The sequence below is a fragment of the Coffea eugenioides genome, chromosome 2 (genome assembly GCF_003713205.1).
Source record: "Coffea eugenioides isolate CCC68of chromosome 2, Ceug_1.0, whole genome shotgun sequence".
NCBI lineage: Eukaryota > Viridiplantae > Streptophyta > Magnoliopsida > Gentianales > Rubiaceae > Coffea > Coffea eugenioides.
This window is the reverse complement of record NC_040036.1, coordinates 10214918-10354587: the sequence shown is the minus strand read 5'-3', so window position 1 is coordinate 10354587 and position 139670 is coordinate 10214918. Positions and strand designations below refer to the sequence as shown.

The following is a 139670-nucleotide window of genomic DNA, read 5'->3' as shown; positions in this document are numbered from 1 at the left end:
AAAAAAAAAAAAAAAAATTGACCAGCTATAGAAAATATTAGTACTACCCTTAACCTCCAATCTATCTTTCTTTATTTTCATTTTTCATTTTTTTTGGACAAATACTTCATTCCACATTTTAATGAGCTTTTCCTCTGGACTTTGTATCACACTTTAAAGGAATTTGACTTGTAAAAAAGCAAATTAGGAATGAGTAATGAAGTGCACGAGATTCTCCACCTGCATTTTTGCAAAGGCGATCTCATCTTGTAACATTCAACCACTGGTACTACAATCAACTGGATTGCTAGACCTAAACTATGAGCTGTTCATTAATTTTGCCAACTTTTCATCATAATCTGTGCCTCACAAGCCTATATATTTAAGGCTCCTTGTTCCTTCTCCTTCAACACTACACCAGAAGAAAACAGTCCTTACCCAAGGAAACAACAGTCGTAATTAAAAAAATGCCTAGCAACACTTGTTCATCCTTCATCCTCCTGTTCTGTGCCCTGCTACTTTTTTCTCCAAATTATGTGGGACTATCCGCGTCCAGAGCACTTGCTGAAGAAGTCATGAGGCCAATGGGGTCGAAATCCGAAAATTATATTGCATTTGAAACCAAGAAGAATCATGAAGATGAAGATGGCTCTCGAGTAGGTCAAGGTGTGGAGGCTTGCTTGCCTAAAGGATTTCGACGAACTTCTGCTCCAAGCCGATACACAAACTATCAAACCCTCGATTCAAGTTTGTGTTCCACAAAGGGAAGCAAGAACAAACCATGAGAATATGTGAAATATATACCAATATGTAACACGCATTAAATTTCTTCCATGTCGATGGATTGCAATGTAAGCTACCCTTGTGGGCTTCCCCACCCCCTCCCCCTCTCTTTCCCATGTTTACAAGTTCATGATCCAGAATTCAGTGCTCCACTCTACTGTGAATCAAAGCCTTCCTGAATGGGCATTTCTTTTTGTTGTTACAATGAACTAGTATCTACAGATAATAGTATACAGAAGATGATGGAAGTATACATGTGTTATAGTGTATCATATTCAATTCTCTGGCAGCATCAATCTCACCAACATTTTCATTAGTTTCATATCATCGGGTGTCCCTTCAACATTCTGATTCAGTCTTGAGCTAATTAATCTTTCTTGAATGCGATTTGGAACATATATTATATAGAATCAAGAAACATGGACTAACGTTCATTTCGTGATTTTAAATATTACCTAACCAAAATGAGAATTTTCTATTTTTTCCAGCGAGTTAAATATGACAATGAAAATTAACAAGCCCAGCTAAATGAAAATATGCAATATCATGTTAACAAATACAGGCATACGTGTCGATGAAGCCACATATATCAGCCACAAGCTTGTTATGTTTCATCCAATTGATGAAGCTGTGTGTATACATACAGAGAAAGAGAGAGATAGTAACCCTAATTAACCACATACATGTACACCCAATATGTGTAAATATGATGTATGCAAATATATTGTACATATTGTCGATGTACATAATTCTATCTCAAATTGATTTCGACTCAATTGACCAAAGCATGGTACGTAATTCAGTTCTGACCACTCAACAAAAGTTCATGGTTATATATAGTTGGATATACAGATGTGGATTGCGTACGGGCTGATGCATATGAAATCAATAAGGGAAGTTACGTTGGAAAAGGGAAAAACAGGGACGGTGAGCATCCACTCCTCTTGATTGTGGTGAAGATTGGCTGTGGGATTCATACAACAGCAACCCAAAAAAAAAAAAAAGGATTGGTAGTAGGAAAAAGGTGCAGCTTTGAGTAGAGGTGGAAGCACAAATGTAACTGCTATATGGACCACGGACAGCTAAAATCTCATCGAATGATGTCCACACGATGTTCACTTTAATTGAGTGTCCAAAACATAACTTTGACATCAAAGCTATCGTATGATTAATTTATGGTCATTGAAGTGAACCAATATTGTTGTAGTTCATTATTTGTTTCTCAAAAAAAAAAAAATTTTTTTGTCAAACCATGATTGATCGAAGTGTAATACATCTTACAGCCTTTCAATCACACCAAGCGATCAAGCCCTCACCTTCTTAAAATGTTAAGAAACAAAAGGAGATAAATATGGCCCTTGTTCTAGAAAGACATTTAATTGATCTGAACAAGTTGTGGAGGATGAAGGTGCACATTACAAATGAATTCTAGTAGTTGAAATCTTTAATTAGTGAAGTAATTTCATAAGGTTTTGGCCATGAATTGGCATGGTACAGGCAACTATATATTTAGGTCTCTTTTCTTTTCGTTCTTTTCTAAACAAGTGCTTTAGTTTCCAGTTTAACGTTGGACTTGGGAGTAAGAGTTTTCTTGTGATACTTGCTCACCGTAGATACCTTACCAATTTTCCTGGCATTATATCAAACTTTTAGCTGCAAACCATTTTCCTTTGTATGTTTTTCATATGCAGCATATTGAAATAAACTATGACAACATATATATAGGAAAAATGCTAACTGACTATTTGTTAGTTCAAATAACTGTTGATAAATAGAGAAACGGGCATAATCAAACAAGATGATTGGAAAATATGGGTTGCAAGTTTTTTGAAGTTTTTGTAGAAAAATATACTATAATAATATGATGTATTTAAGATAAAAAAAAAAGATGCAAAAATATGTCGAAAGAATTTTTTTCGCAGAAACTCACGATCTAAATAAGGCCCAAGTTTTTAGCTCTTAACGTTGAAGGTAATTCCAGAATTAATTATATCAAGAAAAAGTTTTCGCTCCTAATCATTTTCTTTTTTATTTCTAGATCGGTCTTTTGAAAAACTTTTCAGGTCATGTTTTTAGTGCGTCCATTGCTTTGACCTAGACTCGTACACTCGGAAACCAATAACTAGATCAATTCAGGTCCATGAATATTGGCAGACATCGTTGTCATAAACTAATTTTGTGATAACAAGACATTGGTGCAATTATAAGTTAACGAAGTCAATTATACTAGCAGATATTGGTGCAAGTGACAGAGATTTGCATCTTCCTTGAAAAAGAAAAAAAACTTGCATCGCTTAATCATGAAATATCGGACTCAAAACTCATAGGAACGAAAAGTACAAAGTTGAGAAAACTCTCTCGCAAAAAATTCGACCCAACTTAAACAGGTCAATTATAATGCAAGAACATAATAAATATCTTCAACTTGTATTAGAAATGAAAATTATGATTAGGGTAAAAAACAAAAAAGCCCCCTGTGGTAAACCTAATACACAGAAAACCCCCCATGGTTTCAAAATATACAACACGACCCCTCATGTTTTGAACTAAATTGTAAAGGTGACGGAATCCGTTAAAGTTAACGGAAATGGACAAAATGACCAAAATACCCTGATATAATTAAGCAAAAGACAGCTCAAAAAAATCATTTGTTTTATTCTCTAAATAGAGAGAATTGAGGGTTAAGGGGTAAAATAGGTATATTTGATAAAAATTAAGTATAAAAATTTTTTTTTAGGTTCCAATAAGTCATTTCCGTTAAATTTAACAGATTCCGTCACCTTTACAATTTAGTTCAAAGCATGAGGTATCGTGTTGTATATTTTGAAACCATAGGAGGCTTTTCTGTGTATTAGACTTACCACATGGAGCTTTTTTATTTTTTACCCTTATGATTATGGGGCGAATTCAACACTTATCTAGTCTTATTACAAAGTCAAAAGAACAAAAAAAAAAGCGTCAAATAATTTGAGCATCCAAGTAAAATGTAATTGACAATGGATTCAGACGTATATGATCTTTATTTTTGTCTTAAATTACTTCGAACTCTTTGGCCTATGTATGTGTGATTTTGTCCTTTGACAAAGAAATCCAAAGAAAATAGTGTATGCAATTCTTGCTTCAAATTCATGTAAAATTTATGCTTCATTGATATTACAATATATTACATATGCTTTTTCTTGAGTTTTGTATTTTAGCATTTGTGCCTGCTTTCTTTGATTGATTGCTTACACCAATGCTCCACAAAGCATATCATGTCATGTTCTTACTGTTGCTCTTCTTCGTTTCTGTTGCTATCATCTTTTCGACAAAGCCAACTACGATTAAAAAAAAAAAAAAAGGAAGAAGAAGGAGGAGAAAACGATCATATGCTTTATTGAAAATTTTGCAAAAGATCCATGATATCATCTCTAATTTCACCTGTACCCCATTACATGCTTCCATAAAAATAAAAATAATAAGAAATTTATAAAAGGACTAAAATAGTAAAATTCCAACTTGTAAATTGTCACCTGCAAGTCTGCAACTATTTTCGTGGAGGTCCCAAGTCCAAAACCGTTAAACTGGAAGCTTTCTGATCACAAAACTATTACGGGTCAAGTAATATTAAATGAAAACCTAAGGGGGTAAACTGAAAATACACCCTTTCTTCCACCAGCGACCGTACACTGTATACCTCTCTGTCTCTCTCCTCTCTCTCAGCGTCAAAAATTCCTTGTTTTAGCTGTTGTATACGCTGTGTCATATTCTTCTGAAGACAATCAATAAATCCCGCTAAAATCCCACAATAATTTATCCCCTCTGGCGTCTACACAAGAAAAAGTGAAGTATTTTAGCCTTTGCGTCTAAAATCTCGCTAGTCCATGGGTTGTTCGTCTTCGCTGCCAGGTGATTAAAGTTGGAATTTTTATTCAACCCATCCTTGGTTTTAATTCTTTGATTCCCTAACCCTATGTTAAACCCTTTTCCCTTTTTTTCCATTTTTTGATCTTTTGAAAATATTCTTCAATTTCTCTGAGCTGAATATTCTGTTATTGATTCTTATAAATGTCCCATCGCCCTTATGTCCATCCTGGTAGGCTCAATTTGACTTGATTCGGCTCCTTTTTGTTGTTATTGGGCTCTAATTTAGTAACCCTTTTGATAATTTTCTTGATATTTATTGATTTCTTCCGCGGTGGCACCTTTTTCTCGTCTGTTGTTGGTATACTTTATTTCTTGAGTTCTTTTTTTTTTTTTAATTTTGTTCCCAATTCGACAGATAGGAATTCGGGTCGGTTGGGTGGACTTAATCCGGAAAATGGTAGTGCAAATGATGCTAAAAACCTCCGTGTGAAGGTATATTTGTATGATTAATTTTTGAATTGTTGCTATTTTTTTTTTTTACTGCCTGAACATATTCTTAGTTAGGTTAGTTAAAAGGAGTAATAATGCTTTCTTGCACTATTTTACACAAGAAACAATCTTTTTGCTTTTTGCATGTAAATGATACGAGGTTTTGGAGCCAACAGTGAATGCTGCAGCAAATAGTAAATTAAGATTTTTTTGGGGTGTTTATGCTTAATATATTACGTTGGACCGGCTGAAAGTTGTATTTGAGCTTTTTGGAGATACTTGTTTGATATGTTTTACTGATACTGGACGGAAGCTGATTTTGTTATCACCTTGTTTTTGATAACACATAAGTTCCTGTAGCAGTGGCTCTGTGCGCAGGGGTGATTTGAGGTTGTATGTATGCACCTTTTTGTACGGCGGAAAAAATTGTAAAAGAAAATCATTTCCTGTTTGTAGTGTATGGGCATGGTAGTGCATTCACTACTGAATGCATCATCTCCTAGGCTATTATCCGTGGCTTGTGAAGATCCCCAATGTGGTTCTTTTTCTCAGCAGTTGCTACACTGTGTTTAATGTGTATTGACTACCAAGCTGAGAAGCCTTCATTTAACTCGGTTAAGGTGAAGCCTGAAGACACCAAACTACCCTTGTCCTCATGGAACTGCTTTGGTTATTTGGTGAATGAAAGTCTCAAGGACTGCAGGAAAAATTTAGAGCCATGATTTTTGGATGCTGAAGACTCTGATCCATTCATCCTTTTAGGCCTTTTTGTCATCTGGTAGACACTAGTCAATTTGCATGATTAATGTGTGCATTATGAGATGGATATCTAGGTTTAAATTTAGCAATATCTTTCCATGAGGGTTCTACTTGAGGCTGTTTAGTGGTGCTTAGTGCACTTTTTATTAATTGAATTTTGTATTCAAACAAATGGATTTGCGACTAATCCATTATTTCAATAATGTCTGCAGCTGGTGCTGTTAGGTGATTCTGGTGTTGGGAAAAGCTGTATTGTTCTTCGTTTTGTCCGTGGCCAGTTTGATCCAACATCCAAGGTGAAGTTAGTGGTCTAGTGATTGAATAAAATTTTCTTGTTTTAGACATCTTCAATACTTATCTGACCTTCTACGATATTTATATGGTCTACAATTTTACTTATGGTTGTTGTTTTTATTTGATTATAGGTAACTATTGGAGCTTCATTCTTGTCTCAGACTATAGCTTTGCAGGATTCTACCACTGTTAAGTTTGAAATATGGGATACTGCTGGTCAAGAGAGGTCTGCCAAGTTTCATAATCTGGGACCCTTTCTTTTGATGCCACTGATTTTGTGGACGGAGCCTCTCCGCATCGCTTGTTTTTTGGTAACATGTATTTCCTAATATAGAGCCCTAATTTTGTTTGTCTGTTGTTCGTTCTTTAGATATGCAGCACTGGCACCACTGTATTACCGAGGTGCTGCAGTGGCAGTTGTTGTGTATGACATCACTAGTCCTGAAACATTTGCCAAAGCACAGTATTGGGTCAAGGTATATCGCATTGTGGTGGACAAGTTACTTTTATTGATTGCTTTTCTACAGTATGGCATGTTGTGAGGCTTTGTTGCTGTTTTGCTTGGTGTTTTTCTTTTTGGGTGATGAAGAAAAAATTGCAGTCTTTACAGGCTTTCCGGATAGTTTTCCTCCTTACCATCTACCTTTTAATCCTTCCTTTTTTTTGCTTTTTTTTCCCTTTATTTCGTTTTCCTCTCTCTTCATGCACTGGGAAGTTTTAGATAACTATGACATAGTTTTCTCCTTTTTCTTCTATTTTCTTTCTCATTGCCATTTTGGTTACATCTTTAAAGACCTGCAAGTGCAAGAGGAGCTTGCTCCACGTCAATTTATTGTGATGCTTGATGCTGTAGGGAAATTATGAGTAGAAGAGCTCACAATAGGTTTTTTAGGTGTATATGAACGTTAGGACTTATGAATTCAGTGTTCATCCTAATAACTTTATATTAAATTTACAGCCTCGATCTTGCTCATTTTACTTTTCCTTGGAATACTATTTCTATTCTCCGCATAATTTACAGATGCTGATCTAAAAATTTAACAATATAATCGTAGATATGCGCATGATTACTTGTCAACTTACTAAATGATTAGAGTCTCTCTCTATAGTCAGTTCTAGCCCCGCACAAGCACCAATTGTAATTAATCTTTAGTCCTAATGAAGCCTTTGTGTGTCTATTTTCTGGATCTGTATAGATTATGTTTATCCTTCTGTACACTGTCAGCCTTTAGTAATGCTATCATGATTTTACAACTAACATTTGATGTGTATGATCTCCAAATGTCATTAACTCCTATTAGAGCATGTTAGATGTGGAATCTGTAGTAATTTTAGATTCGGCAAACGAATGATCGTGATGTACGTTAACATAACTTTTCGAGCTTACTTTTTCATGGCAATGTGGAAATGTAATCAGATGCTTTCTTATATTAGGAGTTTATGTGTTCTTCTTTTTTTGCCTAGGAACTACAAAAACATGGGAGCCCCGGGATGATCATGGCATTGGTAGGTAACAAAGCTGATCTCCAAGAAAAACGAGAAGTGTCAGCTCAAGTAAGCATCATATACCTCTTTACCCGTACTCTTATCTCCAACAATTCAGCGTCATTTACACATTGATGTACCCTGTTCACTTTTGAAGGATGGAATGGAGTATGCGGAGAAGAATGGGATGTTTTTCATTGAGACATCTGCCAAGACAGCAGATAACATAAACCAGTTATTTGAGGTATATTCTAATTCGCTTTTCATCTGAGATGCCTGAATTTGCCATTTTATTCACTGCCATTGCTTATAGCTTGTAATGCTTCTTATACAATTAAATAAGAAGTTGTGGAACACTTTACCCTGTGGTGGGTCGCACTTGTACCCGTAAATTGAGAATAAAGCAGTTTGAAGACTTCTCCAGGAAGAAAAAAATAACCAATAAAAATAAAACAGTTTCTGAATAATGTATTGTCAGTGTTATATCCAAGCTATGTCTAGGAGCAAGCTGACTTCTGTATGTAGTAAAATGGGATAGAAGCAAAGCATCATACTTGGTAATGTTTGTCGTGTGGGGAGAATCTTTATGAGTCTCCCTTTTTTTTTTTGTTGGGGGGGGGGTAAGCTAATCTTTGCTACTCTGTGGTTGACTTCACCTCAAAATCTGTTCAGATCCTTTGGAGCCTTCTTCATTTGTTCTAAGTGAAAGCTTGTTTGAAATGGTGTGGTGTTACCGGATCATAAGCATGATTGTGCATCGATGACATAATTTTGAAGCAAAATTTTTAGTTTCCCCTCGTTGATGTTTCCATTTTTCAGTTTCTGTTCTTCCCAGAACTTGTTGGCCCCTTGATCTGAAATCTCCATAAACTTTTTATTCTATAGTACCATTTTATGTTTTCCTCCCCCGCCCCCTTCCCTTTTTCTTCCTTCCGGAAGCTATTAGCATCCTAAATATCAGTTATTTGTGCCATGATACACATGGATGGTGGCTTCATCATTAATTGCATGCGACTATGAGAGTCAGATGCTCATGCTAATCTCTTGAAATCATTTCTGCTGGAGATCAATTTATCTTGAGAACTTAAAAGTATTTGCGTTTCATTTTGGGTGTTTTTGACAGGAAATAGCGAAGAGACTCCCGCGGCCACCTGCTTCCTGATTTCCGAAATGTCCTCACACACCACATTTAGAAATTGTGCAATGCAGCTTTGCTACTGTGTGTAATATTGTATGTGTATGTGTATAATAAGATAAGATGATGCATTCTCATTATTGTGTAGTGTGTACTTTTCGGCCAACCGTTTTAACCCCGTGTTTTAGTTAAATTGGGCCGAGCCTGTGTGTTGTGTCTTTAGCTCTGGGGAAGAAATTTACATGTCATGTCTCTGGGAAAAGGTGTGAAAACATTCGAATTGCATATAAATTCAGTCTTTTTTGTTATAAAAAAAAGTGACTAATCAAATGGTAAAAGTAAGTGAATTTTTGGAAAGCAAGAACTTAATTATATTTCAATTTGTATGTGTAACTCAATTTTTGTATATGTATACTAGGTGTTTCTTCGTTTATTTTTCCTATGCAAATTGGTCCAGACCATTAGTTGCTATTGAACTCAATTAAAAAAGAAAAATTTGTTTGTTAGAGTAGTAAGGCAATAATGAATGGTTGATAACTGAAGCTGTGACTTGAAAGTATGAATACAGTTACAAAGTCCAGATTTTCTATTACTTATTATTGTTGACAAAATGACACAAACGCCGACATAGTGCAGATTTTCTTACAATTTAAATGCCAAAATTACCTTCAAATGATCATTTCGTTTTATTTTTATGGAGACGTCTATACAATACAGTTGACTATAAAATCTTTTTATTTTTTTTTTTAAATTTTCAAAAGAACAAATGTTACCATTGTTTAAAGTCGTGAAAATCTACCTAAAAAATGACAAACAAACTCGAAAGTAATAGACAACTCCAAATTACAAAATTTAGTAGGGACCATTAAACAACTCCTATAAAACTCAGTTAGCATTTTTAAAATCATCTCTCATTATTAGGAATTTCCTTTAATAATAGTTGTACGATAATTTAAAATTAATTTAAGAGTAGAAAAAACTGAGAGAATTGAAAAACTAAAAGTTATTCGTGATTACATGAGGGATAATTTTGTCTCTTAGAATATTTGATAGGGTTTTGTGTCATTTCACCAAGTACAAAAAAAAAAAAAAAAAAAAGGACAGAGTGCTTTCGAGCTTTTCTTTTGAAGTGTAACTCATTGCCGTTTGTGGAGGTGCTAAAACTTTTGTTTGTGGATGGCGTAGCCATTGGCTAATGAGAGGCGCGTTAAATAAAATTGAAGTTTGAGATTTGAAATATGAATTCGTTAAATTATTAAATTATTATATATTATATTTAAATTTTTTAGTATATTTTAAATTAAATGATAAGTGAATAATTTATCACTTATTTTTTTAAGCAAATTTTGCCTAAAAAATTCAGTGTCATTTAATTAATTAAGATACAATATTTTTGGTTATTGAACATGTTAAGATTTGAACCCGTTACTTTCAAATATTGAATTAGATTATCAACGCGTCCAAATCAGAAATTAAACTGGATAGTATGTCCTCCAATAGAGTGAAGATTTGAGCAGAACTTTCCTCGTATCTTTGAAGATCCATCCAATTTCCAATGTCCAATTTCCAGCCAACACCTAAAGCTATTAGGCACCACAACTTAAAAGGAAAATGGGATAGATGCAAGAGGCTGCAATTTTTTCTTTTTTTTTTTTTTTGGGGTAAAGAAAAGTTAGGTAAAGGAAAGAGGCCGCGTCTTTGTTTCTGTTGAATAATGGTCTAGTTCCTAGAATACTTTGTACAAGTTTTCTTTAGTCTCTGCAAGTAATAAATGTACCGAATTGATTTCCAACTAGTCTCCCACCTCACATTTTGTTTATTACAATTCTTTCGAGTTACAATCACAAGTTTTTTCTTGGTGCAATGGAGGGCCTACCTTTAACGACTTTATGGAATTAGGGAAATTTGGTCTAAGTTTTCATCTAGAAAGAATAAGGAAAACCAGACCATTTTCTAGTACTCAAAGCTAAGTCCAAGGGAATGATGAAAGAGTTCAAGAATTCGAAGACTGAAGCAATGTGATTAGAGAAAGTTATGTTTAATTTACCCTTTGGTTTATTCCGCTAAATATAAGTAGTTCAATAATTTGATCATGTCTTAACAAATAATAGTTTAAAATAAGCTTGTTTCGGAGACTATTGTCATCAAATTCTTGAGAAACAATCGTGATTCCTCGGATGCTTTAATTTTATCTTTTTAAATTTGAATCAGCTTCTCCCCCCCCCCCCCCACATCCCTCTCTTGCACTTAAAAAAGCTAGATGCAAGAACCAAAAGAAAACAATTGAAACATCTTTAAAAAATTGACTTTAGAAATTTATAACTAACTGATCACAATTGACTGAGGGCAATTCTTTGCTAGATGTAATTAAGCAATAGAGGCTCCGCTTGGATTAGCTGTTTTTGGAGGTGTTTTTTTAAAAACTTTAATGAAAAACTTTTACTGTAGATGTTTTTGGATTGCTTTTAGAGGTATTTTTAAAATATATTTTTGAATATTTTTATAATTTAGAATTTTGTTGAGATTCTTTTTAAATATATACTGGCTCTGTTTCTATATATTAATGTTTATTTATTTATATATATAATATTTTTATTTCAATTTTGTTTTTTAGTATGTATATTATTATATATTTAATATACAAATACAAATATATATATATTAATATACATATTATTAAACAAAATTGATATGTGTATATTTATATAAATATACATAAATATATTTTAAACAAATATTAATATTTATATATAAATACATATATTTATTTCCATTGATATAATATATATAATATACATATTATATTAATATAACTTATATATATAATAAAATATACAAATTGAAATATACATATTAATATATATTAATATACATATTATAAAACAAAGTTGAAATAAATATATTTACATAGTTATATAAATATATAAATATATATATATAGATATATATATATATATATATATATATATATAAGAGTTTTTGCTAAGACACTTGGAAAGTAATTGTAGGAAAGTATCACGGGCAGCTTGTATAAGTTTTGAAATTACCTTTTATCAATTTTTAGCTAAAAGGGCTCACAAAAATGCCTTAAAATGCCAATAATAGTTTGTTTTGATGGAAGGAAAGGCTGGGAAAAGATATAAAATGTTGAACTTTTCTTTCATTTGGACGTTTAAGTTAAGAGCAAAAGAAAAAAAAAATGTAATGAATTAACCAACTTAAAATGCCTTATGCTTCTTCGCTTCCTTTTCTGTCTATAAATGGCCAGAAAATGGAAAGAAAAGCCACTTTTGTTCATTGAAATTTTTCGTAATATCATCTTTACCCATTAAAACAAGCATCTAGTTATTTGAAAAAAAAAAAAGATACAGCCGCGGACGTCCACGTCACCGTATCTTATTGGGAATTCATCCATGTCAGCATGACTGACACGTACTACTGACTACGGCTGAATATTTGGATGGCTTCAAATTAACAAAATCAAAATCACAGCGTTCAATGCAACAACTGTCACAGCGTATTTGACTTGATTTTCAACCTCCTCCTTACGTGTTCTAATCAGCCCAACGAACCTTCCAAGTCAGCAATTGTTATAATTAAGCACCTGTTGACGTGATCTTTAGAGCTTAGATTTTGGGGACGTTAAGAAGACAAGTCGCATGAAACTTAATGCTCAGAGATGTCATGAAGAGAAAAGTCAAAGCAAAATAAAATTCAAATGAAAATCCATACATTATACATCTAAATAAATCTCTTCGCCTGCAGACTTTGATTAGTAATTAGATCGTTTTTAGATTGAAAACTTTTCAATGCATTCTTCTGCACAATCATATTCCTCTATTTTATAAAATACTAATATATTCTCCCCATCTCAAATTTTTTTTTTTTTTTTTTTATGTTTTGAAAACTCAACTTTGGAAGAATAGTAGTGATTTGATTGTCGCGTTTGTGCTTCGCTTTCCAATCTTACATTCCACGGATTCAAAATTTGAACTTGAATGCTATAATAACATGCATATAATCAAAAGGGAAGATTAAAAAGTGCCTTGATTTCCTCAATATGACAAATATTTTATATTAAAAAGTATGATACTTTTAATGAGACGAAAAAAAAAGAGTGCAACATAATATAACCCTTTTTTTTTTCTACGTAATAAAATAACCCAGGGTCAAACAGTAGGAATGTGGCATGCTAATGCGCTTTTTTTTTCTAAGAATACCGACCCTCCAATTATTAGCTAAAAAATGGACTGTTGAATAAGTTGACTTACGTGCATAGTTAACAAGTAATTTCTGGTTTAAGTTTGGTAATGATGATGTTTCAAATTGCTTGTGCCATATAATAATAATAAAGTATTGAGATACCTAACTTTCTGATAGAGTACACCTGTTCTGTGTTCAAATAACAAGTAATCTCCTAATCTTTGGATTGCAAACTCAACTAATTGGCTAATCAGCATCATATAATAGTTTCTTGAAGAATCAAGATTATATACACTCTGAAGTAGGGCCAAGTTTTTAGCAGATAAGTAACATCGGTTACAAAAGTGAAGCAATCGATTCGGTTTCTTTGTTCTAGAAAGTGATTTACTGTGGATAATATATACATATTTATATACATTTTGCAATACACAGAAAATTTGAATAGGGGTAAAAAAAAAAAAAAAAAAACCGACAAAGTTGTGAAACTACAAAAGGTTTTTAACCAAAAGACTCTTCAAGAATGGGCAAAGTACTATTAGGTTTATTTCTCAAAAGCTCATGAGTTAAAAAAAAAGTACCAACAGATTTAGTAGTATTGTCCCTGTAAACAACAGAACATTCCCATGAAGCATCTCTTCCAGTTGCAACTTGTGATATGCCGGCGGCATGCTTAGAAATGTTCTCTTCTCCCAGCTTTGATTATACATTCTTGGACTTCTTCTTGTATCCAATTCTTAATTCATTTTCTATACTTCTACTTTACCTTTCATTATTGTTGTCTTGTACCAAAATAAAGAGGAAATGGTCACAGGACTAGTTCATTATAAAATCCAATTGCTCTTAAAATATAGAGTAATTGGCCCCTCTAACCAGAAATTTTATTTTTTTTTTTAAAAAAAGAATTAAATCTTAAAGTACATGCATTAAACTTGTATCCAAAAACTAATGGATTAATCTTTCCTACACTGACAGTATATACACTGTCAGTATTGGATGAATGACAACTATACAAAAGTTGAATTTTATGTCATGAATCTTACGGTGATAATGTATACACTGTCAGTGTATATTATGATTTACTCAAAACTAATACCTCATCCGTTCGTTAGTTCTTGGACCATTATGATTAGTCCAAGTGTATGAATGTAAACCTTTACTAATTAAACTTGAGACCTAATTTTTGTTTGGAAATAGTTTTTGACCCCATCGACAGAAAGGGAGGGGGAAGAACTAGAAGACAGAAAAAGAAGATCAAAAGTCAAAAACACCAAGAAAGAAAAATTAGAAAACTTGAAGCCCAATAACCTAAACTGTTATGAAATATAGGATTCACCTTCTGCTTTGCTGATTATATGAACTGTTAAACGTCGGTAAACATGATTAATTAAATATTAATCTCATAATTCATTCATTCATTTGGCACCACATAATTATTAAGTACTACTATTTTTCTCTTGACAAATTATTCAGTACTTTTTAAAAAAAAAAAAAAAATCTTCAACAAAAACTCTAACGAAAAAGGAAAGCAACAGGAACAGCAACTAACAAAAACCAGTTTAAATTCAACTCTTCCTTTCCGCGTCTGACAAAGTTTGCTTCGCTCTTCATCACACCTAAAACTCCATCCCATAATTCATCTCCTCCTCTTCCCTTTCTCTCCATTAATCCCTCAAAGTCAATCGTTAATCATCTGAAAATCCATCAATCTTGGATTTTTTTCCCCTGAATTTTCTTGAATTTCCGGGTCAAACCAACCTGAAAGCTAGAACCTGCCTTCACCTACCAATATTCTTTCATTTTTTATCATCTGGGCACTGCCCAAATTCTCAAGAGGACCTCAAATTTAGCTCCGGAGCCCTATGAGTCCCAGGGGAAATTCACAAGAGGCGTTACTGAGCCAGCTCAGTGAGACAATACGGACAGTTTCTACTCTTCCCGAGTGCAGAGCGGTAGTCAAGAAGATCTATTGTAATTTGGTTAGGAGAATCAAGTTATTAAGCCCTCTGTTTGAGGAATTGAAGGACGGTGAAGAGGAGCTCCAGGACGATGTCGTAAGAGGGCTTGAGCTGTTGAGAATTGCTCTTAACTCGGCTCTGGAGCTTCTTAAATCAGTCCATGAAGGCAGTAAGATCTTACAGGTATTGCTCTTTCTATTCTAATCATTTTTTCCGTCTAATTTTAGCTTCGTTGCTATTGTAGCTTAAGTTCTAGTTCTGTGTGTCTATTTGATTGCCCAGAAGTAGGAAAAGAGAAAAGAATCCATCTTTTCGATATTTTGCTGAACTTCAAACATAGATGTATGTTGCAAATTGGTATCATGTATAAAGTAATTTTGTTGGCTGTTTGTTTGGGGAGGAAAAAACGAAGATTTTCTTGTTTTTCTTCTGATCTTAGATACTAAAAAGATGGGCTTTTCCTGCTATGTCTAAGGCTTTCGTCTTTCTAATTCATCTTAAGTTGCTTATCCATCTAAAAGTATTAAACTTGGAAATTAAGAATGTGGCTTTAATTTTGCTCTGTTCTCCGTGTTACAGGCTCTGCAGTTGGAACAAATTACAGTCAAGTTTCATCAGATAACAGAACTGATTGAAGAAGCACTATGTCACGTTCCTTACACGACGCTTGATATAACAGAGGAAGTTCAAGAACAGGTAACAAGCTAATGAATTGATATTTAAAGATTGTTGTAATTTTGGAACACCCTCAGCATGTCCTGTTCGTATCTTTCTTTATCTTGACAACAATTGGCTATTTTTGTTTGTTCCAGATTGAACTTGTGCATACACAATTCAGAAGAGCAAAAGGAAGAATGGAGTCACCTGATTTACAACTTGAAATGGATTTGACTATAGCGCAGAGGGAAAGAAACCCTGATCCTGCAATTTTAAAGAGGCTATCAGAGAAGCTACATCTTAGAACTATAAATGATCTAAAGAGAGAATCACTTGCTATCCATGATATGGTTATTACACATGGCGGGCTTCCTGATGAGCGCTTTGAAACAATGTCACTACTCCTAAGAAAGCTAAAGGATTGTGTATTGATGGAGAACCCCGACTTTGATGCCCCTGAAGGTGACAAGAGCTTTGTGAAGCTCAGGTCCCCGGTTATCCCAGATGATTTTCGTTGTCCAATATCGCTTGAGCTTATGAAAGATCCTGTTATTGTATCAACTGGACAGGTTTTTACCTCACTGTAACTTGCAACAATTTATTATTTTGCATGTTTTACCATATTTTTTTTAAGTGCTCTTTGTTCTTCTTTCTTTTTCAGACATATGAAAGATCCTGCATACAAAAATGGCTTGATGCAGGACACAAAACATGCCCCAAGACTCAGCAGACTTTATTGCATACAGCCTTAACGCCTAATTATGTTTTAAAGAGTCTAATTGCTTTCTGGTGTGAGAGCAATGGTGTTGAGCTGCCTAAAAAGCAAGGAAGTTGTAGAAATAAAAGATCAGGAGTTGGTGGTTCAGAGTGTGACCGAGCCGCTATTGATGCTTTGTTACAGAAACTTGCAAATGGTAATCCTGAAGAACAACGAGCAGCTGCTGGTGAACTTCGCTTGCTGGCAAAAAGAAATGCAGATAATAGAGTCTGTATTGCTGAGGCTGGAGCAATACCGCTACTCGCTGAACTACTAGGCTCGCCAGATTCTCGGACTCAGGAACATGCCGTTACAGCACTTCTCAACCTGTCGATAAATGAGGCCAACAAGGGAACTATTGTAAATGCTGGTGCCATACCTGATATTGTGGATGTGCTGAAAGTTGGAAGCATGGAAGCAAGAGAAAATGCAGCAGCTACCCTTTTCAGTTTGTCGGTTGTTGATGAGAACAAGGTTGCAATAGGAGCAGCTGGGGCCATCCCAGCACTTATTGACTTACTCTGCCAAGGGACCCCAAGAGGAAAGAAGGACGCAGCCACTGCCATATTTAATCTTTCAATCTATCAAGGAAACAAAGTGAGGGCAGTTAGATCAGGGATTGTGCCACCATTAATAGGATTGCTGAAGGATCCTGGCGGTGGAATGGTAGATGAAGCTCTTGCAATATTGGCCATACTTGCTAGCCATCCAGAGGGGAAAGTGGCAATTGGTCAAGCTGACCCAATCCCGGTATTGGTAGAGGTCATTCGGACCAGCTCTCCACGCAACCGGGAGAATGCTGCCGCTATTCTGTGGTCATTGTGCACAGGCGATGGGCAATACCTGAAATTAGCTAAAGACCTTGGGGCAGAAGAGGTTTTGAGGGAATTGTCAGAGAGTGGCACTGATAGGGCTAAAAGAAAAGCAAGCAGTGTATTGGAACTTCTCCAGCGAGTTGAACCAGTTAGTTCGTGACATTCAGTTGAAGGTTCAGATATTTTTTTTCTTTCCAAGATAGACGAGTTTAATGTGCCACTTCACTTAAGCTAGTCACTGCCCACGTAGAAGTTCCATTGGAAGATGTAGATGTATGAAATCACATCCTGTATAAAGCGATAGAATCCCGCCACTCCGTGGGGTTCCCTTGCCTCTATCACTTCTTGGTTATGTTAAAGCCAGTCCTGGAATTGAAAGGTATGCTGAGAAAGAGGCATGAAGGGAGTTAAATGATTGATGTGTAAAATTGTATCTTGACCATGAGGAAGGTGGTGGATTCCGAGTTAATTGTGAGGACATCTATTGCTGATCCTGGAGCCATGGAATTAACATTGGTCAAAACAGGATGCTTTGAAATGCCAAGGGAACACTAAGCGTGGTTGTTTGGCTGTTAATTTATATTCCAGGTGGAAATTTCAGTCCTCAAGATGTGCATAATAGCTGTTTCAGTGTATTAAAACTTTTTGCACACAGAAACAGGTCATTTTGTAACTCTCTCTTTCAGAGACACTCTTGAACATAGCTGCCACTGCTCCGAGGACAGACCTCCATTTGTAGAAATTTTTGTTAAGATCACGTTATTGTTAAAGGCTTTCTGTTTTACTATTTCCATCATGGCGTTAAAATGCAGTGCATAGGTTTGATGGATGTTGCAGTGAAGTTTATTTTACCACAACACTGCTCATTATCATCTTTAAATCTTTATATGACCTTTCTTCACGGTAATCATCAATTACCGGCGCCAATACCCTCATTTTTATGTCATTGACGTAATATGAATTGTTTGGCGCGGGCCCCGGGGGTTGGGGGTGGGGGAGGGAGGAAGAAGAAGAATCCCCTTAGAATCTCAAAGTTGAGGTTCCTGTGATTCTGGCGGCTTAGAAAAACTTGTGTAATGGATTCTTGAAAGTAATCCGTCGAGAAAGATCCTTTTCCAGCCAATGAATAACCTTACCTACCAGCTTCCTTGCCCTTTCAAACAAGAAATAATAGAACCAGGAAGCTCTTCGTCACCTGCCAGCCAAAGCAGAACATAAGGAATGCCGTTCCAAAATGCGTTCCCCCAAAGCAAGGGAATAATGGAGAAAAAGGAAAGGAAAAGGAAAAGGAATCCTTCAAGTCTTATCGCAGGTGCGCGTCTTTGGGGTCAAAACGAAGACAAAAAGATTCCAAGGCAAGTACTAAAGAAAAAAAAAATTTTCCTGGGGGTAAGAAAAGCAGCTAACATTAAATTAATCAGACGTATTAGTTACAGTCATGCTGGGGAATGAAACGTCCCTGAGCTAGAGAGAGGGTAAGGATGTTTGTAAGTGAAAAAATTGATTTTCACCCTTATTTAATGAGTAAATCTTATATATACTGACAGTCTATATATTATCACGGTTAGATGCATGATACATTTGTAAAATTTGAGTTTCAAATTTAAATTCAAATTATGTATCATGCATTTAATGATAACAATCAGTACTTAGGTGGGTTTGTTTGGACAGCTGATTATTTTTCCAAATATATTTGCTTACATCATCATTACAATTTTCAATACACCTTTTTATATTCCCAATTATCTTTTTATCTCACATACATCACATCACATCACAAATAGTGCTACAGTAAAAATATCTCAAATAACTTACAACGGTTGACGGACTTTGTTAATGTTTACATATTGACGTTAGCAAAATTGATACAGTAAGTGTGTTTGTAGGGCAGGTGCAACGAACTCAATGTAAAACGGTCAACCCGTTACCCTCATTAGGTAAATGATCCCCTCATTAGAAGGGTTACCAACTTCATCCTCCAGAATTAGCTTGTCCAAAAGTAAAAGATGAAATCCAAAACCTAGTATGTAAAAAAGAATTTCAGCGAAACAAGCTCTTGTTTTACAAACATACGTCCATGTAGTCGAGAAATGGAGATTAATTAACTGTAGGTTCAAATCATAATTACTTACGAGGTGAAATACATCCGACCAATTCATACTACAAAGATATCCAGTCCAACAGACTCCATATCTTTTGCCAGCAAAAAATACAGACAGGCCGCCAGATGAGGTGGTGAATGAAATGACTCCAAATTTGGCACCATACTCCTGAAGTGCAAACCACCTGGCAAGCATTCCTAAAAAGGGCTAGAATTCATTTCTTTCTGTACAAACCCATTTACGATCCATTGTCAAAACGGACACCTCGCATACAAGTCAAACATCTGCTTAACAATCAAAAGGAAGCAAGCTGGCTATGATCTTCCGCGTGACAAGCAAGGAGCAGCCTCCTTCCTCTTCTGCAGCTCACTAACTGTCCAAAAGGATCTTTAAAAGTTATCCCAATTTCTCAACAAATGGTTCAATTAACGTTTGACCATTGATGATCTTCGTGGTTCCTATTATTAAGTCATATGCCATTCCCTCCTGCACGGTGAAAATTGCACGGATGCATTTAGCAATATTGACAAGATGACATGGACAAGATAACAGCAGCAGCAGATGCAATGGTGATCGAGACAAGAAGAAATTTAAGGTAAAGGTTGAAAACTGGAGACAAAGCAGGGCTATTTCATAGTTCTTTGCCTGCAAGGAAGCAGTATCATATAATGCAAGACAGCAAGAGAATGCACTTTTCCATTTTGTCCTTTGCTGCCTGAGAGTACAAAGAAGCACTGAAGGTTTTCCAAGGCCAAGGGTGGTTTGACCAAGGGAAATAGCACCACCAAGGGAGCACAAGCAGACGCTGTCTGGCGTATGGTTCACTGTCGTGAGACAGTTATGACAATGAACCATAACCTTCAGTGATTCACATTTGAAATTACTAGAAACATGAAATTAGTCAAATTGGCACTCCAATGAACAATACCCAAATAGTAGTACTAAAATATTCTTGCATTTTGATATACTGCAATGAGCACTAAAAGTAACTCATGATCTGTCAAACACTGAAAGAAAAAGTCATTTGAAACGTATGACTTGCAATTGAAAACATACCTGAGAGCTGAGGAAACGAAGAGCAGCGATTTCTGCAAACGTAACCCCTCCAACGAAAACAACAAGGACCAAAGAGCGCCTTCCATCTCCAACTCTGAAATTTCAATAGGTGTCAAAAAGAGAATTTGGTTCAACTCTTAGCTTTTGAAGCTCTTTGGCTCAAAATCCCAATCTCCAAACACAATTGGGAACAAATACAACTTTCATAATTCCAAACCTCTAATCAGATTCATTTAAAAGAGAGCATAAACAAAACCGAGAGAGGCAATATAGCATTAGAAACAGGAAGGAAATTTTTGTTGCTACCTAAACAATGCATTGCAACTCTAGACCAATGATCCTGCATTCGTACAGCATCACAGGATCCTTCTTCATATAGGAAGCAAACAATTATGACAATATCAATGTACTGCCCGAAAACTTACTTGGCTAAGTTGAGCACAGAACTGGAAAGATTGTCATATGAACCGCCAACATATCCACTCTGTTGATAAGATAAACCATAGTAAGAGTCTTGTGCAGCGTCCTTATCATAACAAGAACATGGAGTCTAGCAGTAAAAAGAATGACAAAGAAAGTCTAGGCGAACACAATACTGACTCTCTTGGTTTCTGTATGTGGTCCTGGCAGTAACTTCAGTACATCTTCAAGAGGGCGCCTGAAAATTTATTTCACCACAAGATTACAGAAAGCCACATCTCATACTACTTCAAATAAGTTATATCACTCAATAACGGAAAGAGGTTTGAGAAGGTAGAATATACAATGAATTCCTAAATAACTAAAGTTATGGTTTGCTCTTGATCCAGAAAGCAAACCTTGAAGATGAATAGAACACTCAATTCAAAATATTCGAAGCATCCAGTACAGTAAAGACCTGTTTGAAACTCTAATTTTACACAGTATTCAAAGACAAAGCATTTTAAAACTCTTTCAAAACTCAAGTAATAGAAAGATAAAAGTTTTTTTGGGGTCCTCAATTCGAATGAAAAACTAGAGCTAACAATTCCTTGAATAGCAACATCTTTTCTCAAAATATGTCAATCATTTATCTCATGGTTTTTAATTGACACTTCCACTGAAACTACATGGAGATACAAATTCTACTCTAATGCTTGATCTGAAATTCAAGAGGAACATCTGTGTTTAGACATGTTGTCTAAAACTATCTGTATTTAGACATGTTGCCTAAAATCAACTGTATTGAAAATAAAGGGGTTAGTGTTTACTTCATCCAAGCACCAATGAAACATATACAACAAAACTACTTTCCAAGAGAGGTTTTTCAACACCTGTAATAGCGAATACAGACATTAAATATGCATCAGATGTTGTAGAAGCAGCAGCTTCCACAGTTGAGAGTGACAATTGAAGTAAGAAGGACCAGATTGGCGGGCACTTATTGCAACTCCATAAGCAGCAAGCCAAGTCTAAATCTTCACTAGACCTTTTACCCCTAGTGAATCTTTTCTCTTCTGACCACATAGCTCTAAACCGTAAAAAAAAAATCCACTGAAGAAACTGGAGTTTTATTTTGTTCATTCCTTTTCTTCAGACTAATATACAGTCCACTTTTAGTTCTCTATATAATAGCAACTAAGATCCCCAAGAAAAATAGCTGCAAAGAAAATACGTTATGTTTGTATACCTACTTTCTTCCCTGCTCCCAACCCCCATTTTGGAGCCTTTGGATTTAGATGAGAAAACCATGTTTAGACTCGTATTCTTCCAACAAACAAGCCAAACAGCTAGATGCAAGAATTTGGCTTGTCAAATTGGTAACATGCTTCAAAAATGAATCTTACCATCCAGATCGGATTGCATGCTGAACAAGGCGAATACTGAGAGGTGCATATCCAGAGAAGACATAGGAGATATCATTGGGACTGTTATGTCAAAAGCATCACAAGTTAGCAACAACAAAGAGGAATGCAGAAACTTCTAGAAGTCAGTAAATAATTCTACAAATGGTTTAGCTAACAAACAATGCAGAATGACCTTTACAGATGCTTAGAAAAATTTTCCCACAAAAAAGTAAAGCACTTTATTGATCAGGCACTATACAGAACTGAAAGCCAAAAAAGAACTACATTCCCAAACAAAAGATTTAACCAAATTATAGATATGGTCAGACAGCATGCCCTTCTACATGCTATACCTATGACAGTTACATCTCTTCTTGGTTATCAGCAACTGCAATTTTCATTCTTTGTTGAGATCAAAAGTTTACCATTCTCTCCCAAAGAATGTCTTTCAAATTTAATCTTTCCCTGAACAATGAAATATCTTACTGGTTGGGTTATTGAGACTCTAGCTATTGATCTAATTCAACATATTATCTACCCACTAATTCCACTCTGCACAACCAGATGCTTTAAAACTGAAGTCAACTTAAATTTAAGAAAAATTCAAAAGAAGTCAGCCCACGAAAGATAGACCACTTAGATATCTGATGGACTTAACTGAATCATCAACATGGATTTTATTAACTGCTACCAAATTTGGCTAAATCACTACCCTTCTCCCCAAAAACTTATCTTTGCAAGATGGGAGCTATCAGTGGTCAGCTAAAGTTTCTAGGAGTTTCTCATGCTACAAACTTTTTCCTGGTGTACCACTAATAGAAAGAATAAATAATTTATATGCCACCATAGTTTCTGAAGGAGATGAAACATGATTTGGAAACTGGAGGTGTTTTCTGAGAAAATCCTTTTCGTCCTTTATCACCTACTACCGGAATATACTAAAACTTCTTTGATTGGAACAAATATAATCAGATATTGATCAATGACAGGAAATCAATCCCTACTTAGCTGTATCAGTATCCTCAACCACAAGATGCAAAGCGCGTTTGATCGTAATCCAGTTGCCTTTTGTCTCCTGCAAGGGATAAGATGAAAAGTTATACAACAATCAGGTCAATAATGCATACAACTGTGTTATGTGAAAGATATGATGTGCTATTCAGACCTGCTTCCTGAACAAACCAGCTTTTTCCAAATTATTCAGAGTTGCCATGTGCTCAAAACCATAGCTGTGAAGCAACTCTCTCCTAAAACAACAATATGGAGGTCAACAAGTTTTCAAAAGATACTGAAAACTCAGAGAAAAAATCATGAAATACCACATGTGAAATGCAAAATCAGACTAAACAGAAAATCAATTCATTCTGCCCTCCACTTGCCTCAAATAGTCAAAATTCCTTTTGGGCAGTCCTGAATTTGTTATTGAAAACAAGATCAGGAGACGCAGAACATTAACTAGAGGCTCCTGCTTGTGGATCATCTCTTCAATGTACTCGAAGCATCTGCATTAATGTCCACAATTAGTTTCTGCAGCCAAGTAGGTCATCAAGGGACAATGGACCATGTTTATGTGGAATCCATGCAAATTTATTTGATCATGGTTGAGGGCAAACGAAAACAGAGGTTATAAAAAGACAATGATGACAACACTAGTTTCCAAGGGAGGCAAAGGAGGTTTGGAGATCAGACTCACTGAGAATGTAATTTGGGAAAAGCACTGAGTGAACAGGGCATTTAAAGTGTCTGTGGAAATCAAGGTTAGAATATATACTACCATGTTTGGAAAATATATAGCAAATAAAAGAGGATAATTAATCCAAAATGCTTCAAACTTCAAATGCAAGCCCCCAAAGTTACCCGGAAAAAATGGGGGTCAAAGTAAATGATTTGGCAGTTGAGAAAGCAGGTGGAATATCTACACAACAGTAACCATGACAAGCAATCACGTTGGTAAAGTTAACTCGATAGAGAAAAGAAGAAAAATTTTGCAACCAGAACAAAACTGGACTCAGCTAGGTGTAAGTTACCCTGAAGATAAGCATTCCACATCAAATGAAGCTTATTATGTTAGTAAGCCACAGCAAGTTTAGCTCATATTAAATCTTCTGATTTAACAAAGTTTTATTAAGTAAAAGGGTCAGTTAAATGTACACTTCTCTGAGTTCACTTTAGAAGAATTAAAAGATAAAGAAATTGAGTTTACATGTCATAGCTCTCAGCCTCAACAATTGTATGTTCCATATCAAGACGCCCAAGAAATGAAGGTTTTGATGTAAAAGTTGACAAGTGCTGAGCAAGATTTATGTGCCGCTGAAACAATAGTTGACTGCACTTAGATCTGGAACTTGACAATTGAACCATCCAGAACGATAACTGCAGTTAATCCGTGAAGAGCTTACAGTAATTTCAGGCAACGAGTTCAGCTTTTTCACAAAGTCCTTCAATTCAGATACTGTTTGATTCTGTATGCAATGCAGCACCATGTCAGAGAATATTCTTAGTGTGTAGAGCAATATAAAGATCCTCACATTGGAGAAACAAGAATAACTTTTTTTTTGTTTTTTTTTGGGGGGGGGGGGGGGGGGGAGGAAATAAGTATAATTAAGTTTGCTCAAACAATGGATCCACATGACAAAGCCATCCATGTAATTAAGAAGGAAAACCTGACTGTTCTTTTCGGCAATATTCTTAGTGCCATGTAGAAGAAGATGCTCTAGGGCTTAGCAAAAAATATTTTACTTCATTATGATGAATCCACAATATTATACACTACTAGGTAGATATCACTTTACATTTTTTAAAATCTATTAGACATTCTCCCGTATATGTTCCTAATAACACTGGCTTCTGTCCCGAGCTTTGATGGGGAATTATTTTGTTGTTATTCTTTTAAAAACAAAAACAATATAGGAGAAAGCAGTATATAATAGGTAATCTGCCACCAGTAACCGTATAGACATGTAAACACTAAGCCTTTTTACCGACATGATCAGTCGAGTCTCCATTTTGAAAAATTCATCAGCAAGAGCACATGGAATTTGCACAACTACATGGAAGTATTTTGGACCATATGTTCTTTTGTACAAACTAGCCAATTTAATACTTAGTAACAAAACTGAACATAAAGTTGGTTTGGGGCTTAAAAAATGAGAAAACTACTTTAATGACCACATACAGTAGTTGTCATCTCTGTGTAGTCCTGTTTCATGGATGTTGCTTTTTGACGTAGAACCTGCAATCACACTGTGAATGCACATGAGAAAAATGATAAACTAATTAAACAGGATGTGAGCGGACATGAAAAAATGCTCAAAACAGGTCAACCTGGACAACAAATTCGAAGTTTAAGTCCCGTATCTCTTTGAACAGTTTGTCACTGGAGTAACAGCAGAAAAAGAATCAGTAAATGTTACAAAGCCAAGGCATGCAAGATATTTACATGTCGCACTGATGTATACTTGCGCACAGAACAACTAGACAAGAATTGAACCATCAATTAGAAGGGGAAAGTCTACAAATAGCCAGCCAGCAGGGAAGGCAAAAACCTTTCATCTTAGAAAAAAAAAAAGGCATAGACAAATTCAGAATTCTTCACAAAGAAAAAAACTCAATTGATTGTGAAATTGCTCAGAGGAAACCCAATTTTGCTTTGGCATGGAAGAGATGAAGAGCATTTTTTAAGATGTTTAGACAACAGGGATTGGAAGAGATAAGCATACAGCACAACAGATCATCACAAAGTAAAGAATAAGAATCGCAGGAAGATGAGAGAAGCTAAGTAGGGCATATATAGAACTAACATACGTTGAATTAAGGGGAACCTTCATTTTTTTTCCTTCTTGCTGAACACCCATAATAGATGAGTCTACTTCCACTGCACCATTATTGACACCAAGAAACTGCATGCAACCAGTAGAAAAGCTAAGCAATATATTGTAAGCCAAATACACAGGACACGGATCATATTAGCCAACTACCAAAAGAGAAAATTACATTTGATCCAGCAGGAATTGCAGTTATTGTAAAGTAGTACTCAGCAATGCAAATTAGTACGCAAATTTAGTTTATTAGTGTCCAATGAAGTTCTTTTGCATTTTACCTCATCCAGCAGCCCCTCGTATGTTAACTGAGAACACAAAGGAGTGATCATGTCTACCTGCAGCAGAAACAACAAATAGCAATCAGACTGAAGATATTTCTTAGCATTACAATTAAAATCCCAATACTCAAGCCTGAAACTAAGGCATGATAATAGATTGCTTAGTGCTAGTAGATTAAATTTTTCAGAGAACAAGCCTTCAAACCAAGTCCATGAATACCATGACTGGAGATGAGTAATCTTTGGTCCAAAGGAATAGCCTGCCTTTACCCAGGCTTTAATATCTCAAATTACAATATTTTGAAATGTAATTTCAAAATTTTGTGATGGACACGTGTACACTTTCAGCAACCCAGAATGGTCAACAGACACCTATGTACCTCCCCCTGATTGGAACAGTTCCCACCGTAGGTAGCTAGCCAGATGTTACAACCTCCTACTCTAGCTCATTCATGATGATTATAACAAAAAACAATTTACTTATTCGAGTGCATAATAACTCTCTGAGCATGAGGTGATGAACTACTATAAAGTTAATAGTAAATATAAAGATGTCATATGGAGAAACAGTCGTATATACATCAGTAATCTGGTCTAAGCTTGTACATAAATACACATACACCCTTTCACACATATAAACATATACACATATCTGTGCCCATCCATCTATCTATCTATGAAAGAGAGACAGAGAGAGACAGAGTGAATGAGTGAATACCTCTCTGTCTAGGAGGATCAGAGTATTGATTTCTGGCATGCCAGCCTGCAGCAAGAAGAAAAGATCCTTTAAATTGCCAATAAACAACATAGAAGATTCTCAAATCAAACAAATATAAAAAGCCTATAAGTTGAAGCATAAGTACATCTGATGCGTTAACAGGTTCTTCAATTTGCATGCGATTCAAAATGTCTGCAACACGTGCAGATGCTTTCCCTTTGGCCCTAATATTTGGTATCACTCCAAAAGTAGACTGCATTCATCCAGTAAAAGAAGGCTATCAGAAAACATGGGCAAACCGAGGAAGTGAATAAACTGATTTTGACTAGTAGGATAAGAAACAGAAGAAATGGACCTCTAGTTTGTGGAGAGCCTTTGCAATGTGCCAGAGAGAGGTCGTGTCTCCATCCGCCAAATGATCCTATCAGGCAAAGCTAACCTGCTCTTAGATATGTCCCTTTCCAAGATGTACAGAACACTTTTTCTAAAGCAAAAGTACAAGCAGACTTACTTTATAAGCAAGGTCGAGCTCAAACGATATTACATCCTCATCTATTGGCATTAGATACAATGGGTACTCACCTATAGTCAACAAGTCATAAACTTTCTCCTCCTCTAGTATCTAAGCAAACATAAACATCATAATCAATTCAGCAAACAAGTAAAGACGCATTAACAAACTTAATTGGAAAGGGAGCTTACTTTCTCACACACAACAGTACGACGAGGAACAAAGTAAACAAAATACTCTCTTTGAAGACCCTTTGAAGTATCATCACGAATTTGTGAGGAAATTAATTTCATCAAGTCAAGTTGGCTGTGGACCAGGTAAACGACCTTGGTGCAATCAGTTTGAATTGGTTCTGCAGTAAGATGACGCAATTCAGCCCCATGTTCCTGTTGTACATATCAAAACACCTTTAAAATTGACTAATTTCAGAAAAACTCTCACTCGCTAGTCCACACATTGAGAAGCCACGCTTCATTACTACAATTCAGATAACAGTTTTTGCTCCGATCAAGGTTACACCCAAAATTAAGCAAAAATGTTCTTATGTTTTTTCAGTAAACTGAACGATAAATCTTCGAGAAAACGCACAAAAGAATACATTGATTACCCATAACTCAGACAATCTTACTAAATAAAAAACTCAATTAGCGAGCTGAAAATGTATAATGATAGAAATCACAACTGGCTGGGGCCAAAAATGTATTAACAAAAAAGAATTAAAGGGGAATTGCCTTGAGTAGTGAGCTCTGGACGATCAATGAAAGCGAACCACCAAGCTTGGGATCGATAGCTAAACATTTCTTTCCTCGAATCTACCAATAAAAAAAATCACCACAAAAATGAAAAATATTGAATTGTTCGAATTATTTTACAAATTAATTCAACTGTCACCCAGAGGGAAAAAAAAGAGTAAACTGAAGTATGTAACTTACATTTTTCAGGATAGTAAGAAGTTCTTTCTGAGACTGATCTCTGAATTTCACCCAGAAAAAAAGAAAACAGAGAAGCAAGATTAATTCTTGAGTAAATGAGTAGTTGAAGCAATTTAAATATACATTAACACAATTGATAATTAACAAACCTAATTGCAGTGAGATTAATGGGAGCATTGTCTAAATTGGGAATTTGCGCCATAATTTTTCCCTCTCCTGATCTTCGCGTTTGATAATTTTGTGAGAGCTTGCTAGAACGAAAGTGGAGATTTAAAAGGGCTATTAGCGTCGGCTCTTTTATGGGCTTGGCTAGTTAGCAACTATGAGGTAAAGCCCCAGAAAGGCCCAATGTTTCAGCTCGTAATGCCAGCCTTGATTTCATCAGCCCAATAGAAGGCTGACGGGTGTACATGTTTCGGCTTTGACCACTCCTAATGTTCAATTTGGGGTTGACTACTCCTAAGATCCACCAGATACTGTTAATTCGATCTAGCTAGCCATTCGATGTGATGGGTGCAATTCGCTATCTAATCTTGTAAATTTGGTTTCAGCCTCTCTTGACCTAAAAAAAAATGGTTAAGATATATTTAAATGTTATATTTTTTAAAATATAAGATTAATTAGAAAAATAAATAAATATAAGGGAAGGTAGACAATATTAAATAAAGAAAGTATATAAATGTAATGGAGAAAAATAATTATAAGTATATGTATATATATGGTAGGTCAAGTGAATACTAAATGTGTGTAAAAAAATCCAAAATACAATAGAGTTTTAAAAAACGCTTAAGATAAGCATTTTTCCTTTTTCACAAGTCAAATGTTTTCCTTTTTTTTGTGTTTCTTTTGGTGGTAACAAGATATATTAGACAAACTGCAGAGATCCACAAGAAACAATGGCTCCAATTTTATCGCATTTTCTAGTTCCCAAAAAAATAATAATAAGCACCTTGCTGGGATGTAATTTTTGTTGGATAAAAATATAGTAAAAATATAAATAGGTCATTAAAAGACATGTCAAAGAATATCTCAAAAACATGAAAGTGTTACTAGGAGTATTCATGAATCGGGTAACCAATCCATTTGTAATTTTGCTGACCCTAAGTGTATGTAGCGGTTTAGCAAAATTGTATTTCATATCCTAAACCTGTATAATCGGTGAACCTATAGTAGGGGTGGCAATCGGGTCCGTTTCGGGTTGGCGGGTCGGGTTGAGATTCGGATATAACAGAAAACCCGCTGACTCGAACCTGACCCACCAATCCGAAACGGGTCAGAATACTTGACACGAATACGAAAATTTTGGATTGGCGGGTTGATCCGAAATGACCCGAAACTTAATTTTAATTTATTAATTTACCATTGTAATTTCTAATAAAATTAATTTCGTACAAGACTAATTACATAATTAAGTAATAAAAATTTAAATAAATAATCCCAAACCAAATCTAAAATAAATAAAAACACCGTAAAAGTGTTTTATCCCAAATAAAATATAAAATAAATTAAAACAGTATAAAAGTAAAAAATAATATAATACATTATTTATCCAAATATAATAATTTCAACTTCACACAAGTTAAATAAATTCATTTATGATTAAGTGATTAATGCCTTTGGAAAAAAAGAATAACTTAGTTTAGTTAGATAAAATAATTTTTATGTTTATTAAATTATTTTTAATTCGTAAACGAGTTATCGGGTCATATCAGGCCACCCACGGATTAACCCGAATTCGACCCGTTTTTTTTTTTCGGGTCCATCGGGTTCGACCCGATTCTAACCCAAACCCACGAAACCTCAACCCAAACCCATTAATTTCGTATTAGGTTCGTTTCGTGTTTTCAGGTCGTGTCAGAAATTATCACCCATATAGATAGGTTCGGGTATGTAGGGTAACCTATATCCCTTATGCTTATGAGAAAAAAAAAATAGATTAACAAGCATAATGATACAATACATGGAATTATTTCTGTTTAAGGCCAACTCATTCAAGCTTTTTATGTTTATTATCCTTCCATGACAAATGTCTTCATTGATGGAATTAGAAAACAAATTGCGTTCTTTCCATTTTTTTCTTACAAAAAAGAAAAAGAGAGAACAAGATGAAATCTTTTTTGATATACAAATCCTGATTACTCTTGAAGGATAGTGATTCATATGTTTAGATGAACACGATACATGTGTAACATATGCATGCGTATAGGATGAAGACACGAACATAACATTCAAAGGAAAAATAGTTTATGTAGAAGTTACATATACACTAGAAAATTGACGTGAAATGAGTCATTCAACCCTTATTCGAAATCATGTATTTAAAGTGATAATAACCATAAAAAAATCATCTTCCTAGATTTCTACTACTAATTAAAAAATGACGAGGTCACTAGCATAAACTACATGATAAAATAATACTCCTATAAGAAATACACCAACAAAATGATGATAACTGACTAATAGGGTGAAGAAGGCAACAATGGTTAGCAGCCAAAAGGAGTAAAGAAGGATTAGAGTCAACTGATTAACTTTCATATAAGTTGTAAAAAGGATATAAATATATCCTTGGCGAATGGCCCAAAGAGCCAAAAGGAGAGGCTGCCTCATTTTCTTTTTCAAGAAAATGCTCTAAACACTTGACTCCACCATACATATTTCAACGAGAATCTTAATCAGAAAAGCCATTAAGGTACCAATCCATGGCTAAGTAGTACTAGTCCAGAAGCAATGCCAGCACTGTGTGTGGGGTAAATTTTGTGTCTGTCGAATATTATATAGATGACTTTCAGAGATCAGCAAACACTGAAGTCTAGAACCACAAGTGTCTTCACTGCATACATCTTGCACAAACAGATGACATCCAAAAGAAGGATTATTTAGGCTCATTTGTCTTCCCAGTAGACATCTTGCACAAAAAGAGTAAAGATATCCAAATTTGGATGTTATCCAAATTAGTATCGTATATATATGGATGACATCCAAATTGATATTATTTCGGCTGATGGCTGATGAGAGATGGGGCAATCAACCGTTCATGCAGAACTGAAAAGCTACACCTACGTTGTACAAGTCATTGTTGCCCTGAAGCAGTTGCTTGACAAAAGAGGAGGTTAGCAACTCTTTCGGGATCTACATTTACGACTCCTTGCTATTTGTGTTTCCCATCATGGAACTGAGCATTCTTTGATGATTTGAAGGTTTCTAAAAATTCTCTACCCTTCTTTAGTTCTTCTTTCTGCCTTGATTTGTCCCATTTGTGCTCAGCAGCCAGAATCTCAATCACGCGGGGTAGAACCCGATTTGCAGCATCTGTGTCAAGGAAAGCTAGCCGAGATCTTCTGGCAATAAAATCCACAGCAGATTCACAGTATTCGTTTCGAGCACAATATGCTACTTCTGCTTCCAGAAACGGGTATCCATGGGCAAGTCGCTTCCCCAGGTTCTCATTCTTGATTTTTTTTTAAAAAAAAATCAAGTAAAAACTCAATCAGAATCAAATGACAAGTACAAATCCCCCGCTCCCCATGAGATAGTTGCACATGAATATTCAAATAAGATTTCTTTGAAAAGAAAAAAAAGCAAGGAAATGGAGATAACCAGACTTGCTAGGAATATGTAAATGTAGAAGCTATAAATGAACTCCAGGGAATTAAATCTATCAAAATGCCTTAGTATAAATTGCAAAAGATTGTTGAATCATAGAAATAATTGCACAAACAAATAAAAAGAGTTAAACTAGTATACCTGAGCTATTGCAGCCACTCGTTCGGCTAGAGTACCATACGCATGAGATAAATGCTTTGCTGAAGCAGTATCCATCACTCCTGGAACAACATTTCCACGATATGTCCTTTTCATGCGCACATACTGTTGCGCTAGTATGGTGAAAGACGCGGGTTCCCACCCATCGGCACCTACGAGTTGTATGTTGTATGTTAAGCATTTGTTGGTTGGGTTCAATTTCCCAGACTTTATGGCAGCATCAAGAGCATCTTCTGCCATGCTGAAACAGAAAAAAAAAAATACTTGTCCACAATGCTGGAAAAAAAAAAAAAAAGAAGCAAGCACTGAGGCATAAATGTAAGAAAAATGTTGATTCTGCTTACTAACATCTCCACCCCAAGAATCTTATCAAGAGAAACTCAGAAGATAGCTAACCACTAGAATATACTTGACACAATAAGTGAGCTCAGGTGTGAATGCCAAGAAGTGAGGATATGAAAGGTATGCTTCTAATTCAGTAAACCAAAAAGAAAAAAAAAAAAATACCTTCTATATGTAGTCCATTTACCACCGGTAATTGTTACCAAACCAGGGTAGTCTTCAGAAACAACATGATCACGGGAAATGCTCTCTGTGTTCTTTGCTTTAGGATCCATTGCCAATGGACGAATACCACTCCAAGCAGAAAGTACATCTGTGCGCCGAACCTAGTTTTCTGACAAACTTTTAGTCCCCACAAGATATTATGCAAATATAACATTAAGGAAAAAAGAAAGAACACACTTCAAAACCACATGAAACCATTTACAAGAGACCTAAAAGAACAAGAAGAGTTCACAACACAATCGAATATTAGCTAATTAACTGGTTTTACTATGGCAGATTCATCACATGCAACTTGCGCTCATCAGCCTTTTCCTGATCCCCAAATTTCTTGAAACCAAAACGCTAACATCAAATGCAAGCAAAAACTCAACAAAATGTTAAACTAAGTCTAGTAGTTTTAGACTAGACCAAACAATGCCTCAAACTAGCTTACAGTAGTCAATATGCTGTACAAGAACTAAGAACCTGATATTTAAAGCATTCTGCAACTTTATAATCCATACAAATGTTGAAGATAACCCAATGAAATACCAGCAGTGAATAACACTTTGGATTTCATCTAATCAAATAAATTAAAAGGTCCTCTAAGGCTAATGACAGATTATGCATTGAATCATATATAAGTTAGGTGACTGAGATTCAGCACTCAATACGAAATCAAGTTAGGCAAACCAACAAACCTTGACATTCAGATAACCAGATATAGCATCCAATATGAATTCAATCTCATTCTCATGAGGCTCTGGTAGCATTGTAATGGAGGTGTTTGAATCTGTAGTACCAGCAACTGTTCTCCCCAACCATGGGAGCATGAAGACAACACGACCATCCTTAGTTTTTGGAACTATGAGGCCCATTCCTTCAGGTGAATAGTAATCAGGTAGCACAATATGCACACCACTACTAGGAATGATCATTGGTTTTGCCTTTTTGTCAGCCATTTGCCGCACAGAATCACAAAATGGTCCAGCAGCATTGACAACTACTTTTGCATATGTATCAAACTCCTTGCCTGCACACTTTAAAAAGTAAGATCTCTAAGAGCAAGTCGATGACATTGGCTAATTGGTACAGGATGAAAATATTGAGACCTGAGAGTACACAGAGGAATGAGTACAAGAGGGGAAGGAAATTTAAAAAAAAAAATTAGTAAATGCAATGAGAAAAATATGCTTTTTTATGTTTTACACAATGGGTTAAGAGAGAGAGTTGGATTATGAACCAGTGTTTTTACTCAAATAAGTAGTCTCATGAACTGCAACTCATAAAGAAACACAATTTACAAGGAAAACCGTACAATGCTGAGATGCTGTAAGCGAAAATGATAGACTCAAAATTCTACACCAGACTCAATCCAGTTGAAATACAAACACATTGTACACAGTACACTGCTCCAAAATGCACTGTTGGAAAGGAAATTAAAAATTCTACACCAGCCTGAATCCAGTTGAAATATAAACACATTGTACACACTACACTGCTCTAAAATGCACTGTTGGAAAGGAAAGTAAAATAACAAAGCAAGAGGTAGTGTAATTCTCATTGTACCAGATAAGTTATTGCGAATGCGTGCACCGATTATGCGGCCAGTAACATCATCCTTGAGAAGTGATACTACTTCTGCATGATTAAGCACAGCTGCCCCAGCTAAAGCAGCAGAACATGCTATTGCAACATTGAGTCTCGAGTCATTCATTTGTCCATCATAATAAACCACCGTGCCCTTCAAAGTTTTCTCTTTACCATTCCTTGCTAGAGTAGGAAATAGTTCTAGAGACTCCTGAGCAGAATAATATCTGGATACGTGTAGCAGGTGGCGTCCAGCAACCAGATCATACATTTTCAAGCCCATCCAGTAGTAGATCACCTCAAACCAGTCAAAACACGGCGTCATGCATGGCAAAGCATGGCAGAGGTGGGGAGCATTGTCAATAACCTGTTTGCGCGCCTCAAGTGCATGAAAAACCAACTTTAACTGCCCATAATCCAAGTTAAAAACAGCTTTCTCCAAATAGCGAACTCCTGTAAAAGATACTTCTAATAAGCACCAAGGCTTAAATGCAAAAAATGTGCAATAATGCCCTGTTGATTCTAAAGTATAATAACAGAACAACAAGAAAGTGGGGTTTTTTGGAAAAAAGTTGTATAATATGTTCTAAACTCGTTAGAGTCCATTATGAGCTGCCATCATACATGATCAATGAATTTTTTCAAAACCTGGGAGATTGGTACAGGAAAAATTGGGTGGAATTAAATCTGAAGAGTCATAAGCACCAACAAAGGAATATCAACTATGAGATGATTGCAATGATCGACATAGACTACTTAACTTACCAGTTACTATCAATAGAATGATATCATGCTCATGCTAGCCAATAATATCAAGACAGATGAGCAAATTTTCATAAGGTTTGTCAAAATTGTGCTTTGACCTGCAAGTAGCAAACATTTCCCATTTTGAAAAATCCAATGATTGAACTCGTGAGCTTCTAAAGTTCTTTAAACTTGAAATTTCTTGAATGATACTACAGTTAATGAACGCCTATGCTTGAAATATCGAAGTCCACTCACATCACATCTAGACCATGATGATAATTTCTGTACTCAAACTTAGATGGGCAGATCTAATAACCGTGAGATCATCATATGCTGGACAATTTGTAGCAACACATGAATTTAGGATGAAGACCTTCCAGTGCTTTGAAACTTAATGCATTCACCAATTCAGTTAAAAGCAATCTTATAAACACAAATATCACCAATTTCACTCAGATGAAATGCCCCTTCCCCTAAATATATGACAAAAAAGGGAAGTTCTGTGCCCACCCTCGATCATCCACCTTTTATATGTTGCTTCATTTACTGCATATGCTTAAACTGGCTCCGCATTTCAAACTAAGCTTAAACTGCAGACAACTATAATATAAACTCCAACCATAGCTCCCAACTATACTAAAAGACATTCTACATCTAGATTCAAGGTTCCCAAATATACTGAAAGATAGCATATCACATCAAGCACACTCACCACACAACTGTCTTGGCACTAAATCTTGGCAAAAATTGTCCTGTCTATAGCCACCTGGAACACTCTTTTTTTTTTTTTTTACCTTTACTTTTCTTTGTGATCATTGCAAGGTGGTCACAAGGAGTCGAACTCCTGACATCCTGCACAATGGAGCACGCATAAAATGCCGAGCTACTAAATTTCTCTTTTCTTTATCTATCTTTTCATCTTCACTGCTCTCTCAATGACCTTATGCCAATACACAGAAGCAAAAGATACTGCAAAAGTTTCTAATCACTCCTGACCTTCTGCATGATAGAGTAAGGTAGTAGACATCAACCACCAACTTTTAATGTTACCTCTATCTATTCTATCTTCAACACTATTACCTAAGCGACTAAATCCCAATACCTCAAGAGCAAAAAGATCAAGCCTTTCTGACCATATCTAGCAATTGAGCACAAAAAAGCTTATTTCCCGCATGCCACATGCATAGAAAGGAGATTTCAACGATGAATAAATACTATGCGTCCTTAACGATATATATCATTAATCGTATTCCAAAAGATCAATCATTTTTTAGCAATTTATCTATATATAGTCAAATACTATGCGTCCTTGCCAATATATATCATTATCTGTAACCCAAAAGATCAATAAATTTTTAGAAATTTAACCATATTTAGTCATTTTGCCAGACTTACCAACGATTCGTCTGAACATTACTGAATAACTGTGCACTTATTTAAATTTGAAATTCTAACCTCCATGAACTAATTTAGTAGACCTTGAAGAAGTCCCAGAGGAGAAGTCTTCGCGCTCGACAAGCCCAACACGAAGGCCACGCGTGGCAGCGTCGAGGGCGACGCCGGAGCCGGTGGCACCACCACCAACAACCAGTACGTCAAGAGGGTTGGCTAAACTGGCGCCCATAAGAGCTGATTCCTGAACGGCTCGGCTGGGGATGACGGCAAATGGGTCTGCAATTTTCTGCTTTACAATCTGTAAAGCAGAACCACCACCTCTGTCGTTCACGGATATTGAGGGGTCACGGAGAATAGTATATGCACCACCGGCTGCGAGGGCGACGGTTCCCAGCCGGCGGAGACGAATGGAAGTGGCCATAGAAAGTAGAAAGTGGCGGTGGTGGGACTAATTGGAGGGCCGGAGGAATGGAGTCAGTATTTTGTTTTCTGATGGAGCGGAGGAATGGAAGTTTGATTCGAAGGATCGATTCGGTTTACATATTTTGCATTGGAATTCGAAAAGTGCTTTGGATCCTTGTAAGATGAATATTATATTGCCAGAAATGACACTTCATTCATTTTTCTTCAAAAAGAGATTCAAAAAAGTAAAAATAAATGAATGAAATATACCGGAACTTGGAATATTATATTGCCCCTGTGAATAAATAATTTTTGTATGAATTAATTTTATATACACTGTTAATGTATTAGAAGGGAATGTCCGTGCAATCCGCAGGTGTTTGGTGCCTGTGAAGGCTGTGATTAGAAGAGAGGGTTTTTCTATTTAACAAATAATAGTACATTTTGAAAAGAAATGGTTATAGACATAACAAAACTAATAATACATTATAATTGCAGCACACACTCGTACACTTTACTTTATCAATACTTTTACAATTTTACCATTCCAAAAAGGTCCCTATAGAAGTCAGTTGAAAATCGTCGAAGAGCAGATATAAGTTGTTTCAGACAAAGGAATATCCTCCAACGATTAGTTATAACAATATGTTAATTGCACAACGTGTTAATATGTCTTTGTGTTAATTGCACAACAAAAGTCACACATCAATTAAACGTGTCTATAACACCATTTCAGTAATTATACCAACGCATAAATTTATATGAATTGTACTCAATGCAAAAACGGTTGTAAAATAATTTCATATTTCAGAAATATCTAGATGTTTCCATAAATCAAAACTTTAAATGTACAAAAAATGAAGGCAATTTGTTAAATATACCTAAACACATGCTGCCCTTAGTTGTACCAAAAACTTTTAAAAAATTACATAACATTTCACATTTCCAAAAATCTCTTATCCATACGATTGAAATTCAAAACTCCTTTGACCGCAACTCATTTTTAAATAATATAAGGATACAATTTTGTTAAATTTCTCATATTCTTTTATCTTCAAGGAATAAATTCAAGAAAAAAGGTGAATATTTGAAACCGATATTGAATAGTAAAACTCAAGATATCTAACACTTTACTGGACAAAAAAGGACAAAAATTGATACAACTAGTAAAATTATAACTAAATTAATGATTAGTTTACACCTTGATGCACCATATCCAGTCAGTAACTTGGGCGGGCTGAATGTGGTGAAGCACCATTTCAAAGAATTAGATGTGTTACGGAACGTATTGATTAGTAATTCACATTTGATAACCTTTTTCCAAAGGAAAAGCAAACGAAATATTCAATAAACGACTAATTTATAAAGAAACACAAATTAGTGCCATATGAGCCTAGATGCAAGGGAGAAAGTAATTGATTTTGCAATTCTTTAATTTTTTTTTCTAATTGGACTGTCAGAGAGTGCAATGAAACTAATTGGAGGACAATTGATTTAAAATAAGAGAAAAAAAAGGGATAGAGTCATTAATTTGCTAATGGACACTCTAAAATTTTGGTAGTGATGAATTATTTAAAAAATGGGAAAACGACATATAAATCAATTATGGGGAGAAGGTAATTGATTTACAAGTTTTTTAATTATAGGAATTTAAGAAGAGAAACTATATAGTTCCTCAGTGTCATAAATCAGATAATCGGTGAAATTGGTTAAAAGGGTAATTGAATAATACAGTAGACATCCTAATTCCTAAGCAATCTTCTTCAATATGTTGAAGTTGAACCCAATTCAAAAAAAAAAAAAAAGCTTAAAACCCAATTCCAGCAACGAAAACTTAAAACAATAAAAAGAAAGAAAGAAACCCAAATGTACACGTGTCGTGCATTTAATCGTGATAGTGTATAAATGATTAATATATATATAAAATACTCTTTTTTAAATTCGTTAAGAAGAAGATTTTTTTAAAAAAAATAGTAGTAATATTTTAACACTCAAGACCAAAAGAAAGATGGATAAAGCCATACATCAAAATTCAACATTTACGTTTTGATAATTATTAAAGCTGTTAATATTGAGATGTCAAGCCAGCGAATCAAAATTCGACTCAATGATTCAAACTAGCTATAAAGAATCAAATCTAACGGTGGCAACTGTAATTAATTTGCCAAACAAATTGGTCAGAGATTTGGAATGACCAAATCATGAATTAATCATTATAGTTTAGGACCTTAGGTGTATCATAATTAATTATTCTCTGCCGGAGACGCCAAACTGCAGAGGGCTTTATTGGAATTAAGTCTTGAGATAAAATCTCCCTCTACTTATCTAAATTCTCGACTTCAACCCCCATCGCCGTTTCCCACTCCACCCCAGCGCCACTGAACATGGCGGCGCTAATGGCCGCAGTAGCTGCTGCTGCCTCCACGGCTTTCGCCACCCTCCACCTAACCAAACCCGCTATTCCTCTCACCCGCACCACTCACCGCCATCTCCGCACCATAATTGCCTCCTCACTCTCTTCCACTCCCTCCACCACACCTGAATTCAACATCACCTTCGCCCCTCCCAAGCCCAAGTCCGAGCCCAAGCTCAAGCCCAAACCCGCATCCGAATCCGAATCCGCCACTGAAACTCCGGGCCAGGACTCAGCTAGCGAATTGGATGACCAACTCTACATCCCGTGGATTGTCCGCGACGAGAGTGGCAACCTCACCCTCCAGTCTACTCCTCCGGCTCGTCTACTTCACCAGATGGCCAATGCGGAGACTAAGAAGAAGAAGAAGAAGAAAGAGAAAGACTCTAAAGCAAAGCCGGCTTCTCCCACAGCTGAGCCGAAGTTCTCCAAGGCTGCCCGCCGGTTTTATAATGAGAATTTCCGGGACCCGCCTCAGCGGCTTAGTAAGGTCTTAGCTGCTGCTGGAGGTAACAAAAATGCTTCACTGCTTATTTAGTTATTTAGTTCAGTTTTATCAAATAAATGAGGATGCTACTGCACGAGGCGGTGTACCTTGTGCTCTATTGGTTGTAAATTGCACTTATTTTGCTGTAATTGTATTGTTAAATTTAAAGCGTTTCTTATTATGAGGGGTGTACTGCGTGACCGCAGTATCATTTGTCTAATGGACGCATTGCTATTTCTTGAGACAATTTAATGTCTGATGATACAAAGTTTTACTATACTTAAGCTGTCATACTCTACGGCGGCTAGTGATGTTTGTGGATGGAAAATGTTGAATTACATTTAATGTTTCTGTATGATTGGGTTTGATTTGACAGTGGCATCAAGAAGAAACAGCGAAGAGCTTATTTTCGGAGGTAAAGTGACTGTTAATGGTTCTGTATGCAATACTCCTCAGGTTAGACAGCTGCACTGTTAAAGAAGTTTACCATTTTTTTTTATGATGTGGTTTCTTATGATGAAGTATGGCATTTATTTGCTTGTGTGATGGATCAGACCAGAGTTGATCCTGTTAGGGATGTGATCTATGTCAACGGGAACCGCCTGCCTAAGAAACTGCCCCCAAAGGTCTATTTTGCGCTAAACAAGCCGAAAGGGTTTGTTATCAACGTCTATCTATGTAACTTGTCATTAGTATTTGAGACTTCAACGTTTGAATCATACACATTTTCTATAAGCTGAAAAACAGTATAATCTTGCAGTTACATTTGCTCAGCTGGAGAGAAGGAGACGAAGTCCGTGCTGTCTCTGTTCAATGATTTTATGAATAGTTGGGTATGTTGGGCTGAATTGTTTATGTATTTTGCACTAGACCTTGCAACTAAAGTGTTCTATATCCCTATACTAATATGATGGCACCTCCAGCAAGGGCTTTATTTTGACATATGAGTATTTTTTGCATTTTTCTCAGGATAAAAGGAACCCTGGACTACCAAAACCACGACTATTTACTGTTGGTCGTCTTGATGTTGCCACAACTGGATTGCTTATAGTTACAAATGATGGTATTTTTTATTTTGACTCATTGATGTTACTAATAATGATGTTTATACGGTACTGGTATTTGTTGAATTACTTTTGTTTTAGGGGATTTTGCTCAGAAGCTTTCACATCCTTCTTCTAAATTATCCAAGGAGTAAGTTCTTGTTGATATTTTTGTCCATTCTTTGAATGGGATTCTTGCTTTTCATTTCTTATACTTATTTTAGAATTCATTCTGCTTTCCTATCGTTTGATTCAGTATTAAAAGAGTAAGTTTCAGCAGTGGTCAAGCATTCAACATTATGTGCTTACTTACCTGATATACTTAATCTTACTGAAATGTATTGCTATAGATATATTGCAACTATTGATGGTTCCGTCAATAAGCGACATTTGATTACCATTAGTGAAGGGACTGTTGTTGAAGGCGTTCAATGCGCCCCGGATATTGTAGAGCTGCTACCGCCGCAGCCAGATCTGTCAAGACCACGAATTCGGATTGTGGTATTAATTTTTCTCTTCTTAGAATACTGGACTTATTTACAACTGTTAAGGAACTAGTCTATTCCTTTTTCTTTTGATTTTTGTTTTCTGCCTAGCATTTCCTGGTGTTCTTGTATAAAAGGCCTTTGCAGTTGTTTTCCTTTTCCTTTTAATTTCTTTCTCAAACACTGACAAGGTAATCTTTTATAGGGTGGTCATCTCCTTGCTGTCATCACCTTCCTCTTTTCCCTCTTCCGATGCAATAATTATTAGAATAATGAGAAGAAGGGGGGAAATAACTAAAAGTCTCAAGTTATTGCTTTGTGTTGGTAACGACTCATGAATAAAGCCAAAAAAAAAAAACATGCTGTATATGTATTAAGTATATGGATGGCAGAAACTCGTCTCCCTGTGACGGACTTCCGAGTCTGTTGTCCACCCAAAACTATGGTCCTGACTGACAAATAAATCATGCTTTTGTTTGATGAATTGTAGTCTCCATTTGTCATTCTGGCCTTTGTTGTGTCATTATTTATGCAGATAAGGAAAAGAGAATGGATCAGACCTCCACTTACTTTTAATGGTGCAGGTTCATGAGGGAAGAAATCATGAAGTGCGGGAACTTGTAAAAAATGCTGGACTTGAGGTAGTTTTTGGTTTCTGAGATGTGTTTTAGCTTCTGAAAATGTTTCTTCTGCTTCCTATCTTGATTAATGGCTAATATGATGTTTCCTCTGTTTCTTCATCTGATTCTTATCTTGATTAATTGCTAAAATGTTCTGTCTTTTTCTGTCTCGCTGTTCTTTTTAAAAAGCTTTTGGTGTGAAATACTTGAATTCTCAACTAGTCAAATTTGGAAAACAGGTTGACAGGGATTCTGACCTTCCAAATTTCATTTTAATCTTTTAGACAGGAATGTGTAGTGGGCTTCTAATAAATGCTCCAATGGTGCTATCCCATTTCTTTTCACTCGTGGAGAGAAGTATTAAGGAGTGTTGCCCTTCCTTTTAAAATCCATCCTTGGACCTTTGCACTTTATGAATTCTGATACTGATAAAGAATTGAGTTTACAGAATCTTATCTTCTGATCCTTGCCTTGCTCACTTTCGACATTCTGTTTTTTTCATTTTTCTTTCTGTAAATCTATTGTACTTCAATATTGTCAGTGGCAGTCTTGAGCATAGATCACTTATGTTCTTCTTGTTGTAAGTTTTATGTATGCCTTCCCTTTGTTGACTGTAAATGAATTGTTTTCTTACTCCTTTTCGTGTTTCTTCTATTTCAGATTCATGCACTGAAGCGCATACGCATTGGTGGTTTCAGGCTTCCATCAGATCTTGGGTAAGATAATTTTTGGCAACTTTAGATGGTTAGATTTCGTTGTTAGCCAAAAGATGCTTGTTCAGTCTGTTTCTTTTATCTGTTCCCTTTCTCCTCCCCTCCGTGGGCTAAGGCATGATTTAACCCTGATGATCAAAAGACTTGTAAAGCGTGGTCCATTCTGAATGGCTAATGGTTTTGTAAAATTAACATTTTTTTCTATTACTTTCTGCTCCTTAGAAATGCTTGAGAATTGTGTGCTAAGCATCTGAGACCTTTTGTTTTGTTATTTGGGTATCTGGGATCAATATTTATGCATCTTTTTTCTCTGTACCCCGTTTTCTCTGATCCAGTGATAAAAACTTGAGTGTTTATATCAGGGAGTCTTCATTTCAAATAACTATAGGACACAATCCTTCTCCCTGCAGAGGGAGTAAAAGTAGCTTTTCTTTTCATATTTTCTTGGACAATGAGTTGCATACTGCTATTCCATTGATGCTGATTAAAGCTGTGCTTGATCTCTCCGGTAATACTAGAAGTTTGCTTGAATTAGCCATATATAAATAGATATTCTTGGCCACTATGTGGTTTTCATGTTAAGGCAAAAGCTCTCGACTCTGGTGCTCTGGAGTTTGCTTAGTTATGTGCCCGTGTATTCTTTGCTTCTTTGGTCTTTTGCAATAAAACAAGCACGATTTTATTTATTGCAGTAAATTGTTAGGAACTCCATCATCTCTATTTTGCATGAGGTAACTGAGCGGAAAGATTTTTAGCTACAAGACATTGTGAACTGTGTAACTCACGGTAATTTTTCTGCTGACAGGATTGGAAAGCATGCTGAACTGAAGCAAGCTAATCTCCGAGCACTGGGTTGGAAGAGCTGAAACTGATTTCCAAAATGCTGGAGCTTGCAGTTATTTTTGGATCGCCTGTTCACCTCAAAAGTTGAATGTGGACATCTGTCATGTCTACTTGGCGGGAGTTGGTCTTGCACTGTTTAATGCTGAAACAGATGGAAGTAGAATTTCCTGCAGCTGCAAGTCAAGTTTGCCTGGGGTTCGGCTCGGGTGTCTAGAGCTTCTTTCAAGTGGAGAGTCCTTGCCGCGGGTCAGATGATACATGTTGAAAATTGTTTATACTTCTTATACCAGGAGTGGCAAAATATACCAGGACGTGTACCCAGTGTTGATATGTAAATGACAAATATCGACTCAGATTTCGGATGCAATGCTTGCAAGTCATGCATTTTGTAGCATACCAACCAAATGGCAAAGATAGTAGTATATTATGATTTCGTACTACAACAGAGGATGCAGTGAGGATGATTCACCAGATTCTCGTTTAAGTTCATATCACCTTCGGTGCAGAAACGAGTTTTATACATACAATCTTATACTAGCAAATTTTTGCCTTGTTCCTGATGTCTGGGGCATGCCAGAGAATGCACCATTTGGAAAAAAGAAAAAGGTAACTTGAAGGTGTTCGTGAATGGCAAATTAGAAGGATGTGCAGAATAAGAAGGTGAAGATATTTGTGTGTGAAATGCATTAACGTGGTCAGTGTCATCCTAATTGAAGAAAGAGATGATAGTACAACCTGTGTCGGCCGGCAACCCATGTTGAGGTTCACATCATCACATGTTGTCCTACCTCTCTGTGTAGGGATACAACACGACGAAACATTTTGATTGTCAATGTAGCGTGCATAGAGTGAAATGTACCTTTTAAGGGTAAAGAATATACTATCATCTTTGATTCACTAAGAAAAAAATTATCGTCGTAGATTTGGCTTCACCAATTGTCAAACCTAAAAAAAAAAAAAATCCTTAGAGATCTGTTAATTTACCTGTAACGATTGGCAGATGTAAAGTATCCATGATCGTTGTAGAATTTTGACTTCACTTACTTGAGACGGCTGAAAGATAGAAAGTTGACAATTTTCATTGGGGGATGATGTGGGGATGCCAAATGGTTGCCTTGAAGAAGGGTAATCATGTAGCATCAAAACCATTGGTATCAAAGTCGAGAAGCGGTTCATTCTTCTCCTTTACATCCATTCCATTCATTCATCTGAATGTAAAAATTCCATCATATCATTATCAGCGCCGAGTAATGCTGGAGAAACAGACTGACTAGAGTCTACTGTAGAAATTGCAGTCATTAATCCCCCAAAATCATACTGAAACGCACTCTTTAGCAGATCCAATTCCGCATCCCTTGCTAAACCAAATTGACAGACAATCCATTGAATACTCCAGTCCATGCACACTTCAATTTTTGAATGAATGAATCAATTGGTTGTAAAACAAGACACCTGAATAAAACCAAATTTTTACTATCCGATGATTACAATTCAGGTGGATCAAACACGATAAGATTGTTCGGTATTTGGACTTGTGTGCTAACTAGTAATAAACTAGAGACAATTTGAGTGTAGGTAGGCAATTGGTTGCATTTGTCTGAGAACAGAACGTACAAAAAATTGTGTACAGTGTGTACTGACAAATGGCCAGGCAAGGAGCGGAACCGGAATTACGCGGGAACTTAAAAAGCTTATTTTTATTCCATTTTGCAAAATAGTTAATAATATAATCCAATGGCAGTCCCTTTCGGAACTCTGAAGTATTAGTTGTATGATCTCAAACGAGATCTTCCTCCAATCGTGCCGGCCTCAACGACGCGTCCCATTTCTCCATTATTTTTTCCCATTTTTCCAATATTCTCCGTCCCATTTGTGAAACTGAAACCAACTTCTTCTTCTTCTTTCTTTTTTCCGCTTTCAAATACTGCTTACTGCTGCTATGCAGAGTGGTAGAACATTATTGATTGATTGAGTTCAATCTTGCTACCAGGAATACCGATTGAATTGAATGGCGTCGTCTTCTTCGACTGCTGCATCTGTGGGAAGGCCGTCATCGTCACACAGGTCGGAGAGGCCTCCTCTCTCTGCTTCTGCTTCTGCTTCTGCATCTGCATATGCTGCGAGTAATGTGAATAGTTCAAGAAGTTCTCGTTCAAGTATTCCTACTTCATTGTCTTCTTCTACTAACGGTATTCCTACTTCAAGACGCTCTCGTTCCCTGACTCCCAGTTCTCGGACTCGTTCGCCTTCGCCTTCGCCTTCTTCCTCCTCTTATCTTTCCAACGATCCAGGTTTGTTTTTCCATGTCTCTTTTCGGTTCCCTAGTCCTTTGTAAATCAGGAAATGATTATATAGTCTCTCAGGTACAACTCTTGATATGTACAAGCTGTAAAGCATCTTGTGCGAATACTTCAATAACTGATTCCATACAGAGTAGAAGCCCTGTGAATTGTGACTGTATGAGTCCCGGTGTTTGTAGCCCCTGGAATAATAATTTGGTCGATTTTTTGGAGTTTTGTTTTCTGGGTTTATGTTATGATGTGCACTGGAACAAAGATCAAAACTTTATTGGAGAACCCCTTTTTCTTTTCCTCGTCCTCATCCCTGTTTCACTGGCAACTTGTTTGGTCTACAATGTAAACTTGTTCTACATGCTTAGCTGATAACTGGTGCACTGGTGGGAGTGGGACTCGAACCCAGGACCTTATTACTATCTACGCAACGAAACTGATTCAACAAGGCTTCATCTCCTTGTTCACCAGCTTATTTGATGCATGTATTTACTCTTTAAGTATTGCTCTGTGGCCAGCAGTGCCAAATGTTTTCTAGCACGTCTTCTTTGGAATTACATGTTTGAAGTCGCTGAGTCAAAGGAAATTATACTGTTTGAACTGTAATTTGGGAGAGGTCTTAGACTAATCTGCCTCATCATTCTTCTAGTTGTGCAGATTAACTTCTCATGATCTTCTAACTACTTATTTTTGTGTTAAGGATGTTCTCTGAGGAAATTCCACTTGTTTTCTGCCTGAAGCCCTCATGCTTGTGGCAGGTGGTTCTAGAGTCTTATTTCTGTAGTATATGAACAGGAAATATGGCCATTAATTTGAGGGTTGAATATACACCAGCGATCAGTAGTCTTTAATCTTTATTGCTTGTTGTAGAAGATCCCCTTAAGGAATCTAAGGTAAAAAAACGTAAATGTGAGCCATATAAAACTTGTATCTGATTTCAGTATGGGCACAATGCACATGATCCCTTCTTTGCTTGTTACTAGATGAACTCTATCATTTTTAATAGAAGTTTAGCAGCATAAATATGAGTACACAAGAAACTTCATTTAAACCATCTGAAGAAGTTGAATAACATCTCTGTATGTGGCTATGTGTAAAGATATCCTGGTTTCGAATCAAATGTTGATTACAACATTACCGCCTTTCTTTTTTTAGGGTGTTTGATCCTTGGTCTGATATGAGGTTTTTTTTGGTTTATAGTCAGTTTGCACTTTGCAGCGTACGAAATTGCTTTAAAATGTTGAAATATCTGCAGAACCTGGAAGAGTAAGAGTTGCTGTTAGACTTCGTCCAAGAATTGCAGCAGATCTTTCAGATGCTGATTATCCTGATTGTGTTGAAGTGCAGCCAGAGGTAATTAATATGCAGACGTATGCAACTATGAGTCTATGACATATAACAAACATTCTTTTTGTGCTGATGATAAAGATAAGTTATGGTTTTTAAGATGATTGCACTTCCTTATGGTTCAGCCAGTCCCCTTCTTTGTCTGCATTAGTTTATTTAACTGAGTGCAGGAATCGCTGTGTCTGTCTACTTTCATTGCTTGCTTCCCGTGGCTGTTCACCATGCACACTGTATATTTCATCCAAGAAGTTAAGATGTCTTTCATTCTGCAGCTCAAGAAGTTAAAGCTGAGAAAAAACAATTGGAGTGCTGAGTATTTTAGGTTTGATGAAGTATTTGCAACAAGTGCGTCTCAAAAGCGTGTTTATGAGGTGGTTGCTAAACCGGTTGTTGAGGTAAGTATCAGCAGAGCTCAAAGCATCGTGGTTTTGCAATACATCCATTATCTGTTTGTCACTCTGTTTCTCTGATTTTTCTCCAATACTCATTCATTTTGCTTTAGAGAAAAATTGGAATAATTCATACTAAAATGTATAATGTTCTTTTAACTGTGAATTTTGGTTTCTGCAAAAGTTTGGGGCTGTTTAGACGTACGTATGCAATTGCGATTATTAGCTTGACTTTTTATCCCACAGGGTCTAGATGCTAGAGATGTTAGCATTTTTTAACACATGATCAATCCGGGTTGTTAAATCTATGATTGGAGATGAATTCTTCGAATCATGATCAAGGTTCATCGAGGTCAAGCAGGTTACAGATGTAATTTGGGTTTAAATTGCAAGATATCTATGGTATTGGTCCTTACTCCTTATCTTGGTAACTTTAAACCATTAAATGGAGCAACATTTTTGTAATTCAAATACAAATAAGTCAATAATTATACTCGTGATGGTGAACTGTGGCTGCAAAAATCTATGCACTTTATAACCCAATTATTGGCTCTTAAAGGTGTAAAAGATGGAAGAATCGAGACTGCTTAGGTGATATGATCAATCCAGGAATAAAGAAATTAGGAAAGAAAAGGTTGCATGCATTCATTAGAAGCTTGTACCTAGGATGCTCTGCTTTTTATGTCTCGGCAGCAACTTTTTCAGCTTCATTCAATTTATATTTCTCAGTTCAGTATGGCAGATATATTTTGTATTTTCTACCGCCGTAATTAATCTCAGTGTCTACTAGCACAAATATGCTTGCAAAGGAAGGCGAGAATCTGTATAGACGCTGTATAAATGCTGGACCAGCTCGCTCAAATTAGAAATAGAGAGTGGGTATATTACTTAGCAGGTTTTGGGGCTTATGCCTGGATAAAGAGTTGGGTCTTTTTGGGGGTATAATACCCATAATCCTAGTCGTCATTGTATGAACCCCCAGCTATTGAAAACATCAGCTCGTACATTATTCTTTCCAGTTCATAGCTTCTGAGAGAATTTGTATCGAAACTGGAAATATATCTTTTCAAAATAGGTTTTCTGGTCCCTAATTTGGATACATTGGCAAAATTCATGTACTTTATATTTAGGCGAGTCTTTTTTTTTTTATGCTTTCAGCAACTTATCTACCATACAGAATTGTGGTATCATTGCTAAACATGCAAAAATTAAAGGGTAATTCTTTCCATTCATAAAAATTTTGATTTTTCTTTCTTTAAAACAAGCATTTAAATTCTTGTAAAAGAAATGAACTTATTGAGATGATTGGAACGAGATATTGACACGAAAGAGGAGGTGCCGTTCACTTTTGCAGAGTGTGTTGGATGGATACAACGGGACAGTGATGGCATATGGTCAAACAGGCACTGGGAAGACTTATACCCTTGGTAGAATGGGTAAAGACGATGATTCCAAGCGTGGTATCATGGTTAGAGCTTTAGAAGACATAACTGCAAATACATCTCCCACATCTGATTGTGTGGAAATTTCATACCTCCAGGTACTGAAAATTATGGTGATGAACCTCTTAACCTGTTTGTTCCTTTTGTTGTTTCATTTCGGATACATCCAAATATTGTTATCATTTCAGTTAAATTTTTTGATCGTAGTCTTTTATACTCTCAGACTTTGACCGTACATGCATTACACATTTGTCATCTTGGTATCGAAATTTTTCTACTTGTTAAGTATTCAAACATGACTCAATCCAATAGTTGATTTGCACTGCTAACCACCGAAGACGTTTTTTCACAGCTTTATATGGAATCTATCCAAGATTTGCTTGCACCTGAAAAGACAAACATCCCGATCGTCGAGGATGGAAGGACTGGAGAAGTATCAGTCCCTGGTGCCACTGTTGTAAAAATAAATAGCATGGACCAATTTGTACAACTGCTGCACATGGGTGAAGCAAACCGTCATGCAGCTAATACAAAATTAAATACAGAATCATCACGCAGCCATGCAATTCTTATGGTAATTATAGATTGTAACTTTCCTCATCAATTTGGTAATTCTTTAAAAATATTCGAGAACACATTTAATAACTAGGATTTTCCACTGCATTTTGCTTCCATATATTCCGTTTTAATCATGAAAATTTGTTTGTCCCTTTAGTAAGCTACTGACACATAACTTCTTCCCAAGGTATTTATCCGTAGATCTGTACGCGAGCAAGAAGGATTGGACATCTCTTTACGGGAAACAGAAATAGACAAAAAAACAGGTAGACCAGGATATCATGTTCCAACAATTCGGAAAAGCAAGCTGCTCATAGTTGATCTTGCAGGATCTGAGCGATTGGATAAATCTGGTATATTCTCTACGCCAAAGCTGAATAAAGCTCTTTTCTTACTCATCATTTATCTTTATCTGTTTTCTTTTTCTTTGGACAAGTTAACATAGTTCTGTTTGACAAAATGATAGAACAAGGTTTATGGGTGTGTTTACATGATCAAGTCCATACTTGGGGGCTCACTGGCTTGCCTGGTTGTTTCATCTGGTTGATTGCCTTAATGGCACTAATTTCTCTGTGTCATTTTTCATGTTCCAGGGAGTGAAGGTCACTTGCGTGAAGAGGCTAAATTTATCAATCTGTCCCTTACTTCTTTAGGAAAATGTATTAATGCACTGGCTGAAAATAGTCCTCATATTCCCACAAGAGATTCTAAACTAACCAGATTGCTTCGTGATTCATTTGGAGGTAAGATCTGAATTTTGAGTGCTGTATTTTTATGAGAGTCATTATTGTTCTGAAACATTTTCTGTCAAGTAATTTCACTTTGCATTGACGACTATTCTCACAAATTCCCCTAGAGAGAGAGAGAGAGAGAATGGCTAATCTTTTTGTAGCTAGGAGAACAACACACAAACAACGTTACTGCCATATTCTGTCATTTATAACTGCATAAGCAATTCTCAGGTTTGTTGAACTAAAGAAAATTCTATGGTAACTTCTCATTTTCAATCGATAACAGTGGAAATGTATTATCAAACATGCAATACCTGTGGAGACGATGATAAAAAAGAAAGAGTTTGTATAATTTACTTTTGGAGGACACAAGGTTGCATGGAACAATGGGTTGATATTGATTACAAGATGGAAGTTATTGACATGAAGCGCTCTTAGTTTATTAAAGAGTCTGTGTTCTTAATGTTGACAGTTTGATATTGCTATTGCATCATAAGATATTCATCAATTTTCGAAGCTAAACTTTTCATTTCCTATACAACTCCGTTGGTTTTTTGTGCCAAAATTTACGTGATTTTGACAAACAGGTTCAGCGAGGACTTCACTTATAGTAACTATAGGGCCATCTTCTCGTCATCATGCAGAAACCTCAAGCACTATAATGTTTGGACAACGGGTAAGTTACAATTCCTATCCATTTGAAGGTTCTCCATGACAATGTGCTTGAAATTTCCAATTTGAGTTGAGTATATAGTTGCCAAGGTGTTCACGAGTACGAAAATTCTAAACGTACACGTTTACATATTCCAAGACATTTTTCGCCATCATGTCCTTTTCTGAATTTTATTTTCTGCAGTAAAAAACTATAGCATTATGTTTCATGTGAGACAAATACTGGTGGAACATGGAGTAGCCTCTGTGTTTTTAACCAAATAGATTTATCATACATCATTTCTGGTACCTGATATCACTTTTAATAGCCATAAGAATTATAACTCATCTAGTAAAGTGGATTCCTTGAAGAGCATATTGCATTCATTTGCCTGGTGGACTATATTTCATGTCTCTATTCTTGATGAATTTGATTAGGAGTTTCTCAGCTTTACATGCTAATTCATTCTGTTCCTACAAAGCCCACTTCTTCCGTCTCTAATTTGCAAACAAAACCTAGAGATTCCTTATCTCTTCATCTTATATATTGACTGTAAATGCTTTAACATCTCCGTGTAAAATTTGTACACATCAACCAAAAAACAACATAATATTGCTTCAATTTTGTCCTTGTGGAAAATTGCCTGCTTATTTCTGGGCCCATGAGTGATGAAGCTGTTGTCAACAGCAACAACAGTGGGGCAAAATGAGTGATTGTGTACTCTGGTTATTTTGTGGGCAATCTTGTTCGCAGCTTCTTATATGTATTTCACTGTACATGATCTGTAATTTTACTAACTTTTGCAGGCCATGAAAATTGTAAATGCAGTAAAGCTAAAAGAAGAATTTGATTATGAAAGCTTATGCCGGAAGCTTGAGATTCAAGTTGACCACCTTACTGAAGAAGTGGATAAGCAGCAAAAGTTGAGGGAGAATTGCAGAAGTGAAATGGAAATCAAGCTTAGAGAATACCAAAATTCATTTGCTGAAGCAGAAAAGAGTTTGGTTTCCAGGTCTGAGGTACTTGTTTGTCCTTTTGTGTTTGCTTTCCATTTCCAATATGTACACCAACTCCAGCTTTGGTTCAGAAGCATCTTTAAAAAATGCAATGTTAAGCTATTCTCATTATATGTAATCCATTGCAGTTTTTAGAGCAGGAGAATGCTTCTTTAGAATCCAGGATGAAAGATTTTGTAAAAGAACTCAAAAGCCTAAAAGACCATAATGATCTGATGCATGATGAGATTGCACGACTTGAAAAGAGTATGAAGAATAACAAGGTAATGAAATCATCTACTTCATGGTTACTCAACATGAAATCCCACAGATCTCTTTGCATTCTATCTTGATTGGCTTAATGTGAGATACTATATGCTAGATAAGGTTCTGCTGTATTTTTCTGTTTAAGCAGCTTCTTTATTTAGTTTCCACTTTAGATGAAATCTTCTCAATAACCTTACTTGACTGCAGTTGCTGGAGAAGGAGAATTCTCAGTTGGCACAGAAGTTGAAAGATGTATTGGATGATTTGTCTCAGCAGAAAAATTATAATGACGTAATGAGAGATGAAGTTGCTAGCCTAGAAATGAGTTTAAAGCTCAGCAAGGTATCTTTTGTTTTGGATTTGTTGCAAAAGAACTTATCAACAATTCTGCCATTTACTCCACTTCACTTGGATGTTTATTGATACTAATGCTATGGGGTCTTTTCTCGCTTGCAGAAAAGGTGTTTACAAACTTGAAAATGGTGATTTTGTGAAGTAGTGTTGCACAAATGCTCATCACATGATAAGCCTTTCTCCATCTAGAACCAATAATCAAAAGTAGATTTTAAAAACACGAGTTGTGTAGTTTATGGTGTTATGGTCGTTGATATGCATCTGAGTTCTGTGGTTGTAGAGCTTTATTTGATGAACTTTGATTTCACATTTAGAAGTGAAGGGAAAAAAGTACATATTTCTTCTTTATGCAAAGAAGCTTTGCGGCGCTAAAATGACTTAGTAGAGCTTTGGAACATGTAAATGAAGGTGACAGCAAGAGGGAATCTCTAACTTACTACTATAAGCAAAAGATGTGTTAGATAAATAGAAATGAACCAATTAAAGGGGCCAGGGCTCTCTGCAACTGCTAGAGCATGCAAGATACAAGTATGTCGTTGTTAAGGACATTAGATCACGATAACTCAAAATATGATTTTTGACAAGATGGGGCATGTTTCACATGAAATTTAACTTATTTGAACTGGATTAATTAGAGCAGTGCAAGTTTTTAGATGATTCAGGATTTGGACAAAACATATGCCTTTCTGTTTAGCATGAACAGCAAGAGAAATTGATTCAAGAAAACACCTTAATTTTGTAACTGAGAGGCATGAATGCTAGTTGAACCCAGACTGACAGGCATATTTGAGGAGAGATTTTGCCTTACATGGTTGCAGAAGGATCTGACTTTATTGGTGGAGAAAATTACAAATCAAGTTGAGATTAACTTGTTCTCTATCTTGTATTTTTAAGAATGAGGGAGGCAGATCATCGCTGAGTCTAAATATCTTTTCTATGATTACCATATCAGTAAAACTATCTGAGGAAAATGGAATATAGAATCCAAATTAATTATCTATAAAAACCATGGAAATATCTGAAAATTCTGAACATCTAAAAGTAGGGTGATAACAGGTCAAGTGACATGTAAAATCATGAATTGGTTGGAGATTTCTATACTGTCAACTGAATCAGTTTGGAAATATTTTTGAGAGAAAAGGACAACCATGTTACAGAAGAACAGTTTCAGTAAATGATCTCTCTCTCTCCACCCTGCTCTGGTATGTCAGTAAATGCTAGGATTCTGGCCTTCAACTGTGTTGGTGGTGCTACTGTGAATATCAAAAGGACCTCATATTGACCATAATATACATAGCACCTTGTTTGTTCATCCAAGCTTTGGATATGGATTTACATCCACCACTTGTAAAGTCATATCTAAGTTAGGTCCTCTTTTCTATCCTTAGTTTCTTCCTAATAAGTTCAGCACTGAAATTTTCTTCTGTCATATTTTCAGGTGTGAATAGACAAATTAATGTTTTTGTTTTGTCTGTTAGTAGCAACAGCAGCTAGAAAATTCTACATATCAGAAAGTGCTTGCGGATACCACCCAAATGTATGAGAAGAAAATAGCTGATCTGATGAAACAATCAGAAAATTCACATGCACGAGCTGAAAGTGCTGAAGGACATTTGGAAGAACTGAAGAAAAAACTAACTGATAATCAGATCTTGATGCAGGTTAAATATCTACATTCTCCATGCTCAAATTGATTTTGAGGAATTGCTGATCCAGTAATATTGTGATAAATCTTTGAAGAATATTTAGTATTTTATTCCTAGTAGTTTTAGCAGAGAAACAGATTTGATCTTTTTTTTTTTCCTTCTTTTTAGCATGTTCAGATGGAAAATTCTAGATACCAGAAGACACTTGCAGAGACCACTCAGATGTATGAAGGGAAAATAGCTTCTTTGACTCGGGAGATCAATGAAGAGCATGCGCGGTATATTGATGCAGAAGAGCAGTTAAACATATTAAGAAAGCTCTCAAGTGGTCAGCAAAACTCAGTCCAGGTAACTGTTATGCCTTTAATTGAAAAGAGTTATCCTCCACCTGATACTTGTTTTGCTTAAAGCCAGGTTCTCATGGATTATTGTTTGAATGGATAAAAACTTGTCATAAGGCTACCGATTACCTTTTCATCTCTATGGCCATTTAACTCCTGGAATCAATTTTTCCCTGGTGTCTTTTTTCGTCTGCTTCTCTTTTTTGATAGATTTTGGAGCAAAAAGAGATCAGAGAGCTTAAGTCTAGATTACAAGAAATGCATCAAGTGCATGAGGCAACTGTCAATGAACTGCAATCTCTGAAAAAAGAACACAATGATCTGGAAGCAGAAAAGGTATCACTGAAAATGAGATTCATGCTATATATTAATACCTTTTGTTCCTAGATCCACTGAAAGGAACTTCTCAGTTCAGGTTAAATTTTAGAACAGCACTTATACCAGCTTGCTCTCAATTTTGAGAATTTTAAAATTAAAATGGTGTAAAAAGAATATGAAGACATCAGGAATGAAAACAAAAAGAATAATCTGATCTACTCATAACACAAACAAGGAAAAGGATAAAGTTATTAACCATCTTGATGGTGTAGACTTCATTTAATGCTGCTACAATCCCTGTCAACATTGATTTTTAGGGTAGATTAAATGATGAAATTCATACCCTGAGGCAAGCACTCAAAGTAGAGGAAATGCGAAGGAAGGCTGCTGAAAATGATCTGGTTAATATCAAGAAGGTTGTGCCAGAATCTGAAGATGGGTTTGAGGTCAGTTGCAACTTCTGGGCTCTTATTCCCTGGAAAACTTAGGTGGTTAAAATTTCTGCGACTTGCAGGAGAAGAGGTCATATACAAAAGAAAAATTGAACAGAGGACCTTCGTCATTTGGCCAAAGGAGCAGTATTGCGAAGATATGTGAAGAAGGTAAGTTTCTCTGGCTTTTGTCTGTTCAGGCGTGTCATCTTATTGCACCATATTTAGATAGGCCTTTGGGAGTTTGTGATGGTGATTATCCAATCTTTTACATTTAGAGCAATAGTCTGAAATCGAGTGCATATAACGAGAAGCAGTAGGAGGATTGTGATGCCAAGGTCTGTGATCTGACAACTTAGGGACCTCCTACGCTAAATTGGCATAATAAGAATGAATTAAATTCTGTTGACAATAGGCAAATGAAAGTTCCATTGGTCTTGCTTGAAAGATGATTCTCTTGCTCTCTCTCTCTTTTCACTTTCAGTTGGCCTCCAAAAGATATTATCCTTGCTAACATGTGAAGAGTTGGATGTCCAAATTCATGCGGTGAAAGTGGTAGCCAATCTTGCCGCTGAAGGTATGCACAGAAATATACTTGATATTAATTTTGAATGTCAAAAGCTTCTGTTTTGAGTTTTAAAGTTTGTGGCTATTTTTCTTCTTCTTCTTCTTCTTTTCTTTTTTGTTCTTTTTCTGTCTAAGTTGCATATCTTTTCCTCAACTCTGATGGGTATGCAACTTTAAGTTATTGATTCTTTTGCTAACTGAAGATAATGGTAATATTTCTAACTCTTCAGTGTCAAGTTCTCCGACTACCTACATGCATACCATACAGAGTCATTTGGGGCAGATGCAATTGTTCTTTCATTGGGTGTTGTGCTGTTATTGAATTTATTACGTTGTTTGGTGTACAATTACATTATGTTGTCGTTTTTGTTGAAAAGTTGGTCTACATAGTAAATGTTCCACATATATTCAATACAACATATAATGTAAATGTACACCAAAAACTATAACAAATACAACAACTGGATGAAACTGGACATAACACAAAAAGGGGCTTTTGATCAGTCGGGAATGCTTGGATAATCAGTAATCTGACTGTCTAAAGTGGTGGATAGTCATGAACATTTGCAGAGTAATTTCTCAGGACCGGGTGGCAGATTCTCTGACTGTGTTTCCATAAATTCTGGCAATACTCGCAGGATTAGCGTTCCTCATTATGTTACTCTCTGGACAAAGACTTGCACCCACATACATGCTACTGAATATTTTCAAAATCACTCAATTAGGACCTAATGGTAAAGCAATTCAGTTCTTGATGGATGTACTGCATGCTATAAATTAAAAAAAAAAATTCTTTATATTGACGTTGGGTCATAATCCATTCATCAAAAGTTTACCTAAAATCTTAAAATAGTTATCTCATCTTTGACTTCTGGATGGTACTAAGTGTTGGAAAGAAGGTCCTGTTAAGAACTGAAAATCACGTCCACTAAAATCACCTACGTATTGACAAATCTATTGGAAGACACAAGCTATTGTAAAACCTATTGTACATTTCAGATAAAATATCGTTTTACTTAATATTTCAACTTTCTATATCACTATTCCAGTGCTCAATGCTTGGTTTTGATGTTCTAAACTTTGGATACAAATATCCAAAGCCTGAACTCCCAACGACATCAATATTTCACAGCATTTTTTCCAAAAGGCGGAGCAGCATTTTTTTTAACTGTTTTGTTAAGTTTTTCAGCAAATTGAGTTAAAAGGTCTCCTACCCTGAGGTTCCAAATGAAGTAAGAAAAAGTAGTGAGAGTCTCCGAGGTCTGGAAAATGGTTTGTTATTATTTTCAAAAATACTGATTCTCACCGTTAAACATGGTTAATAAATTTGGCAAATTTGTTCAGGCACTAGTACACTTCAAAATAATTATATCTTACTTTGAAAAGTGAAACTTGTTAACAGTCTAGTTAAATCTAAACTTAAAGTGATTCAAGTGAAAATTTAATTAACTTTTGCTTTTTTAGTAAAATTTAATGTTCTATAGGCACAAAGAGAACTTGAATCAAATTCAGATATCCAGTGCACTTCTTGTAAATCTTTAAGATAAAGCATCACAAATGCAAGAATTAATAGTTTTTTTTGACATAGATCACAAATGTTAGACTTACTGCACACATCATGCTATCCTCAAACTTGACAAAGATCAAAATCTTTAGTTCCTTTCTCATGCTTACCACTCAATATAGACAGCAACCAAGAGAGGATTGTTCATGAAGGGGGTCTGGAAGCACTGCTCATGCTGCTGCAGTCATCAGAGAATACAACCATACTCAGGGTGGCTTCTGGTGCTATTGCCAATTTGGCCATGAATGGTACTTGTACATCTTGGCTGTCTTCTGTTGTAAATATATATCTGTATAATGTGCTCAGATTTAGATGTTGGTGAGTTATTCTCTCCCCTTCAATCAACAGGAGCTCCCTTGCAGCATTTTAAGTTCTTATCACAATTCTGATAATTGGTTGTAAGTTTTTGTTTGGGCAAGAAATTTTACCTATATATGTGGCAATAAGCATTTCTCCTAGATGCATTGCTTCATGAGAAATAGATTGAACAAAAGGTAACAAGAAGAAAAGGAAGTAATATGGAAAAGTATTATTTGCTATATGAGGGTTTTTGGCCGGTAAATGTCCATCTAATTAATTAACAACTGCAGTCTTTTGGGAAATAATGGAACTCTTGATTTAATAGTCCTTTTGGTTTGCATATATTTATATTATTTAGTTGCATACATGAAAAAATGCAAGTATGAGCATTCTAACAATGTTACGTACAGTCTAACACTAAGAAACAGTAGAATCATATCTGTGTAGCCCCTTTCAGTGGGTTGTGTTTAGAGGTTCTGATTAATGGAACACTGCTAAGGAGTTTAGTCTCATGAGAGAAGTATGGTTAACTTTCTACTATTTTACTTCGGCTACAACCAGCTGAGAACAATTTAGATTTGGTACGAGTGAAACAGTTGATCAAATTATAATCCAACTGATGTGATTCAAATATTGGTATGGTGCTGGTAGATATTTTGGCATGTGTGTTAGCTGAGAACCAGCATTATTGCATTAGAGGGACAGATTCTGACATTATACCTAAGAAGCTCCTAATGACATTACAGCTAGGTCATTCCTGGATCTTAGTGTTACTGAAAAACAGTTAGAAGAACGGAGATAACAGAGAGAGTAGCCACAAAAATCTTCTTCCCCAATATGACAGATAACTCCATACTGAACTGAATAAGATTCTTAATTCATAAAACCACCCCAGGCGTATAATGCAATTTCTACTTGGCTTTTAGCTAGTTTCTTCTCTCTCTCTCTCTCAAACGTCGTTTCTGTTCTCATCTATATGTTCCCTAAATATTTGCCTTTCATAACTTGCAAGATAATCATGTTCTCTATTTTTGTTTTCTTTTTATATTTTTCAAATATTCTCAAAATGGAGGAGTTTTTTTTTTCTTACAAAAACACTGGTCGCGTTTACAGATATTTCTTGCCTTCCATATGTAGAAGTAGATAAGCAGGATTTAGTTCTAGTTCCCTTATAATTTTTCCCTGAGCATGTTTGTGTTAGTATGTCTTATGTTTTAATTTTGAGACGAGGCTTTTGTGGTATGTTCTTGGTACATGAAAATATGTATTGTAAGATGTGACTTATTTGTAGCATTTAACTTCTTCAGAGTTGAATCAAGGCCTAATAGCAAGTAAAGCTGGTGTTCGGCTTCTTGCAAATACAGCTACCAAAAGGGATGACCCACAAACTCTGAGAATGGTGGCTGGAGCAATTGCAAATTTGTGTGGAAATGGTAATCTTATTGCCCATGGATGACATTTTATTGCTTTATCTATTTCATCTCCAGCTGGAGTATACACTAGTTGATCTGAGTTTGCTTGTATGGTTGAAATTCAGTTTAAAAGTTTTAAAATGCCATAATGGATACATTGTACTTGTTTGGTTAAATATCTTGGACAAGAAAAATGCTTCTGAGGCTTTAGATAAGAAGGTATCAGTTACTGATGTCGTATACTCCTGATATAACAGAAAGCTTACATGTAATCCTGAGAGAAGATGGGGCCATTAAAGCTCTCGTCAAAATGGCTAGATATGGGAATATTGATGTCATAGCTCAGGTAGCCAGAGGAATGGCTAACTTTGCAAAGTGTGAATCTCGAGGAATACTTCAAGGTTTGAAAATTGGCTATTATCTCCATTGTAACATGTATACTATATTACAGAGGTCATGCATCTGAAGCTTTATCTACTGCAGGAAATAGGAGAGGGCGTTCACCATTAATGGAAGATAATGCTCTAGCATGGTTGATCGCAAACTCCAATACCACTTCTAGTTCAGCTCGGCGTCACATAGAACTTGCTCTTTGTCATTTGGCACAAAATGGTAACTATTTCCTTGAACAGTTCATGGTGTAATTGATTATCTAAGGACTTAGGATTGTTGCACAATCCATAAATGGAAGTTGACATTTTAGAATCTTTTGAGAAACTTGCCTGTCAGGTTGAACGATGCAGAAAAGAAAGTACCCAACAGATTTTTTTTTTTTTTTAATATGAAGTTTCATGGAATTTGCTAATAGTTTGGCCATATTGCTTATGTTCCTCGAGCTAGGCATGTGGAGATTTGACCTTTCATGTGCTTCAGAAACCAGTTGTTTATCCAATAATCAGAATCATACAGATGCATGGCCCTCTTAACCATAGTTTCGTGAATCGTACCTAGATGATACGGTAATAAGAAAAGTCAGTCTGTTTGTTTCATACACCGTATTTCTCTCAATTCAGTGAGGATAATATTGATATCATAGATTAGTATCTCTATGTTATAGGATTTGGTGAAAAAATCTGGGGTTAGATTTTCTTAAGTATGAAAATAATGTGTATACATAACAAATTTTTTGCTCAAGATTTTCTAAATTCAGTATAAAAACCATGCATGTTCTCTTCAAAGTATGATTTTTACTAGGGTCCAGCATTTGGCTTACTGGATACATGCACAATTATATTCAAGAAGATAGTAGCAACACACTAGGAAACTTTGGGACTTTAACTATAGTAACAAAATAAATTGTGGATTATAAATTCACAATTACTGCATTATTAACTCTGCACACAGATTTGCTGGCTTCACTTTTTAACTGCAAAATGCTGTTAAGTGCATTCTTCCGGCTATCATCTGATGTTTCTCCAAGTTTGATGGACATTACCACGTTCGCAAGACTACAATGTAAACTGACATTGCATATGAACTTGCTGATCTCCACAGAATACAATGCTAAGGATTTTGTATCCAGTGGAGGATTGAAAGAACTGATTCGAATATCGGTGGAGTCTTCAAGAGAAGACATCCGCAACTTGGCGAGCAAGACACTGAAGTTAAGTTCAGCATTTCAAGCTGCTGTTGATGCACTGTGAAGCAGGATGTATATACAAAACAATTAATATTAGGATTCTTGGTCATTTCTTTACATAGACATATCATCGTTAAGTAGGTCTTCTGTGCTGCCAAAAACAATCACACTCCTTTTACAGGTACTGTCCCGGGTAAGAGGTGGAATTCTTTTCTTTTTTTGGCTGATGTAAAAGATTTTGACGAATTCCAAGCAATAAAGCATAACAAATGAAGTTACCCGGTTTTTGTTTTTTCTGCTAATTACTTACCCTGCTTGTTCAAGCCTTTGATCAATTAGCCATATAAACAAAGTTGACGCTAAGTAGCATAGGTCATGCATCGATTTTAACAGGATACTGCTTTTTTTTTTTTTTTTAATTTCTTTTTTTTTTAAGATTGGAATGAGGCGATGCTTGTTACAGTCTTACCACAAGTCAAGCCCATAAATCCAATTGACCAAATCATGTGGGTAATTGTCAAATGCTAACTCAAACTCTTCTTGGCCAAGACGTCCAAACCGGAAGTGTCTCTCACAGCAAGAGTGGCTTTACTTAATACTCGGCCATGACTTGACAATTCTCTTAACCAAAATTTGCTCTGGCAGCTCTTTTACATCTTTATTTGATCTGGAATTGGCCTGTAATGCTTTCATTGTGCTGAGCCAAGCTGCCCAACAGGTCTACATAGGCATGTTGCTGCCCCTCCCCTTTCTAATTTGTTTGACATATGCACTGTACGTATTGGGGGTGGACTCTCCGTGTTTGGTCCGGACCGTGGACAAGAATTTTGTAAATTGTCACAAGGTATTAATGGCAATCAATGACGACTATACAATCAAAATGCTGCATGTTTATACAGTCTACTTAACATGCATAAAAGAAAAGGGTTGAAACAAAATTGGGTACTTTGGGAGGAAAGGAAAAAGAGACTACTAAAAAAATTTTGGGATAAGGAGAAGGATACAAAACTTTTCCTTTTCCTCCCGCTTTGCCTAGAAAGAGCAAATCAAAGCTCAAGGAAAATTTTTTATATACCTAGTTTATCCTCCATGCAGTAAATAGCAAAATTATGATGACAATCATGTCTAAAATTGTCCCATTTCTCACTTAAAATTCTCAAACTAGAGTGAGGGAAACTTTAATTTTATCTTTTTTCTTCTTTGACTTTACCTCCAGTTTAGTACGTAGGAATAGATTAGAAAGGAAATACTTTTCCAACTTGTCCATTCTATTTCAGTGTTTGGTATGATTCATTTAAGTGAGAAAAGCCCTTTTCTCCTAAAATACTCATTCCAACCATTTTTTTTTTTTCTAGAATCTCATTCTCTAAAAAAATTTAGGGAAAGTTCTTTACACCTTCATCTTAGAATGCCTAAATAGTAAGACATCAAATTTATCCTCATAAATCTTTATATTGCATCACCATATCTTTGGCTATTTGTAAGTTCAATTAATATTTGAATGTAATTTTTCATAATAATTAGTTTTCCTTGTATTTAGAATAATTGTTCCTTTATACTAGGAAGCAAATGTTTTAAGATACTTTATTCTTTGAAGAATCTATATATTAGAATGAATCAATTATTATAATTGAAGAATTTTGATATCAATCCTCATTTATTTTTAAAGCAAAAATATCAAAATTTTACGTAAATAGACAAATACTATTGCAGAACAAATAAAACGAAAACTAATATAATGTATCATGTCCTATAATCTAATCCAAGGGAATTAAGTCAAATTTGTAATTAGTATATTTCATTCTAACATCTAAATATTGATTATACCAAACATTAGAAATTGAACATTGTAAATTGAGTAAATATTATGTTCTAACTTGTCTATCAAACCCTGAAATAATAAAAATTTTTTCCTACCATTTTGGATGGAAACGTATTTTGGGTCGAAAGGCCTTTCCATTCTGGATATTCCAGCAGATATGAAATTTCTTGGTCTGGGATGCTTTACATAATCTATCCCTATTTAGTATGTTAGGATGACTTGAGCATAATTCTACTTTGATCAAATGGTTTGTAAATCTCTACCAACATAAACAGATTATCCCCATCTTTATTTGGAAAATTGCTTCGCTGATATTTTGTCAAGGCTAAGCCCGCGACAAGTGAACTGCCACTGAACAAAACACAAAATATTTAGCTTTTCGGGTCAAGTCTGCACAAATTTCCTCACTTATTGCATACAAAATGATAACCGTTAAAGAAAAGGGGGAAAAAAAAGGAAAAAATAGTCTACAATTGATGCTACTAAAGAATACACTAATCATTATAAACAGACAAATACTACAACCCCAAAAACCATACTCACAAAATTTGTTCCAAACGGCATAGAATTTTTAGTATAATGGCTTCCTCATCGACACTGATCACCATTACACCTGGAATTATGTACAAATGCCAGCATCGTACAAAAAATGAAGAGCCTGCTCAGCTCCACAGCTTGAAAAAATCAACCTGAAATTCCACTGTACGATTCATCACTGTGCACAAGCTAAACAAGCTAGCGTGATAATATCTCCGACACACGATCGCGTGCATCAAAAGGAATATCCCTCCCAGGCACCTGAACATTCAGAAGATTTGCATACCTGCAGAATTGAATAACGTAATTTTACTAGGAGGGGGTGTGCATTAACTTTTAAATCTAATGCAAAAAAGAAAAAAAACACTCACTCTGCAGCTGTAAACAAGTGCTCATGCTCTGTGATGAATGCTAACATGGCCTGTAAAGAGTAGTACAACAGTGATAATATTAGTGTTGTTTGACAAAAGAAAGCAGAAAAGTCATGAAAGAAAACATAAGCCTTGATACAAGTAAAAAGTTAAGTTATTACCTCAAATGGCATGTTTAATAGTTCATAGTATGTCCGCACACGATCTAGCTTCAACTGTACGGCTTCACTATTAATTGAAGGGATAGCAGCAAGAGCCTGCAATAACGATTAGGACAAATCAGCTATATAAAATAGCAGAAACAGAATTGAAATGGGCATAAGTTTTGAGAACCAGAATTAGATTGGGAACAAGTCATCAGTGTTATGTAACAATAGGCTTGTGACAATTGTGGGCAATCAGTTCAATTAGATCTGACATGCATGGGTTACAGCTATGCTCCCTATTATAACAAGGGTAGGCAAAATTTTAGTATATCCAGCATTTGGCCAATTGGTCAGCCTTGGGGTTTGTAATTCTCAAACAAGTACTACAGTCCTAGAAACTGCTTCAAAAATTCCCAATCCATAAAGAACATCAGCAAAGAATCTGACAATAAGGCCATAAATTATCAGATAACTTTTAGCTTAACAGATACGAAAGAAATGGGTAGTCATCGATTTTTCTATTTCCTGAACTCCTCTCCAACCATAAGCAACAGTATTGCAGATTTCGATCATTGGACTAGACAACTAATGTCCAGATTAAATCATGCAAACACGAAAAGCTGACGATCAAGTCTAAACCTTCACATACACCTAAAGTAAACCCTCATTTTATAATAGTTTATAAAGCTACAATCAAGGAATGGTGACGTGTGACTTAATTTAACTGAGAAGGATAATCATCATTTTCCGAGATTTAATCTGACACTCCTATTTCATTGCAAGAGCAAAGAATCATCAAGACAAACCTGTTCTAAGGCAATAGAATTCCGGCATATCTGCTGAACCCCGAAAAGGTTGATAGAAGTCACATCCGTCAAAGCCTAACAGGCAACAAAGAACTCTGTTACCAACCTATGATCTGGAACTGCAAAAGAAAGAATTTTGACTTGCAAACCTTGATAAACGCATGTGCTGCAACACCACATATTCCACCAAATATATATTTACGCTTCGACTCGGCAATGAAAGGTGCCATTTCTTCATCTCGACGTGTTATCTACAACAGTCAAAAAAGCAGAATTATGGTAAGGATTATGTCCAAAGAAACATAATGGAATTACATCATTCAACTTGGCATAAATTGAGAACATTTAGGAAAAACTTGTAACATATAATCAGAACATGATAGGAGGTTACCAATCAAAGAAAGAAGATGACAACTAAATTAAAACCTGATAGGAGGTAATGGAAGTTTGGTTTTTTGATGCCTATTGTGTTTCCATAGCACAATCAACTTGACACATATGCCATGCTCAGATTACACCAAAATAAGTACAGACAACATGAAATTCTATCTAGATATTTGTATTCTACAATATGACAATCATAATTTTTTAGATTCTCAGTCCTTTACAGTATTTGCAAAGAGAACAGCCATGAGGATTCATACAGCCTTAGATCATAAGCAAATTAAAATAAGTCTTAGGTGCTTCAACACATAAACATGCCAATACATATAATAAAGACCATATCATGAAAATTGATAACTAAGACAGATATTGGTTGATCCAAATAACAGGTCCAAGCAGTTTTCCAAGATTATTGGCGCTTGAATTAGATGGCACTATAAGATCACAAAACTGACATAGCTATACTTCAAGCTGGAGTAAATGCGGACTGCTCAGAAAATTCTAGCCAGGAATCACATATGGATGTCACTGAACCAATAAGGTGACATCTACACACAGTTTAAAATGGAAAGCAGTGATACATACCAGAGACGTTAATGATATGATAAAATCATCTGGTTCTTCTGCATCTTGGTCATCCAAATATTGCCGGCTTGTCATTTCCTACATCAACAGAATGCTTAATAGATTGCAGAAACCCGTTTTAGTTGACAGAATATTGAAATCACCAAAATATGGTCAAACCTGCATGTGAAAAATAGTCTCCAGCAGCATCTCGACACGCAGAACTTTAAGACAATCAATTGCTAGTTTTCTATACTCCTCAGCAAATGATGCAAGATCCTTAGGAGCTGTACTGGTCGTTCTACTATGATGGGGAGTTTTTAGCCTCCCATTCTCTTCTACTTGGTTATATACTTTCTTGGATGTCTTTCCTAGCCTGATAATTAGGGAAACTCATCAGGTAAGACATAAAACATTGGCCAAGAGTCTTAACATGTTTGGTGAGTTTAATTTATACTATCCATTTTTTCCATTTCATAAACAGAGAAAATACACGACTAGAAAGCCTGTGGACCAACCACATAGTGAATGGCACATAAGTAACCGACCTAAAATAGCAAGAGACATAATGAAGTAAATAAGGATGTGTGCACATCTTGTGAAAATCTCATCTGCAATGCAGGAAGTGACATCCATTCACATCAGAATATAGCCAGATATCTTGCTAGATTTTTTAATATCACCAAAATAGCAGATGATATAAAATCTTGGTAATACAATGCCCATCTATATATGTGACAGATATAGTTGATGCGACAGGTTTTTTATTCTAAATTGAAATAACAAATCAGCATAAATACAACATGAACTTGAGACTTCTATTAGAAAATAGGCATAAAAATGTACCAAAGTGAATGATATAATTGCATAATGATTGTATGGGTTTATTTCCACGTGAAAGTTACCAACAAAGTAGTATGAAAAACACAATACTACAGCACATGCCTACCAAAAGCATGATAACCAAAACTTTCAAGGAAAATAATACAGGACTACCACACATGTATGGCAGCACAAATGCGGAAAACTTGCCTTTCAATTGAGTCCGCAATGTATTCCAGTGAATCACTCAGAGATGCCAGCAAAATAAGTTTGTTATCATCACGAATCAAGTTCTCCTGCAAAAATTAAATTCAAAACAGAGCATGTAGCTCACCATCAAGATGCTGGCTTAGTCTAATTTGCATATAAGAGGCCAAAGCTCAACAGGTAAAAATGTTAAATAGGCTCCTACTGTACAGATACCTGCTTGATTGGCCTCAAGTTAAACAAAAGATCACTCATTTGCATTTCAAACTCCACAGTTTCAGCATCAGAAGCATTGCCGACCAAATTTGACTGACCAGGTAAGTTTGGTAAACAAGCACTGGCTGGATCAATGCGCATTAGATTTTCAACATCATGCCTCCCTATGAGCATATAACTTTGCTTCTCAAGAACTGCCTGATATATTACCCAGGAATAGTATTGTCAAAAGAAAATACCAGGCAATGAAAAATAAGAAAATCCTTGACATAATCAAACAAGACATGTACCACCAGAAACAATTTACTTTGGAATTATGCAGATTCAGATGAAACTGCAAAACACTTTACATGACAACCCCACTACTCAAGGTGCATTGAGCAGGAGGTTTTGATGCATGATGACACACATGAAAACTATTGGTCTTCTTCTTATTTGGAACGCTATGAACGTACAAGGTGAGATGTAGAAGAAACAGCCATTCATTTAAAATTTACACATCTAGGGTGTTGCCCTTATATATTTGACTTTTGAGAAAGGCCACAAAAATGAGAGATTATTTTAACCAAGAGTTTCCCAGATTTTCTAAAAGAATGAAAACTAGTCAAGGAACAGAGAAAGAGACAAGTAGCAAACAAATTTCCCTGGCCAAGGTCCCAACAAATGCTTAAAATTTAACAAAATGAGGAAAAGAGTTCATGCCTCCATATATGAAGTCCGACATCTTTCATATGTTCTTTCAAGGAAAGTTTGGACATAATTCATGAGATCACCAGCAAATTTAGGCATTGCTTGGGCCCAGCCAAAAACCTGAAATAAAAGGTTTATAGGTTAAACGCAATTTAAATGGGACAAAAAAATGACTTGAAAGAAAAGTACACACTTCATTATCACTACAGAGCAAAGTAAATTCAATCAAGTTACAAAATAACTTTCTTTTCAAACAATGACAGCGGGAATGTCCCTAATATTGTAACCAAAGCGTTGAAAGACTTGGACAAAAAAATGCCTGTTTGACTTCGTCTATTGTATACACTCCTTTTTTCTTTCATAGGACATAAAGAATATCTAAGACTACCTCCTTTGCCAAGAAATCAATTGCCAAAAGCCCTTGTAAGACAGGCCGCCCCTTCTCAATTGATGGTGTATAACAAGCAGCTGCATGTGCTCTTGGACGGAATGCAGCTGGACCTGCATAGAGATTTCCAAAAAACAAGGTTTAATGACAAACGACCCATCATGCAGCTAATACAATTTCAGCTTAATAATGTCCAAAAAACCCCCCTCACAAGAAAGAAAGGATTTTTAGAGCAGTAATTGAATTCTTCTTCCTTTGCAGCCTCTTGCACAGAAGTCCATTCACTGCTTTTCTTTCCAAACAGATTTAAATTTCCCAACACCAAAAGTGAATTTTTACCAATCCAACACATATTGTTTATCTCTCATGCATCACAAAGGACATCCAGATGCTATGTGGCACAAGCCCAAGTTCAAAAAGACGGCCAACATCGTGGCAATATCCAATAACTTCTATCAACAAGTCCACAACAACCACCCCCTCTCCAAGAATAGCCTCTCTCGGAACTCACAAATGAAAAATATCTCAGAGAATATACAGTCCACTCCATTTCAATTTGACTGTCAAATTCTAGCCTTTCCAGTCAAACTGCTGAGAATTTAGACCAATAAATTAAGTGAACAGCCTCAATATTTAAAACAAAAACTTCCATCTGATAAGTATTTATTCTCAGCCACCAAAGCGATCTTTCTAAAAACCTGAAAAAGGGAACAAAATTGTGCTCTGAAGAGAATCTTATAAACCAGAAAGGTCAACAATGGCCCTTAAAAAAAAAAGAGAACAAAAGTTTGACAGATTCACTTCTACTGAGAAGCCTATCAGAATTTCAACCAGTATGGCTCCAAATCAACAGCAAGGGCAGTTTGCAAATAGCTCCAATGGCAAGATATCAAGAATCCTGAACTTTTGTAGCAGAGAATTAAGCCCATTGTGCTACTTTGACAGTGTTTGGGGAAAACTATTTATGCATGAGATTCATGCATAGAAGATCTATATACTTACTTTATGTCTATTGAATCTACTTACTGCAGTTAATGAATGTTAGACTTCTTAACATAAGATACAAATTACATTGCACTCCACAATATTGTTGATTCATTGACAGTTTGCTGAACAATCTTATTTTACCCTCCCAATGTGAAAGGACAGAGGCGATGGTTGTTATGACATGTGAAACATAAATAACGTGATGTGGTATAATCTAATACTGAAGATTCTGCCTCCTTGCTAATTGACCGCAGTATCCACGAATCTTTTAATGCTTGAGAAACACAGGTATAAATTCCTATTAGATAAATGAAAATTTAATAATGCTTATGAAAAGTACCATGTTCAATATGGTCCTCAGAAATCAAGAATTACTAATGCAGAGGAACTATATCTTCAATGCACAAATGAAAGACAATAAAAATTACGAGTAAATATATAAGATGAGCTTTAAAGAAAATTGGTATTTAACTACTTTAATTCTAAAACACAAGGCTATGATCAAAGTAATACTAAGGCAGAACTTTTCATCATTATATTGACTTCAGTATTGTAGATTCCTTGACCTTAAAGCTTGAATGAAATTGATGAAGAAAAACTAAAAATGGATTAATGTGTAGAACTTACTTGATATGGCTTGCTGAACGCCTTTCCGGTAATCAACAAACATTGTAGGTAAAAAGTGATCCTTCACAAAGTTCTCCACAAATGCTAACAACCCATCGTTCCTGAAAATTTCGAAAGCAAGGAATGTGTAAGTCAACTAACTGAGAAGCATTATAAAAACCAGAGGCAAGAAAAACTAACACCCATGTCCCAGACCCTGTAGTGGTTCAGACACACTAAAGGATAAAACAAAGAAAATGAAGGTTACTACAAACCAATTTAAGTTGTGAGCAACAACAGGAACCATTCACTTTTGAAACCCATTGTTAATTTAAGGAGCTAATAAATCAATTCCACAGCAGTATAAACTATCATTTGATGAAGCTTGTTCCAATCACCACAATGTCAAAAGTATTCCAGTCATTATTGTTACCTTTTGGGTACACACTACACTAAATCAGAATCTCTAATTTCCAGTTTATCCAGGAAGTATCCCAGTGCATAACCAAGCCCTAAATTCCTTTGACAACAGTGGCAAAGGGCAGTCACAGGAAGTTTTTTAATTATAGCAACTGTTTTCCAATTTACTCATAGACATCTAATTACACTAACATTTACCTTCATATATCATTTTGTGGTGTTAATATTGTTTCCATGATGTCCAGAAAAGCTATATACCCACCTCACTAAAACAACTTCAAAAAAGAAAAAATCATTTCTGCAATGACACCACTCTTATTTTTCCCCCATTTTGTTTGGTGATGATGAAGGAGAATGTCATACAGTCGTGCAAATAATAGCATATCAACTCCCAAATGGAAGCAAGCCTTTGTAATAAAAACTCACAATCAGGCATGTCCGACACACAGCACTCAAAATTTTATGTACATCTATATCTTTTTGTACTTCTACCAGAAAATTTAGACAAATATGTGATTACTTGAATTTAGTCCGAAATTGCACTCTTCTTCAGATTCTGGTAAACAAATCTTCTTGAAAGTTTAGGACTTGAACATTTCAATGACGGTCGTGCTTTATCACAAAATATTAAATCCTGAGGCCTCAGTTATTATGACATCATCAAAATTATCGTATACAGCTAAGCATAGAGCCTTGCAGTTGTCTGAAAATTCAGTAATGAAGTTCTAGTACTCGCTGAAGAGGATAAATTCTTTATTGGAAGCTTGAAGAGCAGGTCATATGGTAACATTATCCTTTCATCCACTTATGTTTCCTCAACAAAAATCAAGATCAGCACAAGAAAATGTCAAAAGATAAGTAGAGAACTATGGCAACAATTGCCTTTAACCATTTTCCTGTAAACTGTCAGGAAAAAAAAATTCATTCTCAAGAACAAGAAGCTGTATAATTAACTCCAAGCTTACCCAAGCTGAGAATACTTTTGAGGTAGCAATGAAGCAACTTTATCTGTAAACTGCAGACAAACAAATTTTATAAGACCAGTTACATAATCCAAGTTTGATAGTAACAAGAGGAAAAGGGGGAAAGAAATAGAAAAGCGTGTCAAATGCTAAACCTGAAGAACAGGTCGATATACAGATGCCGCTAAATATATGCCCTGCTCGGGTAGAATAGCTGCAGTACCATAACCTTCTTGAAGCACATTAGGACCTCGCCTACTCCATCCTTGGCGAATGAGATCAACCCCTGAGTCAAATTGTTCACGATAAACTTACTAACGACAATGGAGTGAAAAGTTGAAAAGGAAAGAGGAATCTGGTTGTAAAAAGAAACTTGAAATGGATATGTTACAGTCTAAATGTAACTGCAATTGGCAGACCAGTCTTTCCATACGTCTACTGTTTCTCCAAACCCAGGATGGCAGGAGAGAGGAAGTATAGATGAAATCAATCAAAAAAATTAAAAAATTAAAAAGCTTTGATTGCACCATTTGTTGAAAGAAGATAAACATAGCATGCAAACTTTGGGTAAAGGTATTAGCAGATGAAGAAGCAAGAATATGGTATTGACATTCTAAAACGTGAAGCCCAAAACAGATTACTATAGATTTTCTTCGAATTTACTTAAATTATCCTGCTTCATACCCACAAAATATCATGACTGATAGCTAAATGAATTTATTATCAACTTTGACACCTTATAAGTATGATCAATCTTCCTGCAAGCACAATTTATTCAATGGCAATGGGGTTCAGACAACTGAACAGAACAATTTTGTCCCACTAAAAAATGGAAAAACGCAACAGATATTTTACTTTGGGTATGGAACAAAATTTTAAACATGACAAAGTCAAGTAATTCCATAGGTACCTCAACAAGGGCAATAAATCATATATTCACGCAACAGAAAAAGGAATTGTAAGAAATGCAATAGCACAGTTGCACATACCCTGATTAGGAATGGAAATTGTAGCTTCTGTGAAGCGAAAGGCAAAAGTTAGACCATCTTCGGATCCGTCCCTACAGCACAGATTCAACAAAAAAGATTTATGTCCCAGAATTGACACAAGAGATCAACCCTGAAAAAATTAGAATAATGAAATTTTCACAGCAAACAGAGTCATAAATCAATTGTAAAGCCAATGAGAGGTAGAAAAATCTTAAAGATTCAGGGAAATCACTAATGCAACATTACTAGTCATAATAAGAATCAAACAAATTCTACAGAATATGAAACATAAAGCCACTGTTGCAGCAGAACTACTTTCTGTAACAATTCTATCAAGTACAAAATATAAATAGGGACCATCCAGTTTTGTATCCCTGGAACTTCATTAAATGAAACTATTAGTGTTCACTCTAACAATGTCACGATTCCTAAATCATTTCAATTAGGTCGATCATGCTTTTAAAAATCATCAGGTAACTATGTTCAATGCTCAAACACATGGACAATTTTATGGAATATTCAGCACCTTCAGTGGTTGGCCGTTCCAAAATTGAATCACTGCAGCATGTAAATCGCCCCCTATGAGTTACTTATGCAGCTAATTATCACATGAAATTGTTCCCAATTAGAGTAAAACCATAAATTAAGATTGTTGCAATTAGTAACGGAAAGTACATTTTAGTCATTTCAATCAAAGAAAAGCTTAAACAGTTTAAACAATTAGACATCAACAAATCGTAGCTTACCATTTATTGGGTCAGAAAGAACATTAAACAAATAGGCATGCAGGTTTCAACATCATGTAGCTGAATCTCAATTGCAACAAAGTCTGAAACCTGATCCAATTTTCCTGAATACCTTATTTGCATCATTCCTGATCATATACTAAAAAACGATTTAAAATAAAACTGCCTGAATTTTATTCCTCCACTAGATTATGAGTTAAGCACTTTTAACAATCATACACATTTCATGACTCATGTACTGGCCTTAAGTCATGCAAGACCGCATGGTCCAATTGATTTTTTCATGACGCAAATTGCGAATAAAAACAAACTCTACATAGGCGAGGAGAGATAAGAAGTAAGATGAACTGCAACTAACTCCAATTTGATGGCAAAGACTATTCAGTCAAGACAAATGAAGATGAGATACAAACTTTGCTCCTGCAAAGATTGCAGAAGCACTTCACTATAGTTCCCAATTTTTGAAATTTGATGTTATCATTCCAAGCAAGGAATTGGCCCTAGACCTAGAGTTGCTATCTGAAAATAAATATCTTGAAGAAAGAGGAACAGAATCTCCAAGATAAAGTGGAAGAGAATCAATATTTTCTTTACTCACCTCTTATCTTTAGATGGAGCCTTGCTTGCAAGTCTAGCCGTTTGGACAGCAGCATCTGCTGATGCAGCTTCAGGAGTAGCTCGTAATATTTCACATATGAGTTGTTGACACTCACTCTAATCCGCAATCCATCAAAACCATAATGATGCATTTAATTCACAAATCAAAATGTACTCTGGCGCTAGAACTTTAAGAATTTAACAGAGTAAGAAATTCAACCTTAACAAAAAAATCACAATCATAAGAGACCTACCTGTAAAACAGTCAGCGAGAAGCCAATGCTATAACCACCAGTATCATGTGATGCCTCAGGATCATGGTTCCAATTGGACTCTCCAACTATGGACTTGGGTGTATTCAAGTCAACCTGCTGGGCAGATTTTGTCTCAAGAAGCTCTCCAACAATAACATGGTTCTCTGCAATCATAATGATTTGTTCAGATAGTAGTGAAGTAATTACAGGCATTAAATTGAAGAAAAGAGAGGCACTCATATCTAACCAAAAATCCTAACAACAGTTTCCAGAATGGAATCAAGAAGTTCTTTTGCAGAAGCCTGTGCTGTTCCACTAGGAGACATTACAGAAGACACTGGGCTCACAGCTAATAAGGCTCCAGCTAGAGAAATTCCATTTTGATGTTTTTTCTGCTTTAATAGCTGATAACTTTCCAACTGTCCCTTTAAATAGTGTAGACCTGTTAACCCAGTTTGTGCAGCTTGCCCAATGCCAGGCCTTGAAGAGTTCGAACGCTCTGCTTGTGATTTAATCTTGGTTGTAATTATATCGTGAATTGTAGGTCTCAACCTTTGGCTGTTGAAAACAACAAGGAAAAGATCAAAAGTCATGTTCTAATTTGTTTGAGAAAACAATAGAAAGTAAAAGCCATTACTCCTAAAACAAGCTCAATGCATATATCTAACGCTAGCTCACTAAATGACAATTTGATGCCTTATGTCTAACAATTTCAATCGAAAAGAACAGAAGCAGATTTTAAGTCCTGCTTATCTCCTGTAGCTGCATAAAGCAAACTGGCTTAACAAATTATCCCATAGTGTCCTGTAACACACGATTGTAGAAGCTGAGGTAACAAGCACAAGGAATTTTGATTTGACTATGACAAAAAGCACTTTGATTCCCCTTACTCTTTGAAACCATTAAGAACAGGATATGAAGCTTATATATTAATACTTCTAAGAAGATAAAGATGTCACATGCAGCCGAAAGAATACAAGTGAAAAAAGCGGATCAAAAGTTACGAGTTTGCAGTGAGCCAAGAGAAAGAAGTCGAATGGGAGAGAGATTGTGCAGCGGAAGTTAGAGATTTGATTAAGCCTTGGAAGAGACATATATCAACTTGTTAAAACTATGCCCGATCATCTTATGAGACAAGACTCTTATTGATTTTGAATGTTGAAAACTTACCATATTATGGCACCAGCAGCAGCAACTTTGCCAAGCAGGCAGAGGCACTCAACCATGGTCTGCAAATACTTAACATGCAAAGGAGCATCACTCTTTCGCATTGTTTCCTACATGCAGATTCAAAATAAAAAGCTCATAACTGTTTGACAAGATAAGTTGATTACTAATTGCACAGATGAGATTGTACAGTGTGTACAGCATTCATACAACAAATTCATCAGGAGTGGCATCTGACAGCCAAATTGGAATCTGACGAGAAAAAAGCTTGACATCCTTTAATGTAGCATCACCACCATTGACCTTTGACATACCATCCTCTTGTACGTCCAAAGTGCCATCCTCATCGTGACCGTCAAATGATGAACTACAGAGTAAAGAGGTAGATTATGTATTATTTACTTTGCACATTATTCAAGAAAAATTAGGCATTTGAATCATCAAAGCAAATATTTCTTCAGAACAAACTAAAACCATTCCAAGTTTTTATATTGAAAATCCATTTACATACGCATTACTTGTAAAAACTTATCAGTCAATAGAGCACAACATGCATGCAATGTGGGGAACTGCAAATACTGCAATAGTGCACACCATGCAAAAATTGCTCTGTTTCATCCCTCAACACTGCAATTTAATCTTACCTTTTGTAAAAAAAAAAAAAAAAAATGCATTGTGTTATAGATTTTTATACTTTGAACAGACTTTGATATTTTAGACAAGCAAACATCTCTTTCTTGTTTGACTCTCTTGCACACTAGAATTTGAGCAGTAGATATAAACACAAAATGTAAACCAATATATAGGCCAAAACTGAGTCAGAAGAAAGACGAACACAGAACAAATAAATGGGTATGTAACACACACAAGGTGACAGTCATCAGTCTAACCGGTGATGCTAAACAAGTTTTCTTAGTCGTGAGACAAAGTATTCAGTCATCAAAGTTGATTCTAACCAGCAGCAGAATTAATTTTATAAAATCAAAGAACAGGAGCCAGCTTCTACACAGTGAAGCAGAAGTAGCAACCAAACAAAGAAAAATACAATTTGCCAAGTAGCAACCAAACAAAGAAAAATACAATTTACACAAGTGAATCTTAAATAAGTATTCTATATTACCCCCCGTCAATAGAACTAGCTCGAAATGATCCATCTCCAAGTCCAGATGAACCAAACTGATTGTCGCCTTTAAGCAACCTGGTTCTTCTAGAGAGAGTTTGCGTGTTGTTTGTAAAATATGCAACAGCTGTGGCAGTTGGCACTGCATCATCCATCTCGTCAATACTTGACACAGCAGAACTGCACAAGAAGAAATCAAATTTCACCAAGCAGCAAGTTTTAAGAATCACGCCTTGCCTGATGCTCAAAAGAGACCATCAAAAACAGAGAATTACAAAATAAAATGTTGGAACTGCTATCTTGCTGTGTGTTTTATCTTTGCCCCCTTATGTAGTCATCTGATATAGTTTTACCTAAATGGATGAAAAGCTTGCTGTGCAAGTGGTGTAAAAAAATAGCTAAAACCTGAATTTAGAGATTTGGCTAAGAAAGAATGGCAACCCTTGTTACTCAATGGGTGTTACTCAAGGACAGATGTTTTAAAAGGGAACATGAATATTAGTTGTTCAACTTAAAATCATACAAGATCAAGGTGTATAAAGTGTCGTACAAACACAGACTAAAATGAAAGGACCACTATGAAGAGGAAGAGGATGCAAAAAAACTCAAGCAAGCAAAATATATTAAACAAAAAGGGAGCATTCAATTGAAGAAACAAAAAAGCAACAAACACTAATGGCAAAAGAATATTCGATAGGGGCAAACAAGAAAAAGGAGACAGCTTGCTTCAGAAATCAACAAGAAACTGAGGTCTTCTGTTAGTGGACTGTGTGTACGGACTTTCTCCCCAAGGATGTCTTAAACCCTCCCAACATAAAACCTTTGTGTAGGCAGATGTAGAAGTGTACTTTGATTGACTTGACGCAAAACATGCAAAAAAGTTACATTTAACTGTTGTAAACCACTCCCATTTCCCAGACCAAAAGGGCAGTGGGTGTCAGACTCAGTCTAAGCAGACTTTCCCTTGGAAAACAAGGCAATGTGTCACAAGCTGACAACCCTGAAATATTCTGACATCACATTCCAAATTTACCTCATATTGCAAATTACATGGATAAATAAGGACTTCACAGAAATGCAAAAGCAGGAAAGTCAATATTTAAAATCCACAAGAAGACACTTAATAAACATATATGATCAAATAGGGATAAGAAACATTACCTGTATCCACCCTTGTTATAAAGATGGTCATGCATATCCTCCAATACTTTATAGAAAAGAATTCCTCGCAATTTCGTCAACTCAGATCTGACATCTTGTAGAGCACCAACCTGAGAACATCAAAAGGCATGCAGTTTAGATGCGACTACAAGCATCATCAAATAAATCAAATCCTTTTTTTTGGGGGGGGGGGGGGAAAGAGAAGGAGGATGAGGGAGAAGGGAACCAAAATTTAGAGCAATGATTACATACATCAAATGGCTATTCATTTAAGACATTGGTCTACCGGGCCAAATGAGAAAGGCACTGCAGTAGATATCTAGTGAACCCTAAAAAACCTGGAACCAAGTTGCCTGCTTGTCATGTAAGAGAATGTGCACACATTCTGTATGCGCATACTACTATATATTTAGCTTAATCTGGAATTCATTATGGAACAACCTAAGAGATTTATGTGACCAAACTGAGAGCTGCATTAACTTCAACCAGTAAATAAAGTCCTTAAATTTAATATCCTATCAAGTGCTTTAAGACTGCATATTGAGATACTTGAGCGTACGAGTACATTAAGATGAAGTCAACCACAGGTGGATGTAAACAGTTTCTATTTTATCATGGACTTAACTTGTCTAGAGAGGGATGGACTGAAAGCGTATGCAACATGGCAGCCACAACCATTTGACAGCTTTTCATAAGGTTGAACTCTAAGAAAAGTCAGGGTTTCTTCAAACAACAAGGGGCTGGGTCAACTATTCAATCAAATGATATTGAGCATGTTTCCCATCTCTTCTTGAGAAACAAGTGGGCTATTTCTTTGCAAAATTGTGCTCAATTTCATATGTACTTTTTTTGGACTTGGCGAGTTTATTTTGGGATTTTGCGGAAGCAGAAGATAAAAGGGCCTTTTTATCAATATTATCAATTATTTGATAATTGTTATTACCAATCTTAGTATTTTGATTACTCTTAGTATTGATTTTGACCCAGGATTCAATATCGACCCTTTTTCTAAGAAAAAATTTGATGATTTTCCAATCAAAATATTTAAGTTCTCATCATGTCCTTGAGCGTTTATAATGTTTGTCTCACAGGCCTGTGCTATTCAGATCACACAAGGGTCATCTCACAAATGAAGCATTCTAATATACTAATTCTTATGGTAAAAATATGTTGGTGTCACTTGCTATGGAGCCTGGAAATCACATGCTTGCTGATGTTGAATCGGGAGTCCAATTTCACACATCTGCTTGCCTTTGATTCGCAATATTTAACTCCAAGAAACAACCCCCTCTAGTTTATATTAGTTGGATGGGTTAGCAATTTCATTCCAATGACCCAAAAAAATAATGAACCAATTAAATGGCTTTACCACAATGTAGTGCTGTAGAGTAAAATTCAATAACAGCGATCAAAGGCATCCCACAATATCATCCCATTAAACAGATCAGACATCTTTAATGTCCTGAAGTTCTTAGTTAAATGAAACCTTATGAATTAGTGTGCTCAACCATTCAAATTCTGTAACTAAAATTTCACATAATTAAAGCGCATAAAAGATAGGACAAGGGGGAAATAAGCCAAAGATCCTTCAAATTGACCATAGTCACCACACAGCTAAGAACTCATGGAGTCAGACCTTATTTGTGGCTTCACATTGACAGCTGAGTTCAATATCCAGGTGAACTACTAAAACCCTAACCTAAACGTGAATATTTTCACGATTCAACATAACCAGAAAACAATCTATCAACACAGTAAGTCAATAATTTAAAACTCCAGTTCTCAGAAGTAACTGCCCCATATTTAAAGACATAAGATGTGAAATTATTTTATGACCATACTCATAAGCTAGAAAAATCAGAACATGGATTCGTACTTATTTACATTAAAAATCAAAAGCAGCAGAAGAAAGTAACAAAATATTAAAGAATGCATCAACCAAACCAACCGTCTGAAGGCCCTCTCTCTCCAGCATTAATGTAGATTGAACATGTAACTGCACTGCAGCATAGAACTGCTTATCAGCAATGAGCTTCTCAATACGAGCTGGAACCTAAGCCATTATCAGGAAGAGAAAACCAAGACAAATAAATCATAAGAAGACAAATGCTAGGTGTTTAGAACAATTATCTACAATGAAGAGAAAGGATGCTGAAAAGAATCACGGCTTCCACAAATGTTTCTTTCAGTATATTGGTCAACTTGTATAATGATGGAAGGAAATGCTAAAACAAATTATTCGCCACTTTAGCAGATTAATCTCCAATGTAGGTGTAAATTTCTACAAATTAAATAAACACAGTAAAAAATATTTAAAAAGGTAAATTCAAGAAAGTACAAGCTTTTAGATCACCGAGTTTGAATTAGCAAGGATACTAGCAAAATCATAGATCACCAATAACTTGCTCCAAGCAGCCAAGAACCAAAATAAGTTTCTGATATTCAATTGGAAGACAGAAATTAGATGATTGTACAACCCAACATGTCAGAAAAACTAACAGAGAAGCTAAAGACTTGTATATCCCACCCAGAAGGAAAGTAAAAGAGACATCTCCATTCGAGGAAATGTTTTGAATCCTTATGCTTTTCTTTACTTTAACCCTTGTATTTCAATTGTTGCCCCCCAAGACTCCAATTTGAAAATTTACAACTAAATTTGGCCAGAAATTGCCAAGAATTGAGCAGGAACATTGACTTTGAGTTTCAAAGAGGAGTAAGTCCTAAATTAAAACATTAGGTATAGATAAAGTACACCCAGGAAAAGTTAGGTTCTCAAGTTCAATCAATTACAGCCAAGGCAAAAGAAGGACCTAAGAGGAATGCCAATTATCAAACTATAACGACTGAAAATCCATCAATTTGGCCTTGCTCTACCAATAAAGGACCATCACATGTATTATCATTCTTAGTACTTTCTCTAAAGCATTCCATTTATACCCCTAGAAACTTTTAGATACTCCTTCTACCAAAGAATATTGATCTCTTTACAAATAACTAAGTCTATACATTATCTCACCAACCCAAGATACAAGTTTCCAAATTTTTTATTCTATTCTGCCTTCAGTGATTCTTTTTTGTTACTGGAACTTTAAATTTATCTCTGCGGTCACTTTCTAACCTTTATTGCTTGATGTGATGCCCAATGCTTTCATCCTTCAGAGTTCAAAGAACATCAAAACATAAACATAATTCTTACCAGAATATGTATCAGCATTTAATAGAGATGACCTTCCTACTATTTTTTGTTGTACTTACTAAAATGGTCTATAAGATTCTCCTTACACATACTTGTGCAATCTTTATATTACTTTTGATCTTGAGCTCAAATAATAACTTCTGATTGACTCTATTTTTTTGTAGAAATACCAATTTGAACAACACTTTTATGGACAGCAAGGAAGAATACCGCAAGGCAAACCATGCATGAATGAGGATGAAAACAACAATTGACATACCTTAGCTATGCCCTCCAGTTGATCCAACAATGATATAATATGCCGCAATGTAACCGAACGATACCATAACTGGTGCAACTGCTTGTTTTGAGCGCCAAGAAGCTTCTTTGCGTCACCCAAATCACCCTTTAGTACAGCAATACTCTGAGCAGATTCACTGAATAACCGCAAAATCTGGAGGAAAATAGTTGAGCTAATACAAACTTGAAATATTAAGAAGGGTTAAATGCTCTACTTCCCGGCGGCAAAAGCAAAAATAGGGAGGTTCTAATAGATAATTAACACTAATACTAAAAAGAAAAAAAATGCACCACAACCAGGAAAAACATAAACTCCTCCACTAAGGATAACAACTCGAGCGTTAAAAATGGCAAGAAAGTAATATATATTAGCGAGACACTCTTCCTGAATCTATCAAAAGTAAAAAAAATTAAAACAGTAGTATGCTGCCAACTAAAACAAGTAGACATCCTATAGCAACACAATTAGTTTTATAAGGAAGAAAATAACGGTAGGTCATAGACTATAGCTCCTTCACCCAGCTCTGAAAGATAATACTCAATGTGGTTGTTTTATAGTTGAGCAAAGTAGCTGATTTCGAAGACATATGCCCTAATGTTGTCCTTCCATCTCTTACCTTCTCCAACCACTCTCTCTCTCTCTCTCTAAAACAGAATAGTGAAGATATACAGTGCACATGTACAATCAGAATATGCTATATAACCTCTTTACAATACTACAATTACGGTCTACCTAAATGTCATATCAGTATATAACAGATCCTTCTTTTATGCAAGAAAGTTGACGACAATACTGATACATAAATATGCCGATTACTAGCATCATCTCGAATCTTGGCATTACATCAATCAACTTGGAATAAGATTTATACATGACAAAGATAACTAACATAAAGAAAAGTTGAAAACTTTCATCAAAGGGCGGCAAGAAAGGTAAACAAGAAAAAGAAGAAATAATTAGCAACCTGAGAATAATTTTGGATAGCTTTGTTGAAGCCACCATGATAAGCATGCACTACTTCATCTACAACTTCTTCAATGATATCACTCTGCTCCTTCAAAAGATGCGCGTCACCTTCACGATCTTTGGATGTTAAAATATGTACAACGTGAGGTAAAGAATCAAAACGTGCAGCAGCCCAGCTCTCGTCTATTCTCGCAAGTTCCTCCCTCAAATACTGCATTTGGAATGAAGCAAAATCAGAAAGAATGTGCAGGATCAACCTGAAATACTAATTCTCAACAAGCCCTGAATCAATGGGTCTAGTTACAAGCCCAACTTCATGTTGAATTTTGAGTAGTATTTACAAAGTAGAGCTCTCGACCAGAAAATTCATCACCCAAAGGAATTCATGCCGGCGGCAGAAAATCCTTGCTCCAATTTAGGTCATGTTCAAGAATAACCAAATCATCCAACTACATAATAACCCCATTTTCTCTCGTCGATTACAATACTTCGCAACTAAAATCTTCAAATACTTTACGCATGTGGGTAATTAAACACAACAATAAGCAAAAATGAAAGGCTGCAATCTTAACAATAAAAAGAAATACAAATTGAATCAACGGTCTCAACACTAACGTTTTACTGATAATCCAAAAAAGTCTAATTTTAGACAAGAAGATGGAAACTCACGGCTTTGTCTCGGGAAATCGGTAACCCGTCGAAAATCCCCATCCGGAATCCAATCAGCTTAGTCACCAGCTCCAATTACTGAAAATTCGGGCTGAAAAACAAAAATTGCCAAAATTCAGATTAATTACATCCAAATCGTCATTGAAGTAAATACTGGATTAATTAACGTAGAAGAAGACGTGTATTTACGTTTGTGCGTGAGTGTGTGAAAGAAAGAGGAGAAAATGCTGGCAGGAAAGAGAGGAAATGATTCGGATCTGTAAACTTTCCGATGAAGAAAACGAATCAGATAAATTAAATTCGAATCATTAACAATATATATTATTATTACCTTTGTTCAAAATATGATATGAGATCAGAGGATTCAAAGCTGGTTAAAAAAAAAAAAAGAAACAAAAAATAAATAGAAAAGGACGTTGCAGGGGGCAAAAAATAAAAATAAAAAAGAGTCGTAATATTAACTCAATATGGGTCTACGACTTTTCTAATGACAACATGACAAAGCGGCGGAGTCACGTGGGTGACGTCATCATTAACCTGTTCAAACTTGAAATAAAAATGAAAAAGATAATTGCCTTAGAATATTAACTATGACCCCTAAACTTTTGAGATGTGTCAATTTAGTCATGACAAATTTGGTAATAAAATTCTATTATGATTAAATTACTACTACGTCAATACACATGAGATTGGCAATTTCGATTTTTTCTCTCTGGTGCATACGTCATGTATAAACTACAGTAAAGGCAACTAGGCTTATTGATAGGATTAAACTTAAAGACGTAATTTTTACTCATACACAATAATGTAGTTATAATTAAATGATGAAAACAAAAAAATAATAACAAAATACTATCTGCCTTTTTTATTTAATATGCTATTTAAAAACATACAATATATTACAATGACGGTAGTCTAAAACCTTGGAAAAAATATATTATTATGTATATCCTTTCTTAATATCCACATTTCTAATGCCTGATTTACAAACTAGTCCATCATTTTAATTTGATAGTTATTAAGAAATTTACATCTTATATATTCAAAGACAAAACTCTTTTTCCTTTTTTTTTTTGGGTCTTGGGAAGACTAAAACTAGTCCATTATATAATTACAAGTCTAAGCATGATGATGTTATCTAGTACAGCAAAACTAAATCTATTTTTGTAGCACTTGTGGAGGTTCCTCTAACACGTGCTATTTCTTATTTTATCGAAATAATCTTAGTTTGAATTTGGAATTTAGGGAGGCTTAATGCAATCTAAGCAACCATTTCGTCTAAATATGGTGTATGGTTTCTAAATTTAAAGTATAACTTTTGGATCTAAATTAATTTGGATTTCTAACTGTTATAAGCATATTTGTACATCACTTCAACATGCCTCTATTAGACTACTACCTATGAAAAAATAAACTCAAAAATTCCATAGGACTAAACAGGTTCAATTTTGACATCCATCTCTCAAATTGTCTGAAATTGGAGCACTTTTGATGAAAAATTACCACTCAACTCCATTAGGTGGCTTCGATTGCTCTGAGGTACCAAAATTGCAAAAATAGTACCCGACAAAGATAAATAAAAAGATGATTTATACATAGATATTTTAAGTGTTATATTTTTAAAATATAAAATTAATTTAAAAAAATAAATATAAGTGAAGGCAGGTCAGATTAAACAGGAAAAGATATAAAATTAGTATATGTATCTATATTAGATTAGATGAAATTAAATGTGGTAACTGGTGCGTTTTTAGAAAATTCATAAAAGTAAACAGCCGGCGTAGCCCGACCCCCGACCCGTCTGCAAAACAAAGAACCCAATTCGCACCACCGTCTCCACAGTGCTCTTGTTGGCCGACGGCTTTCTTTCTCCTCCTTCCTCCGTCTTCCGCCTCCTGTTCTACCACCGGAGCATCATTCTACACTCTAGCCTTCACCTCCGAAGTTCACAAAATTTAAAGAAAAAGCAATACTATGGATTTCTCAAATCAAAACTCTCCTCAACAATACAACCCTTATATTAACATTAACGACAACAATCCCCTTCAATTCACCATTCGTTTACCCACTTCAAACCCTAACCCTAATTTTGCTTCTACTTCCACACAAATCCCTAATGTCCATTTTTCCAACAGCGATTCTATCTCAAATTCTGACCCTAACTATTCAGTTCCCAATCACTTCTTTTCCCTTTCTATCCCTCGCAAGCGTCGCCGAGGCCGACCACGCAACACGACGCCGTCTGTCAACCAGGTATATAACTTACCAACGTCCTCATTGTTGAATCATTCCAATTTTGATTTTAGCAGCAATGGTCATACTAGTTCAGCAACACTGGGAAACCAAAACCTTGGTACTTCTGATGTATCCGATGAGATCATTGTGATTAATAAAGAGGCTACGGCAGAGGCATTGATTGCGTTGACAGCTGGTTTCCCGGCTGATTCCTTGACTGATGAGGAAATTGATGCTGGGGTTGTTTCTGTAGTGGGTGGCATTGAGCAGGTCAATTATATTTTAGTTAGGAATCATATTATCACGAAATGGCGGGAAGATGTATCGAGATGGGTGTCGAAAGAAATGTTTTTGGACATTATACCGGATCACTGTAAAAGGCTATTGGATACGTCTTATGATTACCTGCTTTCGCATGGTTACATTAATTTTGGGGTTGCACCGGCTGTTAAGGAGAGGATTCCTGCTGAGCATAGTAAGCCGAGTGTAATTGTGATAGGGGCAGGTCTAGCAGGGTTGGCTGCAGCTAGGCAATTGTTGTCATTTGGTTTTAAGGTTACTGTTTTGGAGGGGAGGAAACGTGCAGGTGGAGGGTATACACGAAGAAGATGGAGGGCGGGAATAGGACTGCCGCTGCAGATTTAGGGGGCAGTGTGCTGACAGGCACACTTGGGAACCCACTTGGGATCTTGGCGCGCCAGCTGTCATACACGCTTCATAAGATCAGAGACAAGTGTCCGCTTTATAGAGTGGATGGAAAACCGGTGGATGCAGATTTAGATCAAAAGGTGGAGATGGCCTTTAATCGGCTCTTGGATAAGGCTGGCAAGCTTAGGCAATTAATGGGGGAAGTTTCTCAGGATGTTTCTCTTGGTGCGGCTTTGGAGACCTTTCGGCAGGTTTATGGGGATGCAGTTACTGAAGAAGAGCTTAGCTTGTTTAATTGGCATCTTGCAAATCTTGAATACGCAAATGCAGGTTTGCTTTCTATGCTTTCTCTTGCATTCTGGGACCAAGATGACCCTTATGACATGGGAGGTGACCATTGCTTCTTGCCGGGAGGAACTGGAAAACTGGTTCAGGCATTGGTTGAGAATGTTCCGATACTTTATGAAAAAACTGTGAATACCATACGTTATGGTAGTGAGGGAGTTCAGGTTGTTGCTGGTGGCCATGTTTATGAGGGCGATATGGCTCTATGCACTGTCCCCCTTGGAGTTTTGAAGAATAGTTCTATCAAGTTTATACCTGAGTTGCCTCAAAGGAAGCTGGATAGCATAAAGCGGTTCGGTTTTGGATTGTTGAATAAAGTTGCAATGCTTTTTCCTCATGTGTTCTGGGGAACTGATCTCGATACCTTCGGACATCTCTCTGATGACTCTAGCAATAGGGGTGAATTTTTTTTATTCTATAGCTATGCAACTGTAGCTGGTGGTGCCCTCTTGATTGCTTTAGTGGCAGGAGAAGCTGCACACAAGTTTGAGACTATGCCTCCAACTGATGCTGTGACAAAGGTTCTTCAAATTCTTAAAGGTAAATCTTTTTTTTTTATTGCCTAATATCAGGACACACCCAGTTTACATGTACTTGTACATATATTTACTGGTGTACATGCCTTGAAAAGCTGATGTAGTTAAAAGCACTTCCATTTTGGATTATTGCGTCCAGGCATATATGAGCCCCAAGGAGTTGAGGTTCCAGAACCAATCCAAACCGTCTGTACCAGATGGGGCGCTGATCCCTTCAGCTTAGGTTCCTATTCCAATGTTGCCGTAGGCGCATCAGGTGATGACTATGATATTCTGGCAGAAAGTGTAGGAGATGGTAGACTTTTCTTTGCAGGTGAGGCCACTAATAGACGCTATCCAGCAACTATGCATGGAGCACTTCTTAGTGGATTTAGAGAGGCTGCAAATATTTCTCATTCTGTGAGTGTTAGAGCCTTGAGGTCAAAAGTTGAGAAAAACCCACCAAAGGATGCACATTCTTGTGCTTCTCTCCTTGCAGATCTATTCAGGGAGCCAGATTTGGAATTTGGAAGCTTTTCGGTAATTTTTGGCAGAAATAAATCTGATTTTAAATCAACAGCAATCTTAAGGGTGACATTCAGCCCACCAGGAAAGAGAAGTCATGAAGGGCTTAGACCAGATCAACCACACACTAATAAGTTACTCTTTCAGCAGCTTCAGTCCCATTTCAATCAGCAACAGGAGCTTCATGTTTACACATTATTGAGCAGGCGACAAGCACTAGAACTCAGAGAAGTAAGAGGAGGTGACGAAATGAGGTTGCATCATCTTTGTGAGAAGTTTGGTGTTAAATTGGTTGGAAGGAAAGGTCTGGGACCATATGCAGATTCTATTATTGCTTCAATTAAGGCTGAGAGGGGCAATCGTAAGCCTGTATCGAGCTCATTGACCCCGAAACCAGGTGGGTTAACAATTCTTGCATGGATATCTCATGGACTGAAAGTTTTCACCTATTGCAGTTTGTACACTTAAACTGCACCACAATGACTGATGATTTCTGTTTATTTTCCCCTAAAGGTACGTCAAAGTTGAAAGCAGCCTCTTTGAAACAGAGGATGGTTAGGTATGAGCATAAGATTTACAATTTAATTGGTGTTTTCAACACTTAATGTTCTACAACATTATAATTCATGACTCTGAAAGAACTTTCCCTTGCTGGAAACTTTTCAGGAAAGCTAAAATACTGAGTAAGAACAATGGGGCTGGCCTGCTGAATACATTTGGTAGAGCTAAAGCAGATGACAGCAGCAACAGCTCTAACGATCCAGCAAATCTTGATGTGGGCTCTAAATCAGTGGCCACTGGTAATGGCTCTATTACTGAAAATCTGGGCAACAGTGCTAGTGTTTCGAGCAATTGTGTTAGCTCTGCATCTGTCCCAAGCACACTAGTTGAAGTTAAAGTTGAAGACAGTTCTAGTTTTACCTATCCTTTTGTGGAAGGTAGTGCTAGTGTTACATTCCCTCCAGATGCCAATATGGTCTCTAGATCAGTGGGCTACATGGAATCTGACCTACCCCCAATATCAAACATTGGAGGTACAATATTAAACAGTGATGGTGCGTTTATCCATGCTTCTAATTCAGATGTTGGATCTATATTTGTGGAAAGTATCACTGGCTCCTCTACGCTCAGTTTGGATGCTGGGGAAAATTTAGTAACCGATTTCAGCAGCTCTACTCTCGAAAACATATATGAAAATAACATATTTGGATTTGCTCCACCGCCGAGCACAAACTCTGGTAGTTGGTGATTGACAAGGGTAATTGTGGAAGCAGAGAGTAACATGAAAATGGTCTTCCTTCAATGGTAATTCTTTATCAGTACATGTCTTTTTTTCCTGCTGTGAACTTGATCTGTTTTTGCTGATTGTTTCAATACTGTTTTGCAGGTTGAGATTTGATGCAAGTTGAAAGTAGTTGAAAGAAGATTTTCATGGTTACTGTATTACATGTTTCTTTTACTCCTACATCTTCCCTATTTACAGCGCGTAAGATTTTCTTTTGACACTGGTTATTATTCAATCTGATGTTATCATGAAGTAAACTATGTTCTCCTGTATAATTTGAATGTGCTTTTCCTACAGGAACCCAAACGCTGTGAATATTCTGCCTGGGCCTGAATCATTTTCTTTCACTTGCTGATGGCTTTGGGATGCAAACGCCTATACCCCCTTTTTGACATGTTTAGAGCTCAAATACTGCTATCAGTGGTGGTTAATCAACAAGAGTTCACAAGGCAGCTTTTGTTTCTTCTTGTCCTGTTCCATGGAGCTGCCTTGGTGCATCCTTTGAATGTTGAAGTGTGTGCTCTAGGATGTATTTCAGCTTGCATTTCATCCACGATATTGCTGTGCAAGCTGGAAAACTAATCGAGCAATCTGCTTCCGATCATCCTGCTCAATGCCTGTGGGTTGGGTTTTGCATTGCCTCTTCAGCTAACACGTGTTACTGTGTTCGGAAGTCTCGAGGCAGATTTTTTTTTTTTTTGATATTCTTTTCATTTTTTTTCTTGTAAACAAGTGTACAGAGGACAGAAATGACAAATAGTTTATTCTTTTGTTAACGCAAAATGTATCTGGCAAACCGGAAAAAGCATGTTTTAACTACATCGTTGACCATCTTAGACTAAATTATTCCTCATAGTCCCCCAAGCAATCAATCTCCAGTACTTTTGCTGAAGAAAATAAGGGCACTGGAGATGTACCTTATTGGTTTGGCTCCAAAAGAAAATGAAGGGTTGGAGACCCACAAATAGGATCATCTCAATACAGATATGTGATGCCTAACAGTCTCCCCTTCTTTGCCTCTAAATAAGATCCTGCAAGAAACTCATAGTTCTTTTATTTCCAGTATGCGTAAAGCACAGGAGAAAATCTGACCCTCGCAACTCCTATCTCTTGTTTAAACTATGCTACCTTTTCTCTTTATGTATGTCCACAAGCCTTTTGATACAATGAGAAAGTGTGCCAGAAACAAATACGCTACAGCAGAATTTGAAAGAACGTCAAAACAAGTCAAAACAATCTGACATTCTAAAGTATCCTTTCAACCCCTTCAATGTAGCAAAGACGCCCCAAAAGCAAGTCAGGCATTTATAGGTTGTCTGCACTGCACGTGTTTGTTCTTAATTACTTGTCTAATTCTTCATCTCTCCTAGCCATTCCTCCAGCTTAGCTTCTCTATCAGCCTTGAATTCTTCATATTTCACAGCCAAGGAAATCAGATCATCGTCACACCCGCTTCTGTCAACTGGCACTTCTTGTGGCTCCTCAGCTATCTCACTTGACAATGGCAATTCAACTGCCTCAGCCTCAGGCATACCAGAAGAGATACTAGCACCTCTATCTGACAACGAGGGATCAAGATATGAAATTGATTTCTCATCTTTGATTTCTCTTGATTCTTCGGAGGATTCAACCTGAGGCCATTTCAAATTGCTAGCCTTGAGCTTTGCAGACTTTAAGACATTTGACAGATAACTAGCACCTTTATCACCATCTTGCTGTGGTGAACTTGATTTCCGACCCCAGGCAACTGGTCCCCAAGATCTTGTTCTCCCCAACCGAAAAGCTGAATCTGAGCTATTTATTAATCCTCTTTTTGGATGTTTGGCTGACATGATAGCTAGAGAATTTTTAATGTCTTTAATCATCTCATCAGCAATGGGACAGCCACATTCTCTCATTGACCTTATAATGGAAATAGAATCTTCTGAATCTTCTGTATGCAACGTCATCTCACGAGATCTCTCAGTGATATTGTTCTTGAGATTAATAAGGTTTGGTGCTGCATTCCGTGTATGTTGTTGAATGTAGAAAAGTCCCACAGAGGGTTCATTTGCCACATATTTTATCATCTCGGCCAAGCACTCACTTACCTCCACAAACCCATCCGCTGTAGAAAACTCCTGCATCTCCTTGAATGCAAATTGTTCTCCATCACTGATGGTATTAGAGGACAGAAGTGAGTTCCATTTTGTAGAAAGAGAGGTCCCGTCTCATACCAATCAGAGAAACTTTCAGATAAAATACAGATTTGTCATGGACTATTCATCAATAGCTTGTCACATAACCCACTTGTAATTCTTGTTTCAAAGGAGCAACAGTTTTCAAGCATGCAACAATGGATTTTTATTTAAAAGATAAGCCATAATAAATTAAAGCTGATCTTTGTTTACTCCTCTACTACTATATGCATGCATAATTTGAAAGTGCTACTTATCCAGTCCCTATAAGACATGAACACATTTAAAAGTCAAGTTCTGCTGAGGATGTTTTACAATTCAATCTGCTGTGATATTTGGATGGCATGGATACAGCGAGAATCACAAGAAGAATTGGACATGTGACTCAGAGGGTGAATCTAGTGTGCTTAAATTATTTTTTTTTTACCACTTAAATCAACGCCCCCACCCCCAAAAAATAAAAAAAGTACACGTCTCAACTTCCAACAATTTTACAAATATGGCATTGATGAGTGTATTGAGGTGCCTATATGTAAATCTATGATTGGAAGGGGCTCCAGACTTACTGAGATATTGCCAACTCTAATTCTAATTGGAACAGCTATGGTTGTTCCTACAGATATTGGTAACCACCTATAAAAGGTTAAGAATGTAGAAGATGCAAATTCAATGTTTCTTTCTACCATTTCAGGTTTTAAGGACCTTTCACATATGCAATAATAGTTATGTACCAGAGGCTGCTGATGAGCCAATGGATTTCAAGGAAAGCTTCTTGAGATTACAATGGAAGAGGCATGAGACGAATAGTAATCAAAGGCCACTAATAGGGTAAATTGCAACTAATTTATTGCTATAACAATATAGTTACCAACCACTCAGTATTTCTCTGTTCAAGAATTTCTAGACCCTTCCCACTTCTTCCTATTTCCTTCTGATGATATACCAATTTAGACCAACCTCATAAAAAGGCTTTATCTTCCCTCTTAAATATGAGCAACACTATAATCTGAAGTAAAAGATGGATTCTTGAGTGTTTTCTAGGAAAAGCAGGAGTAAATTAATAGCTGCTCCTAATTGGATAATCAGATTCTCAGCCAGGAAACAGGCAATAATACCTTAAGCGATGACAAGCAAGCCTCTCTAGTATACCAGTACCCCCTCTGGGTACATAACAGAACTATAAGTGGGGAAAAGAGTAATATAAGGGAAACCTATGAAGATCACAGGATTGAAGTGATATCTTACTTGAACATAGATCATGCACCACAAATTACAATCTGATGTGCAAAACCTGCAAACTAATTGAAGAGAAGAGCTTAGATGGCATCAATCACAAAGAATTTCCTTCAGAACTTAAAATTGGTGATATAAAATTGATGTCAGCTTTTATGATGCAACACTAGTAGTTTCAGAAGAAAAAGGATAAGCATGAAGGCCAGCACACTGACATTGGTTGTGCTACATGCTTTACAATGTCTAAACTGAAACGATGTTTCCTGATTGTATATCAAGAGAAACAATTACTGTGCCACATTTTAAAAATTGATTCTTTTGAAATTAATTATCTCAAATTACTTCTCAAGTACAAGCTAAACCTCCTTTCGAAAGAATTCTACAAAGCTGAAAACTTTCACAAGAAACATGGGCAATCCAGACAGGTCCTCTAGTTCTGCTAGTACATCTTATCCAAATCTCTCTTTATATCTGAATGAAACTGACAAATGTATACAAACATGATTATTTGCTAAAATTCCTAAACAGATGTTAAAAGCTACTTCATCAACCTTACATGGATTTCGAAGTTATTCACCATAGGTATTCAGCACATTAAGAAGCCAATTACTTCCTCCCGAAACAATATGGTAAAGAACCAAATGCTGACCTCGAAAAAACAGTGAAAACACATTCTTGGAGAACAATAAAATCAAGGGCGAAATTCAGGAAATTTCAAGAAACTACTCAAAAAATACTACTTCGTCAATATATAATCGGAATACAAGAAAATCCCCCAACTGTCAAAAATCTTTAGCTCATTCCTTCAATCAATTCAAAACATCAATCAAGAAATTACAGAGAACATTACAATCAGAATTAAGAAAAGCCCAATTGTCAAAATGCAATCTTTAGCTCATTCCTTCAAACAATTTAAACCACCAATCACGAAACTATAGAGAACCCATCTCCCAGCCGCTCTCGCCAACCTCAATTCAAGCAAGAAAGACAACAAAATCAGACATCTATTCTTTTAGAGGAACTAGACAAGAAAAAGAAGGAGAAGAGGGACGAATTACTAACCGATAGGCCTAGACGAAGAGCTGCATAGTATTTGGCAAGCTTTATCCAGAATTGGGTTAGACGAGCATGAGGTCTGCAGCAGCATTCGATTTAACCAGCTGACTTTTCTACCATTCTTTTACTAATTGTTTATCGTCAGCATTCATAAACTTTTGGGTTTGCTTTAATCAGGGGTTAACTGACGACAGACAATGACAAAAGGCCAAAGGGTCATTCAACTTTAATAATTATACATTCGTTGTTTTTTTTTTAAAGTTAAAACCACTAACTAAGTACTACGTCGTAATGACAGGTCGATACGATGTTGTTTTTTCCAACCTGAAAAAGACCGCCAATGAAAAAAAATAAAAGAAAATGATTGATTCAATGGCAAAACTAAGAAGCAAAAAATCAAAATTTAGGCAAATTGAATTTTTAAAATCCCAATATATCAAACTTAGCATATCTAAAATACCAACTTCTTAAAATCTAGTGTTGGAAGAGACTGAAACTTTAGTTATCAAATACCATTGAGGAGTTTTAAGAAGTTGATTTTACTTACCTTAATTTGATGGAAAAAAAAAAAAAAACAGTTTCTGACCATTTTTTCCCATATTTTTAAAATACAATTTCACTGTAGTTCTCTTTTGAGTACACCTCCTACCAACTTAAACCCGTATATAAAAAAAATCAAGAAAAGAAATAGATAATGTTTAGTGAAAGGATAAAAGGAAACTAGAGAAAGAGCACTGATGAGATTATCTATCTATTCATTGATTCCTTCATGGCTTCTCGTCTGATCACCACCCATCGAAGCTTCTGCCACAAACTTGAGTTAAACTCTTGTAGACTATCATTTCTATCATCAAACCCGCATGTGAATTTTTGCATTCCAGCTTTTGTTTCATGTAGAGGTCCCTTTAGTTGTTTGAAGCTTAAGCACTGCCTCAAGCTTAGAGCATCATCTGAGGGTATGCATATATGATCTTCTTCTTTACTTCCGTTGAGAACATCGACTGCTTCTCTTAATTTTTGGCTGTTTATGAACTCTGATGTCCTAACTCTTAATGCTTAACAGGGCTTCCATCTGAGTTAGTAGAAGAAGACTCCAAATTTGTTCCTCTAAATGCTGAAGATCCTAGATATGGTCCACCTGTAAGTTCTGGTTAGTCCTTGCATACTAAGCAAATGTTATCTATTAAGGAAGAAAACAAGAAAAAGGTAACGTGAATGGATTTTCAATAGATGCTGTCTAATTTAAGGAATGCGTGTATTGACAAGAATCTATTAATGCAAGTCCAGATATATCGGAATAGCACTTCAATTGTCAGAAAAAAAAATAAAATGTTGCCACCGGTCATCCCTAGTAATTTTTTATTTAACACTACATTCGAGATATTTGATAATTAGTTTGAGTTACCTGTTGAGATTTTGTTCCTCCTAAATTGAACAATTCTATGACATAAGAACCAATTTTAAGTTTCTTAGATGGCCAAATGCACAGGATTTAGAACGTTGCGTTAATTTGGCTACTGCCTACAAGTTTATGCACTTGATATGGACTTTTCATGATTTCTCCACTAACGCTGTGATGTAAATTTGGACAAGTTACTGCATCAAGAAGCCTATAGATTTAGTTATACTAGTAATTTTAGCTAATAACACTTTGTGTCACAGGCATTATTGTTGCTGGGGTTTGATTTAGAGGAGGCAGTGAAGGTACTTTACGGTGGCATTTACGTCTTCTGATTGAGTTAAATAATTGGCTAGTTTTTGACGATGACATGCCAAATTTCCAACTTCAGTATTGTTTCTTCTTCTGGTTATGTTCTTTCATTTGTCGCCTCTTCAGTCAACTGCATCCATGTTTAACACTACACAAACTGCTCATGACTAGTGCTTACTGCTTTTCTGAGTTCTAGCATAGCTATGATCTTAGTCAGAAAAAAAAATGATTATTAGAAATGACTTATCAAGTAGAAGAGAACTAGCAACGATAGTTGTGCCGAAACTAGCATGCAGAAACAAAATCAAATGCATGTTTAAGATCAAGATTTCGTGACTGAAAATTGGGGGTTTCATCAGCTGGAAAGTATGTTCAAATTTTGTGATTTTGGCTTTCGTTTGATGGGGCAATTTATATGGGATATGAATTGAAAAGGATATATCCCTTAATGAGCACTATCAATGATATTTTAGCTATGAGACAATAAATTTAGCTGCACTCAATCTTGCACTACCTCCACTGGCTAATACTCTTCACGGAGGCTCCTTCTTGACAATGTACAGATAGTGTTGCAACTCTAGAAGCATATTGACCCAATGATCTTTATATGCAACAGTACCCATCCAATTTAATTCATCAATCCACCACGTGTTTGTGTGCGTGCAGATACAGCAACTTCTTAAGGAGTTAGATGGTGATTTCCTAGAGGTATCTCCATTGGTAGCTAGCTTCTCTCAACACTTCTCTTTCTTCTTTTTCCACATGCAAGTTAAGGAGATGAAGAGGTATTCAAAGTGGCTTTTGGTTGGTAGAAAGCTTTTGCAAACAGTTAAGAATTAATTTTTTTTCGAATAAAATCTTCAAATAATATAAGTCCTTTTCTAAGTCATTAGAGAATCCATTGAACTCAAATGACCATGTCATTCTGGGAAGAGGGGGGAAAAGAGATAAAAGGATATTATGTTTCAGATTCTATACATTCCTAAGGCTGTGTGAAGTCATTAGAGAATCCGTTGAACTCAGAAGACCATGGTCTGCCAAGTGTATTTCTGGCTTCTGCAAATGTTGGCGGGCTAGAGAAATGATTCTTCTTGATGCATGCCTGAGAAGTAATGGTTTTGGGTTAATTGAGGAAAGTTCATCTGCATTTCTGATTGTATATTTTGGTTGCAGGTCATTTTTTGTACTGAAGACATGATTACTTGCTCTCTGTGGGAGGCAATGAATACTAAGCAACCTAATTTGGATGCTGCAAAGGTTGGATTTTCTGCTCTTAAATGTCAAGTCTTCCTCCTTCTGCGACCGATTGAAGCTATGCCAGAAAGAAAGCTATTTCCATAAAAAATGATACTATATGGGGCTCGCATATATTTTTTGTCCACACAAGTCATTATCTTGGATGCTTGTTTTTATTGTCTTCAAGGACTGACGGGGAGGGGGAAGAAAACATATTCTGTGCATCTGAAAGTGGAAAGTTTAGGTGCCCTCTAATTCGTTCTAGAGTTGCCAACTTGACTAACAACAAATAGCAGTGGAATTGGGACTGAACTACAGACTGTAGTACCTTGATAAGAAGTTCTGATTGCAATGCAGATCAAAAGAATGATTGTGGCTGATGTTAAGTGAAGGATGTTTTTGAGTGCAATTCTATCCTCTAATTTGGCAACTGAAGAATCGTACTCTTAGATGCTGCATACTAGCTGGTCTTACAATCATGTAACAGAGAGTACATTAATATTGCATATTGTCCGGCGTCATAAGCATTTTGGTATACCCTGCAGATTGCAAAGTCACTTCCCCGAATTTGCTTCTTGTCTGGTCTCACAGGAGAGGAGATGATGATGTTTATTGATGCCTTTCCAGAAAGTGGTAATGACAGCAGCATCCTACTTTTCACCGTAATAGAAATCTTTGGTTGTACAAGTTAATTTCGTTACGGTCATTGTTAAAGCTAAATTATAAGCCCAAAAGGTATCTCGTGAAAATATGGCCTAGTTGTTTCTGGTACCATGAATTCCTTTTGTGTGCGTGTTGGTTTGTGCGCTATTATTGTCAAAGAAAATGGCTTGTTGAGCTAGGAATTTCATGGTACCGAAAGTCTACAAATAGCCAAGTTGACTAGTGTTGATATTATCCTATCCCAATCTCAATCTTCACCTACGGTAATTTAGGATGTATGCTTGATTCGGAAAAATTTTCCCCTCTACCACTGCGAAGCATCTGCTGAGCATTCTGCATTTTGCATGTCCGGTTCAAGTTTCACGTTAGTGGTGGTTCTTTCAGTTTTCTCTTCTAATTTCAAAGAAAGTACCCAGAAGCAAATTCCATCTGGTCCTGTTGTTCTGCATACAGCTTAAAAGACTCGTTCCAATATCTTCCATTTCCATCTGTGTAGGACTAGAACCGCCAGTTTTTGCTGCTCTTGTCCCGAACAGTGCTGATAAACCGATACAAGAGTTGATTGAAGAGATCATGGGGGACCATGAGATGATTGTAAGTTCAAACTTGAGTGTTCATGAATTCCGGATATCTTCATAACCTGCCTGTCGTTTTGTTCGTGACAGCTTCTTATTTATCTATGCAGGCATCCAGAAAATCGACTTAGATATGGATATTTGTTGGTGGATTCTCCGAAGTTTAAACATTAGTCGTACGGTATGGCTCCTGCAAGCTGAATGAAACTCACGAGCTTGTACCGGGAGAAGAGCAATATATAGATGACTATACATGAATTCTAAAATTTTATAGAGCACTGACATCTGTTATCTCCAGCTTAACCGATTTCACGTTATATACAGCACTGGCGGTCTACGACATTGAGCATGACTACTGCCGGTTAAAATCCACTGAAAAGCCTATCCTGACTGAAACGTGTACTTCAAATGGTTGCCTTGAAAGTTTAAGTCAAATTGTCTTGCAGGAATTGAGAGAACTAATCAGGCAACATATGCACTTTTCCCAAAACTCCGTGTTGTTGAGATCACTTTTGTTGTGAGACGATGAAAATACAGATGGCATTAGCAAATTAGTCTAGAAGAATCGTGATGCACATTCCCCTGTAAGTAACATTAAGCTTGCGAACAAAGCGAGCATCATCCAATCTCTTGACAATATAGAGGGAGACAATTATGAGATACAAGTCTATAACATGAATTACAAGCTGCAACATAAAATGGTGCAAAAAACCACTCACTCAAAGTCAGATCTCATCATTAAATAAGATGCTAGCGATTTCAAGTATGCTCATACATCTCTCAGTAGTCGTATGATTCACGGATAAAAAATGTAATTTGCCAGAATCTCAATCAAGATCTTGATAGGCATGTGCAGATTGCCTTTGATGTAGTATAGTAAAAAAAACGAAGCCTTGAAGGCAGTTGCAAAGCCTACAGAAAACTTTTCTTGGAGCAGCCAACCAGCATGTCCAACCATATTCTACCTATAGCATGACAACTGATCAGAAGCCATTTCAAGCATCCAGAACATGAAGTATTCAATTCAAGAACTCCTCAAAATACAAGCAGAACGAAATAATTCAATGTAAACAGTGTATATTCACCCAAGCATGAGAGATCTCTAAAACTAACCAGAATTCTTGAACTTCCTCTGAAATCAACATAAGCAGGAATTTATTTAAATTAAAAAACAAAGAATCTATGATAAATCATTTGTATCAACTGGAACCAAAAAGTTGCACAGTTAACAAAATTATAGCAAGAATCACTTTGGACAACTCAAATCAATAGCCATAGGAAGCCCAATAACAAACCTCAGTTATAGATTTCATGTGCTAGCATGCCTTATCCTTGACAGCAGGACTCACTTGAAGCAGTCTTATACACATTTCTACAAATTTGTACTACCTTACTAGCTAATACTTAAACTTGGAAGCCCTCACTCAAAACCCAAACTGAGCTGCATCAAGATTCATGGTGTTGTAAAACTAATCCCTTTACTACCTAGAAAGTTTTTTTCTCTTCCGACAGCATATGTCGTTAGAAAGTTCAAATTCAGCCATTTTAAACAACGATTAATCTCACTGCTCCAGAACAAACTATCGGCTATAGTATCTGGAGCATCATGTGATCAGTGAAGACACCCAGCTTCACATGCCACATGATGAAAGGGCATTGTTTGAAGATTTCTGGTTTACACCATGTGGGATAACTTAAACGCATGTTAGGGTTCAGAATGAAACCATGGACAGTGAATTCACCCAAAAAATTAATTTACTAAAAACTACAGCCAATGAAGACCATAGTAAATCTTCTAGTAATCTTATAGTCCACAACTTCACATACAATCATTAGATGCAAGAATCAAGCATCCAAATAAGATTAATACTCTGCCTCAGCTAAAACTTATCTTATTTTATAGATGCAGAAATTGTTTCAGAGTTGAAACAATTTCAAAAACACATATGGTCATAAAGACTTCGAGAATTCTTCATTAAATGAAGCATAATTTTTGTCACATGCCTTATCACCTTATTTGCAGATAATCCTCTGTAGCGGTGATCTTGTCCTTTGTCAACTAAGCTTAATCTCAAATGGAGCTCCTGGTTCGGTTTATTATGCTCCTGTTTAGTTATATATCTATCAACTGCTTACATGTCTACGATATTATCATGAGTTAGAGAATCCATCCTTGTTAATATCTTATAGCTGCATTTGCATCTTCATCTGATTGGTCTGGTGCTTACTACACCAATTTAAAAAATCACTATACTTTGAGGAATAGCGCTAGATTCGAAGATAAGAAAGTCTTCTCAAAGGTTTAGATTCATTGGAACTTGGCACCTCTTTTAACCATTAGATTAAGCCTTTTTGCCGCAGATCTCGGCTCCTCGAAAGCACTTTAGTTAACTCTTGCATATTAGTCAAGTCATTTTTCCATGATCAGAACACACATCACTTGTTTCATAGTCACTAAGATGTTTATAAGCGGCAAAATTATTCTTCATAATGACCATAAAGAAATGAAATTTTAGCATGAAAAGAAGTTGACCAAGCCAGGATCACCACTATGAAGGTATCTTTGCAAAGAAGGTGAAAAGTTAGCTTTGATTATGAAAACATTTCAAATACAGATAAGGTGATAAGATTTTCAGAATTTGTTTCAACGAATTAAGCATTCTCAAAACCTTATCACTTTATCTGTATTTAGAATGGTCTCATATCCGAAGCCACTACTGTACTATAAAAAAGAGGAGTCTTAGCGGAATGAGGCAAAAGTCAAAAAAGTTCACTGTTTATCTTCTATCTTCCTCAAGCAATAGAATCTTACACTCAATAGCTGTGGGTACAATATTGAAGTACAAGCTCATTTACCCTCAAAAAGCCTACTTTCTTTGTGTGTTCTTATCTAGAGGATGTTGTATGATGTCAAAAGCTACCAAGTTTTGGTGCCAATCTATTATTTATGTCAGCTTCAAGTAGGTATAAATGAAGACATGTCTAGAACTCGTTTAATAGAACACAAATATCATTCTAGACAACAACAACCATTCTGATCTTACCAATAACCAAGACTCCACCCCCGAAGCTATGATCGTTTACCGCGTCAAGTAAAGAAGGCACCTATATGTCACATTTAAGATCAAAAATTGCAAACTTGACAGACAAGCATCAGAAAAACCCAACGACAGATCAGCAGCAATCAACAAGCACAAATGTTTCCGCATAGAACAAACACCAAGACACGTATAAACAAAATCAATTCTTTGATGACACATATATCACTGAGACAACAACATTATTCACAAATAAAACAAGCCAAAAATTTATACCTTTAGTTAACTTCCTCACAGCAGTAACCCAATTACAACAGTATAATTTACAAAATTCCAAGCTGATGCCACACCTCTCATTCATCATCCTCGTCACTCTCATCACTAAAATACCCTTTTCTCTTCTCCTTCTTCTTCTTCTTCTTCTTCCTCACCTCCTCCTCCCCTCTCAACAACCTATCCTCTGCCCCCTTATCCACCACTGACGCCCAATTATCCGTTTCAAACAACGCCATTTCCTGCTCCTCCTCTTCCTCTTCCACTTCTCTTCTTCCCCAGCCTCCTCCACTACCCCCACCGTCTCTCCTTCCCTTTTTCGAAGGCGCCGGCCTTTCTCTAGGCCCCAACAAATTCTTTGGACACTCATACGACAGATGCCCTTCTTCGCCACACTCATAGCACCTACTCTTATCCTTGTACACTCTCTTCTTTATAAACTCCGGGGCCCGGCCGTTATCAGAAGCTATGGAAGCAGTTAGGGTTCTGCCGTTGAGGACTTTCTTGTCAATTCCCTTCACAGCTTTTATGGCATCGTCGCGAGACACGAAGAGGATAAATGCAACGCCTCGGCTTTGGCGGCTGTAGCGGTCTTTAAGGACGGTGACTTTGGCTACTTTTCCGAAGTTGGAGAAGATTGTGTGGAGATCGGAGTTTGTCAAGGAGTAGTCTAAGTTGCTCACGTAGACTGTTGATTTTGATGGAGCTAGGCCTCCGCTGCCGCTGCGCTTATTGGTGCCAGAGGAGGAAGAGGAGAGCTGATTAGGCGGTGGTGCCGTGGAGGAGTAGCGGTGGTAGAAGGTGTCGTCGTCGTCATCGTCGTCGATATGGGTTCTCTTTCCCGACATTTGCCTTTTTTTCCTCCGAACGGGGGAATATGCTAATATGCTATTGCCTGTGTATTAAGTATTAACGATGTAGTTACGAGAAACCCAAAAGAGGGAAAAAAAATTGAAAAGTCCTTCATACCACTATCTTTGCCAAAAACATCCCTCTACTCATTTTTATGAAGTTTAAGTCCTCCAACGTTTAAGTTATAACTTCAATAGAAATTAGGTCCTCCAACATATCCACAAAATTAGAAGAGGAGCTGTGATGTCATAGTCATAAATTGTAGCCTGGTGTTGGCAATATTAAACCAAGCTAGTTTAGTTAATGGCTAATATATTTTATTTGATTGATTGAATTAAGTTGTTTGCATGTTTTTTTTAGAATTTATGCTTACGATAACGTATCACTTTTTATATCGAATGGATTAGTTTATAATTTTTTTAGTTGATCCTAGAAAGTTTTTTAATCAATTGGATCGAGTTTGTTTACACTTCCTTAAGTCAACTTAAAAACTCTATATATGTGTAGACTCATAGTATATTACTACTAGTGAGTCTAGTGAGTCGTTGCCGAAGAATGAGAGATTTTGTTACTTTAAAAAAATCTTCATTTATTTCTTGTGCAATTTCCTCTTGACCTTTTCTAACGGAAGTTAGAAATTCGGTTTTTATAAACCTAAATCCCAGAAGAAACCTCAAAAGTCGGCAACTCTTGAAGTCCTCCCAGGGACTTATAAACCCAAACCCAACCCCCCCCGGGAACCGATGTGGGATGGCAACTCTTGTGCAATTTCCTCAGTTTCTAATTTTTTTTCCTTGTGCCTGAAATATCTGCACCGTTCAGAATCATGTGGGCTAAGTTCCCAACATAAGGTCTGGACGTGCTTTATTTGCTTGTGGATTGGAAGGGGTAAATCAAAGGGAAGAGTAACATTTGGGAAAGGGGATTCAAACTCATTCCTGTTTCCAGTTTGGCAGAGCCTTACGAATGTATCAGGACTAAACCTAGTGTTAAGGCATGCTTTCATTTTGGTAAAATTATGCGTGCTTTTTGACATATTTTGCTTTTAGTGTTAGTAGCGCAGACCATAAGTGACTGTCAATCTGAATTACCAGAGTGGATACATTAATGAAAAGCCATCAACCTGTAGCGCGGGATCAGAAAATGTCCAAGAAGTGGTTCCACAAATATGTATAGCGTTGCCATCTAGATTCCAGGCATTAACTTTCCACGGCCGTAAAGAAGCCACAAAGTCTTGTCCTTTTGTGTTTTTGTGGTACCCTAAAAAAGAAACTAGAAGCGTTTCATAACTTCATATATTTACAAACAACGCATTGAAAAAAGGAACTACAGCACGAATCACATTGAAGAAACCAATTTTCCTGGCTCAGCAGAGCTTTCAGTAAGTGAGCCCTTCATCCACCTCTTCAGCATCTCTAGTGCTGCTTGCGGTTGATCCATGGGAACCATGTGTCCGGCATCGTGCACCTGCTTACCATAAAATCAGTCAGCTGATAAGTATCTGCCACAAACTAAAACTCTCAAGACCAAAAGGCAGAGAAATGTATAGCAGAAACCACTTGCAAAGCTGAACACATAAATGTGTTTGTGTGTGTGTGTGAGTGAGAGAGACAGAGAGGGAGACCTTGAGGAAACTAAGTGGTCCATGATTTTTCAGCAACCCTGCCTCAGAACTATCAACCACAAAGGGAACTTCAGGAGATGATTTGAACTCGTTTTGACCACTCCACTCCATGGCATGAACCCATCTCGAATTGCCTAGTGAAAAGTACACCATGTTCATCACATATTAGTCAAATTCTTAAGATTTTCAGATTAAACATAACTCGTGACTCTTAAGCACAGAAAGCTCACCAAGCCAGTTGCATATAAGATCGTATTCTCCAGCATAAACAAGTAATTTTATTCCATCCTCGAGAAGAGCAGGAATACCAGCTTCAAGGTTTCTCATCCAATCAACAAGCATAGCCTGATACACAGTTGGACTACAAGAGACAAAATCTAGATCTCCCACTCCCAGAGCATTTCTTACAGTCTTCTGATTCAGAAAATTATCCAAGTTTGAGAAGTCATAACACAGGCTGCCCTCGCACTTCTTTCGGATGTCATAGTACTGCAAATTTCACCATCAATCCTTTCTTACTCAGAAATATTTTAAAAGAATTGGCGTTTCATATTCAGTGCTAGTGGAGTTCTAACACTAGAAGATAAAACCACCTGTAAGGTAAAATTAAAATGTTCCTATGCTATCAGGGAGAGACAAGAATAATATCATACATTTTCAGCAGGTAAGCAACACGAATCTTTCTGTCTCTTAATAAAAAATAAATTAAAAGAAAATGCTCAAGACTTGGGTTCGAACAATGTCAAGTATCACCGAGAGGTCTGTTAGATAATTATGACAAGAAACCATAGTATGTGTAACAGCAAGGAAGCAAAGTGGGGATCTGTGTGACAAGTTCCCTCAAAGCAAATTCAGTTATAAATATATCGAGCAGCCCTATAAAGTATCATTCACATTACTTATTGAGTCTTCCTGTCAAAGAGGACAGAAAATGCCCTAAAAGGCTAATCTGATGAACAGAAATGAACATTCATTAATGCCACAAAGCTTCTCCAATCTGAACCTCACAACATTCCTCATTTCATAAGTTGTCACCACTGTGCACTCTGTAAATGAATATGTGTGTGTGTGTGTGTATAAAATCTTCCCCACATAATTTCAAATTAAGGTTAAATACTCAATGTTAGAGATGAATTTTGCATTAACAAGCTGTTGTCAATGACAATTTTTTCTTTTTTACCTGATTTTTCCCTTAGAAATATATAAAGAGAATTATTTTTGTGTATGAATCAGTTTAAAGGGTGTATCTAGTAAATATTAACAACCAGATGAGGTTGTTACGTGATTCCTAATGCAAATTCATATACAGTTTTATTTTACTTTTGAAACACTTGTTAAAAACTTTAATTACTTCATTAACTACTCTCCCTACTAGGTTATCAGTAAGATGAAAGACACGCTTGATAATTGGCTGCCATTTGATGGTTTTCTATATTTGAATAAGTGGGAGATGCAGTAATAAGTGCAAAAAAAAGTAAATAAGGAAAGCCATATGACTTCCTTACATTTATATCACCAGCATGTGCCATGATGGAGCTGAACATGGCGTTACAAACCAAATAGGAAGCCAAGCAAGAGATTGTCCCATCTGTGCCTGAAAAAGGGGGGGGGGGGGGGGGGAAAATGCCTTAAAGCTGGAAAAGCAGCATTTCTAGTAGTGGAAGTTGCTGGTTTCTTTTGGAGAATGAATAAGTGATGTTTCTGGTTTCTTTTCGAGGGGTTTAGGTTGTGTATGGGGACACATGAGATACATAAGTGTCATTACCACAAAGCTTTATTGCTGTCTCACACACTGGAAGCACCTTGTTGATACGGTCATGATCAGAGTCTGAAATAATCCCCATGTCCAGTGCATAATCAGTGTATGCTCCATACTGGATTCCTGGTTCAGTCAGCCCATTACCAATAGCAAATCCCTGTTACACCACTCAGTGTAAGGTCAAACCACAATCAGTACATAACTTGAGTCAACAAAATAAGGAATACCTTCAGATTGATGTGAATTCCTTCCTTAGCTTTGTTTCCACGGTGCACTCTAGCAGCAAAAGCTGGAATGTAATGACCAGCATATGATTCCCCTGTTATGTAGAAGTCATTCTTTGCGAACTCACGATGCTTTGAAAAGAAAGCCTATATAGAATGGATACATACTATATTAGCATTGCTAATCAATCATCTCCTTCAATAACTAATTATCATGTGCTGCCTATCAATCAATATGGCCAAAAATGGGTATCAAGAATAATCTCTTTTTCAGGAAACTTATTCAAAGAATGAAACAAGACAACCTGCAAAAAGTCATATAAGTCGTTGCTAATTCCGTCTTCGTTATGACGAATATCACGCCTATCAGTGCTGTAGCTGAAGCCAGTTCCAATGGGCTGGTCCACGTACAATAAATTCGAGACCTGCAAACAATAACATTTCAAATGCTGTCATTTCTCCCTCCTCCATTCATCAGTAAACTGTAACCCAATATGATATTAAGCAAAGGAAGCACAATCAGTACAACAGATAACTTTTGAGATGTATGTCAAATTCCCAGTCGTGCTATAGCTTAGATATGAAGCAATGCAGCAAACTTGAATGTTAGAATAGCATCTAACTGTAACCCAATATGATATTAAGCAAACGAAGCACAATCAGTACAGCAGACAACTTTTGAGATGTATGTCAAATTCCCAGTTGTGCCATAGCATAGATATGAAGCAACGCAACAAACTTGCATGTTAGAATAGCATCTCCTTCCCCATTGATAGAGCAACATCCACCCAAATTCCCTTCCCTGCAATATGCTTTTGATACTCTCCCTCCCTCTGAATGTTCAATTTTACCTCACCCTTGCACTGATTTTCTAAAAAGATTGAGACTTAAAATAATTTCCTGATTGAGTTCCAGTTGCAACATGCCTCTTCTATTTTTCAGCTCAAACAAAAAACTACTTAAAGGAGTAAATATAATAGCATAGGGGAAGACAACTGAATATATTTGGAGACCTAAGGAGCATCCATTGAGTGGATCATCCTTTTCAATCTCTTGTTTAACTCCAATTTAGAAAATTGACTCAACATGAGGCATACACCATGGAAATTATCTGACAGGATATTCCTCCGTGCTTCAGCTCTTTACCTAAGCCACATAATCTAGAATCTAAGAAACATCTTTCTCATCTTCTGCTCACTATGGATGCATTTGAATAAGAAACCAACAGTATATTCACAACATTGATGTACTTTTGATTTCTTCCACCAGACTTTGGCTCTAGCAACAAAAGATGCAATTACCCCTGCTCTTTTAACAGCATTACCTCTAAAGAAATTTGACACGACAAAGATCACAAAACTGAGAGAACTGCAAAAAGAGCGAAAATACCTTGTCCCAGCCATAGTCATTCCAGAGAAGAGACAAGTTTTTAGCAATACTGAAAGGTCCATTTTCATAAAAGAGTGCTAATTCACTGCCGCAACCAGGTCCGCCAGTCAACCAGATAACGACTGGGTCTTTCTTGCTGTTGCGTGATTGGAAGAAAAAGTAAAACATCCTAGAAAACCCAACCAGCACAAATTAGCAAAGTCCTGATCGCAATCAGCATAAGTAAAGCAGCCAAACAAAGCAATTAAATTAACCAATCTAGATAGGAAGTACAATTAATTGAGAGAGTCACAACAAAGCCACACCACCAGAATTTAGTGCTTTGCTGCAGGTCCAGTAGCAATCATAGTGCAGGTAAATATTGATTGAAATACAAATAGAAAGAAGAAACTCAAATCAAAAGATACTGCTGAAACTCTTGAGGTTTGCAATGTCTAACTACATACCGATAAGAAAAGAACATTCGCTCAAAGATAAACTCAATACAGGGGTTTTACTACCACTGAAAGAAAAAAAAAAACTCAAACTGAAAACTACAAATTTCCTTAAAATTGTCCCAAATATATAATGTATATACCACGACCTACGGATGATAAGCTAACAATCAACAATTAACAATTCTTTTCCCAAAAAAAGGACCTCGAAATGATACTGAAAAATCCACCAAAAAATTCAATAAAATGTAAAAGAAATTGCAAAATTAACAAAAATGCAAAGAGAAAAAGTTGATCTAACTATGTCTCTTCAAGAAATTAACCTGGCGGCATGGGAGTGCTCAATTTTGAAATAACCAGCATGATGAGCAAGGTCTTGAACGGTGACGCTAGGATCGGAGACTAAGTTGGATAACTTCAACGGCCTTTCAACAATTTTCTCAGCTTCAGAAAAGGAGGAAGAAGACAGAGGGTCGTGATCGGCGATGTTGATGAGCTGTTTGGGGAACAAATTCAGCTGCCGGATCAACTTCTCGGCGTGCACGGACGGAAAGTACGCATTCGGAGGCAATCGGAGAAAAGCATGGGAAGAAAGAGGAGAAAGTAGGACGAAGAGAAGAACAAGGATAGGAGATACGAAAATCGAGTGCTTCATAGTTGTGGGGAGAGGGAGGGAGTCGACGAGATAGGGTTTTGGGATAGAAAATGGAAATGGGAGGCGGCTTTTTGGGGGAGAGGGGGAGATGAGATGGGGATTGTATATAGAGAAAAGAGTATGTAGTGGGTGTAGTGCGCGATAGCGTCAAGGGAGGAACAACAGAATCTGAACTAACGGTCAGAAAAGTGTGGAGGGAAGGGGATGGGTTCATGACAAAAAGAAGTACTACAACCGAATGCCTTAAGCGTGAAGGCATAGGGGTCACTGAATTTTGCGAGTGCTGCGGAGGGAAAAGAAAAACAAATCTGGATGGATATTTATGTATTAATAGGAAGGAAAATCCGTGTCTGGCATTGCACTGTGGAGTTCAATTTGGACCAGGGGCCCAAATAGTCAAAAATCATTTGGGCAGTCTTTGTTTAATTCCACATATATAATTCACTTTCAATACACTGTAAAAATAGAATCAAATTTTATGAGCTCTACACGTGATATTAAGATCTAAATCTTTTTTTTTTTTCTGGCTAAATCATGACTGTGTTATATGCAATCGTTCCTATTCCATCTCCGTTAAATTTCAAAAGCGTCAACCACTCATTAAGATAGCTTTTAAGTATTAAATTTTTGGACAAGAATGAAATTATTTTTTTTAAAAAAGTATCTAAATATAAAGGATAATAAATATGAGTATATGCATTCATATAATAAATTAAGTATCATTTGGATTAGTTATTTTTTGAGATATTTTTGAAATATTTTATTATAACAGTGTGTATGAAAATTTTTTTACTGTAGATATTTTTTGAAAGTGTTTTTAAGATATAATTTGGAGTATTTTTTTAAATTTAAAAATTTTTGTGGCATTTTTTAAAAATTACCACCACCACCCCCCTCCCTTCTCCTTGTTCTTCTTCCTCCTCCTCTCCTCCTCTATCTCTTTCATCCTCACATCTTCCTCCTCCCTTTCTTTCCTCCTCTTCTCCCTTCACATTCTCTTCCCCTTTCCCCACCACGCCTCACCCCTCCCCTTTCCCCCACCCCATATCTAGTCGAGGCCAAATCGAGGCCTCTGTTCACAACATTGCTGCCAAATCATAAACTCTAGTTAAGACCAAATTTGGGGGAGGGGAGGGGAGGAAGAGGAGGGGTAGGGTGTGGCTGGAAAGGGGAAGGGAGGAGGAGAGAAAGAAGAGAGGAGAGGAGAAAGGAATGGATGATGGCGGCGTTGGGTAAGGCTGGTAGTGGTGGGTAGTGGTGATCAATGGTAGAAGAAAATGATTAGATTTTTTTATATATATTTGGAGTTGTTTTTGATATATTATATGAATACAGTATTTTTAAAATTATTTTTATTTGTATATTATTGTATCATTATATATGAAAAACTTGTTATTCAAAAAATGAGGAATGCAAACCGAGCCTTTAGGTGTCTTGGAAAATTCATAAGTATATAATATTTCTCATTTCTTTTAAAGTGAGAGGATGGTGTAAGTGTTGTGAATTGTAGAAGAAGTAAAAAAAAAGTAGTATTAGTAATAGGTAATTCAAGAAATATATTTATGACAGTGATGTGATGCTGTTATCTGTGGCATTATATAATGCGTGGAATGCATTGTAACATACCAATTAGTGTAGGGATAGATACATATATACACGTATACACAATTAATTTTTGTAGAATGCAATAAAAAATTACAGTGGTGATGGTGTATGATGCGTGGAAATTGTCGATCCGTTGTCCAATCTCTCTTGCTTTTCTTGTGCCTCTTTTGTTTCATAACTTGCTTAATACCGTAGTAAATAATTGCATACTGCTTCATAACTTGCTTCACTACCAATTGCAGTTGGGCATTGTGAGCAAAGACAAATGCGCTTAACCAGAAATTAGAGGTTAAACGAGATTGTACTTGGGATAAACTTGAGGGTACCTGGTGTCGAAGATGGTGGCCATCAAAGTAGGTGAAGGGCTGTTCATTGTCAAAGACTTTAAGCTAGTCTATCTTATATCACAGAGTACCCGACAAGGGTAGGAAAGCCGTCGGAAAGCCATTTTCCCGACCTTGTTTGGACCCGACAAGGGTAGAAAAGCCGTAGAGTATGAAGACTTTTGAGTGAAGTAACAGACTGAGCAAAACCGTCTGTGGCTTACCATTCCAAACTTCTTCCTTCTTCTTCCCCTGTTTCAAGAATTTCTAAAGAATGATGCTGAGGGCTTTAAAAATCATCCACATTGATAAACAGAAGAAAAACATGAATAACCAGTTTCAAGAAAGATCACTGAAAACATGATTGGCGCATCTGGAACACTAGATACTGTTTATATTTGCATGACGCAAATAAGTATAGCATATCAGTAATCGGTTACAACAGCATCCTCTATTTCTTGATAAAGTCAGCTACTTTTATCTCTCTTAGCTAATACTACAACAGATCTTGCAGATGCCTGCACTAACCAACTTAAGGATTTTAAACCTCCAAATAAACAATAAATGAGAGGGTATCTCTAATTTATTTGGATGCTTGATCGTATTCGGCAAAGTCAAAAGTGACATATATTTCCACTCTCAGTGCTATCCAAAGAAGCAACTGCCCAGAAGACAAACGGGGGCACTTTGTTTTAGTCAAAATGCCCCTCATCGTGCCATATATCAACTAAAAAGTCCACCATCTCCTGCACAAACTCAAAACACCAGAAACCAAGCACATAAACACCATAGAGAGAAGAAAAATATGAAAAGATCAAACCTATGCATAAAATGTGGGACCAGTGCTGGAATCCATGCAAACATTTTAACTGCTAATTCCTTACCGTTAAAGGAATTCTTTCAGGGAAGGGCTCATTAGTTGAGAGCAAATCCTCATAAGTCGTTGACCAGCTGCAAGAAAAAAATTACACATCAAATTTCTACCGCAAAATACCACATTTAAAATGACATACTTACAGAGCAACTCTTTCTTCTTCTCCTTTTCTGTTTTCTTGTCACTGGGAGGGTTTGGGGAAAAGGGGGGGGGGGAGGGGGTCTAGCAATTAAAATTAGACGGGAGCACTGAGCTTTCCACATGCATGTAATAAAACAAAGAAAAAGTCCAAAATGGTGAAACAGTAACAATAATCTTCTGTGCAACAAGGTGATTGTCAATCTTTAAGCTTTATGGAGGCAACTCCCCTACAATTCCTTTATGCATAGACAGATTCAGGCTAACACAATAACAATGAAGTCTTTGGCATAGTAATTATTGAGACATGAAGTGCATATATGATGATATACATGTCTGTGCTTACATCCAGAAAACCATTTTTGTATTTTGCTTGGAATGAACATAGCTGGCTTGTTCTTCTTCATTTCTTCTTATTGTTCTTCAAGGGGCAAGGGAAGAAATGCTGAAGAATTGCAATAGATCTAAAGGAAAAAAAAAATATAGCTGCTCATCTCTTACCTTTAAATATCAAAGCCAAACCATGTATAATATGCACCGTAGTGCTAACTATATGACCAAAACTTTTATTTTATCTAACTAGTGCCTTGCTTAAATGTCATAATCATAGGTGACCATTCAGGAGTGGTCACTAACTTAAAAAATAACACAGATTGTGGTTTTCCATTTTCTAGTTTCATATATTCCCGTAGTTTTCAAAGCTTTCTTTAAGATAAAATTCTGGATGAAAACCTTTTACTAGAAAAGCCAAGGAATAATTTTGGGAGGCAACTTGGTAGCTTGTGCCAGACAGTTTCCAGAGGCTGGTGGTTATAATAGTCAAGATAATTAGCCAACCCAAACTGGATGGAGCCACTCAGGATTGTGTTACCTAAGACATGTAGAATTCATGCACTAACTAGGCCTATTGAGTGTTACTCCTTTCCTTATAAGCCTATCCTACCAACCTAGATCTGCTAATTGGCATTCTTTTAAGTACAAAAGGTATTTGCTTTCTGCATAAACTAGGAACTTTTAGGAATCAATAAAGAACTCTATGCCTAGACGTACACTAACAAGACTATCAATACTCAATATCTTCAAAGGGATAGTTATCAAGACTCAGATTCTATTGATGGCATCTGAAACAGTAAAACAAACTTCTACAGCACTGCTGTAGCCAGATCTTAATCCACAAAGGACATAGTATCTTCAGAGTCATAAATGCAACAGTTCTCTCAGTGTTCCAAGAGAAAGTTTCAAGAGAGGAGTGTACCTTATAATGGGGTCTTTCTCTATCCTTATTGATCTCTGGTTTAGATCTCCTGTCCATCTTTTTCTGCTCTCGTGCCATGCATTTGCAGCTACATAACATATTAAGCCACATTAGCCTTACCTTTTCATTAACGGTGAAGATCTCAAAACTGCATTTAGCATATACTTTTTACTGACAATTGAAAAATATGATGTTCTCATCGCTGTTGATCTCACTGATCGTGAACATAGAGACAAAACTTTTCTTAAGTATGGCACCATCTTAAGGCAGATAGAGTGCAATATCCCCAGAATCAGACTGGGCATAACGCAATATCATCAAATCAGAGTGAAGTATAATGCAATATCTTCAGAATCATAGGGAAGCTAGAGGAGATATCAGAAACAAGGACTGATATCTGCAAGAGTGCAAAAGGTGGTGCTAATTTCAGCTATACTAACAAAAGAAGTCATTCTGACCTTACAGCACTTAAGTAGGTCACAACACAGAAACATCATCAATTTCGACATGAAAAAGGCAAACTACGAAGATCTCAAAGCCAACTATTAAAATTCAAATAGAAACAGAGTCCGCATATCAACATATTTTAGCAGGCTGGAATTGGCATTTCCACATCCCATGGCTAGTTTAAAAATATCTTAGCGGATCACTAATTCAAGTGCAGAGTCATAATCAAGGACCTAATTGCAAAATGGATTCTAGGCAGATACAGGCATAATCTTGGTACATCTGATTGTCTAAAATGAAACTTCAGGATATTTCATACATCCTAATCCACTAACATACAACCGAAACTGCATAAAAGAGCCTATGCTTTCTGAATAATCCCTATTTTACAACAATGTAGATGCAATACTGACATGCTTGGAAATACTATTTTGGGCCTCAAATAGGTAAGACACAATTCATGAATCACCATTTTCCTGCTTTAATATCAACTGAAGAACAACAATTAAAAAACTTGCCATGATTAACAAATACAGGGCTGTTTGAATTATCCTCTACAGGCTTTTTGGCTTCATTAGTGGGTGTAAGTCCTTCAAAAGGCTTCTTCTCATGGAAATGGCAACTTACAGCTGTGACGTCCATCGTCTGCATGCTGAGAAACCATTCCCTTTTGCAACAAAAGAATAGTTATGGCAAACTTTACCTTCTATATTCTCTCAAAGTTGTGTCAAAGGTGTGGAGAACAGAATTGTAGTTTATTTCTGAAAGTAGTCCTCACTCTGCAATGAAAATGGAACATAAATAAATGCAGTACATGGGAACAGTTAAAGGCTTGAAAAAAAGAAAATAACAGTGATAAATGACATGCTCCTTTAAGAGATAAAGCAACTTTATCATAACGGTTCTGGACCTTAAAATCAAGCACATTTAAGTCAATATTCATACAAGGTAAAGAAAATATCACAATTTTCATAGTTGATTACAAAAGGTCCACACGGGATCTGTACATAATCTGGAGTATGTTCTCACAATCAAGAAGGAATATTGTAATGGTCTCTGCACTCATAGTCAAACAATTTCCAACTTATTTCTCGCAAGGAAAGGCCTAAAGCTCATACATCTTCTTCTAATTCCTTAACCTGGTTCGTGACATATAGATTCTTTTATGGTTGACAATCCTATCTGCTTCTCTTCCTCAAAGCGGGCAGATGGAGAGCCATGCTTCTTTTCCTCAAAGAAGGGTATCAAGGGATGCTCTCCCATAAATGCTAAAGTAGTTAACTATTTAGCATTCCTCCCAATGTCATTCTTTGAAGGAGCACCCAAGTACTCCATTTCATAGACTGTCCATATCTTGCCTCCTATATGACTACGTATAGGCCATATTAAGTGACTATTATAACACTGTTAGTTTTCTTATCTCGCAATTTTCATATTAAGGACTTCCTTAAACTTCCTGAAAAAGATTGACCATATCCAACCTGGAATGGAGGAGGAGGATGATAAAAGTATAATACACGCGATTCTTCCTTCAAATACACTAGAGTAAATGAATAGATGAGACAAATAAAGACAAACATGGTCAACACTATGTTTGCCAATCATTAAAAACTGAATCTTGATAGTATTTGCATCTTTAATTTAGCAACAAAAGAAAGTGTTAGAGAAATTAACCACAAAACATCAATGCCATAATGATCCCCTTGATTTTATCTCCTCCATGCAACCAATAAACATCTAGATTCCTTTATTAGTCTTAACTGTAGAAAATCTTAAAATTAAATATATTCATCTTCAATTCCATTCTTCAGAAATCCAGCTCAGGATCAGATTTATGAAGTTCTACCCTTTAATCTCCTTTGCACCAAAGCCAACCCTCTACCCCTGGTCTCTACGCTCAGAAAACAAAACCAAACCTATCCACGGTAAAACAGATGTAAGAACAGGGTTGCAGGAAGACTACACCAAAGATATTGCTAAGCTATCTATTCAGAGAAACGCTGCAGGCTGCATAGTCTCAAGACTTTGTCTTGCTCCTTATCAGTAGGAAAAAGAAAAAAACCCAATCTTTGTATCTTTTCTCATGGTCACAGTAATAATTTTACCTGCCTAAAACCAATAAAATCGTGAAATGTAAAATCTTGAAACGCAATCAAAAGCTTATCCGCGTACATTAACCATCTTACCTCTTCTAAATTAATTTGAGCATCTAGCAATAACATGCCTGAAAAATCAGCCCAACTTCATAAAACTGTAATAGTAGATAGAAAACCCCCACGAAACCCCTGAAACTATTTTCCATGAATCAGCCATGCATTGACTTCATCAGCATGCCAAACACAAATAAACAAGACAAACAACAAAAGACAGAAAAAAATAATGCAAATAGAAAACACAAAACTAAAACTAAAAATTATACTAATAAAGAAAGAAGGAATAAGAAGTCGTACCTTATTCGGGCTGTCTTGAAGAGCTGCCCAAAACGAGAGAGAGGAGAGACGAAAGAAAACCCAGGAGCGGGCGAAGGGGTATTTATAGAGGGCTGGAGGCCGTAGCACATGTGGCGCATTGATTATGGTTTCTGTCGTCACTTTCTGATTTTTCTTCCGTTCCTATGATTTTGTAATATTTATTAATTAGCTTTTCTTGAAGAATCGGCATGCTGTCCATTTTACGTTTCGGGATTTTCTTTCAGAGATGACATGGCGGGGGGCTTTTGATTGGAAAAAGCCACGCTGCTGAGTTGTTTGACTCTAATACCCTTCACCAACCTCTCAAGGTTTGTCAATTCCGTCGCTTTCTGAGGTCCTTTTTGGTCATTAGATAGCTGCAGCTCGAGAAAAATGTGCAATGATTAGCCGTGCGGAGATTTTCTTCATTTTCGTGCGGCACGAGCTTCACAGGACGCGCTGGCAGCAAGACAGAATCCAGCTGCTGCCACCTCATTTTCTTCCGATTCGTTTAAAAAGTTTTCTTGTCTTTTTGATGAGATGGATAGAAATGAATCAATCAATATGAAAATAAAGGCAAAAGAATCAAATCACACCATCTTAGTGGATTTAAAAAATATATATATTTGTCAGGGCGTAGGCCTACAGTAACTATAGTGGATTTGGGCTAATCAACTATTTCTAATGTAGAATTTTAAAAGTTTTAGTTTGAGTGTACGTTAAGAAATTAAATTTCTTTGTTCATATTCTAAAATTTAGATATATTTGAAAATGTCATCAGAAATCAAATTTCTTTGTCTATATTCTAAAATTCAAACATTCATGAAAATGCCATCAATGGGTGTGTAAGTATTCGTTTTCTAAAATTTAGATATTTTTAAAAATGTCATCAGAAATCAAATTTCTTTGTCTATATTCTAAAATTCAGACATTCGTGAAAATGTCATCAATGGGTGTGTAAGTATTCGTTTGAACCGTGGTGATTTAGTCCCGTCTAAATTCTCTTTAAATATTTTCAGGTCCTTTTCTCAAATATAAAGTAAGTGTAAATACATTATTGTATCCTAGTGAATTTGGGCCAGTTTAGATCTACGGATAGCCCAGATGCCCCCGGTGCTCAAAAATTTTGCTTACTGTGGGCTTTAGAAGTTATTCATAGTCTAAAGCATTTCGTTGCTTAGTATTTGACTCTACAAAAGGTAGTTTAAAGACAGCTTAGCGAATTTTTTTTTTTTTTTTTTTAAAGGGATAAGATGAGATTGCCCAAAAAAATAAATCGACAATTATTACTTTCGGCTTTTGATTATCAGTGTACAGCTGAAAGCAGTTGAATCAACTTACAAATAAGACGTGGTCCGCGAAACAAGTGGTATATAGAAATTATTTAACATAAAGGGATCCGAAGGCACAAGCCGACCTTAGCTCAGTTGGCAGAGCGGAGGACTGTAGTGTGATAAACATGGATATCCTTAGGTCGCTGGTTCGAATCCGGCAGGTCGGAACCTTTTTAATACATTTTTGGGATAATTTCAGAAACCTCAGGGGAGGTTTCTAACATTTACATTCACCTCCCCTGTGGTTTGAACAATTACACTAACCTCCCCTGAGGTTACTAATCCTTTACAAATTCAGTCCAAATGATTAAAATATTGTTTTAGAGAGTGAAATTAGAATTTTGTACCTGATTTGCCCTTTGTGCTACATATCCAATGAATGACAAAGTATTACAAATTAATTAATAATTAATAAACTTTAAGGAGCGTAGTTTATAGGAAAAAACGTATTACTTATTTAAAGTACCAACTCTTTACGAGTATTTTACTTTCAAACATTTACTTTATTACAAATATTTATTCTCAAATACAGATTTGTATTACTCTCAAATATTTAATTTTTGTTAAATAAAAAACCTACCAGTTTTTCTTCCGTAGAAATATTAATATAACACTTTTTCAATTTTAGTTATAAATATTTATGTATTTAGCATAAATTAAATGATTCAGGATTAAATACTCATAAAGAGCTAATACTTTACTCATGTAATGGATGAAAACCATAAAAAATTAATACTTTATGGGTCATTTCTTTTTTAAAAAAATATTTAATTTATGTTAAATAGATAACCTACTGATTTTCTTTTTTTCAGAATATTACTGTAACACTTTTTAATTTTTAATTACAAACGTTAATATATTTATCATAAATTAAATATTCAAAAATAAAATATCTGTAAAGAGTCGTTACTTTAAATAGGTTATGTGTATTTGCCTATAAACTATACTCTTTAAAGTAAGGAGTATAGTTTATTGATTTAGCTAGTAGAGAATCTTTTGTAGGTGGCGGGGTTAGTCCTCTTAAGAGACAAAAATGGGTATGCTTTTGGTAAAACGATTAGTTTATACGTGTAAGTACGAGCGTGCACACAAAAGTGGTTGGGTCTATTTAACTGTCCGCACAATCAATAATCTTTGGTAAGCCTTCGACGAAACTTCAAAGAGAGAGAGAGAGGGGGGGACCGCACTGGATCAACGTAGTATTATGTAAACTATTGGTATAGTAGCTGTTATGGTACTTGTGTCTAAATGAAATATTTGTGCTTGAATCTCGCACCTTCTAAAGAAGCCAGGCAAAAGGAAAAGAAACATATAATATTATTGTTCTTTGAAACATTTTCAAAAAAGATGGGTGAAAATGAAAGAAAACTTTAATTCCGAGACCATTTATTTTATCAACTACACTCCTTACTTAAATTAATAAACTACACTCCTTAACTTAAATCAATAAACTATACTCTTTACTTTAAAGAGTATAGTTTATAGGCAAATACACATAACTTATTTAAAGTACCCGCTCTTTACAGATATTTTATTTTCAAATATTTAATTTATGATAAATATATTAACGTTTGTAATTAAAAATTAAAAAGTGTTACAGTAATATTCTCGCAAAAAGAAAATCAGTAGGTTATCTATTTAATATAAATTAAATATTTTTTTAAAAAAGAAATGCCCCCATAAAGTATTAATTTTTTATGGTTTTCATCCATTACATGAGTCAAGTATTAGCTCTTTATGAGTATTTAATCCTGAATCATTTAATTTATGCTAAATACATAAATATTTATAACTAAAATTGAAAAAGTGTTATATTAATATTTCTACGGAAGAATAACTGGTAGGTTTTTTATTTAACAAAAATTAAATATTTGAGAGTAATACAAATCTGTATTTAAGAATAAATATTTGTAATAAAGTAAATGCTTGAAAGTAAAATACTCGTAAAGAGATGGTACTTTAAATAAGTAATACGTTTTTGCCTATAAACTACACTCCTTAAAGTTTATTAATTATTAATTAATTTGTAATACTTTGTCATTCATTGGATATGTAGCACAAAGGGCAAATCAGGTACAAAATTCTAATTTCACTCTCTAAAACAATATTTTAATCATTTGGACTGAATTTGTAAAGGATTAGTAACCTCAGGGGAGGTTAGTGTAATTGTTCAAACCACAGGGGAGGTGAGTGTAAATGTCAGGTTTCTGAAATTATCCCTACATTTTTCTATTACCTGAATTACGCTTGGTTCTGACAAATGACCGCATAGACAATGAATGGTTGCTCGAGACTAATCCAGAGATTAAAAAAGTCATCGACATCGAAGTACAAAGGTAGCACATTTATACAAAGAACAGCAAATCACTGGAAACGAAAAACAGAGGAGAAATCCTGAAAGATCCAGTAACAAATGACTCCGATCATATTCCATTCCTATCAGAAACAGACCTGAACTTTTGTTTGTTTCTTATTACTCTCTACCCTTCATATTATGCAAACCTAAATATTTCGAAAACATGATAAGATCTTCCGAGAGCAAACCACCTTGTACACAACCTTTGAAGAGCAGAGATGTTTTGGTATCAAGAGGTCTGTGTCACCACAGCTGAAACCATTGTGCTCATTCCACACATGTTGTGCCCTCGACAAAGCCGGTAGTAACCATGTTCGCCCCAACGCTTCCCCCTTGAGTTCTTGATAATCCAGTATGGCTTGTAGCCAAGCCTAAGGATTGAGAAGCCTCTAGAACCATAGCCCACAAGAAGAACACCATGGTTGATCCTCTTTTTGTCACAAATAAGAGGACATGACACACCCCCGATGTAAGTTTGCATGAATACCGCATTCAATCCAACTGCATGGTAGAATATCTCCTTTAGTGGTTGCTACAATAATAAGTGGATTCCAATGTATGGAATATTCACAAATATGGCCACTCCTTTACATGAAGTAGAATGTCTTTTTTTTCCAATAAAATTTCTACCCAGAAAACATTTAGCAGCAAATATGCTCAAGTGCGTATGCTCAAAATTCATGCTCCAACTGATCAGGAGAAACAGAATTTTGTGAGAAAAATAAATGCATCTCTTATTGATAATATTCTTGTTGAAGATATGTGATCTGATATTATGGAAAGATTTGATAATATAAATATTAGGAAAGATTTGATTATAGTATCATATATTAATTAGGTATCATATGATTATAGTATCATATATTAATTAGGTAATAGTATGATTATAGTATCATATGATTATAGTATCCACTTGTGTATATATATATTTGTATATTGTGTAGTCCAAAGTGAAATAGAAGAAAAGTATTTTTTCTCTCCATTTTTCTTAGTTTACATGGTATCAGAGCCCGTCTAGGGTTCTGGGAAAAATACCACCTTTGCTTCTTGTCAATTCCAGCCTTAATTGCTGGTTCCTTTCTTATTCTCTCCAGCCTTCATTGCTGTTCCTGTTACTATACATTTTTTTCCCCCCTCCTATTCAATCATGGCGGATGCTACATCCTCAACGCGGCAATTGTCTTCAACTATGGAAGAAGAACAAAGTACACGGAACACAACAGAGCTTCAAAACATCCAGGCAGCATATAGACTAAATGGAAAAAATTATTTGAAGTGGTCTCAATTGGTTCGAACATTCCTGAAAGGAAAAGGAAAGTTGAGTCATCTATTGGAAATAGCACCGGATAGTGAAACGGCGGGGTTTGAAGCATGGGAACAAGAGGATTCAATGATCATGTCTTGGTTATGGAATTCCATGATTCCTGAAATCAGCGATACATGTATGTTTCTTCCTACAGCAAAGGCAATTTGGGATGCCCTTCATCAGACATATTCCAAGGTTAATGATGCAGCTCTTATCTATGACATCAAGACAAAGACAACTGGAGCAAAACAAGGGACAAAAACAGTGACGGAGTATGCCAATTTTCTGCAAAACCAGTGGCAGGAACTGGATTATTACAGGGCACTTGATTTGAACTGTAGCAAATGTGCAGTGTTTATCAAGAAGTTCATAGAAAGGGATCGAGTTTATGATTTTTTGGCTGGCCTAAACTCTGAATTCGATCTTGTACGAATTCAAATTCTGGGCAGGCCAGAGTTTCCTTCTTTAACAGAAGCAATATCCCAAGTACGTGGAGAAGAAAGTCGCAGGGGTATTATGTTAGAGCTACCTTCAATAGAAAATTCAGCCCTTTTAAGTTCCAAATCTCAGCGGTTGGTACTGAAAAAGGTTGCTGCGGACAAGACCAATCAAACAAGTGGGCAAAAGAATCGCGAGGAGTTGTGGTGCACATACTGCAAGAAACCACGACACACCATAGATCAATGCTGGAAACTACATGGGAAACCACCCACTCGTGAATGGGGACAAAAAGGTGGCCAGCAAAGACAGGCTCATATGTCGGTTCAAGATCCAACTCAAGTGATTGGAGGGTTTAGTATGGAGGAAATTGAGAAGCTTAAAAGTATGTTAGAGACAGTTGACAAACCAGCAACTAACAATTCTCAATCAAGGAATCCGGGTATGTGTTCATTGACACTTTCAGGTAAGGCTCTAGTCTCTTTTGCATTTAGTGTTTTAGGCAATGAGCTTAGGAATGTCTGGATTCTTGACTCTGGTGCTACGGACCATATGACATCATAGTGACAGGAAACGATGAAGTAGAGAAGAAAACTTTGAAGTGGTGCCTAGCCAAGGAATTTGAAATAAAGGATTTAGGAAAATTGAAGTATTTTCTGGGAATTGAAGTGGCTCGATCAAGGCAGGGAATTTTTATTTCTCAACAGAAGTATGTTATGGACCTGCTCAAGGAAACAGGCATGACAGCGAGCAACCCAGTTGGAACTCCCATTGAGCAGAATCACAAATTGAGGCTCATGGAGATACAGCAGTGGACAGAGAGATGTACCAAAGGCTTGTTGGGAAACTCATTTATCTCGCACATACTAGGCCAGATATAGCTTACTCACTCAGTGTTATTAGTCAGTTTATGCATGATCCTAGAGCAGTTCATCTACAAGCAGTTTATCGAGTGCTTCATTACTTAAAGGCACATCCAGGGAAGGGAATTTTATTCAAAAAGGGTCCTGAAATTGATCTGGCAGTTTACACAGATGCAGACTTTACAGGGTCTCCAGTTGACATGCGATCAACTTCAGGATATTGTACATTTCTTGGAGGAAACTTAATATCCTGGAGAAGCAAGAAACAAAGTGTGGTAGCAAGGTCAAGTGCTGAAGCAGAGTTCAGGGCTATGGCAGCAGGGGTATGTGAATTATTGTGGGTTAAAATTATCCTAGAAGACTTGAGGATTCAATGGAGCAAACCGATGAAGCTATATTGTGATAACAAATCTGCTATAAGTATAGCTCACAACCCAGTGCAACATGATCGGACGAAGAACATAGAGATAGACATGCACTTTATTAAAGAGAAACTAGAAAGTGGACTGATTTGTACTCCATATGTTCCGACAGGACTTCAACTTGCAGATGTGATGACAAAGGGACTGTGTAGCAACATGTTTCATGAAAGTGTTGTCAAGCTGGGAATGGAAGATTTATAATCACCAGCTTGAGGGGGAGTGTTGAAGATATGTGATATGATATTATGGAAAGATTTGATAATATAAATATTAGGAAATATTTGATTATAGTATCATATATTAATTAGGTATCATATGATTATAGTATCATATATTAATTAGGTAATAGTATGATTATAGTATCATATGATTATAGTATCCACTTGTGTATATATATATTTGTATATTGTGTAGTCCAAAGTGAAATAGAAGAAAAGTATTTTTTCTCTCCATTTTTCTTAGTTTACAATTCTTACTTGCAAGCGGGCCATTATGCACTACATTGGCAGCAATTTGACTCTCATCCACAGGGATTTTTGTGAAATTCCGCACTTTCACCGCAACTTTCTCAGGATTGAATTTGCATTCTCCGCGTTTCCCAGTATAGGGATAGGTTACCTCCTCCTCTATACCTCCTGCCTCTATCAAGTAGTTGAAAGCAGTTGTCATTAGCCCTCCAGAGCATCCATCATCACAGTCATCTTTTTCTTTTAAATCACACTACAGAGAAAACCACAAAGAAACAAATTCATGTCTCATAGACATTGTCAACCAAAATACGAAGGATCAGCCTCAACTACAATTAAAGTGTTCGTTTAGTCCTATCCTACATCCACATGATCCAAAAGATTAGCCCTTTGGACTAGTTATTGCAAACATGTTAAGCTAGAAGAACTCATTTGCCACCCAGAAATGGCATTAAATCTTGCGAAAAGCCAACTGATCAAGGAGTTTCAAAGAAACTTAACCAACCATATGATCACAATCCACAAGCTGCTGTTCACTTAGGCTGAGAAGCTTGCCAGTTGCAATGAAATTAGCTCCTTCAATAGCTCCAGTTGTACTAAAAGCCCAACACGATCCACATCTTCCCTGCAATGTATAACTTTCAACTTATAGATAAGATGGAATTAATGAAGCTGTTCTTCTTTCCATGGGAAAAAATTTTGGCACAAAATTACAGCCTTGATGGAGCATATCTAATTGGCAATTGTCATAGATAAATGCTGTTGCAAAATTCCAATTACAGCTTCAGCTAGCGTTGCTACTGCTATGAACTAGGAACATAAGTCACATATTTACTGGCCTGCACCATTATTACAAAATACGTACAGCAATTTGTCCATGCATGACATCCAACAGGCATGTTGATTTCTAACAGAAAAACAATGGTCAATTTTGAATTCGAATTTGGACACGAGTTAGCCAAATATAATGCCTAAAGTAGGAAAAATATCTTGAGTTCTGATATATTAACCCCTATATATTTCCAACACCATTAGAATATGGTGTTATAAGCACTTTACAGACTTTGCCATAAGATATTTGGAATATATGTAACCATAAATAAAAATGAGAGCAGAGTTTCTTAATTGGAGCCATCAATTTCTTTGGAACATTTTTTTTTTATTCCTATATCATATCTACACAGCCTAGCTAAAACTGGTAGTGATTCCCTTTTTTCGCTCTCTCTCTTCTTTTTTTTTTTGGGTAGATAAAACTGGTGGTGATTCATGTATGCACTAATCGTAAATGTGGATGAAACATCAAACAGCAATACCATAAACAGCAAGGTACTCAAGAAATTTAATTATATCCAACACATTTATTCTCAGTTACTACCAAAATTATGAGTCTCTACTTCACCAACAATTAAATTAAGTGAAGGAACTCAGTTACCCAGTCTAATTTCAGTCTAAAATGTTCAGCCAAACTCAGTCTGCAAGACTACCAATATTTCTTTAACCTTCTCATCAAAGTCAATGGGGAATTCATTCAGCTAGCTTCCGTGCTTTAACACTATTTCCACCTCCCCCGCAAATGGTCACGATTGATACACATTAAATGGTAATAAAACAAATGTAGTAGCAAACTCAAAAATTGGATTGGCCAACTCTAGAATAATATGAGTCGAGAATTACCTGCGTCTTGACTTCGGTCACAGCACCTTTTTCTCTCCAATCAAAACTCTCCGGCAAATCAGATACATGCATCATCACCTCTGCTGCACTCTCATCCCCATCATCTTTCCCCAGCTGGGTGGTCCCACCAACTCCAGCGCCACCTTTAAGGCCCATGTACGTAGCCTCAAACTCCTCCTCGGTAAGATCAGAGAACTGGGTGACGCCGTGGATTGCGGAGGGGTCCATGGCCTGGTGCTCCGCGGCCTTGATGAGGTTCTTGGCAAAAATCCCCAAGCGGTGCACGTACTCCTCGTGCGTAGAGTAACTTTTCTCGTACTCCTCCATGAAGGACTTGAAGTGAAGCTCTGTGGTGGTGCCCAGTAGACGATGGTTTGCAGAAGACCTACGTGGGTGGTGGCGGTGGTGGTGGTGATTGTCAGTGACTTGGCGTATCATTAACGGGTCTTGTACTGGATACTGAGTTTCATGTTGGAAAGTGGTTGAAGAGATGAGTGCGCAGGATAAGAGGGTAATAGCCAGAGTGCAGGTTAGCATCAGACCTCCGCTTGTCATCATCATCTTTGTGGCTGTATGCATCACTCTGCAGTCTGCTCCTCTCTTGGACGGTGGTTTTGGACCCTGGTCTGGAATGGAACGGGGAGGAGTGTCGTAGAAGGGGAGAAGAAGACGGTGCAAGGAAATAGGACTGTTGGAGCCCGAAGTGACACTTTTGCCCCTCCTCGGAGCACAAAGTAATTAAATTGTGCAAGTACCATGAAATTAGTTAACAAATTTTATCACAAAATTTATGTGTCGCAACACAATAAGTCAAATTAACAAACGAAAAGAAAAAGTTCATTCACAAAAAGCCACTTAAAGTCAAGAATAATAATATGAAAATTTTTAAAATTCAAAAGATGTACCATAATTTAGTTTGTAACTGTCATAAGTCGTTTAGAATAGATTTTTTTTTTAAAAAAAAAAACTCATTTCTCATGCAAAAAAATTTATAATATAGTTAAAATTCAATAAATGATAATCAAACATAACGTGTAAAAATGTATGTTAAAATTTTTAAGGTGTCGTTAAGTTTTTAAAACAAATTATTTCAGGAATAATATATCAATATGTCTTTAAATTAAATGTGGAATGCTTCATCATTATCATTGCCTCTCTCTTTCCTTGATGTATAGGAAAAAGGTGGATTTTCATTCCATAAGTTTATGGTGCAAACTAGGAATGAAGAAGTTTCATTTGTTTGTAAAAACCGACGGAAAAAAGAAAGTTGAGGATTTTGTACGAGGAAGAAAAGGAACAAACAAGAAGAAGAATGCATGAAAAATGGTTAGGGATAATTTCGGTATTCCTATGTGTAACGCTGCATGCAAGCTTCTTCTCCCTCCATGACGACACGTGCAAAAGCCTCAGCTCCTTTGCGTCCTCCACGTATCCAACATTCCAACTGCAACTTCGCCACTTGGTCCGAAGATCATATAGATTTAAACGAAACGTATAAAGACTAGTTCCTTTTTCTTTTTCTTTTTTTTTCCCATTTGAGCCCAAAACCGCAAGCTTTGAGGAGTCCGACATAAACAAAGAGCCCACTGCACAAAATAATTGGGCAATTGGATTTGGGCTGGCTTAGCTATGCATTCCTTTCCCTCACCAACTTGAGCATCTGGACACCAGTTCCACTTTTATAGGCTTGGAAAAACTATTATGTCACATTTTACATAAAATGTTACTTAGATTTAACAAAGTAGGCCTATCACCACAATAGCGGAGTTGGGTAAAATTCTTTCGTGCGATCAAATATTTATTCGACCCATAATATATCAAATATTTCCCATGGAAGACATTTTCCGAAAAGAATATTTTACTCCCCACCAAGTGAACCCTTAATTTGGTCATCTTCTCCGACATGGCAACAGTAAATAGAGAATTTGGGCTTAATTTTGGTGTTCTTCAACGATGCCAAAGAATTCACAGCATCCCTCAGTAGTTGGAAGTTGGTAAATGGTAAGTTGGTCGATGGACGTTGGACAAAACTTGCATTAAAATGCAGCGTAACGGAGTAAAATATTCGAATCAAATGGTAGCAGTGTACATGAAAAGAGATGGAGCGGAGGTCTACATTAGAAAAGACTCGCGGGGATTGATACGAAAAAGTCTAAACACGTGCAATCCAAGCAAATAGCAAAGTTCCACGTGCTACTAACCTGGGGTGTCAAGTTATGTGGTCAGTAAAGTTGGTAAAACCAACATTTCGTCAATCTATGAGTTGTCACAGCTACCTCCAGTAATTTTTTAGGCATAGAATATTCCATTTGGGTAAAACGGAATATCGTCATCTCTTAGTGGAATTTTTTTTTTTTGCGTGAAGTATTTCATTAATTTAAATAACTTAGCATTTCAGAAAATTCAAAAGAAAATCAATTGCATATACAAAATTTTCATGTGTTTGATATTAGCCATGCACTCAATTTCTAAAGATATTTGTTAATGGGGTTCATACATTATAAATGAGTTATCTAAGGTAGTGTTTGGATTGCAATTTTTTTAAGAAATTTTTTTTTATGTTTTTTGTAAATATGCTTCTCAATCACTTTTTTATCTCATATATATATATATATATATCAGATCATCATAATAAATTTTCTACAAAAATTTCGAAAAATAACAACCCAAACAAAGCATTAAGTTATGATAAATAGAGAGATAAACCCGTTAATGCTAGTAATATCACGGGGTAATATGAGAAGGCAAACTACTACATTTCGTCCTTGCGATTTTTTCCTCCAACTCAATACTTTGATAAGAAAAAATAATTGTTTACCATAACCTTCTTTTATTCCATTATCTTTTCTAATTTTTAGGTTCAAAAGCTACATAGTATAATTTTCTCTTTTTTAAACATAATGTTTTAATCATATAATTTGAATTAGGTTGAGAACATTACAAAAATTTAAAAATTAATAAGAGAGACAAGTGATATTTTTTAAACTTTAAGAATGTTAAGTGATATTATTAAAAGTCTAAGGAAAGGTTTTTGGAATTATCCCAAACTCAAAAACTCTTCCAAATTAGTTCTAGTGCCAACGTTCCACCGAGGCAATACATTCCAAAGTTTAGTCATCCAATCTCTCTGGACTCCTATCCGTCCGTGTCGTGTGGACACGGACAAGACATTTTTAGGCATTTCTTAAGATCTGGCAAAGGTCAAACGACTCCAGTTAGTTGCTTCCTTTTCACACTTTGAGCTAATACGCACTCGTGCGCAACTTGCTGCTAAAATGTTGATGCTGCGGCGCATGTGGAAAGGAAAGCAATTGAAATCACAATCATACAAAATACCTATGCACGAGTTGCGCTTTGGCGTTCATAATTCCAATTTGGATTTATCAACCGAGTGCCCAACACGTCGTCCAGATATATTTCAAATGTTATAATTTTGAAATTATAACATTAATTAGAAAGATAAAATAAATATAAGAAAAGATAGGTCAAATTAAATAGAAAAATATACAAATGCTAGAAAATGCAATAATTATTAATATGCGTATATACATAATAGGTCAGATGAATATTAAATATGTAAGGTGCCCGTTAGAAAATACCTTCCAATTTATATCGCACTTACATTTATTGTTATCTTTACATTAGGTACTTTCTCGATTTGGTTGTATTTTTACCAAAAAAGAAAAAAAAAACTTGAAACTGTCCGGGACACCCCAATAAAAAAAATGTTAAATACATCTGAACCTCTTATGCATGAACCAAGTTTTATCCTTCCCTCTTTCTTTTTTTTTTTTGTTTTGCTAAAGGAGTAGGTGTCCGGATCAATTCTTACGGGGCCCAACTATTCCCACTTCGACCCGGGAGGAGAGACCCCATCCTCCGAACACGTTAACCACGGGACTCGAACCCTTGCGCGCACTGGACATCAGCTCCTAAGGAGACTTGCTAAGACCAACCGAACTGCCACGAGCGACTTTATCCTTCCCTCTCAATGGCCTTAAATCTCACTCAATTGTTCAGCGAGTGCCATAATTTTCACACCCCCGGTATTTTGTAGCTATCCATCATATTATCCAGTTCATTGTTAGCAGACAATTGATAAAGAAAGTTCAGCAAATGTTACTTCCCTTTTTCGATAAGTAAGTCGAGAAAGGATGTTATGTAAATATTAGGGTACCTTTACTTGCATAAGTGTCAACATCCAATTAGGAACAGTAGAAACCTTCAAGAGTTCCCCAAAAAAAAACTTCAACACTTTGGTGGAGACTTGTATGGTTACCAGCACACTACTTTTCCACCAGTTTTGCCATACACAAAAAAGAAAATCTGATCCTTTTTAGTGCTATGTTTGTCGGTGCAATGAACTAGTCAAATCATTTGAATTCCTTGATCCGGGGGATGAGCTAAATTCATACCCCTACATTCTAAATTCACACCAATATGACTTTTAGTACTAACTGTACTATTGATAACTTTCACCCTCTTTGTCTTATTTTGATAGTTTTATTTTTTTTATTTTAAATTATAATCAAAATTTCAATTAAAAAATATAATTAGCTTTAAATTCCTCTAAAATACCCTTGTTTATTGTACATTATTACTTAGTCTTGAATAGTGCAACCTCAGTCAGTATTATTGTTGTAATCAGTGTAAAAATATAACGATTAGTCACACTCCTAATATTAATGTAACAATATTTTAAGAAAATAATAAATTAAATTTACTCTTTCAACAAACTTAACTAATTTTTCTTAAATTGTGTAATATACGAATCAAATCAAGTCAAGAGCACACTACTAGTAAAAGGTATATGGAGGTGTGCACTTAGTGTCACTTTTGATTGAAATGTCCGAATGCCCTCTGTACATGATGGTATCCACTTCCCAAAAGAAGGAAAATATCCTCATTGAACAGCCAATCGCAAACCACGACGTTTCTTTATAAACTGTAGAGCCTAGTCGACACGTGAACTTGCTACCTTCCTTCCTTGTGTTCCCGTTTTAGCCATTTTAGCCCGTACAGACGCCCGCATAAGACGCCCGATTTGTTAATTTTATCTGTTAAAACACATACTAACAAGCTACAACTACAATTTGTGCAAGAAAATTGATGGGACACTACTGTCTAGACTTGTAACCACCAAGCCATTAGCCATTAAAGCTTGGTGGAGTGGATGGCAAAAGTTCAAATTTTGCCTCCCATCAAATGTCACATTTAAGAGTGGCTTAAATTCAAAAAATTCGGACGGATGCGTAGTGCACGCGTCTGGTTCGGTGGTGATTCAGTTCCCTCCAAATTATTTTTTTGTGGTGGTTCAGTTCCTCCGAATTATCTCCGGATCTCCTTAGGTCCGTCTTCTCTCCCCTAGTGTAGGATATATCAGGATATATAATAGTTATCATTTCCGAAAAAAAACTAGTGTCTAGACTTGTGACTTTATTGCTACCTTCCCTTCATGTTTTTAGCCTTTTAGGTGGACAGAGACACGAGATGCCTCGACTTGTTAATTTATCCGGTAGAATAGTGAGGGCTCATGTTGCTTATGCCAAGACAAGATGAACATGTTAACACGTCGACATTTACTTGAACAATATTTCTATCACTTAAGTTAGATTTTAAACATTCTATATATACCCCCCTTCTCTCTCTCTCTCTCTATATATGTCTTACATTGCAATATATATATATATATATATATATAAAAGATAAACCACGTAACAAATTGTTGACTGAATTATCAATGAAGATATATGGCTACTTAGTTTGAGAGTTTAGGATCGAAAAGAAAAGAAGAGAAAGGTTATGAAAGAAAAGAAAAGAAAAGAAAAGAAGAGAACGGATTAATTTTGATGTTGTTTGATAGTTTATAAAAAAAAATAAAATGATATTGAATACACATATCAATAAAATTTTGTTTAATAGACATTTAGGATAAAAGTGATATCTTAAAAAATTTTATAAAGCTTACTTCAACTGTCTTTCATTTTTTCACCCATATTTTAGGGAAACAGTAGTTTTATTTAACGGTATTTGTCCGAGTGACTTATCAAAAAATTTCCATTTTCTTTCTTCTCCATCGCTTTACCACTTTCAAAACAAGCAATCTTGTCTAGCTTTCTTTCCCTTTCCGGTTTTCCCGTCAAATAAGCTCCCAAAAATAAACGGCGTCCAGCAAAGCTAGCTACGGAGAAACCAAAAAAGCAGAAATGAAAAGAAAAGAAGAAAATGGGAAAAAAGTCCTATATTTGTTGGAGTCCCACTTTTCTGGATGGCAGCCCCCAATCCCGACTCCTCCTCAATTTAGACATTAGTTGGAGAGAATCAGAGAAAGAACATAAAGGCCAAACTACACTCTTTATCTGTTTTTGTGTTTTCACACTTGTACCCCTTCTTCCTTTTCTTCATTTTTGGGCTCTGTTTTACTGTGGACCATCCTCTGTAGTCATTCCTCCCTTGCTTCATTCTAACAATTAGGTCAATGAAACAGAGTTCAAAGGGAAAGTAAGCTACGCCACTGTTAAAGAAGTTGGAGAAATGGGGGTAATATATGAAGATGCGGTTTTGATTAAGGAAGCGGAGAGCGCAGTTGATCACACAGAAATCACTGTGAATTGTCCAGACAAGACTGGTCTTGGCTGTGATCTTTGTAGGGTAATCTTGCTCTTTGGCCTTAGCATTGCCAGAGGAGGTACAACAGTTTCTTGTGTTCCTTAATCTGTATCATACTGCATTTTTTTTTTGTGAATTTTGATGATTTGTGTAGAAATGAAAGAATGGTTGTGATTATTTTAAACTTTATTATTTTTCTTTTCCAAAATATTCAGCCTTTTTATTTAAGGTTTCAGAAGGCAACATATTAGGGTAAAGAATGATCGGCCATTGTGTTTTTTGGAAATTTTGTTGAAATTTGCTTCTTATTTTAAAGAATCCTTTAAAACATTTCAACTTGTTGCCGGAAGGCATGTAGATTATGGTAAAGTCTTGAACTTTTTTCCTTCTTTTTTCGTTTGATACTGTTCTGATGTAGTTCCAGTGAAGGTACCTTGGCTTCATGGCAAACGTAGTTACTGTTAAGGGTTCAAATCTTTTGATATACTGCTATTTTTACTATTAGCAAGTTGGTGAAACATGAGACGTTTAGTGAAAGCTAAGATGGGTCATGCCGATTCTTAAATCTTTGTTTAGTGGTACTTTTTCATTTTGAGGTTTAGTGTACATAATGAAAAAGCAATATTCTGATATGGTTAATTTACCTAGATTCAGTATTCTAAGCAAAACTGGGAATTTTCAACTCTTAAAGTTTTGTTTATTAATTCTTTTTGGGCTGAAACAGATGTTCAAACAGATGGTAAATGGTGTTACTTAGTTTTCTGGGTAGTTGGGAAGCCAACGACCAGGTGGAGTTTGTTGAAGACGAGGCTTCAAGAGGTGTGTCCAACATGTACACCTGCAGCATCAGGAATTTACTATTACAGACCAGAGTTTCAACAGCCCAGGCCTCCAGATATATTCCTTCTCAAGTTTTGGTGTTCCTATGACCGGAAAGGACTCTTGCATGGTAAACCTTGTATTTTACAAACTTAACATACATGTATCTGCATATAGTATCTTCTGAAGTAGAACATAGGTATTATCCAATCTCCTTGATCTGCTTGCTTTTCTTGTTTCTTCTCCTTCGTAGTTATCTTCTTGAGATTTGGGAAAATCTGGTCTATTTTGACCTGAAAATTGTTTATGCATGGGGGGTTTTGAAATTTTCAATATTTTAACCCTCATAGAGTATAATGTCCTATTGCCGTACATTTGGTATCACTAAATAGACGTCATACTTGTTCTCATGGTGACGGTAGTAAAAAGCTCGCTGTCTGGGGAAAAGATTTTGTTGCTTGCTTAGTAGATTCACTCCAGCTATTCCTTACTGATAGTTGGTAATGACGGATTTTACGTTGTCTCAAAAATTACCGAGGTTCTTGGATTCACCTATGCAGATGTAACTCAGGTCCTTTGTGAATTAGAACTCACAATCAAAAGAGTGAAGGTATCCACTGCGCCAGATGGAGGAGTCATGGATCTCTTCTTTGTAACGGACACCAGGTTGTTCTCTTCTGGCATATTTTAAGTGTACGCGCTTTGGCATTTTCTACTGCTTTCTGCGTTTTGTCTTTGATCCTTTTGCCAATAAAATAGACAACATAACACATCTAAGCTTTTGTACCAATGTAAAGTAGTGATTAGGCATATTGTATATTCCGCAGCGTTCTCTTTTCTGGGCCATAGTCAAAGTGAGAAGTTCAAATTTGTCTTATTGAGGAAATGCAGCACGTGGAACATGGTGTGCAATTTGCAGGCCATGGAGGAATGATTAAGTATTAGACAAGTGGCTAACTTATGCAGTATTCTTCAGTTATAAGAATGAATATCAGCATTACTATTTGAACAGAAAATGACAATAATGCTTCTTGGAATACTTTTTGTCTTTTGTAAAACTGATTAACTGTATACTGCTCTGCTGGCTCTCAAAGTCCTTAAATATCCCAAAATTTGTTTCAATTTTTCTGTTCTATTTTAGTCACTGAAATTGTTAGCGAAGTTAAAAGAAATTCCATATAAGCATTTTCTGCTTGATGGATTACCTACAGTGCCATCGTGAGATGTAAGTTATGAACTGATACAGTAAAAGCAATTGCAAACTCAAGGGACAAAACGAAGTAAAATAAGGAATTTTTTTTATCCCTGCTGGTTCTGAACTGCAGTTATTGTCTTGCCCGCACATATCAATCTTTAACTGAAGTTATGCACTTTCATTTGATGGCTGTTGACTGATAAATGCATTGATATAATGAACTTGTAGTTGTATAGTATTGCTCAATCTATTGGAAAATATTAGACAGCATCTAATAAGTGATGTTGCGTGTCATAATTTAATCCAACATCTGAAGTATGATATATCCACTGATTGCTATTTGGAACTTATAGTATTTTTAATGCAATGCTAAATCGCATTGTCTTGCTCTATCTGAAGGAGTCCCATGTAATTCCTTAAGGCTCTTTTGGGTTTATATACACGTTCAAGTCATGTTGGTGCATTCTGCCAAAATTCCTAGCCGTGAAGGACAAAACAGTTCTGCTGCTATTTGCTGATATCAATTTTACATCAGAAAAACTTGTCCAATTGCAAGTTGTGCACATCAGTTTCCCTATGTTACTATACATCTCAACTAATGTTATGAGAATAGCAAGAAGATGAAAATTAGATGCAATATCCAACTGAATTAGTAGAAGTGGAATTGTCACTGCTCCTTGAATGACTGCGGGAAAACCCCAAAGCCATATTGAAATTAAGATACTGAACACCTTGACATGAAATTATGTAACTAACAAGGATACATAAATGGAGAAATCAGATCTCACCAAAAGCTTAGGTAGATTTCAGTTTGATTTGTTTCTTGCACAGGTGGAATTAGGATTGGTAATATTTTCTTTTACGTCTACATTTGAAAAGGTAAGGTATATTGCCACCTTCCACCTGCCTACCTTCAGTCTGTTATTCTCATTTTATAATTCCATTTATTATGCAACATGGAACTCTGTATCCAAATGGGTGTACTGAGTGTATCTGCTTCTCTGTTGGCACGTGCATCATGGGTTCTTAGTGTACGCATGTACATTGCATATGTTCCTGTAATGCCATGTTCTCTTGTGAGCCTGCTTGTATGCATGAGCAATGAGGAGAGGAGATCACACTTCAACATTTCTAACTTAGTACTATTTTATATGCATTATTAAAAGTAGTTGTCTTCTCTTTAACATCAGGGAACTTCTCCACACTAAAAAGAGACAGGAAGAAGCAATTGATCATTTGAAAGCTGTCTTGGGGGATGCCATGCTGAATTGTGAAATTGAACTAGCCATTCCTGAGGTTACTGCATATTCACAATCATTTCTTCCATCTTCAGTCACTGAAGATATGTTCAGACTGGAAATGCTAGGAGTTCTTGCCTCCAGTTCTGTTTCTATTGAGGTGGACAACAGCCTCAGGCCCTCCCACACACTTGTTAAAGTCTTATGTCAAGTTCACAAAGGCCTCATTTATGATATAATGAGGACCTTAAAAGATTATAATATCCAGGTATATTTTTTGCTTTCCATCCTGGAATACCATCTTTTGCATTTGTGATTTTCCACTACAAGGAACTTTTAAGTTAGAATCCTTGAGAGGACTAAAGAAGAGTAAAGTTAGGGGAACTTTTAAGTTACTTATTGAGCCTGGAACTTTAGGTTCCATACCACGTAAAGAACTGATTTTTATGAATGTCAGATCGCTTATGGAAGATTCTTTGTAAAGAACTGTGAGGTGGAATTATTTATAACGCAAGCGGATGGGAAGCAGATAATTGATCCCAACAAACAGAATGCTCTGTGCTCCCGACTGCGAATGGAACTTGTTCACCCGCTTAGGGTGGATGTCATAAGCCGCGGCCCTGATACTGAGCTGCTGGTAGCTAATCCTGTTGAGTTATCTGGAAGAGGCCGTCCTCTTGTTTTCTATGATATAACGCTAGCCCTCAAGAACATGAATATAAGCATATTTTCGGTACTACATTTTTGTTTTGATGGTTTTCATTTGATCTCTCATCTTGGGCCTTAAGTAAAGTTTCCTTTGCATTACCATTTGGTCTATACTCTGTTCCCACAACTCATTGTAGGTGGAGATAGGAAGACACAGGATTCATGATCGTGAGTGGGAAGTATACAGAATCTTACTTGATGAATGCGATGGCTTCTCTTTGCCAAGGAATGAAATTAGAGAATGTGTCCGAAAGAAGCTGATGGGATGGGAATGAGTTGGTCAGCAACAATTTCCACGCTTTCTTTGTGTACAGCAGTCCAAAATCTTTACCCTTTTGTATTTCTGTTTAAATCATTCCACTCCTTGCAGCGATTCATTGTAAATGTAAATGTAAAGCAATATTAGGAGTTAATTACAGGCAATATTAGGCAAGTTGCTCAAAGAAGTAAAAGGGGCTCAAGCAGCTCTAATAAGACTATAACCAGCCTCATGTGCTCCATCTTTGAGCAATTAAGTTTAGTTTTCAAAAAATGGTTTCTCTAAAAAACTTTCTACTTGTGTTTTCTTAGTATTTATTTTTTCTCTCAAATGTCTGTATATATTGGTTCTTGATTTGAGTGGTGGGGCTATCTGGGAACATCCCTGGCCAAATTGAACGAAAGGCGATTTAGATATTTGGCTGTCAAAATCTCATGCATTAAAGGGATACTACAGAATATCTCAGTAGTGTCTGCTTCGATATAGAAAGGTGGTCCTACTACTAACGAGTAATGACCATTTATGATCTAACTGAGCTGATGTACAGAGAAAGTAAATCGGATTAACAGATGGAAATAGTAATATTAATTTACTCCAATGAAGTTGTGAAAAACAAATTTTATGCTGACCATGTTTGTGGAGTATTGCAAATTACAATCATAATGTTTTCGACATTTATGACAGGCATATATGTGAATTTTATACTCCCTCCGTTCCACTTTGATAGTCCTGGTTCTTTTTTCACACAGTTTAATAAAAAGTAGTTAACTTTGTTGGAACAATCAATTTAGGTAACTATTTTTCTAAAATACCCTCAAAGTGGGACGGAGGGGGTATTTGAAATTTAAATTTAGCATATATGGGATTCATCCAAGCATGGCAATATGCCGTTAGACATAAATTTTGGTTTAAATGCATTAAATTTTTTAATAAAGGCATCAATTTCTATAATGCAACAAAGTAAGTACTAAGTAGAGTTTAAGCTCATTTAAGAAAAATAAAATGTAACTCATCTCTTGACTTATCAATTTAAAACTAGGAATATAATTAAAAGAAAAATAGTTCAAAACATCCCTTGTATTTTGCCAAATAAATTTTCTTGCCATTCATATTTAAAATAATAACTTTATGTCCCTTATAAAATAAAGTTGGTAAAATTTAATCCTAACCTAGGTTTTCAACCACTTTTTACTCTAAATCAGTCACACATGCAATCACTTTTTATGCACACACAAAAAAAAAAAAAATCAGGTCTCACCTTTTTAGTGACAAATATAAATATAGATTGGATTAGATTTCGCTTTTTTTTTATAAAATATATATATATATATAATTCAGGTCAGATCCTACATTTTTAGGCATACAAATGAATATACATAAGATCATTTTTTTAATTACACTCCAGCCATGATGTCGCAGAACTGGGTCAGGGAAATGGAAGAAAAGTGTTCAGAGTCTCATCAGAGACTAATGAATCCCAGAACACAGCAGTACTCCTAAACTCGGAGAACATTCAGAGACTTGAGAGAGTCCTGATTGCCATTTTCTTCAAGGGAAAGATCAGCGGTGAATATCTCTGCAGCCCTAAGATTTGCTGTATAGCAAACAAAATGCCCCAATAATATATCACTATCAGCTTCCTAACGTAATATACCCAGTCATGGTTAAATGAAAACATCATGCATCATTCATAACCTTTTCATGGTTAAATGAACCAGTCACTCTCCAGTTTAAGATTTGTTTTCTTCAAGTAAATAAGTACTTCTGAAGCATTTCTAAATTGTTTCCAACAATTTCTTCCAAACAGTTCCAGCAGGCACGCCAAGCCATGTAGCCAACCAGAGTAGAACGTGCGGTCCGAAGCAGCCTTTCCGTCCACGTGGTTAGGCGTATGTGGTCAGTTTCAACGGTCGTTAACAATCTTCTGTTCGTTAACTACTAGCTGTAGTTGTAGGTAGTATTTCTCTTCAGTGGAACCCACTTTCCCTCCTATACCATAGGAGATCCCAACGAATCTTCCCTCCATCTCATCATCTTCCTCATCCCCTTCCCTCCAATGAGATCTCCTTCTTTCCCACTTCAAAATCACCAATCTAAATTTCACTATACCAAACAAAAAAGTGAGAACCTTTTTTTCATATTAAAACAACAGCATATACAGCTTAGTGTGGGTTGTGCGTGTTTCAGTGGGAAAGAACTGTAGAAGAGAGAATGAAAGCTCTGAATTCACATTTTGAGCTGATTGACATCCACAGCTCATGGCAGTCGGCTAATCAGATACCCATTTCAACCTTTGCTTACATCCGTAGCTCCACTCTAGCTGCTTCTACTTTCTCCAAGGCATTTCGTCGAACCCGTCGGGGACGCGGCAAAATCTCATCGTCTACTGCGCCGGGGACCTCGATTCGGTCACCGGAAATTCGGAGGCCGCGGGACCGATCCAGTTCCGGAAATGGGTTGTCGTCAGTTTCGTTAAGTTCGGCCTCTACTTCGACTTCTCGGGACGAGGTGGTTTCGGATTTGGACTTGTTCCTTCAGCTGGTGCCCTTGAGGATGAGGAATGAGCTGTTTAGGCATCAGGAGATTGGGCAATTGATTGAGGTTGTTATGGATTTGGGTCGAAAACCTCTTGCTCGGTTTCCCTCTGGTGATTGGGTGATCTCGGAACAACCCGTGAAGCTTGAAGATCTTGGCCATGCTATTTCAAAGGTTGTTTTTATAGGTCTTGATTATGGAACTAATTGAATTTAGCTCACTTAATTAATATGTTACTATCCTTACTAAAATTAACTCACTAAGTCAATATGTTCCACATAAGGCTTTATAGTACACTTGAATACTTTATCGTAACTGTGGGGTAGATCAACTATTGTGATTGAGACTTTTAGACTCAGCTTTCTTCGTGGATTAAAGAAAGAACGTTGATCAGTCAGACGTTTCCCTAATTAAGGAAAAAACTTATTTATGTTCAATTTGCCACACAGAAATCTGCTCATCGTTCGTTAACCATGCATTTGCACTTTATGGACACATCGGCAACTTTGCCTTTGCAATATACTTTTCTATGCTGATGGTCAGTAAGTATACATCTTTTGAGTAACTAAGCTTTCAGCGTTAAACTACCTTATTTATCTAGGTAGGTGATTTTTCTGATGACAACCGGTCGGGTATCAATCATTCTCTACATCGTATAAGTGCCATTCGCAATCGTAAAATGCAAATTATTGGTCTTACATGCCGGGTAGGTCGGGCTGTGTCTGGAAGTGCTGAAATCATTCGTGACTTGGTTGAAGAAGGAGGTTCCATCTTGGTTATAGGGCCCCCTGGAGTTGGTAAAACAACTTTGATCAGGTATACGTCGTTTATGTCCTCCTTGAAGTTAATGACGATCATCTAAATGACAGATCAATGTTGGAAGTGCCTTTGCTTTTGAACGTCTCCATGTCTTCATCCACCTTCAGAACTAAACTGCAGTACCTCCATAGTTTTCACCTTTCTGTGAACTTATGTAGAAAGTACAAATTGAGAAAGGATATAAATTAATCTGTTCATTTCTCCAAGCCCATTGTGCAAAAGGAGAGAAAAGGCCCACACTCTTTGCCAACGTAGTTATTTACCAATGAGTTACTCTTTAGCTGTTTCACATTGGCAGTTACGAGCCTATGCTTCTGCAGGGAAATAGCAAGGATGCTGGCTGACGACCAGAACAAACGTGTTGTTATTGTCGATACATCAAATGAGATAGGTGGCGATGGAGATGTTCCTCATGCTGGAATAGGTCGTGCTAGAAGGATGCAAGTCCCAAACGTTCACATGCAACATAATGTACGTTGAGCTCAATCCTATGGTTCACTTTTTCATTTGGATCCCGTCCTCTGCTTTCTGTCTTGTGCATGATGGGTATGTTTCAATCCTTTCACCTGACTCTTTTCGCTCATCTGATAACAAGCAGGTGATGATTGAGGCAGTAGAAAATCATATGCCACAAACCATTATCATTGATGAAATTGGAACGGAGCTTGAAGCGTTGGCTGCCAGTACAATTGCCCAGAGGGGAGTTCAGCTTGTTGCAACTGCACATGGAGTGACCATAGAGAGTATAATAAAGAACCCATCACTGCAGATCCTTGTTGGTGGCATTGAGGTACAATGGACCCTTTTTGCCTTGTGAATTTTCATCCACCAGTATCCATTTATGTGTGTATATGACATTGATGTTAAGCCATTCTCTTTTGTGTAATTGGTCTCCTTTGCATTTTGTTTTTGTAGTTCTTGCATGCTTATTTTATCTGGTTATTCATTTGGTAATCAAAATAAAGGATGTAATTTGTAAGAAATTGCGAAGCGTCTAGAATATCTTAGACATACCTTTATTGACCACTTGATGGTTTCTATTCATTAATTGGATGATAGAGCGTTACTCTTGGTGATGAGGAGGCAAGGAAAAGGAAAGTGCAGAAAACAATTCTCGAGAGGAAAGGACCCCCTACATTCACATGTGCAGTAGAGATGATATCAAGAACTGAGTGCTGTGTCCATCATAGACTGGATGCAACAGTGGATGCCATACTTGCAGGTAATCTGAGCTTCTCATCAGAATGCCTGAAACTTTAGTATAACCAGTATATCTGAAGCCTGTGATCTGTTATTAGTACCTCATCTTGATCAGAATTTCTTGTGGGCTGTAGGAAAATCTCCTCTGTTTGAACTCCGACGCGTAGATGATGAAGCTAGTAGTTCTCTAAAATCTTCTTTAAGTACCCAAAAGGATCCTGTACAAGACTCTAAGCTGGTTAATAGTCAAAGTGAAAAGGTTGGAACAGAGTCTGATGATGAAGGTGTGGATTATTATCGCAAATCCAGTAAATTGAATAATGATAGGTATCTTAACCAGAGGAGTTCTCCTGTCTGTGTGTATACTTTCAAGGTAAATGTTGCAGTCTTCAATCCTCTTGGTCCTTTCATATTTCAGTTTCAAATGATTTTATTAAGATAGGCAGCAAAAAAGGCACAAGAAAAAATTTTTAGTATTTCATTCCATAAAGGTTTTTGTGTCATGCTATTAATCGACACAAAATCAATTGGTTTACATGTTTCATTGGAATTCCAGTATGTACACATATTTCACTAGTATTGCATTCTATAACTAAGAGAGCATCTTGGGGCTAGACAACTTTTGTTAATCTCTTTTTATGTGTATCTAGATCCAGGAAGCTGATCTGACACAGGTAACAGCTGTCATGGGGCTTGATGATGAAATAGATGTGACTGATGACGTAGGTGCTGCAGATTGTATTCTTGCTTCTAGTTTTGAAATGAAGCAGAATCCTTGGATCCGTGGGATAGCAAAGTTCCACCATTTACCTATATTTGTTATTAAGGTAACTTAAATACACTTGTTTTTAAAGCAAAATATACCTGTACGTATGTACAGTTGTTCATCTGCTTTTGTGGGATTATGTAGTCAAATACAATGGCTCAAATGGTAAAGGCAATCCGTATGATCCTTGGAATGGATTACTTAGGCTCTTCCACAAAGCAGCTAGTGAAGGACACTCTTGACATTGAAGTCGAAGATGATGCTCCTAAACGAAAACCATCATTGGAGGAGATTGATGCCTTGGAGGTGCACCAACTTAACTTATTTCTACTGGTTTATATACTTTGTCCAGATGATAATTCCCTGACATATAACAGGATGTATTTGAATTTGTGTTTGCTTTTGGTTGCATTGCAATCAATGTATTTGGACAAGTGTTGTTTTGTTTTGCTTGTTTGCTTGTTATTTGGTATACTTGACCTGCGTTTGTTTCATTCCTTACAGGAGGCTCGACTTGCAATTGAATACATTGTGATACCAGGTGGCGAGCCTGTAGAACTTCTTCCGAGGCGCTCTGAAATAGTTGCTCGACAACTAGAGCTCGTGAAGAGTTATCAGTTGGCTGCTGAGAAATCCGGCACGGAGTCAAACCTGAGGTTGCAAATCCTTCCTCAAAGGTTAACTAAGAAAACTTCTAATAAATTTTCCAGATTTGGTTCAAGTTCACCGAAGGATACAATTCTTTAACAAGTGGTGGAGCTACTAGTGTTGCTCGCCTCCCGCTTTTGCCTGAATAATCTAATGCTTGTGGAGATGCAACAAATTTCAACCCCGGTTGATAAATATCCCTGCTCAACTCAAATGTAAATTATGTATGATCTGCCCTGTAACTTCCAACAGCGCATTCTTTTTTCTTGTAAGTGTAATCTGTACTTTGTACAGAAATCTTAATCATCTAAAACAGAAAGATATTCTCAAAAGCATCACAAATAGGCTTCATTAGAGTAACCACTTTCTTTTGTATCTGGGCATCGTTGTGTTGCAACTAAATTAAAACCATGTTTCAGTTCCAGCCTATTAATAAATACTGCAATTCTTTCTCACAAAAAACGGCTCCTTGCCTATGCTTATTATCTTTATCAATTGTACGTTTGCAGTTTGCCATTCATACCTAAAGTTGGACTCCTTGATCAGGCATTTATTTCCAAGCTGAGATCTTTAACTCGATAAAATCCCTAAAATCTATATGATCTTTTTTTGAGGAATATGGGGTTGATCACTACTATTTTCTGAAAAAAGTAACTGGGAATTTAAGATTCATTATTGTTACCAACTTTGTATGCAATGCGGATACCTATGCACTATAAAGTTTTATTTTCGTTGGTATCCTTATGCAACTTTTTTCAACTGACCATTAACCTCCCATAATTTCTCC

The 139670-nt window shown here is 36.3% G+C and overlaps 16 protein-coding genes and 1 non-coding gene across 26 annotated transcripts; 9 read left to right on the top strand and 8 right to left on the bottom strand.

Moving 5' to 3' along the window:
* Positions 1-4462: 4462 nt before the first annotated feature.
* LOC113761546 (ras-related protein RABF1) lies at positions 4463-9037 on the top strand. The gene is made up of 8 exons (XM_027304590.1): positions 4463-4650; positions 5024-5100; positions 6069-6152; positions 6282-6376; positions 6521-6626; positions 7615-7704; positions 7793-7879; positions 8759-9037. The coding sequence occupies exons 1-8, from the start codon at positions 4626-4628 to the stop codon at positions 8795-8797; spliced, it is 603 nt and encodes a 200-aa protein (XP_027160391.1). The 5' UTR covers positions 4463-4625; the 3' UTR covers positions 8798-9037.
* A 5525-nt stretch (positions 9038-14562) lies between these two features.
* Positions 14563-17950, top strand: LOC113760800 (U-box domain-containing protein 14). Its single transcript, XM_027303529.1, has 4 exons — positions 14563-15111; positions 15508-15624; positions 15741-16154; positions 16247-17950. Exons 1-4 carry the CDS (start codon positions 14833-14835, stop codon positions 17315-17317), a joined length of 1881 nt encoding a protein of 626 aa, XP_027159330.1. The 5' UTR covers positions 14563-14832; the 3' UTR covers positions 17318-17950.
* A 1233-nt stretch (positions 17951-19183) lies between these two features.
* Positions 19184-28601, bottom strand: LOC113763192 (vacuolar protein-sorting-associated protein 33 homolog). The gene is made up of 22 exons (XM_027306936.1): positions 28530-28601; positions 28381-28420; positions 28180-28260; positions 27640-27834; positions 27449-27559; positions 27293-27358; positions 27083-27190; positions 26938-26982; positions 26220-26276; positions 25925-26019; positions 25445-25496; positions 25296-25352; positions 24520-24582; positions 24324-24430; positions 23500-23622; positions 23286-23367; positions 23125-23195; positions 22121-22201; positions 20916-20973; positions 20741-20799; positions 20316-20409; positions 19184-19745 (listed from the first exon to the last, which is right to left on the bottom strand). The coding sequence occupies exons 1-22, from the start codon at positions 28580-28582 to the stop codon at positions 19656-19658; spliced, it is 1788 nt and encodes a 595-aa protein (XP_027162737.1). The 5' UTR covers positions 28583-28601; the 3' UTR covers positions 19184-19655.
* A 2292-nt stretch (positions 28602-30893) lies between these two features.
* Positions 30894-36995, bottom strand: LOC113762664 (glycerol-3-phosphate dehydrogenase SDP6, mitochondrial). Its single transcript, XM_027306213.1, has 6 exons — positions 36481-36995; positions 34258-34731; positions 33390-33721; positions 32650-32810; positions 32125-32383; positions 30894-31828 (listed from the first exon to the last, which is right to left on the bottom strand). The coding sequence occupies exons 1-6, from the start codon at positions 36839-36841 to the stop codon at positions 31529-31531; spliced, it is 1887 nt and encodes a 628-aa protein (XP_027162014.1). The 5' UTR covers positions 36842-36995; the 3' UTR covers positions 30894-31528.
* Positions 36996-39137: 2142 nt separating this feature from the next.
* On the top strand, positions 39138-44356 carry LOC113763124 (putative ribosomal large subunit pseudouridine synthase SVR1, chloroplastic). 2 transcript variants are annotated; one of them, XM_027306854.1, is made up of 10 exons: positions 39141-39744; positions 40099-40178; positions 40277-40377; positions 40483-40555; positions 40692-40785; positions 40868-40916; positions 41116-41266; positions 41835-41891; positions 42531-42586; positions 43389-44356. In XM_027306854.1, the coding sequence occupies exons 1-10, from the start codon at positions 39207-39209 to the stop codon at positions 43447-43449; spliced, it is 1260 nt and encodes a 419-aa protein (XP_027162655.1). In that variant the 5' UTR covers positions 39141-39206; the 3' UTR covers positions 43450-44356. The 2 variants fall into 2 exon arrangements, with proteins under 2 accessions (XP_027162656.1, XP_027162655.1); XM_027306855.1 differs by lacking the exon at positions 43389-44356 and having other exon boundaries at positions 39138-39744; positions 41786-41891; positions 42531-42570.
* Positions 44357-45186: 830 nt separating this feature from the next.
* LOC113764057 (kinesin-like protein KIN-UC) lies at positions 45187-60897 on the top strand. Of its 3 annotated transcripts, none has more exons than XM_027308093.1 (22): positions 45187-45717; positions 46973-47070; positions 47337-47459; positions 48808-48993; positions 49248-49469; positions 49641-49806; positions 50047-50196; positions 50772-50860; positions 51643-51855; positions 51981-52115; positions 52306-52440; positions 53934-54113; positions 54276-54446; positions 54650-54775; positions 55075-55203; positions 55272-55359; positions 55673-55765; positions 57442-57567; positions 58927-59052; positions 59289-59432; positions 59515-59643; positions 60526-60897. In XM_027308093.1, exons 1-22 carry the CDS (start codon positions 45435-45437, stop codon positions 60672-60674), a joined length of 3261 nt encoding a protein of 1086 aa, XP_027163894.1. In that variant the 5' UTR covers positions 45187-45434; the 3' UTR covers positions 60675-60897. The 3 variants fall into 3 exon arrangements, with proteins under 3 accessions (XP_027163894.1, XP_027163893.1, XP_027163895.1); XM_027308092.1 differs by having other exon boundaries at positions 54267-54446; XM_027308094.1 differs by lacking the exons at positions 57442-57567; positions 58927-59052; positions 59289-59432; positions 59515-59643; positions 60526-60897 and adding an exon at positions 55986-56379 and having other exon boundaries at positions 54267-54446.
* A 1887-nt stretch (positions 60898-62784) lies between these two features.
* On the bottom strand, positions 62785-82077 carry LOC113761752 (exocyst complex component SEC8). 2 transcript variants are annotated; one of them, XM_027304867.1, is made up of 27 exons: positions 82015-82077; positions 81684-81774; positions 81013-81225; positions 80028-80201; positions 78521-78625; positions 76573-76682; positions 75412-75591; positions 74502-74658; positions 74295-74401; positions 73372-73682; positions 73125-73288; positions 72872-72987; positions 71528-71598; positions 70694-70824; positions 70542-70591; positions 69178-69278; positions 67564-67676; positions 67188-67295; positions 66486-66683; positions 66273-66358; positions 65421-65616; positions 65262-65339; positions 64442-64543; positions 64293-64367; positions 63502-63597; positions 63341-63390; positions 62785-63255 (listed from the first exon to the last, which is right to left on the bottom strand). In XM_027304867.1, exons 2-27 carry the CDS (start codon positions 81723-81725, stop codon positions 63168-63170), a joined length of 3222 nt encoding a protein of 1073 aa, XP_027160668.1. In that variant the 5' UTR covers positions 81726-81774; positions 82015-82077; the 3' UTR covers positions 62785-63167. The 2 variants fall into 2 exon arrangements, with proteins under 2 accessions (XP_027160668.1, XP_027160667.1); XM_027304866.1 differs by lacking the exon at positions 82015-82077 and adding an exon at positions 81873-81960.
* Positions 82078-83499: 1422 nt separating this feature from the next.
* On the top strand, positions 83500-88055 carry LOC113760747 (protein FLOWERING LOCUS D). Its single transcript, XM_027303448.1, is given in 7 exon segments — positions 83500-84507; positions 84510-85451; positions 85587-86348; positions 86465-86510; positions 86618-87256; positions 87339-87437; positions 87534-88055. Coding segments are annotated over 5 exon segments (3183 nt in total). The 5' UTR covers positions 83500-83657; the 3' UTR covers positions 87201-87256; positions 87339-87437; positions 87534-88055.
* A 78-nt stretch (positions 88056-88133) lies between these two features.
* LOC113760748 lies at positions 88134-91857 on the bottom strand. Of its 3 annotated transcripts, none has more exons than XM_027303449.1 (3): positions 91709-91857; positions 90659-90711; positions 88134-89390 (listed from the first exon to the last, which is right to left on the bottom strand). In XM_027303449.1, the coding sequence occupies exons 2-3, from the start codon at positions 90664-90666 to the stop codon at positions 88586-88588; spliced, it is 813 nt and encodes a 270-aa protein (XP_027159250.1). In that variant the 5' UTR covers positions 90667-90711; positions 91709-91857; the 3' UTR covers positions 88134-88585. The 3 variants fall into 3 exon arrangements, with proteins under 3 accessions (XP_027159250.1, XP_027159251.1, XP_027159252.1); XM_027303450.1 differs by having other exon boundaries at positions 90659-90704; XM_027303451.1 differs by lacking the exon at positions 90659-90711.
* A 559-nt stretch (positions 91858-92416) lies between these two features.
* On the top strand, positions 92417-96349 carry LOC113762378. Of its 2 annotated transcripts, XM_027305811.1 has the most exons (8): positions 92417-92658; positions 92766-92842; positions 93365-93406; positions 94080-94121; positions 94587-94670; positions 95195-95282; positions 95809-95906; positions 95998-96349. In XM_027305811.1, exons 1-8 carry the CDS (start codon positions 92472-92474, stop codon positions 96016-96018), a joined length of 639 nt encoding a protein of 212 aa, XP_027161612.1. In that variant the 5' UTR covers positions 92417-92471; the 3' UTR covers positions 96019-96349. The 2 variants fall into 2 exon arrangements, with proteins under 2 accessions (XP_027161612.1, XP_027161613.1); XM_027305812.1 differs by lacking the exon at positions 94080-94121.
* Positions 96350-96457: 108 nt separating this feature from the next.
* Positions 96458-100088, bottom strand: LOC113762377 (U11/U12 small nuclear ribonucleoprotein 31 kDa protein). The gene is made up of 2 exons (XM_027305810.1): positions 99202-100088; positions 96458-96852 (listed from the first exon to the last, which is right to left on the bottom strand). The coding sequence occupies exon 1, from the start codon at positions 100044-100046 to the stop codon at positions 99279-99281; it is 768 nt and encodes a 255-aa protein (XP_027161611.1). The 5' UTR covers positions 100047-100088; the 3' UTR covers positions 96458-96852; positions 99202-99278.
* A 1068-nt stretch (positions 100089-101156) lies between these two features.
* LOC113763982 (serine carboxypeptidase-like) lies at positions 101157-106298 on the bottom strand. Its single transcript, XM_027307989.1, has 9 exons — positions 105804-106298; positions 105047-105215; positions 103963-104082; positions 103661-103804; positions 103440-103590; positions 103180-103268; positions 101905-102163; positions 101675-101808; positions 101157-101517 (listed from the first exon to the last, which is right to left on the bottom strand). Exons 1-9 carry the CDS (start codon positions 106133-106135, stop codon positions 101389-101391), a joined length of 1527 nt encoding a protein of 508 aa, XP_027163790.1. The 5' UTR covers positions 106136-106298; the 3' UTR covers positions 101157-101388.
* A 2112-nt stretch (positions 106299-108410) lies between these two features.
* Positions 108411-113288, bottom strand: LOC113763983. Of its 3 annotated transcripts, none has more exons than XM_027307990.1 (5): positions 113228-113288; positions 111296-111556; positions 110331-110418; positions 108948-109014; positions 108411-108809 (listed from the first exon to the last, which is right to left on the bottom strand). In XM_027307990.1, the coding sequence occupies exons 2-5, from the start codon at positions 111426-111428 to the stop codon at positions 108756-108758; spliced, it is 342 nt and encodes a 113-aa protein (XP_027163791.1). In that variant the 5' UTR covers positions 111429-111556; positions 113228-113288; the 3' UTR covers positions 108411-108755. The 3 variants fall into 3 exon arrangements, with proteins under 3 accessions (XP_027163791.1, XP_027163793.1, XP_027163792.1); XM_027307992.1 differs by having other exon boundaries at positions 111405-111556; XM_027307991.1 differs by lacking the exon at positions 113228-113288 and adding an exon at positions 112964-112984.
* A 1351-nt stretch (positions 113289-114639) lies between these two features.
* Positions 114640-114728, top strand: TRNAY-GUA. Its single transcript is given in 2 exon segments — positions 114640-114676; positions 114693-114728. It is a non-coding gene; the product is annotated as a tRNA-Tyr (tRNA).
* A 2138-nt stretch (positions 114729-116866) lies between these two features.
* LOC113760626 (probable cysteine protease RD19D) lies at positions 116867-122713 on the bottom strand. Its single transcript, XM_027303283.1, has 4 exons — positions 122088-122713; positions 120919-121038; positions 120423-120666; positions 116867-117418 (listed from the first exon to the last, which is right to left on the bottom strand). The coding sequence occupies exons 1-4, from the start codon at positions 122664-122666 to the stop codon at positions 117147-117149; spliced, it is 1215 nt and encodes a 404-aa protein (XP_027159084.1). The 5' UTR covers positions 122667-122713; the 3' UTR covers positions 116867-117146.
* Positions 122714-128207: 5494 nt separating this feature from the next.
* Positions 128208-133232, top strand: LOC113760460 (ACT domain-containing protein ACR10-like). Its single transcript, XM_027303040.1, has 6 exons — positions 128208-128775; positions 129421-129645; positions 130076-130181; positions 131901-132216; positions 132406-132681; positions 132794-133232. Exons 1-6 carry the CDS (start codon positions 128622-128624, stop codon positions 132929-132931), a joined length of 1215 nt encoding a protein of 404 aa, XP_027158841.1. The 5' UTR covers positions 128208-128621; the 3' UTR covers positions 132932-133232.
* Positions 133233-134880: 1648 nt separating this feature from the next.
* On the top strand, positions 134881-139301 carry LOC113760874 (uncharacterized protein ycf45). Its single transcript, XM_027303613.1, has 9 exons — positions 134881-135624; positions 136052-136266; positions 136590-136740; positions 136868-137059; positions 137329-137491; positions 137604-137842; positions 138120-138296; positions 138380-138541; positions 138740-139301. The coding sequence occupies exons 1-9, from the start codon at positions 135127-135129 to the stop codon at positions 138980-138982; spliced, it is 2040 nt and encodes a 679-aa protein (XP_027159414.1). The 5' UTR covers positions 134881-135126; the 3' UTR covers positions 138983-139301.
* The last annotated feature ends 369 nt before the right edge of the window (positions 139302-139670 follow it).

Coding starts and splice junctions, on each gene's coding strand:
- LOC113761546 (XM_027304590.1), top strand. CDS start 4,626: ATGGGTTGTTCGTCTTCGCTGCCAG. Junction 5,101..6,068: donor CTAAAAACCTCCGTGTGAAG/GTATATTTGTAT, acceptor TAATGTCTGCAG/CTGGTGCTGTTAGGTGATTC. Junction 6,153..6,281: donor AGTTTGATCCAACATCCAAG/GTGAAGTTAGTG, acceptor ATTTGATTATAG/GTAACTATTGGAGCTTCATT.
- LOC113762664 (XM_027306213.1), bottom strand. CDS start 36,841: ATGGCCACTTCCATTCGTCTCCGCCGGCTGGGAACCGTCGCCCTCGCA. Junction 34,732..36,480: donor TACTAAATTAGTTCATGGAG/GTTAGAATTTCA, acceptor TATCTTTTACAG/GAGTTCGCTATTTGGAGAAA. Junction 31,829..32,124: donor GAGTGGCTGCAATAGCTCAG/GTATACTAGTTT, acceptor AAAAAAATCAAG/AATGAGAACCTGGGGAAGCG.
- LOC113760626 (XM_027303283.1), bottom strand. CDS start 122,666: ATGCATACAGCCACAAAGATGATGATGACAAGCGGAGGTCTGATGCTA. Junction 121,039..122,087: donor TGACCGAAGTCAAGACGCAG/GTAATTCTCGAC, acceptor TATACATTGCAG/GGAAGATGTGGATCGTGTTG. Junction 117,419..120,422: donor GCATAATGGCCCGCTTGCAA/GTAAGAATTGTA, acceptor TCTACCATGCAG/TTGGATTGAATGCGGTATTC.
- LOC113764057 (XM_027308092.1), top strand. CDS start 45,435: ATGGCGTCGTCTTCTTCGACTGCTGCATCTGTGGGAAGGCCGTCATCG. Junction 47,071..47,336: donor GTGTTGAAGTGCAGCCAGAG/GTAATTAATATG, acceptor TTCATTCTGCAG/CTCAAGAAGTTAAAGCTGAG. Junction 50,197..50,771: donor GCTTCGTGATTCATTTGGAG/GTAAGATCTGAA, acceptor TTTGACAAACAG/GTTCAGCGAGGACTTCACTT.
- LOC113763983 (XM_027307990.1), bottom strand. CDS start 111,428: ATGCAGACGATGGACGTCACAGCTGTAAGTTGCCATTTCCATGAGAAG. Junction 109,015..110,330: donor GAGAAAGACCCCATTATAAG/GTACACTCCTCT, acceptor TTTTTCTTGCAG/CTGGTCAACGACTTATGAGG. Junction 108,810..108,947: donor CTGAAAGAATTCCTTTAACG/GTAAGGAATTAG, acceptor GAGTTTGTGCAG/GAGATGGTGGACTTTTTAGT.
- LOC113760800 (XM_027303529.1), top strand. CDS start 14,833: ATGAGTCCCAGGGGAAATTCACAAGAGGCGTTACTGAGCCAGCTCAGT. Junction 15,112..15,507: donor AAGGCAGTAAGATCTTACAG/GTATTGCTCTTT, acceptor TCCGTGTTACAG/GCTCTGCAGTTGGAACAAAT. Junction 15,625..15,740: donor CAGAGGAAGTTCAAGAACAG/GTAACAAGCTAA, acceptor TGTTTGTTCCAG/ATTGAACTTGTGCATACACA.
- LOC113763982 (XM_027307989.1), bottom strand. CDS start 106,135: ATGAAGCACTCGATTTTCGTATCTCCTATCCTTGTTCTTCTCTTCGTC. Junction 103,805..103,962: donor ACTTATATGACTTTTTGCAG/GTTGTCTTGTTT, acceptor CATTCTATATAG/GCTTTCTTTTCAAAGCATCG. Junction 103,591..103,660: donor GAATTCACATCAATCTGAAG/GTATTCCTTATT, acceptor GTGGTGTAACAG/GGATTTGCTATTGGTAATGG.
- LOC113762377 (XM_027305810.1), bottom strand. CDS start 100,046: ATGTCGGGAAAGAGAACCCATATCGACGACGATGACGACGACGACACC.
- LOC113762378 (XM_027305811.1), top strand. CDS start 92,472: ATGGCTTCTCGTCTGATCACCACCCATCGAAGCTTCTGCCACAAACTT. Junction 92,659..92,765: donor GCTTAGAGCATCATCTGAGG/GTATGCATATAT, acceptor AATGCTTAACAG/GGCTTCCATCTGAGTTAGTA. Junction 93,407..94,079: donor ATTTAGAGGAGGCAGTGAAG/GTACTTTACGGT, acceptor GTGTGCGTGCAG/ATACAGCAACTTCTTAAGGA.
- LOC113763124 (XM_027306854.1), top strand. CDS start 39,207: ATGGCGGCGCTAATGGCCGCAGTAGCTGCTGCTGCCTCCACGGCTTTC. Junction 39,745..40,098: donor GGTCTTAGCTGCTGCTGGAG/GTAACAAAAATG, acceptor TTGATTTGACAG/TGGCATCAAGAAGAAACAGC. Junction 40,786..40,867: donor GCTTATAGTTACAAATGATG/GTATTTTTTATT, acceptor CTTTTGTTTTAG/GGGATTTTGCTCAGAAGCTT.
- LOC113760460 (XM_027303040.1), top strand. CDS start 128,622: ATGGGGGTAATATATGAAGATGCGGTTTTGATTAAGGAAGCGGAGAGC. Junction 128,776..129,420: donor CCTTAGCATTGCCAGAGGAG/GTACAACAGTTT, acceptor GGGCTGAAACAG/ATGTTCAAACAGATGGTAAA. Junction 130,182..131,900: donor TTCTTTGTAACGGACACCAG/GTTGTTCTCTTC, acceptor CTTTAACATCAG/GGAACTTCTCCACACTAAAA.
- LOC113763192 (XM_027306936.1), bottom strand. CDS start 28,582: ATGGCGCAAATTCCCAATTTAGACAATGCTCCCATTAATCTCACTGCA. Junction 28,421..28,529: donor ATTAATCTCACTGCAATTAG/GTTTGTTAATTA, acceptor GGTGAAATTCAG/AGATCAGTCTCAGAAAGAAC. Junction 23,623..24,323: donor GAGGCTGAGAGCTATGACAT/GTAAACTCAATT, acceptor ACATTAATGCAG/ATGCTTCGAGTACATTGAAG.
- LOC113761752 (XM_027304867.1), bottom strand. CDS start 81,725: ATGGGGATTTTCGACGGGTTACCGATTTCCCGAGACAAAGCC. Junction 75,592..76,572: donor TATAACAAGGGTGGATACAG/GTAATGTTTCTT, acceptor CTTCTTGTGCAG/TTCTGCTGTGTCAAGTATTG. Junction 65,340..65,420: donor AGACTATTTTTCACATGCAG/GTTTGACCATAT, acceptor CTGTTGATGTAG/GAAATGACAAGCCGGCAATA.
- LOC113760874 (XM_027303613.1), top strand. CDS start 135,127: ATGAAAGCTCTGAATTCACATTTTGAGCTGATTGACATCCACAGCTCA. Junction 136,267..136,589: donor GGTAAAACAACTTTGATCAG/GTATACGTCGTT, acceptor ATGCTTCTGCAG/GGAAATAGCAAGGATGCTGG. Junction 137,843..138,119: donor TCTGTGTGTATACTTTCAAG/GTAAATGTTGCA, acceptor ATGTGTATCTAG/ATCCAGGAAGCTGATCTGAC.